At 39.1% G+C, this 143,100-nt stretch overlaps 7 protein-coding genes and 5 non-coding genes across 19 annotated transcripts; 9 read left to right on the top strand and 3 right to left on the bottom strand.

The window, feature by feature from the left end:
* Positions 1 to 31,561: 31,561 nt before the first annotated feature.
* LCTL (lactase like) lies at positions 31,562 to 41,228 on the top strand. Its single transcript, XM_075044013.1, has 13 exons — positions 31,562 to 31,685; positions 32,792 to 32,952; positions 34,549 to 34,636; positions 34,892 to 35,001; positions 35,294 to 35,422; positions 35,970 to 36,065; positions 36,751 to 36,805; positions 36,899 to 37,060; positions 37,792 to 38,066; positions 38,422 to 38,548; positions 39,013 to 39,212; positions 39,758 to 39,821; positions 41,113 to 41,228. The coding sequence occupies exons 1-13, from the start codon at positions 31,562 to 31,564 to the stop codon at positions 41,226 to 41,228; spliced, it is 1,707 nt and encodes a 568-aa protein (XP_074900114.1).
* Positions 39,533 to 54,818, bottom strand: ZWILCH (zwilch kinetochore protein). 4 transcript variants are annotated; one of them, XM_075044647.1, is made up of 18 exons: positions 54,685 to 54,818; positions 54,175 to 54,226; positions 52,844 to 52,939; positions 52,611 to 52,729; positions 51,730 to 51,926; positions 51,133 to 51,212; positions 50,678 to 50,833; positions 50,365 to 50,436; positions 49,943 to 50,036; positions 48,998 to 49,053; positions 47,588 to 47,690; positions 46,461 to 46,540; positions 46,084 to 46,240; positions 45,093 to 45,121; positions 44,525 to 44,661; positions 44,130 to 44,225; positions 43,922 to 44,040; positions 39,533 to 43,246 (listed from the first exon to the last, which is right to left on the bottom strand). In XM_075044647.1, exons 3-18 carry the CDS (start codon positions 52,865 to 52,867, stop codon positions 43,155 to 43,157), a joined length of 1,611 nt encoding a protein of 536 aa, XP_074900748.1. In that variant the 5' UTR covers positions 52,868 to 52,939; positions 54,175 to 54,226; positions 54,685 to 54,818; the 3' UTR covers positions 39,533 to 43,154. The 4 variants fall into 4 exon arrangements, with proteins under 4 accessions (XP_074900748.1, XP_074900746.1, XP_074900745.1 ...); XM_075044645.1 differs by having other exon boundaries at positions 54,587 to 54,708; XM_075044644.1 differs by lacking the exon at positions 54,685 to 54,818 and adding an exon at positions 54,430 to 54,558.
* Positions 54,819 to 54,838: 20 nt separating this feature from the next.
* RPL4 (ribosomal protein L4) lies at positions 54,839 to 60,798 on the top strand. The gene is made up of 10 exons (XM_075044648.1): positions 54,839 to 54,975; positions 56,456 to 56,627; positions 57,479 to 57,585; positions 58,018 to 58,156; positions 58,689 to 58,813; positions 59,201 to 59,330; positions 59,765 to 59,921; positions 60,111 to 60,194; positions 60,397 to 60,517; positions 60,606 to 60,798. Exons 1-10 carry the CDS (start codon positions 54,973 to 54,975, stop codon positions 60,717 to 60,719), a joined length of 1,152 nt encoding a protein of 383 aa, XP_074900749.1. The 5' UTR covers positions 54,839 to 54,972; the 3' UTR covers positions 60,720 to 60,798.
* LOC142039281 (small nucleolar RNA SNORD16) lies at positions 56,284 to 56,384 on the top strand. Its single transcript, XR_012652857.1, has one exon. It is a non-coding gene; the product is annotated as a small nucleolar RNA SNORD16 (small nucleolar RNA).
* Positions 57,329 to 57,400, top strand: LOC142039291 (small nucleolar RNA SNORD18). Its single transcript, XR_012652866.1, has one exon. It is a non-coding gene; the product is annotated as a small nucleolar RNA SNORD18 (small nucleolar RNA).
* On the top strand, positions 57,853 to 57,952 carry LOC142039280 (small nucleolar RNA SNORD16). Its single transcript, XR_012652856.1, has one exon. It is a non-coding gene; the product is annotated as a small nucleolar RNA SNORD16 (small nucleolar RNA).
* LOC142039292 (small nucleolar RNA SNORD18) lies at positions 59,376 to 59,446 on the top strand. Its single transcript, XR_012652867.1, has one exon. It is a non-coding gene; the product is annotated as a small nucleolar RNA SNORD18 (small nucleolar RNA).
* Positions 60,799 to 61,066: 268 nt separating the features above from the next.
* SNAPC5 (small nuclear RNA activating complex polypeptide 5) lies at positions 61,067 to 64,379 on the top strand. Its single transcript, XM_075044643.1, has 3 exons — positions 61,067 to 61,208; positions 61,696 to 61,785; positions 62,418 to 64,379. The coding sequence occupies exons 1-3, from the start codon at positions 61,119 to 61,121 to the stop codon at positions 62,529 to 62,531; spliced, it is 294 nt and encodes a 97-aa protein (XP_074900744.1). The 5' UTR covers positions 61,067 to 61,118; the 3' UTR covers positions 62,532 to 64,379.
* A 1,014-nt stretch (positions 64,380 to 65,393) lies between these two features.
* On the bottom strand, positions 65,394 to 107,585 carry MAP2K1 (mitogen-activated protein kinase kinase 1). Of its 2 annotated transcripts, none has more exons than XM_075044641.1 (11): positions 107,299 to 107,585; positions 88,216 to 88,426; positions 85,972 to 86,118; positions 82,683 to 82,760; positions 82,100 to 82,151; positions 73,493 to 73,617; positions 70,369 to 70,576; positions 69,791 to 69,855; positions 67,958 to 68,019; positions 67,311 to 67,356; positions 65,394 to 66,313 (listed from the first exon to the last, which is right to left on the bottom strand). In XM_075044641.1, exons 1-11 carry the CDS (start codon positions 107,376 to 107,378, stop codon positions 66,200 to 66,202), a joined length of 1,188 nt encoding a protein of 395 aa, XP_074900742.1. In that variant the 5' UTR covers positions 107,379 to 107,585; the 3' UTR covers positions 65,394 to 66,199. The 2 variants fall into 2 exon arrangements, with proteins under 2 accessions (XP_074900742.1, XP_074900743.1); XM_075044642.1 differs by lacking the exon at positions 107,299 to 107,585 and adding an exon at positions 106,912 to 107,166.
* Positions 107,586 to 114,741: 7,156 nt separating this feature from the next.
* On the top strand, positions 114,742 to 123,755 carry TIPIN (TIMELESS interacting protein). 4 transcript variants are annotated; one of them, XM_075044639.1, is made up of 8 exons: positions 114,742 to 115,035; positions 115,724 to 115,881; positions 117,140 to 117,227; positions 118,179 to 118,254; positions 119,233 to 119,355; positions 119,908 to 119,971; positions 121,813 to 122,010; positions 122,397 to 123,755. In XM_075044639.1, exons 2-8 carry the CDS (start codon positions 115,749 to 115,751, stop codon positions 122,552 to 122,554), a joined length of 840 nt encoding a protein of 279 aa, XP_074900740.1. In that variant the 5' UTR covers positions 114,742 to 115,035; positions 115,724 to 115,748; the 3' UTR covers positions 122,555 to 123,755. The 4 variants fall into 4 exon arrangements, with proteins under 4 accessions (XP_074900740.1, XP_074900739.1, XP_074900737.1 ...); XM_075044638.1 differs by having other exon boundaries at positions 114,742 to 115,119; XM_075044636.1 differs by having other exon boundaries at positions 114,742 to 115,335.
* Positions 120,877 to 121,013, top strand: LOC142039288 (small Cajal body-specific RNA 14). The gene has a single exon (XR_012652863.1).
* Positions 123,735 to 142,442, bottom strand: DIS3L (DIS3 like exosome 3'-5' exoribonuclease). Its single transcript, XM_075044635.1, has 17 exons — positions 142,289 to 142,442; positions 138,875 to 139,028; positions 137,961 to 138,089; positions 137,175 to 137,310; positions 135,997 to 136,173; positions 135,009 to 135,087; positions 133,868 to 134,047; positions 132,687 to 132,856; positions 131,732 to 131,893; positions 130,764 to 131,011; positions 129,780 to 129,872; positions 127,743 to 128,276; positions 126,734 to 126,888; positions 126,447 to 126,625; positions 125,946 to 126,091; positions 124,278 to 124,452; positions 123,735 to 124,204 (listed from the first exon to the last, which is right to left on the bottom strand). Exons 1-17 carry the CDS (start codon positions 142,422 to 142,424, stop codon positions 123,896 to 123,898), a joined length of 3,162 nt encoding a protein of 1,053 aa, XP_074900736.1. The 5' UTR covers positions 142,425 to 142,442; the 3' UTR covers positions 123,735 to 123,895.
* Between the last annotated feature and the right edge of the window lie 658 nt (positions 142,443 to 143,100).

Genomic DNA, 143,100 nt, shown 5'->3' with positions numbered 1-143,100 from the left:
ATGAAGATAAATGGGAAGGAAGCACGCTAGCAAAATATTAAACAGAAAGGAAGTGGTTTGGGATGGCACTTGGAAGTGCCCCAAGAGCATATGCCTGATGGCGGGTTTCTCCAGAGCCCTACAGAGATAGGAAGTTAAGGCAATTATGCTCCTTACAGACAGATTAACTGCAGAAGTGAATTTTCAGTTTTTCTCAAGCTCTTGCATTCATCCAAAGCATTTCTTTCTTTGAAAAACATTCTATTTTTTCATTAGACATGGGGGATTTGTGATGACCAGAAAGACTGTATTTGAATGCCATATGGTCCATAAATTCACTTTGATAATTTTGATGATCTGTTAGTTGCTTCATTAGCATTATGCAACTACAAAGGGCGAGAGGTCACATTAAACTCCATAAAACTTTTAGAATCCTGTGGAGGAGGGGTGGTGGGGAGAGAAGGAGGGAAGGAATCAGCCATATTGGGGAAAATAATACAAATGGCACATTATGAAACTTGGTTTTAGTCAGGCTGACACGGTTAGCAGGTGGGCAATACTTTCACATGCCTTTCAGATACACACAGATATTTTGCAACTGCAGAGGAAAGCATTGGTACAAAATTACAAAAGGTTGAAAGGCAAGAAAGCCTGTTCTTTGATCCATTTTAAACTGCTGTTGATCCCAGAGCATGAATCACAGAACCAGCTGAACAGGGGATGCTTGCTAGTATAAAGACAGGAGCAAATCCTCACTTTGCACGGCTATTGATCTGAAAGCAACAACAAAACAGGGCGGAAGGTGGTAAAGCTGTGACTTGGGATCACAGTCTGTATGACTCATTCCCCAAAAAGAGATCTTTAAAAGTCTCACAGCTGAGAAGCAGCCAGCCAAGAGACTCTTACTATTCAGAAATTTAGTATACAAGGAATAAAAATTTGCTATGTAGTTACACATGGCACCACATCTGCAAATATTTTACAGTTTCAAATGTTTAGAGAATTATAGAAACACTAACTCCTACAGCCTCCCTGTAAATGTTCTGAACACATTTTATAGAAGCAGCAAAGGCAGAAAAGTAGCCTGCTCCAAAGCCAGACAGTCAATAGTAGTTTTGAAGAGATCCAGAGCTAAAAAATATTGCAGAAGATTAAGAATGCTCATTTCATGGCACATGCAGATTAACTTCAACAGCATTCACTGTGCATTTTGACCTGGGTCAGCAAGTTTCCATTCAAGTCATTATTTTGTTCAATATTGAGAAGCAGAAGTCTCAAACACTCATGTGTTTTTGCATCTCTGCTGACAACTTTTACCATGTAATACACATTTCATAAAATGTACATGCTTTTAAAACCTCAGCTTGTGCAATCAAACCTCCACTTTTATTCTTATGATTTGGGGAATTTTTTTTTTTTTTTTAAACTAAAATTCTATCACACATTTGTGGGTAAGAGATTGGCAGCCCCACCACCACCTTTACACCAGCTATGATAAAGCAAATAAAAAAGAGAAACCTTTAGTTATTTTTAGATACTCATTATTTCTGCATACATATAATGACATTAATGAATGCTACCAATGAATGTTATGTTGACAAAACCAGGGACTATGTGGAGGATTGATAATGAAACATCCAAAGCAGAGAGTCCTTTTGAAATCCTGATTTAACTCTTCCTAACTACAAATTCCCAGTCAGCCATTCAGAAAACAGGATCATCATCATGCAGTTTAGTCGCCCAGTCAAGTACTGCACATACCAAATGATGAAAGACATAGGAAGCAAAAAGTTTAAGAACATGTTATGGGCTCTAATCTGTTCCCTGCATCGTATATATGAATGAATCAACAAAAACGAAAATCTGTTAAAAAATAATCTATAAAGAGGAGAAAAATTCAGTAAATTACTAACTGCAGGCTCTGGTCAGGAGTTCCTGGCTCCCATTCCTCAGCTCTGTCTTCTAAACCACATTGGTTTCTGCCACACAAACTCCAGATGGAAAAGGCTCAGCTTTGGGTCTCCTGGTTAAACAAAAGAGCAGGCAGGGCTGCAGCCTAGGGACTGTAAACATTCTGGTTTGGGTTTTTGGCATCTGTAGTATACAGCTTCCTCATACCTGTGCTTATGCATGTGCACACATACCCATTAATAAATATGGACTGTTACCTTGAGGGAATAGCCAAAAAACTCTAAAGTGGTGACCTACTATTACTGCAACTATATCATCTTGGAATGAACCTTGCCTCCCTCCTCCTTTTCACTTTCCTCATGCACTTTGACCACAGATGGTCAAACCTAGGCTTGGTATTAGGAACATCCACTCTTCTGAGCTGCATATAGATGTAAACGAACGCTCAGTTTGGTCTGCAGTATTGTGTATGTTTGTAAAGAACACAGGAACTGATACAACACATCTGCTCCCACTGCTTCCACAACACTATTTCTTTCATCTGTTTGAGTTTTGGCTTCTCTGAGAGGAAGTAATTGGCTGTTAATTATGGGGGCTGAGAACTGGTCACATCACAGAACTGTGTTTGCAAGCATGATTCATGACAGCATCATTTCTCAGCAGCTGTCAGCAGTAAAGGCTCAGCACTTACAAGAAACTATTATAATATTATACCAGCAAAAGATGAAGACAAATGCTGTGCACAGCTGAGAAAGCAGCAAACAAAATATTTTTTTAAAACCTTTATTCGATAGAGAATCAACTTGAAACATGCTGTTTCTCAGGAGAGATAAACAACAATCCTGCCAGCATGGCTTCCCAGACCATGAAACTGAAATCCAAACTCTTCAGATGTCCTCCCCAGAGCTGGATGAAAAATGAAAGACCTTTTCTCATTAATAGCTGGAAATTTTAAACTTGTTCTTAATACTCCCCAGACTGTCTCTGTTCCTGTGTCTTTCTTGTCTTATGCTTAAATTGTTTACTCCTTAGGGAAGACATTTTGATTTGTTATCTTCATATAGGCCCTAGGAGATCTGGCCAAAATCCAGACAGTATTTAAAACCAGGAAAACAGTCAACCTGCATCAGATCAGAAGTCCATATAGAACAGCATCCTGTCTCCAGTGACTCCCAGTAGCAAATGCTTTGGGGGAGAAAACGCAAACATCAGAGCATGTGTGGACTAAACTTCTTCCTGACTATATTTTCCCTGCTTCCTGCAGCCAGCAGCTTACTTAGTAAGAAACAAAGAATAAGAAATAAAAATTGACATTACGGCACAGGTGCATAACAGAGAGATCTAAATACCATTTAGTGTCTCAGTCCCTAATGTTTGTGCTGCCACACTGTCTTGGTTGCTTCTTTCAGAGGGAGCTTTGGCAAGCAAGGGGAAGTTTGTCCTATAAAGTGCTAACTCCTAGTTGCAGATATCATCACCTGAGGTAGCTCAAGCTCTGCTGCCAAACGCTGGCAGAGATAGCTGATGGGTTCTACCCATCCCATTTTACAACCTTGTATAATGACAAACTGAAATCAGTAGCAGTTCAGGTTAAAATGTTGGGCTGTAAACTGGGGCAATTAAGGAGTGCCTTCCACAGCTGTCCCTGCTATTGGGACAGAAACTTGTGTCCCCATCAGCCATCCCAGCTAAATCTGCCCAGACACATCAGACAAACACTTCTATCACTCTAAACCAAGTCTGCTGTTCTTGGAAAAACTCTCTCCCTAGAAACCAAGGGTTAGTGCCCTGGCCATTGGAAGAGAGGGCTGCATGCAAATAGTTTGTCATAACCTCTGTTCTAGATTGGGTTTCCATGGAATGAATAAAAATGAGAAGCTCTACACAAGCTCTAGACAGCTCTTTTCTCCTCAGTGGCAGCCACTAAATCTCCTATTGTTTGCCAGAGTGACCACCATAAGGAAGAACATGGTATAATGGACAGTACCTCTGACCCAACTTAGTCATCAGAAATTGTGAAAAACAAGGTGATCCAAAGACAACACACACAAAAGAATGCAGTCTTTTGTAAGAAATGAAAATACATTTATATGGGCTTCAAACTTTTTGGTGTGGTTTTACATATGCAGTTCTCTTCAGGATAATTGATGCTGGGGAAAAGTCTGGTTTGCAGTAGGCAGGAAAAATTAAGGCATTCAAAGCAGCTTCATGTTGTTTGTGGGCTAAACCAAAATACCAGGACTTGCATGTAAAACACAAATGAGAAGAAAAAACAATGTTATAAAAATCTCAGCAATGAAGCTTAAAGAGAGTTGATAGATAACAACATCTCTAACCTACCCACTCAAAACAGGGCCTGAGCCTTTTTTCCACTGACTTCCTTAGACTTTGGAGGAGAAACTGAGCAAAATGTTTGTCAATACCCAGGAAACCTTCAATTCAGGACTACTTATTTCAGGAGAACGGGAGCTTTAGGAATTTTAAGATTATGATATACTGCCCTCGACAGTCTCATTTTCACATGATGAAGAAGTGCAAGACATTTCCTTATTTTCATGAAAACTGGCTCTCCCTGGTATTAGAAACAAAATACTACAGTTTTATTGATGGGGAAGTGACTGCCAGGGAGAATAAATCCTTTGCCCAAGAACCAGAAAGTGAATCTTGATCTCTTGAGGTATAGTTCAGTGCCTTAACCCCAAGACTATTCTTTCACTCAGTCATGTATCAAAGTCCATTCTCTACTGACTCCACCAAAAAGCCTCTCAGTTCCTCTGCACTTTGAACATCTGAATTGAAGCTTTACTAGAGTCTTGGTTGTGCTGCTTGAATGATAAGTTACTAACACAACTATCATTGTAGTGCTTGACCAACACAGCATGCCATTCTCACAAATGATAACATTGTCTGCCCTGACTGGCAGTAAATTGCCACTTTTCAGTGGCCCCTGCTATTTTTCCAAATACAAATTATAGTATCTTTTAAGGCTACACAGGGGCAGACCTGTGGTGTCATGATACCATGTAATGGATGTATGGACAACATATAAGAACATGTTTAGGTCTGTAGCAAAGATTTTGTCTCTTTCCTTCCTTGGTGAGTGTGAGCTGGAAAAACTGGGGGGTGCAGTGCTTTCAGCCCCAAAGAATCATGGCTTATGATCTAACACCATCTGACTAAGCTTAGTTGTACAGTGACCAGTTTCTGATTCATAAGTCTTCCTGCAGCTTTTCAGGTCGAGTAACTATCATCTCCAAAACCAGTCCCAATGCCTCAGTACTGAAAGTCACATTCTTGCATCTGGCCAAGACATTCTCAGCACAGATGCAGAGAGCAAAAAAAAAGCCACCTCAGAAACCCCATGTCTTCACACCTGTTCAACACTCCCAATCACAACATAAATTAATGCTGGTCCTCTTGCCAATGTTACCAGAAGCTATTCAAAGAAAAACAGCAGGTAAGTCCTGAATCTGGAAGTCTGGAGGGCACCAGCCTCCATTTCTGTAAATCTTGCATAGAAGACATATAGTTCTGATGATAGGTGTGACCTATTAAGTTGAGAATTTAGTCTGTAGCAAATATGCCACAGACCATATTGCAGAAGCACCACAAGAGTTAAAGATGGTGTTACCTTGCTGATCCAAAGCTGATCTTGTGAAGTGTTTCAAAATCCACATACTTATTCAGTTTGTCTTCACAATTGCTGGACCTTACAGGCATCCAGAATAGAGTGAGCTACAAAAAATTTAAGTCATCTACATAAAGGTTTCCAAGATATATCTGTCCTACAGAAGCCTCCTGATAAAAGCTCATCAGCTCTTTTAACATTTTTAGGTTGTATTTATATAATACTAACCAACAATTCTGTTCAGATCAGCATCACCTGCGAGGATTTGATTGCCAGCCTACTAGCTCATTGGTGAAACTGTGCTTAAAAACATGCTCAGCATAAGAGTTGAGTGAAGTTGCCCAGCCAAGAAAATACAGTTGCATATAGCTGCCATCTCTGGTTCATATACTGCTGAAGATCTTCTCACAAGGTCCCACTGAGATAGTCAGTAGGGCTCTGTCTGGTTCCAAGGCCACAATCAGAGGCATTCAACCTCACGTGACTAGAATCACACGGCCCAAAATCTGCTTGAGAATGGCCCCGTCTTAGATAGTACGCAATATGGCACAAAATCCGATGCCGATCATCAGTGCCAGTACATTTCTTCTTAGCCGGTGTGAAGTGTGGAAACAGGCACCAGCCACTACCACTCACCTAACACGGCAAGAGCACGCTGCACCGGGGGATGTGACGCAACTGGCAAAAGAGCTTATTCTCTAAGTCGCTCCTTAGATTTTCTCATTGGAAAGCAGCCCTGGTTGGAACACCCCTAGCACAGCCTTCGCTGGCTTTTGCCACCTCCAAGCAGCAGTTAAGGTGCAAAGCACAAATGTTGGCTGCATTAACTCTTCCCTGTTTAATGGGATTTCAGTCAGAAGGGTGCACTTGGTGTCCTAGAAAGGCTCAGAAGCACTACCTGTCCACCCAATCTCCGTTTTTAATGAACTTTTGGGGCACTGAGTCGTAATGTTGAAGATCTAACTAAAAACCAAACATCTCAGCTGGATAATCTTTAACCAATTCATCACAAAGGAAAACAGCATCTTTTGCAGAGCTCAGAGGAAACGTGGACAGTTCCTTTCTGCACAGATTTATTGGAAAGGTTTTAATAAACACAGATGTTGGGAACGGATGGCTACTGTGTAATCATGTGTAGAAAAAGCCAAAGGACAAAATATTCCTTAATGAAGAGCTGCATACCATGCAATATTCCAAAACAAGTGCGGAAGAAATATGGTTGGTGTTACAAACAGACAAATCACAAGAATCTGGATCCCAAGATTTTTTTTTTTTTTAACATTGATTCTTCTCCCACCCCTCATTTGTAAGCTAAAGAAAAGCCCTGAACGGGCCTTGCTCTGAGCAACATACAAGACAGCTCAAGAGTTCAAGAGACCTACATGGCATTTGAGTCGGTTTTGTAGATAATTATATCCCGTTTTAAACAATGACATATAGATATGATAAGATGCTTGCTATTTCTGATATCCTTGTTTTATACTTACTGGTCTTGCAAGGAGTGCACACACATTTTCATGTCAACAGGCTCACAGATGCTTATATGAAGAGCTTTTACTAGATTTTAGTCTCTGTTCTGTTTTGGTTTTTAGAGGTATAAAAAATATAAAAAATCTCCATGAAAATATTTCTGAGGCAATGAACCCATTATTGGCCTGTGCAATTCCCAGTAACAACACTGTGATTCTACTGTGATCAGAAATAATCCTAGATTAGTGCAAATATGTTCACTTTTTCCGAAGAAGAAAAGAGAAGAGAAAACATATTGGACACTGAAGCAAATAAAACGTCCGAATTCCTGGCTTTTAACAGTTTTCAGTACAAAAATACAAATTTCAATTTTTCCTGAACTGACTATATAATACGCAGGCAGAATATCAGAATAGCATTTTTACTGAATTTCCCCCTCTCCCTCCCTCTTCCCCACCACCCCCCTTCATTTGGGATTTTCATTCACTAATTACAACTAAATAATCCCCAAGGAGAAAAAGTTATTTTTGCAAGTCCAATATCCTTGTTATGCCAGTGAACTTTGCTGAAGAATCCAAAACTCAGGCAACTTAAGAATATATTTGTAATATTCAACAAAATAATAAATTCAGCACATGACACAGGAAATAATAATCAGATGATCTCAGCCCCAGAAGTATTTCACTGCTGTGGAAATGCCAGGTTGGAGAGTTCATGTGGAAAAGGAAAAGCCTTGTAACTTCTCCAAACATCAGTCATCACTTCCAGATACCTCTAAATACAGCCATTCATTTCACACTGCAGGATATTGTATTGAAAAGCAAGGCAGGGCCAACACAGCACCTTCTACCACTAAATATGCACTGCACAAACCTTAGCTAAGTGTGTTTTTCCTATTTGGAATAGGGCTCTTTCATTTCCAGAAAAGAGGTTCATGCTTCTTGCAGAGTAAAATATTTATAGCCACATGCAAAAAAATATAAAAAAGCTTGAAAAGGCAAACCCAGAGGTATTCCAAGATAGCTCCGTGTCAAATACAGAATGACTCATCTACCTCTTTCAATGAAAATGTTCGTCCTAGATAGATCAAAGGCACTAAGTACACCAAGCCCTTTTTGCTAAACCTGGCAAGAAAGTAAAAAGGTTTTCAATCAGCAGTCACTTAGTGGGAGGTCTGTGAACAAATGAAAGCCATAAGACGCTCCCATATGAAAGAGACCATCCCCTACAATGCACAATAGGGACAAGGTATATAATCTAAGCATAGTTTGCAAGGAATAGAAAGGCTAGATGAGTATTTTTGTGCAGCTATACCAGATGCCATATGGGTCTGATATTAGCAGTTATGCATTATTTTTGCTATAGACTTTCAAAGATCTTCCACACTGCCTATCGTTCACATGCTTTCACAGACACAGCTTTGAAGGCTGGGACAAACGCAGCCCGCCTCCTCATTGCACATTTACTTCCCAGCCTCACGCAGTCTCTGCGTGGATTCCTACCAGCTTGCAATCGGTCTGAGTATGTCTTGCAGTAAACGAGTCTCTGCAAACCGTTATATTCTCGTTAGGTCGTATTTTACCGCTTGGGTTTCTACCTCTTCCACCGAGGTTGGGCTGTGGGGGAAGGGAAACAAGAAACCACAAAACACAGGAAAGTAAAATGTCAGAGTCTAATTTAAAACAACCCCGACCTGCTGCAGCGACTGCTTACAGAGGAAGAACACAAGCCTGGAGAGTATCTCGCCCAGCGGTGCGGCGTGGTGCGTTCTGCTGCGGCTGCCGCCTCTTTCCCCCGGCAGCCCCGGGCAGGCAGCGCCGGTCCCGCGCTGCCATCGTGCGGCCGCTCCCGGCCACCGGCACCGGGACCGGCACCGGGACCCCTTCTCCCGCCCCGAGGGAAGACGGGAGGGACCCCGCCGCTCGCCCCGCTCCTCCGAGCCGCCCACCATCCCGTTAGGACTTGTGCGTTTCTGGCGATGAACTTTGAGACCTCGCTCCGGCGGTAACTGGGGGGTCCTTTACGGTGGCTCCGTTACCTTAAAGCGACTGGTTGGCGGGAGCACGAAGGGTCAGGTCGGGAGAACTGGCTCGCAGAGCTCGTCAGGCACTAATTCGATCAGCCTGTGCTGCTGCAGGGTTCTGCCGTTTGACTGCTGTCATCCGAGCTCGGCTACCTCAACAGGGGTGTAGGCAGCTGAAGTTACTTCTGCAGAGAAGAGGCAGCTCTCGGACTTTCAGAAAGCCATATGCAGAAGCTCTCCACAGTTTCCAGAGAAGCTGGAATTGTGTCTGGCACTTCAGAGCAACTGATAAATTAATTAACCCTACACGAGTAGTTCAGTTCAAAGGCAATAAAGCCACCGTGAGAGATGAACACAACTGCCCAGATGACATGCCTGTGTGTAGGTGTTGAACCCCGCCAACAAGCACTGCGTGGGCTTGGGCAAACCCTGCTTCTTCAGGACTAATTTCATAAACTGTGAGCTCTTTGAGGCGGGCAGGACATGAGCAGGCCCTCCTGCGATGATTAAATAAGAATGAACATCTCTGGGCAGAGTATATTCCATCCCCAAAGGTTTAGCGCTTCTGTGTAGTAAAGCCAACATCTCATATTCCTCTCACTGAATGCTTTACCTCACTGTTTGTGGGAAATGGAGAGAACAGTATCCTGTAAAGCTTCCTTAACTCCTTCCCAATTTTCTTTGTCCTCCCACTTTACTAGTTGTTGTTTACCACTTTGAGCAGCAGAGACAGCAGGCCAGGAGACCTGTTTACATCCTACAGTGTGGCTAATCCATAGCCAACAAATAGCCAGAGGGACCAGTAATACACAGGCTGGCCAAATCATTCCCAGTGAAGAAAGCACTGCCAGACCACAATGCACAGCCTCCAACTCGCTCCACACTGTGATACTATGAATACAAGTAACCGGGATGACGCAGACTTGTATTAACACCAGCCTGACCAAAGCATGGTTTCACTCCAACTGCCTAAACAGTTACTTTCCGTACACATCATCTGGGCCAGGATGCTCCAACCCCGCTAGCGCAGCGCTACTAGCTCCTGCAGTTGAACAGAAGGTTTTTAGGAACTTTACACTTCATCATGAGAACATTACAGTGAGAAAAGCTGAGTTGCAAGTTTCTTGGGTTCAGGGGGTTTTCTGCTTAATTCTTGTAACCCTTTTTAAATATCAACTGTGCAGAATTGACAACTACTATAGAAGAGAAAATCCTGACACTAATATACTTTAGCCATAAAGAATTCAGGCATTTTACCCTATTTTGAAACTCATTAACCAAGCTTCTGGAAGCAATTTTTCCATGACCCTTACACTTCACCAGTAACAAACGGTTTGAAAACTTCTCTGGGTAACAGTTGCCTGCAAAGCACTTAAAATTTATAAACTTCTCATACAGTTCCTGACATTTATCATTGCTAAAGTAAAGGGAAGCAATGGAATCGACTATGCATCATGAGTAATATAATGCAATATTAAAGGACACCCAGTGGACTACTTTAGAGGCTAAGGAATCTAAATCATACACTCAGTGCTGGGAAACCATATAGGAAAATGTGCGGCACCATTTGTTGGTTGACTGTAGCTGTCACTGCTCAGTGTTATGTGAGAGCTAAGCTGCGCTGCTGATGTGCAGGGTTACATAATTGACAGCAGTGATTTACTATTTATGTGAATTAGAAAAGAAAGGAACTGTGGAAAGAATTCCTAATGAGTGATCACAAGTGTTTCCACATTGCCCGCCACAGCTTAAGCTAAACAAAAACTTGCAGCGAGACAGGGAGATGGGCTTAGGCGAATGAAGAGGCTAACTCATGCGACCACTACTGGGGTTCCCAGGCAGGCAGCCTGGAGCATCCCAGCTCTTTTGGGGGTGTCCATCTAAACTACTTAATAGAGAAGGACAGATAACAGGTATGACACTAAGTAGCACTGATGAGATCTGAAGGAGATTCCCACCCTCATCTCTTCTAACTTCTTTTTTGTTACCCTCCACTGTCCTGGTACAGGTAGAAGGTGCACAGGCAATGAGTAGATGCACTGAGTAGAAAAAAGAACTACTTTGAACGCACATTTATGAACACTACATCAGCCACTATGATCTCTGCATGTCACTAGGCAGCAATCCTGAGAGGACTTTGGCAGGTGTCTGGCTTCCACAGGTCTTGAAAAATAAAGAGGCCTCCTCCTTTGTGGCTACAGATTTTGTCTGGACAGAGTCTGAAAGCTCTGGCCGATTGCCAGGGACTTCCAAATACCCAACAGCTTGGTTACAGCAACTACTCTGCACAAATGACCACTGACATTCACAGATCAACTCTGCAGCCTATGTGTAGATGTCTGCTGCAGATCAGTTTTATAGTACATGCCCAGGGGATGATGGTCTAGATACTCTGTGCCAATGGTACACACAGGGCAGATTTCCATCTGGGAAGGCCCAGACAAAGGAGAAATAAATACGGCAGATATGGGAGTTTTGTACATACCTTCCTCCCCACTGATTCACTGTTTCTAACATATATCCCAGCAAAATATATAGATTTTTAAGCAATAATAAGCAGTACTGGAATTACACTGAGGAATTACTTTCTTTTGTCATCTTTGTTTTTTCTTTTTATTTTGTTTTTTAATCTTGCCTGCGTTCCTTTTCTTTCCCTCTTCTTGCTTTTTCCTTCAGTCCCACTGAAGATTCACAGGATCATGATGTAAGAAATAAGTCACCCTTCCCATTCCTCTATTCCTCCTCCAATAATCTGCAAATTCTATTAGCTGAAACAATGTGGGACACTGGGATGGATTGGGGCAGACAGAGAGGCGCAGACAGAAATACTGCCTGGTAGCGTCTGGTAGCCTGGCACTTGGTGCAGAGCTGCGTTGTTACTGTGGAAGAGTTTTATCAGAAGGATCAGTACAAACCCTAATCACATTACAGAAATTGTAAAATGAAAATGAAAGTTTAAATTACTTGAGTGTTTATCTTCGTTTGTATATATTTGGCTGTTAACAAGATGGACGCATACACAGTACCACCCCCAGCTGAATTATGAGTGAATTTATGAAAGATGAAGCTATACGAACTACAACTGAAGAACAGCCAGCTGAGAACTCCGAGTCCTGTCAGCAGAGTTACAGGAGTCATTTTTGGGAGTGATGTAAGCACCGTTAACTCCACTCCTGAAGCTCAGCACCCCTTTGTTTGTGCTGATGCAACAGTCTGTGGGACCACACTGTAAACCAGACCTCTGGAAAGGGGTGGGAGGGTGTTCAAGAAAAACTATTTTTGGAGGACTCTCTGCACTGCATCATTAGATCTTGCTATCTAGACCTGCTGTAGAAAAGCTATATAAATGATACATGAAGTATCAGTCAAATAAAAATCTCAAAATACTATTTAATTCATGTTTGTGTCTTTAATATCAAAATACAAATTATTTTCCTGGTATGACGGTCAAACAGCACTTCTGGGATAATTATATGTTATTATTAGCAAATGAGCAGCTTCTGAAGTCATGAAATTGATTTTCAGTGCTCTGTTTTTGGGTTTTTTAATAAGAAGGTACTCACCATCACTATTACAGAATAAAAGTTTCGAAGAAAATAGGTGAAAACAGTCTAATGACTCAAAAACACATGGCAAACAACAAATCTGCTTTAAGCTTATGGTCTTTCAGAAAATCTCATGACTTTGGAGAGCATTTTTGACTTTTGAAAGCTAGCACTTGGATACATAATGTTGCTCTTCACAACTATTTCCTTAAAATTTTTGCAGAAAACATCTGCGACTGACACAGACAGCAAATGAGGAAGCAAGGTTCACATACAGCATGACTGCCTCGTGTTTCCCTGTTTTGACAGTTTTATGGCATAAGCACATTTATATGTAAAACCAGCAATGCTTTATTGGTTAACTAATAACACGGATCACACAGTGCAGCCAGTAAGCCCAACTGCCCCAAGAAAACATAGAGATTCAACTTGGCTGGCATTATTATTTACACATAAGACTGCATGGAATCTTAGCTTCTAATTATAGTTGTGCCCAGCTGGGGCGGGTGGATCAAATGTGAAGTTCCCAGGCAGGATGAATGTGCCAACAGGACATCATCCCTTTCAGACAATTTTCAGGTCAGTCTCCCATCTATCCAGTCCAATGCTACCAAGAGTAAACTTGAGATGGGTGCATGTTGCACCCTCACCAATATCCCCAATTCAGTCTGGCAGGTCGGAAAGACTAGAGGATCACTGGTTTCCCATTCCTGGCTCTACCTGACAAGCTATCTGGTTACTTCATCTCCACCTCCAGATTCAGCAAAGCACCATTGCATGGTCCTCCCACTAGCCAGAGGGAGGCAAAAAGAAAATCCTTATGGAGTCCTTGGCCACTAAGGACTGAAATATGGGAAGAGGACTTCAAATCTCTTGCTTTCTTCTAAAAGTCAGAGATCTGTAATCAGCTAATATCTTCGTAGGGACTGTGACAACTCTTTCACCAAGCCACTCATACTGCTGCTTCCCCTCTGGTGATCATCATGTCATGTGCAACACATTTGGCACACAGAATCACAGGAGAGGGCAAGGGACCATATTGGGACATCTGTTATGAAAGGGACGACTAACCTTTACAACTGCTAAGGAACATGTTTTCTAATTGGTCTTGTCTGAACAGAGGTCTCATGTCAGCCAGAACTAGAGGTCACAGAGAGGGGTAGGCACTGATGTATGGTCCTAGATGCAGCATAGTGAGAGGGAGGAATTAGATGTCCCTACCGTCAATGTAATGTTTGTTTTCACATATACATGTATTCGTACTTGCACACACACAACCACACTCACCCACCCCATCCTATTGGCAAGCTCATGAAATGGTAAATTAGACTCAGAGCTTCTTGAACATGTTTTGGGAAAGCATTAAAAGGAGGCCATATTCTAAAAGTGCAATGTAGAAGTCTAGTCTCTGTTGCTCTAATTTCCAAAACACCAAGCCCCTGCAAGACACACACACTTTAAAAAACAAAACACCATAAAAAGATCAAAGATCCCTCTGGGAATACATTCTCTGCACTCTTCAAAGCCAAACGTCCCCTCACTTGCCCTCTTGTAAACTGATTAATTTCAGTGGGAAGAATCTGCTCACAAAATCAGCAAATTCATGCAGTGAAAATAAGTATTTGTGCATGTTAACTCAGGGAATGCAAGCAAAACCAAGAGAGCCCCCTGTATTTCTCTCTGCTCAATAGAAACGACAGGATTTATACTAATTCTCATTTTCAAGCTGCAATTGGTATTTAATCTGTTACCAGGCAGTTTTTTCTTGAGTCATTTTGCACATGGATCAGCTGCAACCCCCGTTCCCTGAATTAAAAGAGTAAATGAGTGCACCATCTGGCCAGCCCCTTGTCTGATTCAGCCCCAGCGCCTGCGGTGGTATTCCAAAATGTGAGGAATGCTCACCCAGTAGACTCGGTTCACATCCTCCCTCCTATTGACTAAAGCTGCTCTGTCCCCTTCTGGGCCGCTTTATATAAGAATTTGGTGGGAAGACTAGGTCTCTGAAATCTTAACCATCTTCAAATGTGCGTGTGTGTGGTCTGAGCAGGCAGCTTATGCAATGAGAAATGGGAAGCCACTGAAATGATTCTGCTTCTAAATATTTTGACCTTTATTGACATTTATAAGTAGCAGGCAGCTTAATTACCAATTAAAGGAAGTTATTAGCTACAAAAGGAGCCTGTTCTTTTTTTCCTTTATGGCTCCTTTCCCAAACCAGTGCTGTTAGATGAGATTTCTGTGGCAGGACAAGGCAAAGGAGCCCAGGAGACCTAGGCTATTTTACAGCTAACCTATACAGAAATCCTTATAGAACTCGAAGAACTTTCATAAAGTGGATACTCCAGAGACAGCCTATTCAGAACAACAGACTCGCCAATTCTCTTGGTGTTAAAGCCTTGTATTACAGCACTATCACGTTTTTCTACATGGAATTGCTTGGTGGGCATTATTGCTGGCTGGTTTTCTTTCAAACACACCCATAAACAAGGCCTATCCAAATTTGGTTTGGGTTTTTTTTTTTCCCCATGATATGCATTAGGGGCTGGCAGGAGGAGCTGAGAATATACAAGACTAATCTTGATACATACTGTTAAAACAGCCGGAAGTTGTACCCCAGAGATGGCTGAATTCCCACAGCAAAGCAAGCAGCTCCTTTAAAATCGCCTGGACCCCAACTCTGCCTACAGGATTGCACGGGCTGGCAGCTCTACACACATTTATGGTCCCACTAGAGCATTACGATTGTTTGCTGGGTGATGGCACCCACGAGAACGTCTTAATTAGAAAATATTTATTAGAATGAGCAATGCTCTCCTATCATTTTAGAGTATCTTACTTCCAATAAAAACAAACTAGGAGAACAGTACACCAAAATTGCAGCATGAGCAGAGTTCTGATACCTGAAAGATAGATATATGTATGATTTTTTAAACTAAACTAGTGCTAATATGAATCAAAAATAGCCTCATGAAAGAACTACCCAACTCTGTACATCCATATTATTTTCAGTTCTGTAACACATATTAATGTTGTTTTAAGAGTCTTTTTATATGAAGGGAGAAGCAATGTAGATAAGACATGGGAACCCAAAGAAAGATACTTAAAACATTATTTCCTCACTGGGTGAATAATCCAAAGGTATAACTTCCCCAGTAGCTAGGAAGGTAGCTGCATGATCCAGACCGTATTCCAGGGTATATCAAACCCAAGACATCATGGAAGTTCCAGCATTCTCCCAGGCATAGTAATTTAGCTTTTCATCAACTCTCCTCCTGCTCATTTCAAAAGAAGTCCCATGATATCTTCTACCAACCTCAGCTTCTGATTTTCTGACAAACTTCTGGACTCTCAAGCAAGATATTTAATGCTATTTTTTTCTTTCTCTGATTTTTCCCCCAGATCCTCCTGGCTTTTTTTGCTCTGTATTCTTTACATCTTCTTTACTGAGTTGGTAATTCACCCTCAGTTTCAGAGGAAAAAAGTTTTACTTGCAACCTATTTGAAACTAAGGTTTTGATCCTGCAGTCACTAAAGTCAAAGGTAACAAGGGCGTTCTGTTCAATGGGAATAGAAGGACCCAGAGTTCCTGGACAGTGTGTTTTTAATCAGGGAGCCTTCACATTTAAAAGGAAATAATTTGCATCATATTAGTATTCATTGTCCACCTACACAGGATGGGAAATTTGCTGAACAAAAAGGTTAAGTGTGCTGATGCCAAGAGAGCTTGCCCATTGCAGAGCCGGTCTCAGCAATGAAAGCGTCTCAGCTGTACCTGCTCCAGGAAATTACATCAAAAAAACTCTGCATTCATGGCTCAGGGGAGTCAGACCTGTTTCTTACGGTACATAAAAGGTCAGCTGAGATCACTGTGTGCATTATTTCATCCCAGGAACAGCCCAAGTGTACCAAAACCAAAAATAAAGCTCAAGTGAAAGAAGGTAACAGAAGGGAAGCTGCTGCAGCCCATCTGACACAGTTTACTCAAATATGTCACTTTGAATCAATAGAGAAATGTCCTGCAAAGTGTTTATCAAGGGACCCTTGACTGGAAAACTTATACAAGAGTTCTTTATGCCTGTTCCAAAAAAGCATATGTGGTCTTTACCATGCAAGAAAGTTCTTCCCAGCCTGTGGTTCACAGAATCAGCTGAAGTCTCGGGCTACTTCTGAAGAATCTGTGAAACACAACTGAGACAGAAAAGCTACAATTTGCTAGGGAGAGGTAGCCCTCTCCACTGGAAAGTTTTAGGCACCTGCAATTCAAAAAAAGGTTGCAAGTCCCTTGTTTAGGTGTTTTATACAAGATTACTTTTTTTCTTCCTAGAACGTTTGATCTGATATTGGATATTACCTCTGGTGATAAAAGACTCAAATCCCTAATTTTCTTTCCAAGAGGTTTCCCAGAGCTCCTCTGAGTCCTTTCCCACTGTCTTTTACTAGCTTCATTTATATTCACAGAATAATTTTTCTCCTCATCTTTCAATTTAGAGCAGAACCTGAAAGTGCAAAGTTCACCTGTTTCCAAACCTTTTTTTCTTTGGATGGATCTCAGATGATGAGCAGCAGCACCTTCTTATCCTTGCATGTAAATCTGTTAGGCATGACCAGTAAAACTGGGAGCTTACAGAATGGTAAATGTTAGAAAGGACCTCTGGAGATTGTCTAGTTAATGCTCTCCTGTCCTGGAGAGCCTACTAGAGACACTGTGCTCTCCAATATATGTATGCTGCCTGTGACCTCTGAAAAAATGTGCTATAAAAATTAATCTGAGGCATAAAGAAGGGATAGAAGGGGTGGATGCATTTTAAGTTAATTTAGTCTGAGTCCTTATAATTAATTGTTGGACGACTTAGAAAAGCTGGTGGAACACAAGAGGTTTGGAGATACCTTTCCTGCTTCTTGACAGAAGCAATTTCTGTCAGCTTGGTTACATATGGCTCAGCACATGTCAGGTAGGTAACAAAATGTTGTAAGCACTAGAAGGTAGCTTGCCATTGGGACAGAAATTAATATAGATTGAGCTGAACAGGGCAGAAAACAAAAAGCCACGAGGCATGTTGGTATAGGCAGACTAGCTGTCTGCTCAGATTTAATGTAGTTCTTTCCTGTGCTCTGCATTGTGTAAAAGCAGTGAACTCCTCCCAGCCCCTTCAGTCCTAAATATAGAAATAATACAGATTCATCCACCACTTTGGGAAAAGGCTCAAGAAGTTAGTTTTCAAGGGGGAAAACACCTTATAGTGGATCATTTCACTGACATGTTTTGGCTGTTGAGGACCACTGAACGTCACACCCTAAAAAGCCTGTGCATCTTTTAGGAAAACGTCTCAAGCCTGATCCTTCTTCTCCTTTGGTAGCTATTCTGGCAGTTTCTTCCTAACCAACTATTACTGGAGGGACAGAATGGGATCTCACATACTGTGTGAACATCTAGTTATCAAATGTCTGAGGAGAAATTATATTCAAAGATATTTTCCTAAAGATTAATAACAAGGAAAGCTTGTGCAAGTACCAGCCAAAGTAGCTGCTGGTGTGCAGGCTCCAAACACTTGGAAAAGCAAATCAAATCCAAGCTTGCAACAGTGAACAGGTATCAGTAGGAATGAAATATTTGCCTGAATTTTGATGACCTTGAACAATTCAATAAATCAGATCACTCCAAGTACACAGCTTGATAGGAGTCAGACAGCTGCACTGCCCTTGAGAACTGGGCAGTGGGTTCTGGGAGGAAGGAAATAGCTGCCACATGCAGTAAATAAAAAGAAGTTTAAAAAAAAAAATACACACATAGTTCTGCTGCAGAATCATTCCATTCAGCCTGGCTAGAAACACAGGCAGCTACAAACCTATCATTCATCTCCAACATAAACACAGATTTGGTTAAACTAGCAGTAACATAGGTTGAGATTTTTAGTAGATGACATAAATAAATGTATTTTTATATTTCCTGACCACATTAAGCTTGAAATCAGAGTTCTAAAATGTGAGCCACACACTATAAGATTTCTAATAGCCAATAAATTCAGATAGTCACAGTGAAGCAATGTTTTCTCCTTAAAGGTACATTTTGCTGCAGTGTATATAAATACAAGGGGACTTGTTTTTTTATGGATTTGAAATTATATGTAGCTGAACATGATCATTCAAAAAAAGTTAAAGTTCTCTTAGGAGGACAGCAAGATGGAAACCACTTCAGAAGGCACAATCTCAGATTCCAAATATTTTTTCTACAGGGAAAGACATTAGTAAGGAGATGGGGGAAGGTTGGGGAAAATTACTTTCCCCCCCTAAAGGTACAATCCAGGAGAGGAGAGCTAAAACATCCCAGCTCAAGAACATCAGTGTATTCCTCTGTTCCTGTCTCACTTCTGCTACACTAAGAAATCACAAAACAAGTTCTTATCAGGCCCAGTGCATCCACTTCCCATTTGTAAAGTAGGGATTATAGTGCTAGAATTCCTTTAGTTGGTGTTAAAGGAATGAATGATCTTCGAGAATTACCAGTAATACTTGAGAGCTAAAATACTTAGATGCTAAAGGTAATTTTAATCTCTAGCCCTTACAGCACTTTAAAGAGGAGATCAGCATTATCATCATGTTATCCCACACTGGGAAACTGAATAAAACAGATATAATGAACATTTCAGCTTCTCAGAATGGGTCAGTAGCAATGTCAGGAGTGATTTTCGGGTGGTAGTTGGCCATACAACACTTAAAAGGTATCCAAGATCCATAAAGGCTGATGGTCAGGCTGATGGCCAGCAGTCAGAGAACTTAATGATGAGAGAACTCGCAGGATCACCAGGCTGAATTTCAGCACAGCATTGCTCACTAAGCAAGCTCTGGCTGAAGCATGACAGTGCACTGCATGGACTTTGAAGGCAAGTCCTTCAATATGGAACAAAGTTGTTTAGGTTTTGGACCTACCACTTTCTGCGAGTCTCTTGCAAAGAGACATGTTCCCACTGGGTGAGCAATAGAGAGTCAGTGTGTACTGGATCTACTGCCCGTTATTGACTGAATATTGTTGGAATAGCCAAGATGAAAATATCTGAGCGCTGATGTCACTTCGATACAATTGCTTTAGAAGACTTGCTGATCTTTGTCTGATGGGTGGAATTTTATGACCAGAAGACATGAAGATGGCACCTAAGAGCCTCACTTCACAATGAGTAAAATAATCATTTTAAGGGAGAATTTGTCATTCCTAGCTCAGTTTAAAAACCAGCAGTTAGGACTAAGGAAATGGAATGTACTAGCAGAATAAATTTTAAAACACCAAGTACTTTCAAGTGGAATTTAGCTGCATGATGACAAACAAAACAAAAATAATAACAACCTCTCCACCCACCTATGTTAAGGTTGAAAAGTCAAGTATTCAAGAGCTGGAAACACCAAAATTAAGGTTGCCTTGTGTAGTCCTAATTTACTTCTCCTGTGTGATACAATTAAAAGATATTTTTCCCCATGGCCTCACCCCATTCAGTGGGCAGGATGAACAGAGCTATTCAGTATTTCTTTTTTTACCTTTTTGAGTCAATGTGTGGCCTTGGTTTTATTTATAGCATGCAGTTTAAACTCTTCACTGAAAACAGGATTATTCATATCCTTGTGGGTTTTAATACAACACTTATCACAGAAATATTTGCTTCAAAAACATAACAAATGTCTCATGACAAAACCCCTGCCAATGAGGTAGGATGGTAGCATGGTCCCTTCAGCCCAAATGCTTAATCAGAATCAGAGGTCCCACAAGATTGTTTTGATTAGTATGAGATCATCTGAATGTAATACAGTGTATAATATATTCTTGTTTTTAGCAAACCAATGGTAACAAAACCCCACTTCTCTGAGAGAGAGCTCCAAAACTTCCACTGCCATGAGTTCTGTGTTTGAGAAACCATCTGTTTCCTTTCAGGATCATCCATACCATTTGCAAACCTTGTTTTCTGCGGTTTAAAGCACCTCCTTCTAAGACCGCTGGGCAAATGACAAGGAAGGCCTAGTCTAGGGCCAAGCAATGTAGCAGAGTAAGGCTAGAATGAACTTATTCCTTACTCACATGATTTTGGAAGATTCCCACTGGAATTTGCAATTAAAAAGAAAAAAAAATAATTACTCCCTACTTCTGTTTGTATGCCCTTATTTAGAAGTGTACATGCATGTGATTACGTATATACACCTAAAACCAAAAAAGTAGTCATATCTGATTGCAAAAAAACTAAAACAACTCACGCTTGTAGGATTTTTGTTGGAGCACAACAGTGCAAATGTTCTTTTTCAGCAGTTAATCAACCATCAGCAAAGTTTTAAATAAACTTTAATTCAAGGACTACATAATCATTCTTCTCACAAACAAGACAATTTACATCCACCCTTTTGATTTGGATCTAAGCTACAAATCAAGTAATTTTTCTTTTGAGACATTGTCTCTGTAGAAAAAAGTTACCTCAAGTTCTTCCACCAGTATAAAACCGATTTGAGAAATACAATTTTCAAGTTTATGCAAGCCTGCAATCCCACCTGCACAACCTCTCAGAGAAATCAATTTTTTATTCCCTATGTCATACTTCTTGTTTTACATTATAGTCTTAGGGAAAAATGCTTATGCTAGAAATATTAAAAAAAAATAATACTTACTGTTCTGACAGCCACCAGGATCTCTTTATATTCTTCTGGTCCATATTGCTTATCTCAAACTTTTCCTCAATGATACTCTCTTCAGAGGAGAGGATGTGATGTCTGAAAGAAAAATGCACAATGCTTACAGTTGATATCCACAAGACTGGACATTTGGCATGTCTGGAGGCTTTAGCATTATTATTATTATTATTATTACAAATACATTTTGGAATTCGTATTTTTGGCATGTATTTTTTGGAAGATTCATTATAAAGAATGCAGCTCTTTTTTTTCTAAAATGTATTAAATCAGCTTGGATTATTTAAAATTCAACTACTTCAGCAATGACTGTAACTAAGATTTTTTTTATTTTGGATGTAGTAAAAAGGAAGTTAACAAACATGATCTCAAGTATCACTTAGCAGCATCTTTAAAAATACCACCATTATTATCCTAGGATGCAGCTACCTGAAACACTGGAGCTACTACAACCTGCATTGGATCAAGACAGTTTTGTTAGTTAGAACAGCTTTTTTCTTTAATTCAGAGCTATTTTAAAGTTTAAAAAGTTTAAGAAAAACAAACAAATCATCCCTAACTGGAACTACTACTGTTCAGCCTATCTTCTGCTCTGGATTTACAAGGACATGCTTAATTTACAATGTAAGTTACCTCACTGTAACACCTCCTAGTTTAAGGCAAGACCTCTAATTTATGTAGACAGAAGTTGATGCTACAGTCTAGATTGTAAGTCCATCCTCCCATCCACCATTATTCTTTAGTAGTATTAGTACTGCAGCTCAATACAAATCCGTTGTAATAGCACCAGGGATCTTCCATTGCAGACATGGACTTCACTTAATTAACTAAGTGTTGTATAAACACAGCAGAGAAAAAAAAAATTATTCCTTCCTCAAAGACATTGATGCAATTATTTTGTTGTTCTAGCATGAAGATCACAAGGCATTTTGCAGTTAAGTCTCTCTGGAAGGAAGACTGTATTTTCAGTCGTGTTCTACAGACAGGAAACTTGAGGAGGAATGAGTTAGTAGCAAGACACAATGAACTTTGCTTTCTCTCTCAAAGTGGACATACTTAGAGTGCTCGGCTGAAAGCTCACTGATTTTCCATTTTAGCAGAAATCAGCACTAATGCTCAGAATCCATAGAAACTCACAAGCCTGATATCAGTATTTAACCGGGTTTAGAAGCACCCACTTCCTCAGCCTGATTGAGACACTACCCACTATCCATCTGATGTTCCCAACTGAGCTCACTGAATGGCGCTCAGTGCAAAAATCCCTGTCAAAGGAATGCATACAGGCTCATTAACACACTGGGAAACAGAAGTCAATGTTGCTTCATCTGTATGCCCTAGGAAGCTATGGTGATGTAACAGCTGCCACAGATACTATACAAGGTACATATTAAAATCACCTTACTGCCAGTATCTGGTCAAGTTTAAGGTGGGTATCTTATAAAGCTTCTAGTTACACCTCCTTGTGCTTTTCTGAGCTTGGATTCAATCTCAGCTCAGGGTTGTTTTGGGTTTTTTTTAAACTTTAATAAATGTATTCTCTGATTCATAGCAATGTTTCAGTGAATTATTTCCATTATTCCCTTTTCACTGCCTAAAATTGAAAAAAAGGCTCCTGAAATTTTAACCCTTCACATCACAAAGTCTGTGCTCTGAGAGCACAGAGGCTCTCAGAACCTTGTCTAAGCCATGCTGTAATTACCTAGACCTTCTACCGACTTCATCAACTTTGGATCAGTCCCCAAAACAATAAGGGGGCTATGATACAGAAAAGCATTGGGGCAGATATTTCACTTTAAGAACACATTAAATGTCCATTGGCATCACTTGGTATTCTACATGAGTACAAGTTGCTAATGAGTACTAGTAAGGCCTCATCTCTGAAATGTATCCCTGAAAAGGCAAAAGTAAAAGCCATTGCTTTTTTTTTTTTTTTTTTGGCTGGTTTTTTGTTTGCTTGTCTTAATAAATAAGGTACAAGAAGTATAAGGCCAAACAACTGTCACTATAAGAGCTCACCCCAGTTGTACAAGAATTGAAATTATCCTAATTCATCTTCACACTGTCCCCATGAAGTTTAAAAGTTTACCTAGGAAATAAGAGGCCTGGCAGTTTAGAAAGCAGTTCTCTCAGGCTGTGCTCATGTGAGTAAAGTCTTCCTTTCCCTCGCAGACCTGACACTCCAGTCCCATTGACAGCTATCCTGAGGCTGCAGAGTACCTTTTGCATTCCTTTGCTGCTCTTCTCCACATGTGCTGGCCAGGCAGAAAGAGACAGATCCTTACTGTTGAACTGGTATTAGTAGTTCATCCATAAATAACAGATTTCCAACTCACTGGTACCCCGTGCGGCACTTTTCACTAGCATTTTTCAAAGTGGTCTGCAGAGTGGGTGGTGGTCAGCACTGCAACCATATCACAGCTGAAGGGAGTGAGGAAGCAAGCCCGGGGTCAGCCTGGCACTCCCCTGACTCTCCCCAAGCTCCGCCAGTGCTGTGCAATGCTGCCTCTTGGTGGAGCACAGCTAAATGCTCTGCAAAGCTCTCAACTTTTCTGTCCAGTCTAAACCTCTAGACCTGAACCGAAGCAAAACTAGCCTAAGTGTCTTTAGTTATTAAGGTGCTTTATCTGTCCACTTCCTTGCAATTTGTGTCTGCCGGCTGCATGAGAAAAGGACTATCATACCTTCTAGGGTAGCATTAAAGAAAAAATGCCCAAGGGGTGTGTTTTAAAACTGGTAGTTAAATGGACAGCCAGAAGCACTGAATTGGAATGTTTCATAAGCTAAATTGAATATCCATAGAAAGAACAAGTGTATGATTTTAGTAATGAGCTAATTCAACTAATTCAATAATGAAATAATTCAACCCCTTCCAAAACAATTCATGAACTCTTGCTCATTATCAATTTACAGTCCTTGGGGACCTTCATTAATTACCACTATTCCTAGTTGTTCTATGTATTTATGTTATAGGTGCAGTGTAAGGATGGACATGGAAAAAAAATAGCTGTGCCTTTTTGTTCATACTCACAAACAGTGATGGGAAAACCTCCAAAAGCATTCTCCATGTTTTGTAGTTGTCAAGACACTTCATTTTCTCTCATTCCCAAGCTTCAGAAGCTTCCTCTTTGTGATTGCAAACAGATGATGGTAGAGCATGCAATTAGACTAATACAAGTGAATTCCAATCAGTGGTAGCCTGCAGCAGCTTCTCAGTGTTCACATCAAATGGAGGCCAACTCTTAGTATGAAGCTGTCAGCAGGAAAAGATAAATTAAAATTGATTTTTGGAAGCAAACTTCTGTGACCTTCTTCATTGCACCCAGGAGTATCTCTAACATCTGTCATTTATTATATATCATGGTTGGGATTTTCAACCATCCACTGAGCTTGGGCATTCAAAATCCAATATGCACCTTTGGCTACATCAGTGCAAAGTCTCATGAGTTTTGACCATTTGGGAGAACAGCATTCCACAAAAGGGGGAAGTGTCTGTACCTCTCTACATGGACCAAGAAACATTATTAAGAATCTACAATTTAGGAGCTTATTTGAAAATGACACCTTTAAAATTTGAGCTTTTAGTATAACTAGAACAGATTCTGCAGATTTACCCTATCCTTGCCAATCTTTGCAATCTTTCTTTACAAAACAGAGATGGCAGATTCTAAAATATTTTAGTTTTTCCAAAAATTACCCCAGTAAAACCAGTGGTTCGTGATAACAGCCATTCAGAGCGCTCAGTGGGCGTAGCACTAGCTTTCATAATAGCGTAGGAACTGGTAAGTAAATGTGGTGTAAGTTGCAGAGTTACCTATCTTGATCTCATCTCAGGGATCACAGTTCAAACACAAGATCTTCCAGACTTCTGGAGGTTTTCTTAAGATGGAGACTGTCTTCAGAAGCTTCCCACAGATTTCCCAGGATACAAGAAGATTGGTATCTCCCACAGTGGGAGGCCCGCAGAGGTACCTCTGTCAAACTGGGTATGAAGCAGTTGCGTGGTAAAATTCTGCTAATGGTGCCAGCCAATGTTATCAGTGCATTGCATCCCAGATGCCCCAGAAGGGGTGTCGATCCTCCTGGTAGTCCAAGTGGAGACAGGCTTGTCAGCAGACCAGGTCAGTTCACGGTACAGAGAGCTGGTGAAAAAGCATATAACAAGGTCAGGGCCACCAGAGTTTATTGGGTAAAGGGCAGAGCTGTGCAAATGTGACCACATCAATCTGGCTAAAAGCATTTATGTAAGAAATAAAAATGGCTCTAAGCATGGAAAAGTTGGCAATCTTTATTCTAAAGTTACTGGGCAACCCTGGTGTATATATGCAAGTTCAAAAACAGGCTTTTTAGAGCAGAATGAGTCTTCAGTGTCCTTAATCTCTTTTTATAGGCAATAAAATGCATCTCCCACATTTCCAAACACTCCTTTCTGCCTTTAGAATCCACTTGGTCATAAGAAACAGTTCCAAACATCTTCTCTATTAACAACTATATTCCCCCAACTGCTTCAAGTCAAAGCAACATGACTGACTGTAAAGCAAGGCATCCTCATTTCCATTACTTCCAATTTTCTATTTTTCTCTGAAAAGCAAGTCCAGGCCATTAGTACAGTTGAGTGTTAGACAAAAAGTTTCCAAAACCAGCTAACATAATGCAACGAAAGTCATTTTGTAACACAGAAAAATACAAGTACAGTTATACAAGTGTTCTTGTTCCAAGAACAATTTTAAGTGGGTTTTGTTTTGATTTTGAAAAATCTCCAATATCTCAGGGTAGTTGCAGTAGACCACACACTGGAAAAATTACGTGTTTTTCTGGTCACTGTATAATAAGAAAGGATTTTTCTCTTGGAGACAGAAAAGGCCTATTCAAGATTGGAAAGGGAGTGCAACTCGGAAGAATGAAGAATCAGGAAGCTGGGGAGATAGGTTATAATTGTATGAGGATGATTTGGTCTAGTTGTCTGAACAGCTGCCAGGGAATTAGGAAAGACAGCTTCTACTTTTTCATCAGCCTAGGCAAAACGTAAGGGCAAGAAGCAAAAATCAAATAAATACCAGTTTTATGGTATCTGCTATCGGGGTGACTCCATCTCTGGTTGTCTATCTGGTGATAAGAGGTTTTGCAACATGAAGTGTAGCATAGATAGAAAACAGAGTGGGAGGCTAAGTATCAATTTGTTTAAGATAGTGGGTTTTGTGTCAAAGTTTTTGGATATGGTCACATAGTATTCCACAGCAAGACAATACATAAACATCCACTTCATTTATGGATGAGGATCCACTCCAAGCTGTAGACAAGTGAACAGCAGATAAACCATAAACTGAGAGTCAATTGTGATTTTCCCCTGACTTCACAACGCACCGTAGTAAGCCAGTTGCATAACCTACTTTCCAGGTTATTTTACTGCAGTCATTGGGTAATTTTGGATGGACTCCACTGAGTACATTTTTTTTAACATTCTTTTTACCAGTAAAATAAAATAGAAGATTTTATAGCCTTGATGTGTTTCTGGCACATTTTTAAAACTGCTGCTAATAAAACTTTTCCAAGATGAAACAAGAGGAAAAAATGACCAAGTTGTAGCAATGTAAATATCTCATGACTTTTTTTTTCTTTTGTAAAGTTGGGCTTTTATGCAGGAAACTGGGAAACATAACAGAAAAAGATTGTGTTAAGAGAAGAGAATCCATGTAAGCACAATTTATGGAGAGGAACAGTATCATGTTTCTAGCAGCCCATGTCAAATGTAGTTTGAAAGAATCAGGTTTTCATGCACACCAAGGACTTGCTCCTTCTGACCACTGAAGTCAGTGACAATTCACCAAATTACTTTAGTGATGCATGAGCTTGCCCCTAAAGCAGCAGACTGGCTTGCACGTATGGCACTGGGCAGAGAGCCAAGAGATCTGAGTTCAGTTCCTAGCTTGATACAAACTCCCTGCGCGATTTCTGTCCAGTCTCCCTAGGCCTCAACTTCTCATCCATAAAGAGGGCTGATCTGTCTTTGCTTCCGCTCTCAGTTCTCTCAGTGGTCATAGTCTCTCTCCTGGCATGCCAAAGCCTTTGGTTTTGGGGTGTTTTTTAGGTGCAGTTGTGATAGAACAAGGAATGACTAATGCACACCCTTAATCATCACAACTCTACCATCATACAGCACTGCAGTAACTCTTGCAACACTGCCCTACCCAGTTCTGCAGCAGATAAAGCTTGCCAAGTGTACAGCAAGTACTTAAAAATGTGCCTTAAGCACCAAACTCATCTGCAGTAGGCTGACCTATGTATACAATGCTGCCCTTTATGTGCATTATAAATCACAAAGTGCATGAGCTGATTGATTTTCAAGGATCACCTCCTCCATGCTTGAAAATAGTCCCGATGAGCAGGAAATCAGGCAAGCGTACCAAGAGACCTGCATGGATGAACAAGGAGCTCCTGACAGTATTCCTCCTATAGTTTCAATGCACTTTTAAACTCCTGAGATCAGAGCCAGTGTATGAACTACAATGTTGTTAGTCATTTTACTCTATCGGGGAACATTTTTAACGTTATTACTCTTTCACTAAATTGACCACGAGAGGGCACCAGTACTGCTTTAAAAAAAAAAAAAAAAAAAAAGAGACAAAACCAAGTAGCTAAATAAATAAATAAATGTGAATTTGCTTACAAACTGTATAGCTTCAAAGGCATAGAACAGCAGGTTCCACGGTCATGAGTCACCCACCCACAGAAAGCCGAAGTGTCAGGCAACTACGTGGGTGCACTGCAGCGGGGAGAAAATCGCCCAACTACCTAGGGCCAAGAGAGCTGGTGCTTTTTCTGCTTCCCCTACAAGACTCCCTTTACTTACAGATCCCCTTTCCGTTGGGTGGATGGGTGAAAGGTTACCCATCTTTTTGTATCAGTGTTGTCCAGAGCCTCCCTCTGCAGCATCTCAGGCGTCCCACACAGGAGCCGTAGTTATCTTCGCTGCTCCTCCTGGGAGGCTCATTCCCTTCTCTCTCAGCAGAGAAAGGCTTTTCATTCCTGAAAGCCAGATGAGCAGCAATGTCTGAAACCACATGATTTCAGCCCAGCAAGCCCTAGCAATGGGTTTGCTCATTTCACAGTCTTTTCAATGCATACTATCTATGAGGGGGGACTGAATGATAACTCACAGAACTAAAAGAATGAACAGCTATAGCTCAAGCTGAACAGCTGACGTCCAAGACTGGGAGAGTTGTTTTTTCCACAAAGACATCACCATAAGGAAAAGACATCACCATAAGGAATTCCTCTAGACACAAGAGGAAAGAAAAAGCATATTATTTTTTAAGACTACATCCTGAATATCTGATACAAAATTATGCCATGTAAAAACAAAACCCTCGGCCTCACAAAATCTCCCAGCAAGATCTCCCTGCCAAATATCATCTAGGATACAGACATTTGCATCAAGAGAAAAATATCTACACATACCCTATTCAAGACCAAGTACAATTATGTATGAATGTATAGATCACTCGCAAAGCTAATTTTGCTTACAAAGGAAAATACCTCATTGCTAAAAGTTTCGTATGGTTAAGCTAAAACTTTTCCTGCAGCATTGACTGTGAATACAAAAGGATTGTTCCTTTTTGTTTTGGCTGTAAGTGAACAAAATGCTGTTTTCAACTAGATGTTTCTCCCGAGTTTTTGTGACAGTTGGATTAATTGTATGCAATTATTCCATGAAAGTAAATTTATTCTGAATGCCCTGGTAAATTTCTGGCAGTTCAGAGGAATCTCCCAGTTGGGACACATCCATTGCGAAGAACACCAGGTAAGCCAGAAATGGGAGAAAATTAAAATAACTCAATCTATAATCAGGGTAGAAGGTAATATAGCTGCTAGAGAACAAGAGAGTCAAAAGGGTGTTTTACAGTATCAGCTTTACAGTCTAAACTTGATGAATGTGTTTGCACTATTCAAACAGCTGTTTCTTCTACTATATTTGCCAAGGTATGTGTCAGAAAAACAGAGCAATGAAGAATTCCAAAAAGCATGTATTCATTTGAAAAGAAAGTTAATTGATAAAATATTCCATAATGAACTGTGCGCAAAATAAGACTATTTTCTTCAATACAGGGTGTTGTAAAATCATGTTTGTTTAAAAATGTGTTTCTTGTACTTGAGCAATTCTTAAAATACTGAAATAATTTCTAATACGGTTATCAGGCCAAAGAGTGAAAAGATATACTGATTTTGATTCAACTGTTATTCCTAGCTCCAAATGAGTTACCCAAAATATGAATCAGATAGTTACAAATGTCTAAAACTGCAATAAACACCCTAATATGTTATTAAAGCTTTGCTCTAACTTTGGAACAGAAATATCAGCACCCCTGCAAAAGCATACAGTCCTATTCCCATAGGGATAATGCCTCAGCTACAGAAACCAATGATATACCTCGCAGAACACATTTTCTGTTCTCCCTGCTTCTTTTCAAAGGACTGTCAATCATTGCTAACAAGAATATGAAGGGTAACGCTGAATTTAAACTAACTTACCAACTAGGCTGAAGAGCTAGATTTGACTGTCAGTGTCTAAATAAAATCACATGTATTTGCAACCTTTTATATTCATTTATATTATAGAGTATTTAAACCCTGTGATTTTTTTGAACGGTTGTAGTCTGCTCTTTCCGCCTACCCCCTTGCAATCTAAATGTTCACATTAGAAATGCAGAGGTGAAGATTCTTTTAATCCGAGGCAAAAAGCCTTTGATGTTGAAGCAGATACATTTTCCCAAACTAGCTGTGCAGTTCCTGCGTTAATTAGGACATGTGGAATGCTCTTTAATAAGCGCAGAAGAATGAGAGGTCTCTGAGGTCATACATTTATTACACGTTCTGAAAAGTGGTTCCTTCACCTTTTGTTTTTAGCCAAACTTGCTGTTTCGTTTTGGTCAGGACCCAATCTATAAGCAACACAGGTACGACACAGGCTGTTTGGATCTGGTATCACACATCACTAGAGGTTTGACCTACAGTCCAGGGAAGTCAATGCAAAGATTCCCACCAGGCTTTGCCACAGGTCCTAAATTTTTACATGCAGGAGACAGATGCTACAAAATCATGGTAAAAAGTAAGTCAGAAATAAACTGTTGCTTAGTTCTGTTTAGCCAGTCTCTCCCATTACTGACGTCTCCTAACAGAAGGTGAAGGAGCGCACAGCGGGCTCACCATGGGTCACCTGATTCTGAAGGTGGTTTTTCCACCCTCATTCTGTCACTTGCCCCAGGGCTGTGCAAGAGGAGCTGATGAGAAGAGATGCTGTGTAAAATGCAGTCCCCTTCTTGCATGTTGCAGAAGGATGGCAGCAAGGCTGCTTTTGTACAGGCAGGCAAGGATGTGTTATTTTCAGACCTTCATTAACTGCTCTTGGGAGGCTGTTAAATGCTCTGTTGCACATAAACAGTCCAACTGATTGTTGGTTGGCTTAGTGTACATGTCCAATCCTGTAATCCAAGTTTGCTTTTCAAAGCTCCAGACGTATTTACTTTTTATACAATGCTCCAACGCAAAATATGATTATTTTTCATAAGATATTTGTTCTACTTTTCCTCATTTTCTAACCCCATCTTCAAATTCACCAACAGAGGCTCAGGAATGTAAAACAGACCCTTTGGGAACTGTATAAATTTGGGGGAAATAGTGTTGTTCTACAAAGCCTTTCTGAAACTTTATTTAAGATGGATAAAATTGGTCATCCCACCAATAGTTTAACCTGATTTAGCAGTTAAAAATATAGTGCATACATAGTAGCATTTTAAATTGATGCTGGAACTGGATAAAAGGGACATCATCAAGATAAAATGCCAACAATTGCAAGTATTAATTTTCCTTCTCAACTTCCACAAGGTTTGCTTCCATTACCTATCTAGGTGGCAAGATGCTAGCAGCATACTCACTTTCATTTCTTGCTCCCCCTCACAGTCAGTTTGCAGGGTTTTATTTACTGACACTGGTGGCACAGTTTGAAATCCAGAACAAAATAGCTACCAACAAAGAGACTTTTAGAATATAGTAAAGATAAGTAACATTATGGAAAATATGCAAGGAGTGCTTCTAATAGTTACAGTTTCACACTTCATTCTTCTCTCATTTTCATCACCCTGCCAGAAGCTTAACTGCATCTTCCACTTAGCCCAAGCACTGCTTTTAGCCTTCAATGAAAATCATACCCATTCAGCAGAAAAAATAAGCTTTTCCCTTTTGATCACCCTAAGCCTCCTTTGTAGAGTGGCAATACTTGACAATGCTCTTCTATTTTATCAGGTGGGAACTTGCAGACAACACTTTGCAGTGATCAAATTAACAGCGATGAAGACTTACATTTTGAGAATATGGTATATGCTTGTGCCGATAATACGGCTGAATACAGCTGAGGATTTCCAGTGGACAAAGAATAATCCTGGCTCTTTCTATTATGGCACTTTTCCAGCTGGTACTTTTGAATTACAGTTAATTGTGGGTTTTATAATGCTCTAGATCTACATGTGTGTTTGCACAAGCAAGCTACCAAAAGGTTTTCCTTGTCCTTCTACGGATATGGCAGAAACAAAAATTCAGGCTCTTGCAGAATGAATACCTAATATCATCTTCTGCACCTAGCTCTGGATATATAAGGATTCACATAACCCTGCACACTTCATATGGTCACTTAAAACAGTAATCTCAGAGTAAATGCTAATAGATTAATATTTCACATCTAGATCTCCCTTTCCTGTCTGTGATTGAATAAGATGCACAGTATAACAAATCACATCTGAGAACTCCTCTCTTTTTTCATAAGTTATCTACAACTAATGAAGAATTATAAACTAAAAATATTCTTTGTTATGCAGCTAACTTAAGAAATGAACATGAGTGAAATAATTGTGCTGGGTTTGTTTCAAGCTGTTTAGTATCATCCAATTCACTCTTCAGTAATACTTTATGAAACCTTGTCCTTTCTTCAGCATATATTTATACACGCTCACACATTTCATTCAACAAAAATTAAAACTAAAAAGATATAGACACTGATTTCTTTTCATGCTCAAGTTTTTAAGTGGCTTGTGAAATGGGTTAATCATGTCCTTTTGTATAATACTAGGAAAATAATCCAGAATCTTTCTATGTATTTTACATAACAATAGCTAAACTTGTCGTTGCTAAAAAACCCATAAAAGCTAGCAGGCAGAAATGATGTAGGAACCTGATTTTTTCTTACAGTAGGACATTTCTGCCATGCTATCAACGCACTGCCTCATCACTGTAAAATAATGGTAACGAGGCTTAATATATGAAAGAATTAGATGCCCTTTTCAGTGCATCAGAAAAGGATACCTTTAGTCTATACCACATTTTCATAGTCCCTTTTTATGCACCGGTAAAGTTTAATGTAGAAAACATTGGCCTCTTGTTCAGTAGGCATGCAGTCATGCACATTTCACACCAAGCTATGCAGCTGTGAAGGTGTATCAATTACTTTCTCATATGAAAATTTAGTATGAAGACTGGTTTTGCAGGAAAATGTTTAAATCTTAACTCACTTCTTTTTACCTTTAGGTTTTTTATGGGGTGTTGGAAGTTCGGCATACCAGACTGAAGGGGCCTGGGACAAGGATGGGAAAGGACCAAGTATCTGGGATGCTTTTACTCACAAGAAAGGGAAAGTGTTTAGAAATGAAACAGGAGATTCAGCATGTGATGGCTACTACAAAGTTAAGGTACCATTAAAGAGGAACTATCCCTCTAGAAACATTCTGGCGCCATTTCATGATACTGATTTCCCATTTTGAAATAACAGTAAAGATGAAATGCTTCAGTTGCTCTATAGGCTTATTTAACATAGGAAGCCAAGGGATGGTATTCTTAATTAGCTCATTAAAATCCTCTTTCCTAATAATCTCATAGAATCAATAATACCACACTATTTCCCAAACACGTCTCAGTTTTTCAGGATTTTTGTGTCCAAAGAAATATTCTAGATTTTGTAGGAAGTCTAAATGCTTAGGTAGAACAACAACAATGAAGACATTTGAACTTTGAATAAAATTAACATCTTTTTGTGTGTGTTTGAGCAGCTTTAAAGGTTTTCTACGTATATTTTAAGAATAATAAAACTATCAGCTGCTTTATAAGTCAGTCTGAACGTTTTCCATTTTTTTTGAATGGATAACAAATAAATAATCAATGCAGCTCTATCAGCAATATGTTTCCAAGCTTAAAACTATCAAAACCAATTTTAGAATTACTGTCCTGGAGAAAAGACAGATAGACAGCAAGAAGAATCCAAATGACTGTGATAAACCAATATTACATAATTGGAATTCCAACTTATTAGATAAAAGTTATATTCCACTGAGGTTTTTCCACATATATGAAATCCAAGGGAGAACTAGAGGTCTCAGCAAGAACTAAGAGGAAAGAAACTAATATGCCTTACTATCCTAAAATGGGAAAATGCAGGAGAAATTTAATTTGATCTCTCTCAAACAAGTCAAAGCTTGAAAAACAGCTTAATAAAAACCTATAGAGAGGTTGGAACTCTGAGGTTCATGGGGCTGTTGCATTAGAAGAGATTGACATGATGACCACATGAACTATTTTTCAGAGAGGATTCAGGTACAAATGATAGCATTTCAACATTTACTCATTACTGTGGGCTTGTGTTTTGAGATACTTTCTAAAACTTGATTGTATGTGTTCAGTTAGATGGTCCTCTTAACATAAAAGCACTCTCTCTATTTGCTTTCATCAGCAGAATTCTCTTTGCATTGGCTCATATACCATCAATTTCGAATTTCGTGCAATATTGAAGATGCACGATTTCTTAGAAAAAGAACATGTATTTATACCGAGTTTATTCTTTGTGCTAACTCCAGAATGAGACGGTAAATGAAAGCCTGCATAATCATATTTTTGTGCCTACACTGAAATGTTTGAGGCCAAGATTTACAGGCTTATGTTATTTTTTAAAACATGCCCATTACAAATTCTGACATAAATAATTGTGTTGCAGAATACCTCAACTCATTTTTCTGTCCTCTACTTGATGGTGAAAACATTCAGTTTCCATAGCTGTTAACACAAAACATTACAGGACTTCTTTAGAGAGCCAAGGAAAAAAAAATGGTTAAAAGGAAGTATACAAGTAGAAAGAGCCATCATCCCAGAGCAAATGCAGAAAATAACTGACAGAATCCTCTTTTGTGCAACTCTTCTATAGATTTTCTGCATTCAGTACTATTTAAGACAGATGAGTAACTGAAGAGTTATTCTGCTCGGACTTGAGATATGTTAATTGGATTTTCTTTTCACAGGATGACATTCAGTTACTGAAGGAGATGAAAGTTAATCACTATCTATTCTCTATCTCATGGCCTCGGATTATGCCCACTGGCATCAGAAGTAAGCATAACATTTCACCATATTCTTACCAGTATTAGTAGGCAAGTAATTTTACTCATGAGTATACCATAGTTTAACATTACTGTTAAATAGATTTCTGTTTCTTTATCTGCAGAACAGAGTTTAACCATCACACATCCATTACAGTACACCCATCATTGTGATGTAAAATTATTTGGTTAAAGTTTTAGATTTCTATTCTTACACTTATTTGAAAAACAACCCAGGTAATTTTTTGTCTCTGCATTTCATCAGCAGAGCAATTGAATGAGAAGGGAATACAGTTCTACAATGATACAATTAATAGTCTTCTGGAAAACAATATTACCCCTATCGTGAGCCTCTACCACTGGGATCTTCCACAGGTTAGACAATATTTAAATTAGTGAAATGTCTAATATAAATGCTTCTGATAGAAATAAATCTCCTAAGTTTAATGACTATGTGTACTTAGAAAAATGTTTAAAGATGCCTGCATGCTTTTAAGTGTCCTTATAATTATTTTCTATTCATTTGTGTTATATACAATGCAGTTTACATACATTGAAGTTTCAAAAAAACTCCTTCTGAGCTACTGAAATATAAATAGAAGTCTTTCTTAATAGGCAGCTGAACTTTAAATAACATTATTGATTCTCCAAATTCTTATTTATGAAGGTTCTCCAAGAAAAGTACGGTGGCTGGCAAAATATAAGCATGATAAATTATTTTAACGATTATGCAAATCTGTGTTTTGAGAAGTTTGGCGATCGCGTGAAACATTGGATTACTTTTAGTAATCCTTGGGTAAGTTATCAATGCTTTCTTTCCAGTCACTCCCATTACAGAGTTCTGTTCCCAAAATTCTGTGGAAGTGATACTACAGGGAAGTAGGTTAAAAATTGGAGAGGGAGAGGGAAAGGGAGAGAGTTATGCCATTAATCTTTGTGCCCAAAAGTCTCAGTGGCCAGATTCCACGCAAGTGCAGAGTTTTAAGATGTGACATTCCAGTGAAGTTTTGAAAAATCATCAGCTGGAGAGGCAAGAGGCACAGAAATCAGAAAGGCAGTTACAACTTGCCCTTCATGTGTTCCATGAGGGAACAGCAAGCTGGCCAGTCAGTCCACTAATGTTAGTCACCAACACATTGCTTCCAACAAGCCATGGCATGTTATCAACCAAACAGCAGGGTAGTAGATGGGAGCCAAGAGGAGAGGAAGGAAAAAGGGGACTAGAGAGGATCGAGAGATTGAGACAGACCATGCAGAAGAGCACAGGAACTAAGTCCATAGGATGGCAGCAAGTGCATTAGCTCTACTGTTCAGAGAATAACTATCTGTATGTATGTTTGTAGGCGGTTGCTGAAAAGGGTTATGAAACAGGAGAACATGCACCAGGACTGAAGCTTGGTGGATGCGGAGCATACAAAGCAGCACACCATATAATTAAAGTAAAACTAAAATTGTGTTTTAAATTATGTGTGAATTAAGAATATTTAGCAGACTGATTAAGTTTTTTGGATTCTGCTCTTTAAACAGAAATAAAGCTTTGCAACAATGTCATTTCCAACTAGCACTTCGAAATTATCACCTGGTTTTAAACTACCAATGCATATTCAGGTGTAGCATAAAATTCTAGGTGCTTGATGTGACACTGTTGCAACAACTTAAATTTGTCCTTATAATTTAAGTGTCTCTTACAGTATGAACTGGTTGAATAAGAAAATATTCAGGTTACTCTAGAAACAAGGAGTAAAATCCTGACCTGTTGAAATGAACTTGAATTTTTCAAGTGACTTCAGTAAGGCTAGCTCTCATAAAAGTAAACTTTCACTTGCCTGAATAAATTAGGCAAAGACATTCAAAGACTGGAGACACCAGACAGAACACTATACTGAATGCTGCGTATTACCTTCATGGGGACCTCCCAGAATTTAGGGAAGGAATCTTGCATAAATGTTTTTTTGACATCTTATGCGAAATGAAAGCTTCTGTAATATACATAAAAGAAATTAAGTGATATTTTCAGACACACCTTAGTGCAAAAACTGCTCTTGATCTTCACTAGTTTTCTATACTGACTGTGGCATAACAGATTAAAATGTGCATATAATTATTTTTTTTTTAAACTTACAGACTCATGCAAAGGTATGGCACTCTTACAATAACACATGGCGTAGTGAGCAGCAAGGTAATAAGGATTCATTCTGTAATTATGCTTCTATTTATATTAAGGGCTTAAAGATTATGCATAAACTGCAGAATTGTCACTTTGTGTTTTAAGGTATGGTTGGAATTTCCCTAACTAGTGGCTGGGGTGAACCTGTTGATCCACACAGCCAAACAGATAGAGACGCTGCTGAAAGATATATACAGTTTCATCTGGGATGGTTTGCAAATCCAATTTACAGAGGAGACTATCCAGAAATTATGAAGAATTATGTAGGTAAGCCCCAGTAACTGACTAGAACATGAATAAATTACACACTCACAGAATATTACAACAGAATAGCCCCTGACCAACATGTAGTTTAGTCAAATACAAGGACACAGGTGAGACAAGGCTAAGCCATGAAGGGCCCATGGGGCTAGACACAGCTCCTGAGCAATTGGGGACATATTAGAACTAAAAAGTTGAGCTGCTGTTGAGCCCAACAGTTGCACATCTGAGTGCTCCAAACTGGAAAGGAAACAACTACCTCACTTTTCAGTCATAGTCCATTTTTAGTGGCCTAACCAAGACAGGGAGTTGTTAAGTATTTTTCTGGATTTTCCACCTAAGGACAAAGAACCAGCAGTTTTTCATCACTAAAGCTTGCATTTCTACAGGGTTCCACTATCTTTGTTTCACAGAATGAAGAAGACAGGCAATGTATCCAGCAGCAAAGCACTTCTGTTCCTGTCATGTTAAGTTTCCAAGCTCTCTTTGGACATTTATCATACTCTTTGGAAAAAAAACCACTTTAATTCACTCTATTCTCCATGTACGGTACCCAACTTATTGTACCCAACTTACTTCTCCAAACTAAAAGGATGAAAGATTATTTCATCTTAAAAGCAAACAAACTAAACTGTCCTCTATGCTAACCTCAGGAAAACCATATTTATTGTTGGTGAGGGAAAGAAAACAAGTTTCTATGCTCCTCAGAAGTATGTTTCCTATAATTATTTTGATAGGTAGGAAGAGTGCCCAGCAAGGCCTGGGGACATCAAGATTACCAACTTTCTCAGTGCAAGAGAAAACCTATATTAAAGGCACATCGGATTTCCTGGGAATAGGTCATTTTACTACTCGTTATGTTCTACAGAAGAGCTTTCCCTTTCTACAAGTGTCCAGTTACCACACTGACCATGATTTGGCTGAACTGGTGGACCCAAAATGGCCAGCTCCAGGACCAAAATGGTTATATTCTGTGCCATGGGGATTCAGAAGATTACTCAACTTCATTAAGGTGATTACAGAGTAAATCTTTAAAAGGAAGTAAACAAAATTGTCTGGTTAGATGAAAATCTAAAATAGTTTAAGTGCAGCTTCTGCAACAGTTCCATCTCTATAGTCTTGTCATACTGGAAAGTTTCTTTGCCAAAAAAACCACCTTAATTTCAGTTCAGAAGACTATAGAATTCAGTAATTTTAAAATAAAAACCATAGTTAACTTAAATTCCTAGTTATACATTTTTCTTACTAAAGGTAACTTTAAGTAAATCTAGAAAATTGCTTTTAATACATTTTACTAAGAATCTCCTGTTCTGTCAAAATAAGATGATTTTGTTTACATGAACCAGTCCAAACATCTCTGTTTGCAGACACAGTATGGGAACCCTCTCATTTATGTGACAGAGAATGGAGTTTCTGAAAAGGTACAGTGTACTCAACTGTGTGATGAATGGCGGATAGAGTATCTGAAAGGATATATTAATGAAATACTGAAAGGTAACTTTAAAAAACATTTTTTTAGTGCATGAGCTTTTTGAGCATTTTCACCTTCTGATTATTTTTTACTCTTGTAATTTACATCATAGACAAATAAATATTCACCAATCAAAATGAACAGCAAACTAGGCTAATAAATTTTCACAAAAATGACAACCTAGCCAAACTTACTGATCCTAATAAATACAGTAACCTACATGAGATTTAATACTGTAATAATCATCAGTTTCCACTTTTAGAAAGGAGAAATTGCACCAAATTACCATTCTTATAAAGCTCTAGTACCTCTAAGCTAAAAATAACATTTTCAAAGGATCCTAATTACTTTATACTTTGCCATTTTTCTGTCCTCATCCCCCCTCCCATTTCTTTCTGGTATAAAACAAAACACCTACAAAACCATATTTTAAGGATGATAAACATAGGCAACACGCTTAACAGAATAATTTATATTCTGTTTGCAGCTCTAAACGATGGTGTTAATGTCAAAGGTTATACTGCCTGGTCGCTGCTGGATAAATTTGAATGGAACAAAGGCTTCTCTGAAAGATTTGGATTTTATCACATTGATTTTAAAAATAAGAACAAACCACGATACCCAAAGGCATCTGCTGACTATTATAAAAAGATTATCAGCGCAAATGGATTCCCAAATCAAAGAGAGGTGATGTCAGTTGCTGATTTTATTCTTTTTTCTTCTGATATATAGGCAAATATCATATTGAATTTCATGAAACAACCTGCATGAATACAGTAGTTGAAACAACACTTTGGTTCTGTAAATTAGGGATGTGTTAAATACACAGGCCTCCAGAGACAGAGAAAGTGGAAATGGCCTCAACTACTGTTTCTAAAGCATTTCATGAAATCTAATTGGTCTTACTGATATGATCAAAAATTCTGAATCAGAAGTTACCAGTCCTCTGTCACATTTCTAGGCAGAAAATTACACATATGTGCTACCTTATTGGAAAATAACATGGAATATATTATGTGCTTTTTAAACTTTTATTAAACAATTAACTATAAAAAAATATATTGCAATAAAAATCACAAAGACACAAAGAAACTTTCAGAAAATTATGTGTTGACAGAATAAAATAGTTAAGTCAATTGTAGTGGACAAATGTTCAGGGGCAGAGAATAAGCTGCTGTGAATGAGACAGAATATTACAGTCTAGTAGAACTGCTATATGTCAACCTTCTCAGGTGGAAAATTGGTATCAGAAGGCCATGGACACTTGCTCTACCACACACCAACTCCTTGCTACAGGTAATTATGTGTCTTCTGTTTTGTTTTATAAAAGCATGTTATGTAACTTTCAGATTTTATATTTCTCTGAATACTACTATTAGCAGGTCCTAAAAGGTATTTTCTCCCTGGAAGCACAACAGCTTTCATATACAACAAGCCCCTAAAGAAAAATGTCTTTATTTACTCTCTCCAACTAAAATCACTGTAGCTAAATGGATCAACTTTGGATGTTAGTGGAATACACAAACTGAAAGAGTTATGATTTAAAATTAAGGCTAGGGATGACAGTATTCTCCTTAAAATAATAAAAGGGCTAAATGCTCTTTCAGACATAAAACAAACCCAGACAAATCAAGACAACCATGCAGACAGAAAAATCTGTAAATGTTTGACATTTACATAAAAGGAAAATATTTTAAAAAATGGGCTAAGTACCAGCCTAAGGTAGTGTTAAGCCACGTTTCTGCTTTCATACTCCTGGTAACAAAGCTCACAACAGCACAATTTAGAGCAGCTACTCAAGAATACATAATACAGACGACTTTGCCTGCAGTTTCCACAGTGCCAGCCTAATCCATCTCACTTAAGAACTTCCTAGTGTAATTCAGGACCCTTCCTAATTCCTGAACTAGGAGAATAGTCTACCGCAGTGGATTTCTGAAACTTTTAAGAAAGATGAAATAAGTATTATAAAGCCTCATAAGAAGTATGAGATAAATTCCATATTGTAGAAAACGTCAAAGCAGTCATCCTAAGTTTATCCTACTTAGCTTCAACTGCCAAGTTATATGTTCTATGTGAATTAACTGTGTTTACTGAACTCTTTGAGGCTTATCTGTGGAATAAAATTCTACAGAATAAAACCCATTTAATTTTCAAAGAGCTACAAAACAATCATAAAAAGGCTAAAGTGCTTCCCAAGGATTTCTCTTTGACAGTTTTCTTTTCTACCCTTCCCTTGGGGTGGGAGGAATAAAAATCAAAGGAACAGTAGAATACTGCTAATGCACTGAAGCTAATTCATAGTAACACAATTTTTGCAGCCCTTTGAGCACTGACATATCTTAAAAAAATTTACATTAGAAAGAAAAAAAAAAGAGAAGGAAAACTGTCATGGATTTGCTCCAGCTTTTGCAGACTTACGAAATTTTTTTTGGTTTGTGTGCTGTTTATGCCAATGTCAACATTTAAAAAAATAATTTTAGCCATAAATCTTAAAAAATCCTTAATCTATGTTAACTTTAAGTTAACAATTAGTATACTCCAGAAGATTAAATTTCTTACATATTACTCATTTCTCAAATTTTAGATTCCCTGATTACTCACATGGAAATGGTGACAGAGATTGTTCTTCCTACAGTTTTCACGCTCTGCATACTCATCAGTATTGTCCTACTAATATTCTACCTTCGAAATCATAGTTAAAATTGCAAGCTTACACACATCTTCATTTTGCATAATAAATAAAATGCAATTGCTTTGTTATATTAGTTAGTTTACCACAGATGCCCCTTTTTATACCACTGTAAAGAAATATTACTTTACCTATCCACCTAGCACTTTTATAGTTTTTCCTATTCAATTGCCAAAACATAATTTAATTTTTTTAAATCAAAACCCGAAGTACATTTTCTTTCTGCATTACTTTCTACTAATTTTAAGTAGCAGATTTTATGTTTCTTCTTATTTTGGAAAATACTATACATTTTGTTCACCAGAAAAATAGTTAGCTAAGATTAAAGTGATTCAAATCTTGACAGTACAAATTTCAAGTGATTAAAAGCTGCTTGCAAATGCTGGTTTCAGTCTGTTCATCAATAGTCTTTTAATTAGCATGTAACTGCTATTTGAAGAGAGACAGACACATAATTTTAAAATAGAAAAGGACTGAAATATTCCAAGAGCACTGCTTAAACATTACTTTGTTATTCATGTCTAAAAGTTAGGATAATATACATCTTATTATTCAGGTGTGGAGAAAAATTACTTGAAGTGATTAATCAAAGATGACAACTGCTGGGTCAGATTTAAACCAAGGACTCCTATCTCTCTAGCTTTGTTTACAGGGAACTAGGTTTGCCTCATATAACTTTATAATATATTACACACAGAAATGTGTATTGTAAGTAATCCAAGCACTTCCAGAATGTAATATTCCACCTCAGATTCACTTCTACTGCAGGTAGGAACAAGTTAAGTACATGATTAAAAATTTGTTCCAGAATACGGACATCTGGCTATGCTTGTCCTCCTGTTGTGATTGAAATTATTCCTCTAAAGCAAAGCAACAAACAAGTTTCCTATTTAGCTTGCACTGTATTTTCAGCACGGCATGTGCATATACTGAATGCAGAGTAGCAGTACATAAATCCAAAAAAGGACCTTGGCTTCTCTTCAAAGACTAACTATTAAACTGACAGTTATTAAGATGTAATATTAGGAAAGAAATAAGAAATAAGATTTATTGAGGAGAAACCAGAAATAATAGAAAGTTATAGTTTTTTAAAAGCATGAATATTGGGGGTTTCCTTATTCTTATCAATAGTTAATAGTTTTTTATGCAGAACGTTTGTCTCAAATTATTTAATCAGCATGTACTACACTATGTAATTGTTTAAAATTACACTACCAAGATGTTACATACACTATCTAATCAACATAAGAACATATGCAACTGTCATCCCAACATATTTAAATGATTATGCCCAGCCAATTATATTGAACTTTTTTTTCCCCAAGAAAATTATGCAAAAGCATACAAGACAACACTGTTAAAATAATTCACTTTGCACTGAGGGAAAAAATGAATCTGAAGAAGAGAGAGAAGTATATCCAAGAATATTCCAAAACATAAACATGGAGGCAAAGAAAATCAAATTGTCAGATATTCACAATGTCCTGGATGAACAGCTTTCCAAATATATCTGGAAGATGAAATGTCACTTGACACCAGGAAAACATTACAGTATTGCTTGTTTTGTTGGGTTAAGCTAATTCACATTTTGAACAGTGTCTGATTGCATTCTTAATGAATAAAAATAAAATTTAAAACCCCAAAGTGCAGTACTTTATTGAATGTTTGTAAATACACAAACAAAAATATCTACTATATTTTCAAAATAATTATACTGTACATTCATAATTGCACAACATTTATAAACAAACTAGATGCGTACACATGAATTATGGCTGTGTACGTCACACTTCAAGCACACTAAAGCAAATAACTTGGTAAGATGTACTGTTCTTCAAATCATACAGCATTTCTAAATATACTGTTGGAACACAGATAATACTGAACTTTCCCCTTTACTGTACCTTTCAAGTGCCTGCCTGTAAAGTAACATGCATTTATGTGAAATGCACCTGACTGCACTTAGCCATTGTAATAAAATACATTCTTTCTTCACTGCTTCCATTAACTGTGGAATCAGAAAAGAGACCTGCATAGACAAAAGAAGATGTGATTAGTCACTGTTCTTGGAAAGAGAAATTGTAGCGATTAGTTCACATAGCAGCTTCAAGAACTGGTTTCAAAACTTCAGTTTTACTGAAAGGAGCACTTCATGACAAAAACTGAGAATGACAGGAAAGCTTTACCAAAGCATCACACCTCATGCCAAAAAGGCAAATTTTTTTCTATACTCAGTCTTTATGCTTAATTCTTCCCCATTCTCATGCTTTTTCACTTGTTCTACATTTGATTGCAGCAAGGCATGTCTTCTCACCTTAGCACCTGCTTGCTTCTCTGACTAGAGACCAGCATTCAGTAACAGGTAAATTTCTCTTCAAACCCATTCTCAGACACACTGGCAAAGATTTTAGAAATAAGTTATAAGGTATTCTGTAGACTATTTAACAGTCATTTCATATTTGGAACTATTCTGTCATTTTAACTCTAAAAACCTAACTCAAAGGTGAGAAGGCGGAAAGTCACCACTTTGTGAAAATCTTTGACATTCTATGAATACCATCTCACCCTTTTAATAAAAACCAAAACATTATTTTGCTTTTGCTGAAGGTACAAGAAAGTTAAGATCCACTGAACCCAGTATAAAACCTGAATTTATTAGAACTGTGTACTTCCACTATTTCATGTCACCACAAATATTCCTTACCTGTATTGTTTGATGTCATATGTTTAACTGGAGGATTAGTACTAACTTGCCATGTTGTTTTAACCTCTTTCTGTCCATGCCCACTACTTATGTCCACCTTCCATATTTCTGGGTGATCACTGATAGAATAAACAAGAAATGTCAAAATTCAGTCAGGTGTTCAGTGACATCTGAATTTTAGTGCTGCAAAGATTGAAGATTCTCTTACTTTTGATAGAACTTCTTGACAAGTGCTGGTCTGATTGGCAGTTGAAACACATGCTTCTCATTTAGAGGATTTTCCTTATAATACTTCATGCAAATTCTACAAAAAGAATCAACTAGTTACTAACTTTCTTTGGAGAAATGCTTGTGCAATACTGCATAAACTTTGTGCAAAATTAACTATGCTTTCAGATTTTATGATTTCCTTTGGTTTTTAATTTTAGTCACAAAGCAAAATTTAGCAGGAAGATCCAACTGCTAATTCTGCAGTCCCACTATCATCAACATTAGGGAGAACTGGTTTGTTGGGGTTTTTTTAAGAGAGTTTCTTTACAACTGTCAAAGAGAATCTACTCGTTATTGTAATTTGAAGAGCAAGAAGTAAAAATGAAATATTACTGTGTCAAAGGGAAGAGGTTCTCATGTTTAAACTGAAGTAAGACTGTGCAGCTGACCATTATTTCCAGCATATGGTGAAGCTTTTGAACACGATGAACTTGTTCTTGTAGATCTACTGATGTGGAAATGAAGTAATCCTGGAACAGCAAACAGCTTCTGCTCTTAACTAGACACTCAGTTTCTACAGACACACAACACATCCTCAGTATACTAAAATAATTTTCCCATTTCTTCTGAGAAGCCAAAATTTTAATGACCCAGCAGAGTCAGAACAAAGTTCCATGCTAACAAAGTATGAACAAAGATTCACTGTCCTGCCTGACAATGACCCATATCAGATACCCAGGAAATAATATACAAATAGGGAAACAACATAATGACATTTCTGCAGTATATTGTTCCATCCTCACGATTTGCAATTCAGTTTCTCAGCTTATAGGAATGATATGACTTGCATCTCACCATCAGCTAAGCGTCCTCTACTTCATACTGCTTTCAGAAGTGGAAAAAAACCCCCAACCAAACAAAAAGAAAACCAAAACCAAACCACAAAAAAACCACATCTCACCAAGTAGGTTAATGTTGCAAGTTCCTGGCCTGTGAAATGAACGGGGGGGGGGAAATAATTAAAATTTACTACATAGTGTCAGATGAAATATAAGCAACATTCAGGTAATCAAACAGGAAATTCTACTAAAGAAAAGCACAAAGTCACTAGGACAGTGATGTTATTTATTGACATGATTACTCATTCAAAAAGAGAAAAAAAAACCCTGTAAAGTGGCATGGTAGAGGCATTATTTTATTTATTACCAAGGCTGCACAATGAAGAACCCTACTGCATACTTTGAGACAACCACCCTCCTTGGGACATAATAAAAAAGCAACTGAAACAAAGAATGAAAACAGGATGACAAAGCAAAAAAGAAATTAAGAGATGAAGGAAAAGGAAATGGGTAGCAACAATGGTAAAACACAAACCCCTCCTCCCACAGGTTCAGAAAGGAAATAAAGCTATAATACTGAAAACAAAGCCACAACCATTTCAAGAAAAAGTGTACTTTACAAAAATCTTTCCACCCCAGCTTGTTTCCAGTATAATATATAAGAATAATCAAAAATACCTTTCTAAATACTACAGACTGTACAAACACAGCTATTACATATAAATACCATTGCCTAATTTCCTTTTAAGCCATGTAGACCATAAAGAAAAAGACAGAAAGACCATGAGGGTCTTATTTCTCTCATCTACAGCGAACTGATAAGAAAACAAAACAGTCCACAGTTATATAAATCTGGTATTTATTTTACTTGAAGTTCAACCTAAAGTTTTTTTTCAAATTGAAAGAGAAATACATGGTTATGCAAGCTATATTTAATTTTTTAAATTCTGAAACTATATACAACTGAAAAGTAGAATTACTAAGGAGGCTGGAAACAGCACTTCAGCAGATGGGAGCAGAAGTGAGATCAAGGTTTCCAAAATCATCATTATTTTCTGCATGGAATACCTTTTCTCTTGAATTTCTAATAACGTTAAGAGATACCAGGCTTACCTATGAAAAAACTGACGTAATCCTTCTTCATCTTATCCAAACCAATCTCCAAGAGCATTTGAATTGGAGTGATGCCACTGAGGGAAACGACCTCTATCTTTCCATGATAAGATTGTTGAATCAATTTACTTAGCAAACTGCTACTCCCTTGATGAATCTAAAAATTAGAAAAGATTTCTTGTGATGTAACAGTGTACAAAACATCATAAACGTTGTTTAGAAGTACAGCACCACAGAAACAGAAGCAAACTGTGACACATGAAAGTAATTTAAAAAACAATACAACACAGAAATGAGGGGCAGTTAAGTGACAAGAACTATATTCTACTTCAAACAACTCAAAATTTTAACATTCATTGTGAAATACAAATACATACCCATGGCTGTATCTCACCATGTTCCAGAGATTTTATGACCAGTGTGAAACATTCTATCAACTCCTGATAGGAACTGACACCTTAAGAAAAAAAAATGCAATGTTTTCTTTATCAATCCAGGCTCTCTCTCTAGCTGTTAAATCATTAACAGGCCAACACATACTTGCAAGAATGAAACCCCTCGTGTAAAGAATGATAGCTGAAATGACAGATTACACTGCTTTTTGTTAAGTTTGTCGTATGATGACTTTAAAAAGGATTATTCTAAAGAAACAATAATCAAGAGACCACTGAACTGCATATGACTGTTAGAGAACAGCACATGGCAGAAGCAGGTTGTCATATAACACATTTTGGCTACATTCTCTCTATGTACACTGAAACTCAACACATTTTTTAAATTTAACTGAACAGCATCTATCTACAATATGAACTATTAGTATCCATTTATTCAACTAACTGCTTCCTAAGCAAGAAACAAGCCTCCACACATTGTGCAGCTGACACTGCCCTGAAGCAGGATAGATTGCAGTCACCACAGTACATTTTTGCTATCTAGTTTCAATTCAAACACAACAGTGGTTGCACTAATAGGAATGAAAGGGATTTAAAAGTTGCATAACTCCATCCCTCAAACATAAAGGAGTTGTTATAATCTCTGGAACAGCTTAACAAAAGTTAATTAGTAATCTGAAAAAATAGTATTAAATAAAAATGCATTTTACTGAAGGACTGTGAGTGGTATTACAAGAATGAAAATGTTTGTATGCAGCTTTATCAACTTAAAAATTGTCCTTCAGATCTAGAAAGACAAAAATTTTATAAAGTTTTCAGTTTTAGAGCACATGAGTACTACTGATTGTTTAGTACCTTTTACAACCAAATAAAATGAAATATAGTATCTCCTGCTAGATGTTGGTCTACCTTTATATGTCATAAGAAAGTATATCATCTTACATACCTAAAATTAGCTTTTCTAGAAAAAGCCTGCTGATAATTTTCTGAAGAGCTGATCAGTCAGTCCTTAAAACTCAGAGAAATTTATATTCATCTCACTGAGAAAGCAATACAGTATAGTAGATACAGAGAACAGAATTGAGGGGGGCAAAAACCCACAATACACTTACTTCTCATTTTGCACCATAATTGTTCAGCAAAATCCAGGTCTCCTCGCTCACTGAAGATTGATTTTATTGAACTGTCCACTGCAGCTGTGTCACATTTGATTTTCTGAAAGAGTTTGTTTGTCTTAAGTAAAAAAGGATGCCTAAGATTCAAAGACCTTATGAATTAGAATTTTCTTGAGATCAGAATTGGGTGCATCACTAATTTTTCCTCTTTTCCAGGGAAACTACTTCAGAGAAACTACTAGTGCATAGTAATTTGGAAGCCTATTTTTATTTAAAAGTGAGACTAATTCTTTTCAGAATTATCACACTGGATAATTGCTAGCTTTGGACCAGGAAGTGAAGCCTACTATGAGAAAGACTTTTGATCATAGCCAAGTAAAGCTCAACCAGATTATCTAGTAAAATCCAACTCCTTAGCTCAAGATGGTCCTTTTTACCTTACAATGGCACGATGCACGGAGCATTAGTAAATAGCAAGAATACAGTCCAGTAAGTACTAACTCAGAATATGACCTACGCTACACTGAACTCACAGATGACAAATAACTGTATGTATACCTAGCAGTGTCCTGGGATGCCAAAATTAATACATACATAGATTCTCAGAGCAGAGAACTATTCTTCTGTTATCCTGATCCTGAATATTTTTGCTGTAGCTGATAAAGAAATCATTATATTTTTAGCTTATCAACAAAATGCAGCTTCCCTCTCAATAGGAAAAAGATGCAAACCTTTCCTTGTAGGCTGAAAGGGGAAAAAATGTTAGTATAACTGAAGACATTTTTATAATTTGAATTTCTCCATTGCCTTAGAATATCATAAACCTCTAGATAAATAGGACAGATATCCAATTGATACCATTAAGTTGGCCCCAAATCATTAAATTAGGCAAGAAAAGCAAATTAATGATAGAATGCAATGGCACAAAGGTCAGAATTCCTGGAAGAAACTAGGTCATCATGAGACTGATAGCTTTAGGAGATGACAGACTACAGTTAAGGGAGTGCGATTGCAGTTGATACAATACAGTTATACAGTCGCAAGCTTTTGGTAGTGAAAAGGAAGGGAAAGAAGCAAAGCAAAATAGCTCCACATCACTGAGTTATATAAAAAATATGTATCATGGACAGTGGCAGACCATTCAGAATAAAAAAACAGGGAGGTTTTCTGAAGGTAAAAATTAGTAGACTTTCTATTAGAGGATAGCTATAGAATTCCTAATTTTGCCTGTAAGGCCTTCTTCCATTATTTTTACACAGCAGAAACAGAAAGCAAGAGATCTATCTTTACATCTCTGTATCTATGTATTTACATATGTACATAAATAATATACAATTCAAAACTTGAAATAGCTACAGTTATAAGGGAAACAAGATGACAAAGCAATTGGTAGGAAATTGCATATACCTCTGTTTCATTCTTGCTTCCAGATATACAATATCCATCCAGCTTCTTCTTTAAATCTAGCAGAGGAGAAAAATAAATTTCACTGCTATGGGAAAAAAAAAAGTATCATCAAACCAATTGTATAAATCCCCAGGCACACCATAATTGACAAATACACTGCCCAGATGGCTAATAGACAAAATTTATCCATTTTAAAATTGTTTTTACTGAGTAAGGATGTAGTCTGAAAAGATAATTTCTTAACATTTTTTATTATAAGCTATATGTTTTCCCCATATAACTTTACTACATTCTATTATCTAAGTATGAACTTAAGTTCCAGTGTGGAGGCAGTAAGGGGCAGGAGGCGGTCCAATAAGTGTCTCTGGTTTTCTTCCACATGGATTTGTCAGAGAGAGTTTTTGTCTGATTTATGTTTTGAACAAGTTGTATCTACATCCTAAAAAAAAATTTACAGTTGCATTTGAAAATCCCTTCATGCATTCCTACATCTGATTCTCTTTTTAGATTTGTTTCCTAATATCTTAAACTTCTGACAGGACACATACTCTTCACAGCAGTTTTCAGAAGGAATCAGTAATTTTGGATGCTTCATTTTAAGATGTCATCAAAGGATCGTTTTCCATCACCAAAGAGACACTTAGCATGTTTAGAAGTTCATGTGCATGTCAAAACTTGAAAGATGCATCCAGAACTCTCTCAATTGCTTTTTAAACATATTTGTGTCATTTTATAAAGAAACAATTATTACTTTTATACAAGATATTAGGACAAAGAAAAATGACAGTGATGTACTGACTAACCTATTTAACTACTTTCTGCAGGTGGTTATAGCATAGAAATTAACATCTCTAAACCAAATACTTTAAAAATTGTATGTGGAATTTCCTTTTATTTCTGTGAAAGGTGACATCCCTCTCTCCCCATGTAACAAGCAGCAATTACCAGTGAGAAATTCCTGGACCAGTTCAACAGCTGATTCAGACTCTAATGGCTCAGGCCACTCAGTCACACTGGTCTTCAAACCTTCGGCCAAAGCCTAAAGGCAGCATGAAAATCAAAACAACACAAATCAGTTCTTATTTGAGGTTCTGCATGTGTCATACTTCAAAATGTAGTTAACTTGTCCAAGAATCATACATCTCTCTCTGTACAGCTAACCATGAATTTAGAAACTTCTTGAATTTCCTGGCTTTGGTGTTCATAAGCTTTTGTTCTCCTTGTATTTAAGATTCCTAAAACTGAACTCAAATTTTATTCAAGTTATCTTTGAAACATCTGATGAAGTTTTAAATAAAGTAAATTATTAACACATAAAATCACCATTCCATGTAAATCTGAAATTGGAATTCTTCACTTATACTTACAAGGAGAAACTGCAGTTCTCTATATAGCTGATATACAGGACTTCTGGGGTCCCCAGACTCCAGTGTAATATTCTGAAAGTTCCAGAAGTTTATGTCAGTTTCAAACTTTAGAAATCAAGTGTCCTAAAATTTTCATAAGTGAAATGCATATTAGCATAATTTATAATTTAGATTATGAACACATTGTGTTGCTTATATACAGAACAATAAATACAAATGTCACGAGTCAAACTTATTTTCTATCCTTTACACTACTCATGATGTAAACTGTGGAAAGAGTTTGGGTTTGTTTGCTTTTTCCCTCTTGACTTACCAGTGTGGCAGCTGAAACTAGTGGGGGTGTCTCCAGAATCTTATCTACAGTATTCCATGTAATATCAACATATATATTGCTTTCAGATTCTACAATTGTGTCCTCTATTACAGCAGCTCTAATAAGTTCATACTGAGCAAATCCTTTTGTCACCACCTAGAATAAACAGATTTAAAAAAACAAAAACCAAACAAAACCACAACATTCATTGTTTTGTATGCATGCAAAATAATTTTAAAAGCATTCCACACACACACAAAAAGGGCTAATATCAGACAAATGCATTACAACATAGGGAACTCAAATGTTACTTCAAAAGGGACTATTATACTATAGAATCATACTAAGGTGAGTTTCTAAGTAGAATCTATAAAGTTCCCCAAAACCAATATCGTAAATCCAAAACCAGAGTTTTTAAACTTAGATTGGAGACATGACAGACTGTAAAAACCTACAATAGATGAATGATGCTTCATTTTATGTGCCATTTTGAGCTCTTCCAGGTTTGCAAAATAGGTTTTATCAGCTGTAGGACCTAGGAAGGGAAAAAAGTAAGAATCAAAAAATAAATAAATAAATAAAAATCATTTGACACAATTCAAATTTGGCACTTAAAATTAATTCTCAAATACTCCATTTGGTCAAGTACAACTCATATTGTCCTTTAGAAAGCAGGCATTCTTCTTGTATTTGTCCTATTGATAATAAGAGCTGGTGTTAACATATAAATGTTTAGTAAGAGTCAGTGCTTGTATAAGGAGTTGAATGGTAGCAATTTAAATTTGCTAAGTTATTGCACCTGAGTGAAGGTGGACCTGCACAGATACTGTTGCATTAAGTGCATTAAAAAGTTATTGCCCCCAAACAGCATGGGTTAAAAACATTTTTCTTTTCTCTCTCTTCCCCTCCCACCCCCCCTTGTTTTTTAAAACAAGGAATATAGAGCAGTACCAAGCCAACGTCACACAAAGGACAAAGATAGCATGGCTACATCAATATTCCCACATTTTTAAGCCTTCTTATTTAATTTTATGTGTAACATATAACCTTACCATCACATGTAACCATATAAAAATTGATCCCTGTAATTTTGTTTCCAGCTTTGAGAGGCTCAGCTCCAAGCCAACAAGTATGTTCAGGATCAGAACCGTCACACCTTATCCAGAGAGGAGGAAGCACAACCAGGTCACTTATGTTCAAGTGGGTCATATTTGGATTTTGGACCATTGTATATAAGGAAATCAACTGCCTAGAAGTATGAACAGGAAAAAAAAAAAAAGATGCCAGCAAGTATAGCTAAATCTACTCCTTACGTAAAACTTAACTCCTATCTACCATGCTTCATTAGCAGACATGAAATCATTTTACAAAAAGAATACAGTATTATAATCCTCTTTTTACAGGTAGAACAAGGAAGTCACAAAGGAAGAAATAAGATATCATAACTGAGATATATTTCATATAATATCTTAATTTAAAGAGTCTAAAAGCATAATTGAATTTTACATTTTAAGCATATTAAAAGGATAAGTTAAACTAGTCACCATGTTTTGGTACCATGCCTTGGTATTTTAATAACAGCCAATGACCCCAATCAGATATTTTTTATTTATTTTTACAGAAGCCTTACAAAAACAAGCATTGAAGTCTTGGTAAGCTTTCTTTGCTCACCTACACCCAGACAGTCCCATTAATCTAATGGCACAGCTTAAGTGCTTTTCCAGTACCTTGACTTTAGCTACTTTGTTAGGAACACTTTTAGCCAGGGGAGGCCATTTTGCAGGATGAAAAACGGTCATATCGCCTCACTACACTAATGAGTAATTTAATTTTGGGGGACTGAAAATAATACAGGTTCTGAATATTAGGAAGAGACACAAAAGCTGCAAAAGAAAATTACATTGAAAAGGGTAGGCAGACCTTTGACACTTACTTTGCTCTTCTAACAGAAAGAGCCACTGGTCCAGAACTCTCCTTTGGTAAAAGCTCAGAGGCATAAATAGCATCATCTGGTTTTGAGTCTTCCATTGCATCACTTTCTTCATTGTGTCTCTTTTAGAGAAATGCATAGGTAAGTCAAAAAATGCAAGGTATGCAAAAATATGTGATGGGAATTCAAAAGCCTAGAGTACATTTAAAAAATTAACAACTAAGATATACACTTACTGCCTTCTGCAAAATATATATCATATTGTTGCCATTCCAAAATCTTTCAATGGGACTTTTGCGACTACCACCAATCAAACAGATCTCTACATCAGTCTGGTAAAAAAAAAAAAAAAAAACAAAACAAAAAACCAACTTTTTAATACACGACATATAAATGCTGCATTTCAGCAATTTTTTGTACCAGAAATTGCAGAATTAACTAATTCCACAAACTGTTTTCCAACCCTATTGCAACCACTCACAAATCTAAGGCTTTCTTACTTCAGGAGAACAGTTACTGCATGCCATAGGTGGAATCAAATCAACTGTGACAACGCAACAACTTTCAACTAACCAACATAGAAAACTGAATCTTTAACAGGTTGATTCTATGAGAAACTGAAGTTTGGTTCGATGAACAAAGCTTCAGATAATCCAAGATACAAGGGATCATTGCTGTCAATCAGCAACTACAGTCACCAGATATCCCTGAGATGGAGACCACGTTTAAAGTAACATTAAGTATCAATTGATCACATCTCTGAATGTCTTGTGAGAGCTCTAAATGCTGTTTGGAGACATAAAATAACTCAAGCCTGTTCTCAAGAATGAAAGAATATCAATCTTTACTTAGGCTTTTCCATACAGAGAAGTATTGCTTGATTCTTCATATCTAGTCTGTTTTTCACATTACAGTATATTTAAATAATCACCTGATTTTATTTTCAAACTATCAAACTTACGTAAATCCCAAGATTAGTACAGATAAATAGCACCAGAGATTTTCCTCCAGCCATTCCTATGTTCCAAAAGCCATTAGAAACAATTGCTATTTTCATACACATATCCCACTCCCCATAAAAGTACTTAGATAAAACACGTGCCATTAGAGACTGCAAGTTTGAAGCATAAAAATACTACCTGACCACAGTCAGACCGCTGCCGAGAAGGGCAGCTGCTGTGGCAGCTCGTTCCTCCCCTCTCAGCAACCCCATACGGTCTCACCCACCTTCTGCATTTCACGCAACCCCCACCCCATAAGGCTCTCGCCTGTACTTGATCCTTACAACCATTTTAAACAAGTCAACTGTTAACAGGTGCAAAAAATCAGGTGGAATGCAGGTATGAGGGGGGAGGTGAAGGCTGGCGCTGGCCCCGGGAAGGCGGCACTCTGGTACCCAGGTCTGCTTCTCCGTCCTGAGATAAAAGTAGATCTAAAGAGGTATTGCCGAGGTGAACTTTCCTTTTGACGTGATGTCCCCGCACATATCTCAGCTGTTGATCAGTGCCTGCGCGTTTTAAACATACAGACTCAGGTTATGTGACTGTATTTTCACATATGTATTTACCTCAAAGAGACAGGGGTGTTCGGGGGTACTTTCCCTTCCTTCTTCATATATTCTGAAAAAAAAGAAAAAGTTAAGCTACATAAAGTTTTTTCCTCCGCATTCCTCATTAAACAGTAAGCTTAACTGCAGAGCCTCAGCAGCCTCCCCACAAGCCGGGGCCCCGCTCGGCACCCCCGCCCCAGCCAGCCTCCCTCAGCAGAGCGGCCCCTCGAGGCAGGCAGACGCCGTCCCGCGCCCGCGGGGGCCGAGACCCACCGGAGGAGGCGGCCGTACAGCTCGGCAGCTGCCCGCCGCCGCCGCTCCGCGGCCATCACCGCCCGCCTCAAACCGAACAGCGCGCCTCTCCCGCCCCCCCCCGGCGCTACATCCGGGGCGGTCTGCCTAAGGAAGAACAAAAAAATATTATTTTCACCCCCCAGGGTGGGCTTTATTTATATTCATTTGCGCCGCGCGCCTCCCCGTGGAAAAAAAAAAAAGCCTTAAAAATTTTATAATTTCTGTGAGACTGACTCGTCACGCCGAATCCCTCCGCCAGAAAAGAGTCCCCCGGTTTGGGAGGCGGCTGAGCGCGACCGAGGCGCCCGGAGGGAGAGGGCTCGGCACCGCCCGTCGCGGCGTAGGCGAAGGGGCTCGGAGCGGGGCTGGGGTCAGGAGCCGACCGGCTGGCGCGGCAGTAGGCGGCGGGCAGGGTGCGGAAGGAGATCGCTTGTAGTGAAGAGCGAGTAACGAGTCCTTCCTTTTCCGGTCGGGGCTGCGGCGGAGACGGGCGGGAGCACGAGACGCTCCGCCGCCGCCACCATGGTGAGGAGCGGGTCGCGGGAGCCCGGCGGGCCCAGAGGGGCTGGGGCCGTCGGTGGGCCGGGGTGGGTGGTGGGTCTAAGCTGGTGGGAGCCAGTCCCGGCGGGCAGAGGTGTGCCGCGGGCAAGCCCGAGGGCTGAAGGCGTGGGGCGGCTGGCCGGCCGGCCGCCATTTTGGAGCCCTCAGCGCTCGGCCTGCCGCGTGGAAGCCGTGTGAGAAGGCAGTGCCGGGCGGCGGGCGGGCGGGCTGCAGAGGGGGTCGTGGCCGAGAGGTTGGCTTGATCCTCTGGAAGTCGCCCTTTCTTCGGGCAGTGTGGGAGACGGGGCCTGTATCGCCTTCTGGCAGGGCTTTTTTATGTTTCTCATGTATTTCTCTAAAGCGAAACAAAGCCACATGGAAGCTTTTGAGCCCACTTAGAGTGGAAGAATGGGTTCTGTAAAACCCATTCCTGGTTTTGGGTGGTTTTTTTTCCTAACCTGTTATTTCGAAACAGGCTTTAAGAGGCCGTGAAGGACGTCTGGAACCAGGTTGTGAATGAACAACTTTTCTTGCTAATACAATTCAGATTGTGTTCTGGTTCCTTCACCCTGATCAAGTTTGTTGCTTGCTTGTGTTGGGGTCTCTGCACTAACTCCGGGAGTCAGTGCCTTGCTAGTAACGAGTGTTAGATACACAGATAGCGCTTTCGTTGCGATTAGCTGCTTAGTTTTGAATTATTTAGTATTTTTAATACCTCTAAAATGAATTGCGGAGAGGAAAGGGAAGGAACATGCTTTGTCTGTACTACTGCCATGAGCTATTTAATAAATAACAAATACAGTGTAGTGCTAAAAGATTCTTTTTTAAAGGGTGTTGTTCAGACCGGAAGGATATTATTGGATGTCTTTTCAGCTTTTTGAAAGGAAGGTGGTGCTGCTAGTAGTTGAATTTTTCACCTCACAAATTTTGAGGCACCAGGGATTGTTCAGAGGGCCCAAACTAAACACAGAATTCACTCTGATGCTAAGTTTGATTGCTTGTAGTCATTGTGAGTCTGTGTACTATATTAGAGAAGTTGGTTGCAGCATTTCAACTGTTAAACATAATCTAAATAACAAGCTTTTGGTTAACTGAATAAACACAGGTGGGCTTTATATAGGCTTTCTTAATAGTAAATGGGAAGTAGTTTAGAAGGTGTTACTAAAAAGCCCAGAGATTCAATTCTAGATTAATTTTACCCAAGTGACTTGGAAATCTATTGAATTTCAAACCTCAAGTATAGTTTTCTGAATGTGGATTGTGCTGTGGAGCACTATTTTACGTGAAAAGTATTGCTATGATGATGTAATTTGCGTCTTATCCAGTGTTCAGTGACAGTTGCCTGCTGTCAGCAAGCTGGCACTGTTGAGTTGAAGACCTCTTCATTCTGAGCAATATTTGAAGAATTTGAATGCTAGCAATTTACTTAACTTGTGCTTAAGAGTTTTTCCTTTTTCTTTTTCAGGCTTGTGCTCGACCGTTAATATCCGTCTACTCTGAGAAGGGGGAAGCGTCAGGCAAAAATGTCACCTTGCCTGCTGTGTTCAAGGCTCCCATTCGCCCCGATGTTGTGAACTTCGTTCACACCAATTTGCGCAAGAACAACAGGCAGCCCTACGCTGTCAGTGAACTTGCAGGTATGGCTGTTCCACAAAATGGACAGAAATGCTTTTGACTTTAATATAGGTGGGCTAAAATGGAAACAAATTTAGAATTGAAAGAAGAGAAGCACTGTTCAGTAGGATTCCATGTAGAAGGCAAGGCAACTGTTCTGGTTATTAACAATCTGATTTTAAATTTTGTAAAATACCACTCTTTTATTATTGGGAAGAACAGCAAGGTGTTGTAAAAGTTTTGGAGTCCTCTGGGGTCTAACCCGAAATGTATATTACTGAAAGTATCATGGTGCCTAGGTCCTCGAGTGGAATCTACATTCTTTGCAAGAAGAACACAGAATATCTGAAAGTGTATCAGGCACAAAACTGTGATGAAAAACTACTTTATAATCCCTGCTCCATGTTGACCACATGAGACTTACCTGAGGCGTTTGCTAAGAAGAAACCTATGAAAATGGGCATTTGTTAAGAGTTGCTTCAGAAGCTTGTAGGTGCAAACAGCTTCGGCTTCCCAAGAAATTTGTGCTAGGAACATGCATTTTCAAGTTTATTTCTGATGGGTGTTTCACATAAACATTTTAACCCACGAGGAACAGCAGTGCCAATTCAGACCTCCAAATTGAGGATCAAGCTTAGAAATGAGCATGTTAACATACTTGATTCTGACCTAAACAGATCCTTAATATGGTAAGAGTTAATTTACCTGATCAGGATTTGTTTTGCTGAAATGATGAGATTCCACTTCATTGGTCCGTGTTTCTGAAACACATGATAACAGTGGAAGTTCTGATTGGTGCTCTTGAATTCCGCATATCTGTGACTTTGGGAAAATTGCAGTGCTGTCAGTGTCTGAATTAATCGTTCTGTTCCAGGTCATCAGACCAGTGCCGAATCTTGGGGTACTGGGAGAGCCGTTGCTCGTATTCCTCGAGTACGAGGTGGTGGAACTCACCGCTCTGGCCAGGGTGCCTTTGGAAATGTATCCTTTCATAGCTGCCGCTTGTGTCAGGTGCACTGAACTCGTCAAGCAGAAGAATTATTTTTAAGTATCTAAATGTGAAATGGAATCTTCTGCTTGAGGTAATGCCTACCTACAGTGATCTGGACCACCAGCTTTGAGTAATTTGTAATGTCATTAGAACCTTCTGTGTGCAAATTCAGACTTGCATTAATGAAGAGCAGCTTTCATTGATTTTACCACCACCACTGCAAAAGTGTGGATATCTTGAATCTCATGATACAGTCTTGCCATGATGTCGTAATTTGCGTCTTACTCTGTGCTCAGTGACAGTTGCCTGCTGTCAGCATACTGGTACAGATGGTTGACGAACAGTTAACACTGAGCAAGGATTAGAGAGTCACGCTAGAAAAAGAAGCTTTGAAAAGATTGTTCTTAACTGTAGATGCCTAGATGTGTCGTGGAGGCCGCATGTTTGCCCCAACCAAGACTTGGCGGCGCTGGCACCGTAGAGTGAATACAACTCAAAAACGTTATGCCATCTGTTCCGCTCTGGCAGCGTCTGCTCTCCCAGCACTGGTCATGTCTAAAGGTGGGAATTCTGTCTCTGGAAATGTTTGCCTGTGGTTTTACATTCCCTGAGCAGTATCAGTTACTATGTGATTACTTGAAATCTTTCTCTGGGATAAGTAAATTCTCTTTTAAAGAGTTTAAGAGGCCGTCTGTTCTTCAGTAGGGGGGTATTCTTCTTATGTACAACTTGGGAAAGTACTTTACGGTGTTGGAAGTTCGGTGACACTGAGGTGCTTTTGTGTGCGTTGCTGACACGAATCTTGTCCGTGCAGTTTATGGAAACTGAAATTGGATTTTGAATCACATGGCAGTTCAGTTTGATTTCTGTTCGTGGAAGCCAAAGATTTGCTTAATATTTACTCAGCTACAGAAAGTAGCGTTGGAGGCAGACCCATAAGACACGTAGTTACTATGCCTGACTATGAGATCATGAATTTAATTTCCACTGTTTATCATTTTGTATCGTTTCTGAATACACAAGGCAATAACCCTGAGAAATGCATACAGCCAAAATCGGTGGGTAACTTAGTGTCTTGTAAAATCTTCGCTAGGCCACCGCATTGAGGAGATTCCAGAACTTCCTCTGGTTGTTGAGGACAAAGTTGAGAGTTACAAGAAAACCAAGGAAGCTGTTCTCCTTCTTAAGAAGCTTAAAGCTTGGAATGACATCAAAAAGGTGAGTTTCTACAGGAATGTTCTGAAGAGCGAAACCCAGGTTATTTGACTCTGCCATTGTTACAGTAGGAATTCATAAGAGTCACTTCTGTTTTGATTTGATGCTGCTAGAAATCCTTTGGGAACAAAACTACAAGAAACTGTAAAAAAGAGTTTAAGCAAAGTAAATTTCTTACTGCGCTGTTTTATGTAGTTGTCTTCATTACAGTGTTGCTTAATGTTAATAGCTTTTTTTTTTTTTTTTTTTACTCTTACGAATGAACTTCTCACTGGTCCGTGTTTCAGATAAGCAGTGATGATTGTGAAGTTCTGACTAAAGCAGTTTTCTTGTGTCTTACTAGTGGGATTTGGACTATTTTGAATATTCACGAGTTTCATTTTTATATAGGTTTATGCCTCCCAGCGTATGCGGGCCGGAAAGGGTAAAATGAGGAATCGCCGTCGCATCCAGCGCAGGGGACCCTGCATCATCTACAACGAGGACAACGGTATCATTAGAGCTTTCCGGAATATCCCAGGTAACTTCAACTTGGGGCACACTTACTCTTTTGTTGGGAGACTGCTGAGAATGATGAGATTCCACTTCATTGGTCCGTGTTTCTGAAACACATGATTTTGTGGAAGTTCTGACTCACTGAAGTAGCTAATGCATTCTTTCTAAGAACCTGTTTCGGTGGTGTTGAGGATGTTCATGACAAATGTTACACCAACCCTAAACTGCGTTTGGAGCAGTTAAAAATGAGGCTGTCGAGTCTGTTCCTGGAAAAAGGCTGATAATTCGTTTAAAAAATTCAATAGGTTTTTGTACATAGGTGTATGTAACTCTGTAGTGTAAAAGCTAATAAGCCCCTGTTTCTGCGTACTGTCTCCTCTGTTTATTGTTTGGTCTTGTATTCCTTGATTTTAATTCCCAGTCAAAGGGATCAGTTTGTCTGGTTTTTTTTTCCTCTAGGAATTACTCTTCTCGACGTGAACAAGCTGAACCTGCTGAGACTTGCTCCTGGGGGCCACGTTGGGCGTTTCTGCATTTGGACAGAAAGCGCCTTCCGCAAGCTGGATGATTTGTACGGCACCTGGCGCAAAGCTGCTACACTGAAGAGCGACTATAAGTAAGCACGGCCCAGCGTCAGGGAGAAGGGAACAGGGTGAAACAGGCTTGGGAGAGCAACCATTAGTGTCACAGCTGCTTCTGCTTGGAGGTGGAAAATGAATACTAATATTCTTCCCAAATGCCTCTTTTCAGTGAACTAGCCGTGGTTTTTATCGTCCAACTTACCCTATGAACGTTTGTTCCACAGCCTGCCAATGCATAAGATGACCAATACGGACATTGGAAGAATCATGAGAAGCCAGGAAATCCAGAAGGCACTGCGTGCTCCAAAGTAATGATTTTTCTCTAACGACTGTGAAGTGCAGTCTCTTTAGCAGATCAGAAATCTCTCTGCATTGGGATGTCAGACAGGGCTGGGTTTCCTTTAGCTTCTGGGTATAAATACTAGGAATTATGGTTCCCCAAATTTCAGGGAACATTTAGCAGAACTTGAGTTGTGAAATGAGGTCTAGATACATGCCTGTTCTTTTCAGGAAGAAGATTCGCCGCAGAGTCCTGAAGAAGAATCCACTGAAGAATCTGAGAATCATGATCAAGCTGAACCCCTATGCCAAAACGATGCGACGCAACACCATTCTGCGCCACGCGCAAAATGTGAGTGAGCGCAGAAGCCGGTTAGAGCTGAAATTGGTTTTAGTACTTCAGATTATATGCCTGATGATCTTTTTTTGTCTTTTTTTAGCATAAACTTAAGGAAGAGAAGAAAGCCAAGGCCAAGCTCGCGGCCAAGGTCCCGGCGGAGCCCAAGGCAGAGACCGCAGCCAAGACTGCTGCGAAGGCCAAGGCCGAAGCCTAAAGCCGGTGCAGTACTTTATCTGTTTGAGTGCAGAAAACTGTACTGTGCATTTACAACTAATAAATTTTATTGGAACGGAGCCGTGCTGTCATATTTTTTTGACGCGGTTGTGCGTTTTCGAGCAGGTTTTAAAACGGAAACTCTTTAAAGAGTGAAAAAAGAGAGGGTGGTCGTTGCAGTCGTGTTTTTCGAAGCCTTTCTTCTTTCCCCTTTAAAGCGGCCGTGACGATGAGCGGCCGCGCGGTGGCAGCTCCTGCCCGGAAACGTGCAAATGGCGGCGGCGTGACGTCAGGCGGAGGCCGGCCTTCCCCCCCACTCCGCCGGCGCTGCAGGGGGCGCTGTCGCTCCCCGCTTCCCGCCGGCGGGGAGAGGCGAGGCGAGGCGGGCGCGCGGCGGAGGATGCTGAGCCGCCTGCAGGAGCTGCGCAAGGAGGAGGAGACGCTGCTGCGGGTGAAGGCGGCGCTGCACGACCAGCTCACGCGCCTCAAGGTCAGCGCCGCCCGGCCGGGGGCGAGCGGGGCGCGAGGGGGCGCGGGGCCCTCGCCGGGGGGGGGGCGGCGGCGGCGGCGGCGGTGGGCCCGCTCCCTCGGCCGGCGGCGGCAGGGCCGGGCCCGGCCCGCTTCTCGTTCTGAAGTTATCTTTTTTTTTTAACGCTCTGGAGCCGTGAACGAGCGGCCACCCGCCGCCTGGGCGCCGCTGTGAGGGGTTTGGCTTGTTGGCGGTGGCCTCGGAGCCTTTTGACTGCCAGCGCGCCCCCGCAGGAGGGCACCCCAGAAGGCGGCCCTGCGTTGGCGTCCCGCTGAAGGCGGCCGGTGCGGGGGTCGTCGGTGTCCTGCTGTGTGTTGAAGCCGAAGAGTGGTGAAACAGGCTTTAAAAGCTTGGCTGTTTAACTTGACTCAATTTCAAGTATTTAACGCTTTAAGTAGAGGCCAAGAAACAATTTGCTGCAAAGGCTTCCGCGTTCCCTTGTTTGCAGGTGGAAGAGCTGGCGCTGCAGTCTATGATCAGGTCCAGAGAGGAGAACGTTACCGTCTCTTCGTCAGCTGTCGCAGAGGAGACTCACAAAGTAAGGGCGGTCCCAGCCTGGTGGAAGGAGAGGGGCTGGCTTCCCCTGTGATGGGGTATGTGGGCAGGGGTGACAGGGAGAGGAGAGCTGTGTGGATGTGATGGCCTATAGGTGTTTCTGTGGGTGGTTTTCATTTGGAGTTCTTAATGTTGACCTTGTTTATGCTGCTCATCAACTGAAAGGCTTAGCTGTAAAATCTGTCTGGTTTGTTGCCAGTGTATGTTTCAAGGGTTTCGCCTTTTTCCATCTCTGAAAGCAGCATGTTGTTTCCAGGGAGGTTGGGAAATCCCTGCTGTGTGTATTGGTGTAGCTTCAGTTTGCCATTTATTAAACACTGCTTCCAATAGTCTTAACTATGACAACCTGGTTTAACCAGCCAACTGATCGCAGGGGATGGAGGCACAGGTAGCATCTGAACTTTTTACTATTAAATATATGGTCAGCCTGAGCTAGTTGAAACTCCTCTATGGAGAACTGGTGCTTGGCACTGTGATGGGCTCTTCCAGTCAACAGTTCTAGTACTGAGATTTCTGAAAGACGCTGTGACTGTGCTGATTTAATAGTGATTTGAGAAGCATTCGGTATCACTGCTGGTTTTGATAATTAGCAAGATGAATGTTTTATTGTGACAGACGCTTGGGCAGATGGACAACGAGGCTGCTATCAATCAAACTGAATTACACCTAAGTCTTCAAGATGATGAAGAGGAGGAGGAGGAAGAGGAGGAGGAGGAATCTGATTCTTGAGAGAAAAAAAAAAGAGATGGTTTTTAATACAGGCTCAGGAATTTCTTCATTCATATAAAATCCACCAACTGGTTTTCATTTTGTCCTGTATATGGATAAGAACTATACGATATACCAGACTCTTGGAGTCTAGGGAAGTTACACTTGAACACATGAGTGTCACAAGCTTGGCACATCTTGACTTAGATTTTAAAATTAAAATTTGCTGCACAAATATGTAGCATAATCTGTTCCATATTTAAAACCTAATGTAGCTTACTACATCTTTATATGCAGACAGAAGAAGTCATTAATCAAGTCAGACTAATTCAACATGTATACTAAAAGCAATAATTCGTCTGTTCTTATTTCCTGATGCTGAAAAATAAAACCAGGCCATGGAGGCTGGTTGCTGAACCAATGATTATATTATAACCTCATTTGCTTAAACTGCGAATTTTAAGACACGCGGTGAGAAAAGATGTGTCCAGGACTGTCTCCAGGCTTTCAGCTGCTGTGTTCTCAGTTATGCAGAAAACTGGACTACACTCCCTATAAATGTGATAGAAATGTTGGTGTTCTTACACCGGGGCAAGCAGGTACTGCACCGTCAACCTAATTCTGAGCACGGTGACGAGGTGGCCTCTCTCTGTACCTACTGGTGCTCTTCTTAAGTACTGTCAGTCTGACTGTAACAGTGAAGTATTTTCTACTTCTTGCTTTTTCAGAGTAGCAGCCAATTAGCCTTTCATTTGTCCACAAATTGTACGGTAAGAATTGGTCCCTGTTACCTTTAGTAAGGAACTAATATTTAAAAATTAGTGTTATTTTCTTTTTCCCCTCACAGTGACTTCATAAATCAATGCAAGTCCGCTTTCTGCTATCAAGGGAGCTTCAAGGAGGAGTATGAGGAGTTTAATAACTTAGTTGTAAAGTGATGTGAAGTCCCCTCCACAATTTCGTTAATGGTACGGTAACAAGCTAGTGCTGCTCTTGCCGATAGACAATATGTTCTTTCTCCTTGTAGAGTGCAGACACTATGTGGTGCAGCTGGTTATTTTATCAATTCTTAAAGACTTGATTTAAATCATAGAAAGCCAAACTCTGTTAAACTGATTAAAAACGGACAATAAAAGTAATATTCTAACTTGGCCACTTTGTCAACTGTCTTCCTAGGAAAATAGTCAGTTATATCCAGGGTTGTTCATTGCACAACTAGTGTCTAAAGGCGCTCTCTCTGGCATCACTTGGAGAAAATGGAATAAACACTCTTCTGAAATTTCCTTTTAAGAGCAGGTAAGAAATGTGAAAAAGTGTCCCATGTCCTGGGCATGGTCAGAACAGTAGTCAAGTCTCCAATGAGTTCCTGCCACGGTTGAGGCAAGATGTTTGGCCGTTACTTAGTCTGTAGTGATAGAAACTGAATGTTGGAACATAAATGTAGCTTCATACTGTACTAAAGACTAGTTGTTTTTTGAGAATCCTGGATGTCTTAGTGAAGCAGCTTAGACTGTGAGTGCAGGAGATCTAGCAAAGCTTTCCCAAGACCAACAGAGAGTCTGAGCTGAAAATGTTATGGCTTGGAGTGTCAATAATTCTTTGAAAGTATGTGTGTGAAGAGCTGGTTTGTAGGAGCTCAGAAGCTGGCCTGTCCTTTCTTTGCATGTTTCAGCTCCAAAAGGGTAATTTTGACAGTTGAAAAATGTTATTTTTCCCCAGCATGGTCTCCTGTCATGAAAACCCAGAGTGGTTTTCATGGACATAGTTTCTGCTGCCTTCTGTGAATGAGTCCCTTGCTTGCTTTTGGATTAAAACAGACCAGTTCTATTGCATGTTGCAATAAAGTACTTTTCCTGGTGTCCTACTACATCTAACTGTGCCGGCAGTGTTCTAATTATTGCTGTCTGTGGAGCAAACAAGTAAAATGGAAGTTAAATCTCTAAAAACTTGCTGTTCATATACTACGTATTTCTCTTTAACACACAGAAAAACTACAGTAGTTTTTAGTGTGTATAATTCACATATAAAACTCAGGACAGATTTTAAATTAAACACTACACAGCCTTGTCATGACTACCAAGAGTCATATTCAAGTGAGGACAAGCTGAAGGAAGCCCTTGAGGTGTGAAGTAAGTAATTTCCTACTGCTGACAGGTTGAGGGCTATTCTATCCCTCTCTCTGATACTTGATACCATTGGCCAAGTGGAAGTTCATGTCTAGACTGATTGAGATTCCTCATGGGAAAGAACTTCAGCCATTTCCTTGTCTGAAACATCCTTTCAAAGGAACTGAACTTTTTATAGTGGTGCTCAGCACAGCTGCTGAGAGCAAGACTTTGTACTAAGGACACATAAGGTGTACCCACCTCTCCCTGTTCTGTTGCACAGCAACAGCAGTTGGCTTGCCCAGTAGCTGACAGAAGCTGAATTTCTGAAGAAAAATAACCTGAAGAAGTGAGTATAGTACAATCACTCTCAGTTAACAACAGATGCAGGCAAGTAGGTCTTCCCTCTTGCTGGGTGTATCACAAGGTTCCTGTGTTTCATACCACAGCACTGGTTTGCCCTCAAAAACACCCCTCACACCCCCACCCAGTGCTTCATGAGTTGTATGAGTACTACACAGACAAAATCTCTGCAGTCAGGCTTCCCTCAGGCATTCCACAGAAACCCAGTAAACAGGATATTGACACACTGCAATGGCAACTGATTTGAGCCCTGTTTTCACACATTGTCATCTTACATGTGCCATCTTGTACCTCTTGGAACTAAGGATGTTGCATGGTTGTGGAAAAATACATAGAAAAGGGGTGTGTAAGGCAGCAATGACTTCAGATTAAGGCTTTGGTTAAGTTTTTGAGTTTTAAAAAAAGCTTCAAGTAGTTACTTGATAATATATTTATTAAGAGAATCCATTGCTAAACATCTGAGAGAATAAAACAATAGAGGATCTTCATACACTTTAGACACTAAACACAGTTGTCATGAATCTTTAGGTTAAAAGAAAGCAAATTGCCTGGATCTTTGTCTTGATTCTGTAGGACAGTTCCAAGAACTAACTTTTAAAAATCAATTAGAAAGACATACATCACTAAATCCAAGTATGATGATATGTTTTAAAAATAAATATAGAAATATGAACAAGTCTACAATTAGAATATTGCCCTGTACATTCCAAGAAATGCAGAGCTCTTGCCTTCTTTACCTGGAAAGAGAGATCTCTAAACAACAGCAAAGGTAGAACCATTAGGCCTAACTTTCAGATACAGTTTGGCAGCAGCAAAAGCATGCTCAACAGATACAGTTTTGGAGCATCCCTAACCCTTTTTGCATGGGAGATTAGGTAAGCATGATTGAAGTACCAACGATTTACAAAGAATCTTGATAAAGTTCAAACAAGCTGAGGGTAAACACCCCCAGTGATATTTTCATTAAGAAAGAATATCCATAATCACTTAAAATCAGCAAGCACTGTAACTTAAACATCTTACATTTTGGTCGGTAAATGAATGTAATCCAATACAATACCAATTAGTTTATGACAAAATTTAAAACCATTTGGCACATGCTATAAAGACATTCTTCCTTAAGAGGTGAAATACATGTTTGAACAGGTACAAGCTGAGGAAATAGGACCAAAATAGCATTGCTGTTAACAGATGTACAGTACAGGATTTGCTCTTCCATATTCAGACTCCAGCAGCATGCGTGGGTGTACTCGGTTGGTTAAGGCCTATGGTTGAACAAAGCCACCCCGCAAAATCCACCTCCTCCGCTTCAGACCTCTTAATGAAAGCATGAATCTAAGCAGAGGAAAAGAACATTATTATTCAAGCCCTCAATCTGTTAAATAATTATTTTGAATAACATGAAATACAATAAATCCAGTTTGCTGTCGGTATTCAAGCTAGCTATAAAATTTGGCAAACCACATGACTTGACCAGGAGAGCTTTTCTGCAGCATTACAGAAATAGCCAGCATATCAAATGTACACACTGCAAAGTATTCCAGAGGAATACTGCCTACACAGTGCTTATTGCAGAATACTTACACCACAGTATGCAATAAGAATGTGACTCAGCCATTTGAGATAATACTCTGGAAGATGTCTGCCTGTGCACAGAAAGGCTTTTTGTAATAGAAGGAGTCTGATCGCATTTTGCACCCTTATTCCACAGCAGGATCAGGGCAGGGAAAACTTTATTTTCTGCAGTAGAACTTAAGTCCTAGCATTATGCTTAAAGCCATGAAAATGATCCACTGAAACTGAGAACGTCATTTCATGCAGAAAAAAAAAGCAGAATTTGTTTGTGTCTAGTAGTTCTACCAATTTTGCAAGACAAAGCTGATGGAGAAAGGCAAATTTTGTGTTTCACAACAGATGATAAAAAAGTATTTAACTAGTCCATAAAGTATGTGGAATTTTGTTCTTTTGTCCTCCTAAAAGCAATAATCTATATACTTTATTATTGACTAACAAACTCAAGAAAGAGAATCCTTTTGCTCATTAAATTAATAGCATTAGGTCATATACTCATTGTAATTATCAAATGGCAGATGCCAAAACCCACCAGTTTTAGTCTCCTTGACAGTCCCTGTTCTTGGAGTGTGTGAAAGCCTGTAGCCCCTTGATCTCTGGATCAGAAAAGCAGCCCCTCCTGTAAACTGTTTGAGCTGCTTGTGTCAAGGGCCACAAACTACACTCTAGGCTATAAGCTCTGACCCTGATCTCAGGACAGCTGAGGAATCCAATCTGCATGGAAAAGTGCTCCTAGTTCAAGTTAAGAACTTCCACTTACCATCAGCTGCTTCAAATCAGCTCTCTCAGCAGGGTTTTTAATTAAACTAGGAAAATAGAAAGTATTACACAAGTTACACACTATTATCTTCTAAAATAAGGATTAAGTTATATCATGTTGGTGCACTGCTTTGGTCTGCAGAAGATCACACTCTAGATAAAAGCATTAGGTCATGTAGTGCCTCTCAAACATAGATCAGGGCCTGTAAGCAATTCCCTTCTGTAGGCTTCACAGGTATTGTTTTACATATGAAATCCTGAGTTGTCTGATACTGTTCAGTGGAGACAGGAGTGAGTATCTATAACCACGCCAGAGAGATCAGACTCCCATTTAAACAAAAACTCAACAGTATGAACCACATTATCCCTCAAGTTTCTTTTACCCAAGTCTTTTCAATCTCAGTATCAAGTACAGCTATTGCATTACTGTTCTTCCTTTTGGAAACAGTAAACACATATATATAGCTTTTAATAAATAAACTAGCTTTTCAAACTGTAATGCACTGCCTCCCTTAGCACTGAATATACTGGTTCATTTACCATGGCCTAGAAGTAGGGACTCTGATTGCCAAGTTACTGATACAGTAAGATAGCAGGGCTGATCCCAAATGTGTCCCTTGGCAACTTAGCCATAGAGAAAATACTCACCATTTGTTAACAAAATCTTGAAATTCAGAACCAAAAACACCATTGGGCAGTTTTGGAGGTGGCTAAAAATAAATAAATAAAATCAGCAGTCATTCAGCATAACTAATACATGATGATGCACAACCTACCCAGAGACTCTATATCTGGGTAAAGCTGTAAAGCCCTACCACTTACCCAGGCCTTTGCTCAAAGCTGAGCTTTGAAACAAATGTCAGGCAGACCTCAGCTTCCATACATATGAATAAGGGATGTGCTGTCATATGATTTATAAAAGTAAAGATGCTGAGTTTAACACTGGCTAATTTTGGTTCTCTCACAGCTGCTGGACTTCAGGTATTTCAGTAATAAATCAGACTAGAGACAGTTTCTACTGTGTGGGGTGGGTTTTGTTGATGGTTTGGGGGTTTTTGGGTGTTTTGTGGTGGTTTTTGTTGGGTTTTTTTGGTTGGGTTTTTTTTTCTCCTATAACACACACCTGAATGCGGTTAACACAGCCTTGAGCTGTCATTAAAGAAGGCTCAGAGCAGCTGGCAGTAATTAGCAGTGTTACTCTCCTCACGACTAATCTCCAGTTTGGGGAAGGGAAGATGCCCTGCACATCATTAGTTCCATAATCCTTTCGATCTAAATATTCTGTCCCAGGGAATGAATTTGTTCGGGTTCTGAATTCAAAAAGAATTCTGATAAAAGAAAGAAGAGGTACTATATAAACCTGCATATTATTGTCTTGTTCTCCATGACATTTGCTATAGGATCAGAGCCAAGTTTTTATTCTTATACCATGGGTCCTGCAAGCACTAACACTTGGGTTACTTTTAAGTACAGAGTTGAGACATGGCCTGCATTCAGTTACACACTGGTTTACAGACTTCATTGGATGTAGCAGCTCATGCTGAAGATTGGTTGCGCTACAGCAGAGGTGGCAGATGATAATATTGCCAAATTCTCAACTACTGCAGCTTTTCAGCTTAAACTGACCTCCTCATGGATGCTACAAGAGCAGGACCGTACTGTCCTAAGTAATCCAATGCTAACTCTATTCCAAGAGTTAGTGCTGCCGTATTAAAGTGTTATATAATATGCAAAATAGGTTTGTAACATGAGGGGATAATTGTGCATGCAGACGAGGAACAGAAACAATTTATCAGTACATGTACAGTAGCATAAGCAATGCCAGTCTTTGCAGGGACCTAGACACCAACTGTGCTTTTTGAATAGTATGTCAGACACACTTTTTTATAATTCATTCACCTGGAACAATTATATTATCCAGCTGTTACAAATGATAGCTAACATGAGCATGCTTTCTGGGGGGGCTGGGGGGGGGAGGCAGGAACTACAGGACACAGACAGACACTACCACAGACACACAAGCAGTGGAGTCACATGAGTTTCAGTAGCACTTGTGAAAATACTGGAAACAGACTATCAGTTCTAAAATACCAAGTCTCAGCTAAGCTACAAGGCTAATTAATAATTTGAAAGATACAGTATTATAAATTAGGTGTTTCATAAAACTAAACCAGATTACATAAAAAAACAGTTTTATATATGCTTGATCGTACCATTTACTATTAACAGTCCTAACAGGTTGCATGATCCAGGCTGGAAAAAGTATAAACCTACTTAAACGATGCAGAGAAAAGAACTAGAATTTTCCTGGGAATAATTTAAAATCAAGCCAACACACATAACAAGAATATGTCTCTCATACTGCAGCAATAAGTGATCAGAAGACCCAGCTTATCCTAACACTAATCCCACACTCCTTCAACTTCTGGAATGCTTTAAAAATTTACAATTGTATTAGTACAAGTGCAAATAGTCAATTACCTCATTGACGATGTAATCAAGAAGTTCAAAGATTGCCATTGGGGGTCTGCTGTCTGGTCCGTAGGCTAAGAAGAAATTGTAGCAGTGGAAAAATAGTGTTACTCTCCTTCCCTGGTAGGGGTGTTTTATGAAGCTAAGTCATACACTCCGTTCTTACATGGCATCCAGTAGACTTACAGGGAAAAAAATAAATGGAACAGCAACATGGTAATACTTTCATGCAAAGGGACATTGTTTTCAGGTCTGCTCCAAACCATTAACTTCACTGGGAATCATCCTCCTGTACTTTGATGTGCATTGCATCTTGCAGAGATGAACCGTAACAACAGACTGGGATCTTAATGGTGCTCATGAACAGCTCAGTTATTAACAAAATGATCTCTGGTCCTTGATTTTCAGATACCTCCTCATAGTGAGACTGAGCCAGGTACCCAACACAATCCTGTTGGTTTTGTTTGTTTTGGTTGGTTTTTTTTAAGTTTAAAGCCACACTATGCAGACCAATATCAGGTAAGAAAGACCTTTAAGCTGACAGAGAAGGGTATTAGAAAAACATTTAACAGATTGTTGTAACTTACAGCTCACTGGTCGACCAGGTGTTCTTTGCCGGGGCGAGGTCTCTGTGACTGGAGAATCTCCCTCTACTGGGCAGCCAAACATTAATTCAAGCTCCTTAGAGTCAGGAGGAGGAATCGGGTATCTGCCAATAGCCATTTCTACCAGTGACAACCCCATACTCCATATATCTGATTGCACCGAATAATGAGTTCCCTGTAGTCTTTCCGGCTACAAAAAAAAAGCGGGGGGGAGGGGAGGAGAGACAGTATTGTAACAAGAAAGAAAAAAAATATATTCCACAATAGCCTGGATAAAATGAAGGATGAAACCCCAACTTAGTATGACATGTTCCAATGAGTGACTTACTGATCCTTCTCTTTAAATATCTCATCTGGAGTGCCAGAAGTTCCACACACGCTACTGGTCAGTTGAATTGCATACCACCACTGCAAATAACTTTGAGACTTTTTAAAAATTATGCTATTATGTTGCTGTTTTATTTCTTTATCATAATATCTACATGTTGCAACTATTAATGATGGAATTACTGAAGAGCAAGAAAGCAAAACTAGTACGGACAGCTAGAAGATTCACCTGGTTTCCCTAAGAAGCTGTTCTTGGTTTTCTGCTTTGGGAAGGAGAGACAAGATACATTGATTCTATACAGGTCCAAAAGTGACCTGGTGCTCTAGCAATAATCTTGTTTGTGACACTTCTCACCTGATAGCATTCTGATAGCTCCCTATAGCAGAAATGCATTTATGCAAGGACTATTTTATATATATGCATACTGCAGTTTTAGATCCATATTCAAATAATTTATAAATAAACTGTTGAGCTCTATAATCCATTGAAATGATAATAAAACATAACCTACAAATTGAATGATAAAGTATTATGCAGGGCACAGACCTTTCCTGGAGGTATAATGATTGAAAAATATATACAAGATAGGAAGATAGACATGTGTTCTGCCAGCTTAACCACTTGCACATTATGGCCTGACAAACAAAAATGCAATAGGCTTAAATTTTTCTCAGGAAAAAAAAAGAAAAAACTGGAAAGGGAAAAACACAAACGCAAATTCTGGATAGATTATATCCACATGCTAATGTAAGTATTAAAAAAACGTATGCAGGTAAGAAAACAGACTCAGCTAAAAATATATTTTGTATTGTGTTTAGGAGACTCAAACACTGGAAAGATATTTAGGTATGGGATTTTTTTGGTCAGCTGAATCATGATTAAAACCATATCTGGATATTCCGGTCACATTGCTCCAAGGATCCTCAGTTTCAATCAGCGTACCCATCTTCTGTTTCTGCCTACAGAACTAAAGCATAAGATTAGCCCTTAACTAACTCCTTTTGCTTAGTTTTTGCACTTGCTTTATCAGTACCATGTTGAACACTAAATATGGCTTCTGCAAATTTTAGTACATTGGTCTACATGATCCTCAAATCCATTTTTAGTAAGACTTCTCAAAGAAAACGTTCACTTTGCTCTTCTGTTCTCTTTTTAAAATCAAGTTCATTTTTTACCAAAATGGTGCAGATTCTTGCCTGACTATATTCATATTTCAGAAAATGATATATGCAGTTTTAAACTTATTCTCATAGAATGTAAGACTGCAGTACTTATGGTAAAGTCTCTCCCCTCTGCCATAATGGGTGATAGTTTTGTTAAATTAATTTGTAACATTAACTGAGATTATAGTTGAGCTTTCTCCAGTGTCCCACCTCAGCTAGTTCCAAAGCCATCTAGATAAACTACACAATTGCTGGACAATGGATAAAGATACCCCAAAACAAAGACACATATTTTATGAAAATCTTTTGCAAGTGTAAACTAAGAATTGAGTAGATGAGAAAAAGCAGGAAACACACAGTACTAGTTATACAAAAATAATTAAAATATAGAAAATATGTTCAAGTTAAACACTGTTGGTTATACACACCGTCATATGGTAGAACAGGATGTTTGGCATGTAACAATTCTATAGCTGTTATTTGAAAAAACATGTTAAGGGAGATACTGTAAGAAAAGGTACTTCAGACACTATCAAAAAGAATAAATAAAATCACCATCATGGCTTGGTCTGTGACATATGATGACAGACAGCAAAGCTAAGTCTCAGTCTGTAAAAACAATAAATTGAAGAAAACTGAAGGTAGACAGCACTTTGCTCTCACTCCTACTAGAAGAAAAAGGGAAAGCCAGTAGTATGTCAAGGACCCAGAAGGGATGGAGCTGTAAATTTTTTTTGCTAGCTAGCAACAGCTCCTAGATGTATGTGGGAACATAAGCCACAGTTTCATTTCAAGTATGTTACCGATATTAAATGACAAAAATGAGAATACTGTCTTTGATGTTGAAATGCAGGTCCTGTGCTAAAGCAGAAGCAGCATTATTATGCTTTTTTCCTTTAAGTTTAAGCCCACACAGTTTCAATCCTACAGCAGAATCTCTGAACACTCTGATTGTATTGAATTAATTGGTTGTATGCTGAACAAGGTGTGTACATTAGAATAGGAGACCTGTTATTTCCATTAACTGTGACTTTCACATAATGCAAAGAGTTCATCTGAAGAACAAGGTATTCTTATATTCATATACAGGAATAAAGAACACCCTGTAAATAGTCTCAGATTAGCTGCTGTGGCCTTGTCCACACTAGCCACTCCCATGCTTTCTCTTGTTGCTGCAGCCATGTTGGGTTCCCAGGAGCAGCCACGACAGGATCACTAGCAAGGCAGCAGCTTGCCTACATAAGTGACCGCAGCAAAATGCTGAAGTGGAAAGAGAACCACACTTAAGGAAAGCAAACTATAAATACTGGGCTTTTTTGGAAACACATGTACACAAAACCCAAATGCATTAACCCGACTGGATTCTGCAACGTAGACGCAACTGCATCTCTTTTGTAGTGTTATAAAATATCCCAAGTTGCTTGGATTTTCTTGCAACAGTTCTTTCCCCCCACACACAGCCTGATATGATACAGGAATATTCCTGGAATGCAGGAAGCGCTGAACTATGAACAGCATTAGTAACAGCAATAGCTGGTTTCTTGTTTGATTACTGGAATTGCAATAACTCTACCATAATGTATAGTAAACTCAAAGCTATAAAATCTGTACTTACAGACATGTAGGAGCGTGTGCCAACAAACGAGTTTGCCATAGAATCTATCAGTTGTCCACTGACACCAAAATCACAAAGCTTGATTTCACCTCTAGAGTTTACCAAAATGTTAGATGGTTTAACATCTGGAAAAAAATGAATGGATGATTTATATTTATAATAGATAAAATGGGAAATTTGACAATGAAAGTAACATAAAAGGTGAGAATTACCATGTGTGTCCCTTTGTTTCCCTTCTATGACACAATTCTATCCCTTCTCTGGGAATACTCAGAAGAGATTTGGTTCCCTACCCAGGCCCATTTCACAGGCACTCAAACACAGAAAAACAAGAAGAAATTTTTAAAATCCCAAGTGTGAAAAGGCAGTTAGTTTTAAGTTTTGATTTCACCCTGTTTCTTGGCTTTCAAATATTAAGTTTGGGCATCTACATCCTCCTTGCAATGACTAACAGTTGAGATAAATTTGTAAGTGTATGTCAGCATAACTCCTCTTCAATTATGTTCTTTCGCCTAGAAATGATCAATAAAGAGGCCCTACATATTTATTTTATAAAGGTCAATGAACTACAGCAGCGACACCATCATCCCTAACTTAGCCTTCATATGTACACAAGCACAAACCATCCTACAGCAAAACAGTTCTTGGAGCATGTTCTTGCTGTTCTGGGTTTTGTCTGGGTTTGTTTTTTTTGTTTGGTTGGTTGTTTTTCTGGGGGGTGGTGGTGGTCTTTTTGTTTGGTTGTTGTTGGGTTTTTTTGTTTTGTTCTTTTTTTTAAAAGCCCTGAAAAAAAATTATCCTATTATTGAAATTCTGCATTTAAAATGCTTTGAGATTGTTTACCTGTGACAGAACCCCCTCGTGATTTTGAATTCATCACTTTTTCCAAATGGAAATTTAATAAGGGTCACCGGTAGCTAAGCAACTAATAACAGCTATTTGTGAATGCAAAGGTACAGAGAACAATTGTTTAGTATTTCTTTTATAGCTGTAAGAATTTTTTTAAATATATCTTGCTGCTTAGCTGGTCATTACCAATGCATTATCGAGACAGGTGATCAACAGCTCACATTTGCAAAGTAACACTACAGAAAAAGCGGTACTATAAATTGGGTTTGAAGAAAGAGATCAGCTCAGCCTATCAGAATTTCACTTTCGATTCTGCTATTCAAGAGCAGATCCAGAAGTCTATGGTTTGTAGCATATTTTCATTTGCTTTTCACTTTTAAACACAAACATATTCCAGGTAGCTTTCATTTCAGTGACACAGGAACTGATCTTTGTTATGTCACCGGGATGTCACTGGAAAGATGATACTAACGTGGCTCCACATCCCTGGAAAAAGATCTCCACGCAGAAGGTTATGCCTCACTGAACAAGAACCATGGAGATTGGAAATGAAGACAAAACTGTGTTTTAGCTGTTTCTCCCCCAGCCCTCTTTTATTTAAGCTTTGTTTTGCTCTTTAAAGTCATCTACTTCTGGAAATTGTGGCTACGTTTTCTGGTTCCTGACATCACCTTTCTATATAACTGAAACTGTCCAGGCACACTGGAAACAGCATTTTGTGACGATTTGTGTATACACAAGTTCTTGTAAGCTCAGCTACAGGACAGCGAGCCTACAGCTTGTCTGCCTTGCTTGGAGCAAGCATCAGCCCACAGAAAAACCACACAGTGATCTAACACAAACTACTGGCTCGTCTTAACTCAGAGAAAGTTGTGCCTGTCTATATCATCTTTCTCCTGCAAAGAAAATCCCAGCTGCTTTTGTCAGATACAGTCTTTCTCCTTATGGAGGGGGAAGAATATAGGCACGTATTTTGTGTGTACTACTTTTAATTCCCCATCCCTAGGAAAGGAACTGGCTTATAAACATTGCTCTCCTCAATAGATTTTCCTCCTGTAAGAGCAGCAGAGGTACTGGGCAGTTCGTGGAGCTGTTTACCAGGCAGGAAACACAGTGTTACACTCTGGTTAACTTGGAGCAGGGCTTCAGTAAGGAGAGATTTGAGAGACCTCCTGGGCAGACAGCCAAACCTTCTGCAAGTTCCACCTCCTTTGTGCAAATTTTGACTCTTTGTAGAGACCTCACCACAAGTACGCTTCACAATGAAAAGGAAGAATCCAGTCTAGGAGCTTGACCTATCAATTTAAAATGCCAGCAGGAAAAAAAAACCAACACCAAAACAAGTAGATGGTGCAGCAAAGCAGGCAGCAGAGATTAGAGATACCCAGCTACGCAGAAATCTGCATCTAAAGTTCGGTGTAAAAGCAAGGTGGAAAAAACCAATGTTTGCAAAATATGCTGGAAGCACTGCAGAGCCTGAACAAATTATAGATATGGCCTCTAGATTTGTACTGCTTATCTATGCACATCTACTAGTTCAATTTAGAACAAAGACATAAATCCTCACTTATCTCTACAGCTCATGAATACTTCATGCTCATAATTAAATGGCAAAAAATAACATTAGCATTCCACTGTCAGTAAACCAAATGACATTCTCTTTATAAGCATCTTACATGCTCTAGAATCCACCTGGTCTTCTGAAGACTTAGGTTTTTAGCTTCAGTGTTTCTCTAGCTGATAATTCCACACTGTACCTTTCTTACAATAGCACAGCAAACCGTGACTCCTCACTGGAATTTTATATAAAGCTTGCCCTTCCCTGAGCATTTTCATTTTCCTTGCAAGGCATCCAGTGTGATCAGAGTGTGATGTTTGGAAGGCTGCTGTCTTTCCACCCCTCTAAATGTAGCACCCCTCTAAATGTATGCTATTTTAACTCCAGAGTGTCAGAGCACTTCAGCAGTTTCTCTGGAAACCAGAGATTTGTATTGCCAAATGGAACAGGAATGCCAAGGCATCCTTCAAAATGTATACTGTAAAGTGCAAGAAATGGACAAATCTAGAAAGTAAGACCAAACGTGCTATGTAAGTGAAATATTTAAGTTTTAAAGAAAATTAAAGGACATTTCATGTATCATCCCAGACAACCCAGAAACAGAGCTGTGCAATTCTAGAGAAGTCCAGAGGGATGGATACATGACACTGAAAAGGGAGGTAGTTCATACAAAGAAGGTTCCAGGATTTACAGGATGTCTTGTAATCTCTGTAAGAGGTATGCCTCCTCTGCCTGAGCCCTGCTCTCCTCCACAGGCACAAACCTCATTCATTCTGAAAGAAAGGTGGTCCTGGACATTATCATAACACTATCAGGCAATTTCTTTTGTACAGAAGTTACTGAGTAGCCAGACACTTGAGAACATATTTGTCTTGCAGCACATTATTGGTATCTTCCAATCAATTTCAATTTCCCAAGGCAGGATCTCATGAGAATACTCTAGGAACTAACACACTAGAACAGACTATTGACAGCACACCTGCTCTGTGGTACCTTCTACCCTGGAGCTACTGGCTGCAACTGCAGCTCAGAAATCTTACAAAGCACCTTCTATGCAAGAGGAGATTTTCAAGAGAGAATAACACTCCAGACTGTGGTCAAAAACAACTAAAATTATGTTCTGATTAACTTATAGGATTTTTATTCATCCAGAGACAAAACAGCAAAAAAAAAGTTTACATGTCTTAATAACCTGCAGCAATATACTTTGTAATTAGTTACAGGACATTCCTTTCGTTGTCATTTAGTGCCTTCTGGTACTAACCACAAAGGTAAATAGGACCATAGAAGCAGCATTTTCTATAACATTCCTGTTAAATAAAGGTATTTGTAACAGGGAGATATGATGAAAATATCTACCATAGTCACGCTCCTTGCCCCTTTTCTATGCCTGCTTTGTATCCCACCAGTTTGTCTTTCAGAAGTTTTGCAATTTCTATCATGTCTTTTCAGAGAGGACCAAAACAAAGCATGGCAGTCCAGATGAGCTAATGGTCTCTAAAAAGACTGTATTTTCCATTCCTTCCTTAATAAGCCCTAATGACTTCTTCCTTGAGCTGTCCGTAATGACAAGTGAATGCTTCTCCTCAGAGGTCACAGTTAGTTCAGGATACATCTGTGTGTGGAAGCAGTTTAAGCTGAACCTCATGTTGAGCAGCTACCATATTCCATTTGGTGCTTTGCAGTCCTTTATGACTCTCATTACTTCTTGATCAATCCAAGCAAATGCGTCACTGACAAGTTTTGCTTATTTATTTTTTGTTCTTTTCTTTCAGATCAGCATTATTATTTATCTAACAGCAGTCTCTTGCATTCAGAACACTGTGTGCTAGCTTCTGCCCATCATTACAGAAAAATTGTTAACATCTTAGAGAATCCTTACCCTGGAAGGCACTCCTGCGAATTTTTGCCCTATGGTGATGTTGCAAGTCCTTTGTTTTACTGTCCCACAATAATGCCAAAGTCTCAGTTGCACTAACCATCTTCAACTGCCATCAACTACACCAATATATAGACCTCCACCACTCTCTACCCAAAGAGAATACTCCATCTCTTACCTTAGTAATAGTACTTTGATGAGGTTGCATAGCCCAAGAAAAATAGGTGGTCTTAAACTGCTCTGTGTGCACTTAGTCTATTGAACACTTCATTAGAATAGTAAAAGCTAGACAAATAAAGCATTACCTAAAGCTCCTGGCAACTTGATTTAAACTGATTTTTCTTCCCCAGTTTTATATACAGTGCAACAAAACCAGTAACATGAACACTTGATTTATATAAAATCTACATTAATGGGCAAGACTAGTCAAGAAACCAAAGAACAAGCTGGATGCCTGTGAGTTGCAAAGGAGGGATCCCATACACAGATTCCTCCCCCCTGCCCTGCAAGTCTTATTTTGTAGCATTACATTGCATCAAAAAAAAAATCCCCAACCAAAAAATACTGAGAATGGTGTGTTTATTTGTTGGGTTGGCAATACAGCTGTTTTGACATGAAACAGTTCCTTTTTTAAATAAAAATACATAAGCTCACATTTTGCATCTTACTGTTAGATGATGTTTTATAGAAACATCCATCTACTTTTCCTGGTAATCTCAATCGCCACGTCAGTATTACAAACTTGCTGATGTTGCCGTGTCACACACAAGTAATAAAACATAGTAATGGAATAAATTCCTCCCTGAAAATGAGTTATCACCAGCTTTGCTCTCTTTAGATTTAAGAGCAAATTTTTTGGCCTTATGTTGCTATGGTCTCATGTTTAGTGAGGACATCTATTCATTTTTAAGTCTCCCACTCTCACCACAACACAAAACCAAAAAACTTATTAAACCAAGCCCACAATTGCACACATTTTTCCCCAGGGACAGAATGAATGAGAACAAACAGCACATGTTAGATGTTGGTCACACTATATCAGTGCAGTGCTAGATAATCACTGAGGGCAAACTCTAGGGGCTAGAGAAAGTAAACCACAAAAATCTCCAATTATTACAGCTGTATCACCAAAATAATGCTGACCCAGTTATACCAGGAGAAATGTGCTTTTACTAGTACTATTTATTTCAGGCAGGATTCAACAAAGAGGCAGTCTGGAGAAGCATAACTTTGCCAGAAAAAGCTTCACCTGCGCTACAAGGGGTTTCCTAGTATAACATATTGCCATTCTTATACTACACCCTTAACCCAGGGCCATATGAATCCAAGAAGTTCTTGGCACCTAAGAAATTAAAAAAGCCTAAGAAAGTAAAATTATGATGTAAGCAGAGTTTTCTTCTGTAATTACAAAAACGCAAAGCATCTAATATATCAAATAGCAGAGAAGTCAGTACATTTACAATGGTATTCTTAGATTTTGAAGCCACATTTAACATTCAGACATGCATTATCTAAGCACGTTCTGACAACACTAAACCCTACTGACACCATTTCAGCCTACATACTTTACACATATTACATTTTTTCCACATGCCAGTCCCTCCTTAATCATGGAGTACCACACAACAGTACAGCCAGTATACAATTGAGCATCGGTCAACCTCCAGAAGAGAACTTCACACTGCAGGACAGCATCTTGCTCATAAGTCTGACATGGAGGAAGCTAACGAGGGCCCTCCACAAGGAAGATAAGCTCTAACGGCTCAGTCTACTGTGCCAGATTACACACGACGTCCAACTTACATACAGGGGTCTACAAATAATGCACAAAGAGCAGCCTGTAACACAGACAGACTGGGAGACAGTATCAAAGACAAGAGCCAGCAAATTTGGCTCCACATGTCAAGGGATGAGCAAGTTTGGCTCCACACATCAAAGGATGGAAACATTGTTCTGACTGGTTTTCCTTTTAGCTGCTAGCACTAGCCATAATCAACTTCCAAAATGTTATTTTAGCTCCTACTTTATCAGATATCACATATTTCAATGGGAGTTTCTGCAAAAAATTATACCAGGTCATGTATTCCTGATGTTGTCAGAAGACACAGTATGAAAACTGAGCTGAAAAAATAAAAATCACAATTTGTACATGGAATTTTACACTGCAGGGCATATTCAATCCAGTAACACTGAAAGCAACGTAGAAGATGAACTGTTGTTGGTCCATGCACTTAAAGTGTAATCTCTGAGGTAGCCAATGCTGTGAGGTTAAGCTGCACTTAAACAAGATCTGAAGGGCTTTACTTTGGATTTATCAGATTTACAGATTGCAAAACAACAACAAAAAATTGCTGTCTCAGCAGCCAGCAGAGCAAGAACAACTTAAAAAAAAAAAAAACAACCAACCAAGTAACCAACATGGTAACAAACCACCACTGTGGCTGAATTGAGAATTACAAGAGTCACTCTTCCAGTATGACCTAAAATAAGATGATCTCTCTCCCAGGAGTCTCCCTTATGCCCTGAAAAGAGACAAAAAACTTTGCAACTACCATCAGAAATCTTTACTGAGTCTACCTCCAGCCTCCTTTCTCCAGAAGAGAGCTGTATTTGATTGTTTAAAACAAACAAAAAACCCAACAACACAAAAACCACCAAAACACAAAACCACAAAAAATCACCACCAAACAAACAAAAAACACCACAAAAACTCCACAAAACAAAAACATGTAATAAACACAGTCTACTTCATGTGTAAGGTGATCCTACAACAGATTGTATGAACTAGGATTGCTGATTACTCTTTTCAGTCTGGCCAACAAACGTAAATTCAGACACATATTAATGTCTGATGAAGATGTTTTTATAATCTGAAGATTGATCTCACACACTACAAAACTCACTGAACAGCTGGCATGGTTTATACATACTGCATGATCACTGCAATGAATAGTGCCATTCAAACAAAACCACAAAATGCTCCATCTCCAGTCTTCAATTTACACTCATGTAAGGAATAATGGAATTTATTATTTTACCATATCAAGTGTAATTTTTGTTTAGTGGAACATGCAACAGATTAATGAAAGAGCTGGATTTTAAAAAGGGCAACTATAAGCCGAAAACAAGGCAGTGCATTTATTTTACAGGAAAGTAACTAAAGACCCTAGGAACGTAGGAACAACAATCTCATTTTACATAGCTTCACCATGGTTTTAAAATCATTCAAGTATAAAAAAAGATGCAATTCGGCATGATAGATGTCTATAAATAGCATGTGAATGTAAGGCTGGTAGAAATAGTGACTTTCCTTTAAAAGTTTTAATGGCAATAATGAGCGCTGAACCGTCAAATTAATTTTAGGTCACAGGTTTTAATTGTGAATCTCTCCAAAGATTTTGTTGTTACACTTAATAGATCTGTTACTATCAAAAGACTAGCAGTTGCGATGAAGAAATAGATACAGTGGGACAATGCTTTTCAATATAGTTCTCTTCATAGAGTTAATTATGCCATTACAAAACCCCACTCATAGGTATCTTAACTGTCTTCTCCTTCCTCATTCTCTCTGAGTACAGGAATGGAAACCACATGAAGAGCTTACCTCCATACTTGTCTCATTTCAAGTGCTGACATTTCTAAGAAAGGTACTACCCACAACTATACTAGACAGCGTGTATCTTCACTGCAGCAACACTAGGCAATAGTTAACTTGGCCCAAGTGCCACTGCTGCAGGTAGAAATGTTTGAAAGCTTCTTCAATGCATAGCATTATCTGAGACTGCAGCCTCTGCTTCTGTACCTGTCTGTGCTTACCTAGAAGTTAATCATGTATTTTTTTGTGCTGAAAAAGAGTTCTTCTCTTCCCAGAAAATGCAGGAAGACTTATTTGGTATTGAAAGGAAATAGATATTAAATCACTCAGGTCCTTCAACATATTCCTATCTTCACTGCAAAGGGAGTACTTCTGGTCTCAAGTTAGATTCCCAGCTCTAGCACATACTCCAAACCAGCCAAGTCACTCTGGCAGCAGTCAGTTTCAAACACATTCTGTGTGCACATATAATACAAGTATACCCGCATTTAAGCATGGATTATAAACCCAGATAAACTGCAGTAAGATAGCAGAAGTTGAAGATACACGAGTCATAGTAAGAGATTTGGATGTAAAAAAAAAAAAGTGGCCTTACACTACCCAAGAAAACCCCTCTGAATCAGTCATATTGAACCATAAAGAGTCAATCATAGAAAAAGCACAAAGTACATATTATAACCTGAATAAAAACTATATTCAAGAAGAGTTACAATGTAAAATTCTCACCTCTGTGCATTATTTTATGCTTTTCCCTCAGATATGTGAGTCCTTTTATTACCTAAAGACAAATAAAAATAAATTTTTAATTTATGAAACAGAAGAGATAATTGCATGCTTTGTCTGTACAAGACTTCCAGCTGAATGCAACAGAACTGAAATCCCCAAATGTAATCGCTGTAAATCAATATTTTATTTTAATTTGTACCTCCAGCTCAGACTAGAAAAAGTCAGCCAACCCCTTACTGGAAGTTTTGCATACAGAGCTTGTTGCACAGTAGATATGAAAAGGTAAAGTTCAAAATTTTTTAATGAAGTGTTAATTCTGTTCTTATCCAGAAGCATCAGCTGATACAAAAGCAGAAAAATCACAGCAAACACAATAGAACGTGCTACTCATTCCAATGTCCTGAGCTACCAAATAATGACAGGTACAAAGACTGCTTTTTAAAAGAAAGCAACACATTAAAAATCTGGTACTATTTCTCTCCCACATCCTTCAGTCCTGAAATGGCAGCTTCCTGGATCTGGTATTACTGCACCAAGACACAAATGTACCCACTTCCAGCCTTTGAGAGCTATGAACACTTACCGCAATGCTAACTTTGCCCAGTATCTGCTCTGGAATTCTTCCAGCCTTTTTCAGTACTTGATCCAAGGAGCCACCATCCTAATAAGAAATGTTTGATTAGTCAAGCTTTAATCAAATTACTCTAAAACATTTTAAACAGGACTGTAGTCTGAAGCCTAAATTTGGTGAGGAGAAAAAAAGCATTGCCTTTCATGTTTGAGTTAACATTGTTATGGTGCATACCTGAAAAAAAAATAATAAAAGAATCACTCCTCAGTAGGAATTAGTCAGTTTTATGATTATTTTAAAGAAACATTTGGCCAGTAACAACATCCACTCAAATAAACACTTCACACAATGATCTTCCATACTAGCATTTTCATGGTTTTGATCTTGTTAAGGAAGTACTATCCACAAACAACTATCAACCAAGCATTAGGAGTTCTACAGATTTCTGTAACTTTCAGTCCAATGCAGTAACATGCATTATTTTTTTTATTGTCACAGCCATCCTATGATACACTCTCCCCCTCCAAAGACAGGAAGAGGAAGAGTGAAGCAGCATAGAAGATTTTATGATCCTGATTATGGGGATGAAAATTTATCACATTGGAAAAGACAGAGTTCTCTTCCTGAACATAATGTGTGCTGCTAGTGGCACCCCGTGATCATAACTAAACCCAGATCCCTGTTCCCCTCATCTCCCAGATGAGATCCTACACAGAGAAAGTTGGCCTCTGTTACATCTGTATATCCAGGGTGACTTCATCAACTTCCAAGGATGGAGGGTTGATTTGGCACAGCTCTCAAAGAACCAAAATAGGAAGAAATCTTTTTAAACTTTCATGGTAAGTAAGAGCCTTGCTAATCTTATTGGGTTAAATAAATTGAATGCACGCACACACACACCCCCAGCAAAGTCAAATGTATTCTACTGTTGCCAAGAGCTTTTGAGAAGGAAAACTGTAAAAAAAAAATATTTATTTTTAGCAACTGATTCAACAATGCACTTATGCATAAGTTCCAGATTCTCTAGAATAGAGACTATACAAACAAAGAAGGAATTAGAAAGTTAATTCTCAAATTAGAAGACAAACATCCTGTTGTCCGGATCAGCATCTGATATCTCCCAGTACTCAAGACAAAAATCCAACTTGAGAAAGTAATTGCCTTCTGCCTTAAACTATCCTTTTAAAGTTTTCGTGCATGTAAAGAGAAAAGCTGGAAAGCAAGGTTTTATTATTTGAGGACTAAAATCTAAAACTCTTAAGAGAAGGAAAGTATATAAATACTTATTCGATCATGTATTTTTGTAAAACACACCCACATACACCACACTTGATTAAAAATACACCAACAGAAAAAAAATGTCTATATAAATCTCTTGTATAACCAGCCTGCATTTCTGGACAGCTGTCTCTGCTGAGACACTGGTATATTAACAAAGATTTCACACAGAAAAAAAAAAAAACCAAACACAAAAAACATTCCCCCCCGCCCCGAGGACTAGCTCAAATCCTGGAATAGGCTGAATACAATTCAACAGCCTAGTGTTCACTGCAACCTTCAGTGTCTTTCAGGAGCAGACTCCAATCCTTTTGCCTGTTAAATACCTGCTGCTAAACAAAGTTATGCATTGATTTTGAATTTATGTACCTGAATTTATGTACCTAAAAATATCAAACACTCAAATCTTCAAGTTCCATGCCTTTTCCACCTCCAACTTTTTATTCGAATTCATACTTATGTTTCATAGCTCACTGCTAAAAATAAGACTTGACTGGCAGTAATTGAAAGAAAGATATGTACAAAAAAGACAATGGATATTCTCATCTAATCTTTTATCCAAAAGGAGACCAAAAACTTCCACCTAATGATCCACATTAAGACAACAGCTTAATGGCATAATTAAGACTACAATTTAAATAATCTACCTTCTCTATTTCATATCTTACTGATCAATTTTTCTATTTGCAAAATCTTGTATCCAGTCTTAGACCAGATTCAGCACTTAAACACCAGATTTCATACTGCCTTCTCTTAAACTGAAGAGATGTCTACTGTCAGATATATTGTTCCCTGCTTAAGAACTTAGAAACCCTGATTGTCCCTGTTAATTTTCTCATTGACAAATAAATAGAGATTCTTTAGGCCTTTTATTTCTACATGTAATTATACACCACCACCACCTCTCTTTTGGCATGAGTTACCATACACGCTCTTTTAGCAATTGCAGATGTGCACGTTTGTAACATTTAATAAGGTATTCTGAAACAATGCCCAGTCATTTTTAACGTCTATTTTCCTATTTTTCATTATTCTTTTCAATTTTGAGAGACTAACTTCTTTATAATTACCAACAGTCATTTGTTTTTTGGGGTATGCACACCTTCTATTTGGCTAGCACATGCTTAAAAATGGGATCATGATCACTTGTTCCTAGGCAACCATCGATTTCTTCTAAAAATTTCTGTAATAGAAGACCAGAGAAGCATTAAAACAATCACATGTACTTCCCAGAAAAAATGTTTCTCTCCAAACAAACATTTTTTTCAGGGGAAAAAAAATAAAAAGGTCTTCAGATTTATTGTATTCCATGTTGTTAAAAACATCCTCTACTAAGCAAGTGAGGCAAAAAATTTGAGTGACCTCTAATTACAGAAAATTTACGTTTAGTGTTTGGCTCCATACGGTTAGAGAAAGGCAAACAGATATTGAGAAGAATGTGTACTTTTTCTATTAAAATGAAACACAGTTAACATTTTTGGCATTAAAAAAGTTGTGTAAGATCCTTCTGGGCTTGTTCACTTCCTATGCACTATTCTTTATGTTTGCATTTTCTGTAAAATTTGAAAAAAGGAGACAAGATACAGATTCATCTAATAAGAATAAACTAGATTTTCATTATCATAGCTACTAAGGACTACACAGCTGTAGCGTCAGAGTGATGTGGTCAATTCTGGATAAAAACAAAACTAAACCCAAATCAGAACAAGTATCTAAGTAACAGAATTGGATAAATATTTTTTAAATTAAAAAAAAAACAAAGAGGACCACAGATAAAGGAGAAACAATTGGGAGGCTACATGTGTACAGTTTCGACTTCTATAGAAGAGCAGATACTGGAGAAGGGGATAAAACAGATCATACCCATCCCAACTTCAGATTTGCAGAGTAAATCTGAAACACAGTATTTGATTCTTTATTCATGCAGAAAGGTCTACTTTGTTAACCTAAGTCCTGTTGACTTAGGTTTTGCATTAATGGTCTGTTAACAACTTCAAGCTAAGACAAATTTATATGTACTTACCATATGTTCCATGCAAATGCTGATTTCTCCATCACTGTAAAAAGCTCCATAAAAGCCCACTATGTATGGAGAGTTGCACTCGTGTAGAACTTGCAGCTCACGAATGATCTGGTTTCGAATAGCCGGCTTGATCTCTAGATGAATTAACTGTAAAATAATCCACTCTCTATTATTTTCTTAGTTGCAAAGTGCCATTCAGAAGGAACAGGTTGTTCAGAGAGGTTTTCAATACCTAGCTGGATAAGGCCCCGAGCAGCCTGCTCTGATCTCATACCTGAGACCGCTTTGAGCAGGAGTTTGGACTACATGACCTCCTGAGGCCCCTTCCAACCAGAATTATTCTGACTTAACTGTAAAATAATCCATCCTTATTTTCTTAGTGGCAAAGGGAAAATACTACAATACAGCATGAGAAAGCTGAAACATCAACACCCATGAAAAGGTGGGATTTCCATCTCTTCTTTTCACAAAATACTTCTCTATCAGAAACTTTTTGTTCCAACACATTTTCTTCACTTATCTGGTTTTTATGGATAGTTCAGAAACTGAAGCTCTTTATGTCAAAGAAAAGCCATGAGCAAATGTCTTAAGGAAATGTGTCAAAGGCATACTGACTCAGAAGCAGCTACTGAAAAATATCTGCACAGGTGTTTGTGAAGCATTAGTGGAAGTAATTTGAGGTTCAGCTCATTCAAAACTCCCCAAACTGAATCTAAATCTAAAGGCAAGATTACATAAAATATTTTTTCCACTAGACTGTTTATCTCATACAATACAAGAAGTGTATCTCTTTTGTGAAAGGGAAGATTAAGAGACGTTATGGAAATGAGATTTTAGTGAATATATGAGAGGAAAAAATTGCAGTTCAGCTAAGATCTTGGTTGCATCAAATATTAATGAATTGGGACAAAATTTCTGTTAAACCCACAGTAGGTGGAAAAAGAAAATCCATTAAATTGATTTAGTTCAGGAAAACCTCAGTGATTTGTATGTATATTTCATAATTCCCACACCTCAGAAGTGAGCATTTTTCTTTGCTTCTCCCCAAACTGTCAAGTGTACTGAGCATTGTTTATTCTTAAAATCAGTACATGCACATTTTTCTTTAGTTTTGCTGAAGATGACAGTGTACACTTCTTAAAAAAAGAAATACCTGAAGCCTTTCAACTTCTCAATTTAAAAAATGGAAATTTTCAGTGTAGTATAACAATGGGATCTGGGATTTGAGTGTGACCTGTGTTCTATACTTCTCAAAGGCTAGGTTATGTTTCCCATGAACCACAGCAGCCAGCCTGCTATCTCACCCACTGCAGTGCAACAGCATATGCCCTGACACACTGCCTTGTAACAAGTGCCACCTGTGCAAGGAACTTTGCTCCTGGAAGAAAGAGGCATGAGGTACCCAAACAGAAATAATCAGGCAGTATCAACAAGATGCATTTCCCTTACTGTATTTGGTTCCCAGGGATATTGGGACATAGTGAAAGCTCCTCACATAAACAAAATGAGAATTAAAACATGAAGCTATTTCAGTTAAAAAACTCACTCGGTTCTTTTACAAACTAGGTCACAACTGCTATTGGTTGTAAAGCATCAAGCTGAATCACTGAAAAATACTCTCACCAGAAGGACAAGTACCTTTTTGGACAGAAGCCACCTGCACCCCACGATGAAACTATAAAACAGGAGATGTAACTGTACTCCAATGCATTCCCTCATTCTCAGTTTTTTTGAGTATTTTCAGTATCATCCAGATGCCCTTTTCTGGTCTGCAGCTGTGAAGGAAAATCTTAGGACAGGTGGTATCTTTTCCATTCCTCTAAACTTATGGCCCAGAATACAGGATATGGTCACTTTTCCCTAACTGATATGTTTCAGTAACTTTTTAGGCCTTCTACTCATGAGTAAGTCTACCACATTTTCTTTTAAAGATATATACCCAACTGAAAAGATCATATTCGTCAAAAAGCAGGGGAGGGGGCAGGGGAGAAAAAAGGGGTATGAATGCCTACCCTTTCATTACTAACACATGGGACACTATTTCTGGAAAACTGGGAAGTTTAGGATAAGCAAGTGCAACCTTTCCTACTTTTTGAAACACATCAACTGCTCTGAAAGTTGGCATTAAATAGTCATTTTTTGTGTGTGTCAACACCACTTATTTCTCTAAATAAAATCACTGCATTTTATCAGAGACAACCTCCTTATTAAAAATCCCTAAGTTCCTATTTTTGAGGCACTCACCTTTCTTGCCATTATGAGACCAGAAGGCTTGTGAGATACTTTGAAGACCACACCACCATTTCCTGCTCCCAGCTCACTGATCTTCTCAAAGTCATCATCCTTCAGCTCTCCAACTTTTTGTTTCTGGGTAAGGAAAGCTTCAAGGCGCTTTCGTTGCTGTTCATCCAACTCTAGTTCTTCCAGCTTCTTCTGAAGTGCTTCCAAATTTGTCCTGTACAACAGAGAACGAACAGCTCAATTATTAAGCTGTTTGAGCTCACCCAGTTGCAAGAGGAAGAGCAATAGAGAGCACTGATGTCAGAGATTGAATCTTCTACATTTTTGCACCTATATACATTATCTAGAACGATCCGACTTGTACAGTCATCCCCATGAGACACACACATATTGTCGGAACTCTGATTTAAGTAAACTGTTTTATTCCAGATCAAACAATGACAAACACAAACAGATGATACCCAGTTTCCCCATCTTTGAGGTTCTGTCCAAATTCATGCATGCTAAGTTTCACTACCTACAGGCGTGGCTTAATGACTCAGCATTTATGATCAGAGATCTCATGAATCACAGCATATCACTCCACGCTATTTTTAGTTTCGCATTTTCAAGGACTGTGTTGTAATTTCCTACAGTTTGTCTAAATGTTTTATCTACTGATTTTCACATAACTATAACTAGTAATCCATTCAGAAGCTTCTTATTTAGATATCAGTAGAAAGTTATCAAGCACAGCCGAACAAACATGCATTAAAAACACGGCCACTGGAAACACAGAAGTCTCCTCCCCGCTCCCCCCCCCCCCCCCCAAGTTTAACTGAGGAAAAGAAAACAGCCCAAAGGTTTTAAGCTTACTTTTTCTTTTGTTTAAGGGCACATCTACTAGAAACCTAGGTTTAACGTCATTAAGCAATACAAAATAGAAATACAAAACTCTAAACAGTAGTTAAATTTGGGACTACAGAGAGAAGTGCAGTTTCCCAGGAAGATTCTTTTTTAATAGCTTAACTTCAGATCCTATGAAAACACTTATTCCAGTAATATGACAACTTAAAAACTCATTTAAAATTTCCCGCTTCTAACTGCAACAATAAGCTGCTGCAAGAGTAAATACTTAACAGCAAATATCTATTTTGCTTAGCTAAATTTAATGCAATGTTCCAGTGAATACAGTGTTGCTACGATGAAAAACTTGAGGAACAGAATCTACTTCTTTGGAGTCTAAACCACTTCCCATTAAAAAAAATAAATTAAATTTCACCAATAATCAGGAAAACTATTTCTATTCATCACTTCATAAAACGTCCACTTTCAAAACATGCTGTACAAGAGACATTCTCGGAATGCCCAGTAAGGTGCTGGTCAGTTGAGAAGATACAAGGTTGATTCTCCAAGAAGGAATGACAAATAAGCCCCAGACTCAATAGAAAGAGAATTATAGGATGAAACCCTCAACTCATTCATTAGAGAGCTTGCACTTCCAGGCAGGGTAACAATCTTGGTTTGACCGTACGTAAGGTTTACTTAAGGCAAATAATAATAATATAAATATTCACAGCTCTTCCTTACGACACAATCACTCTGAAAGTTTAAGTGATAACACACTCCTACTTCATTTATCAATTTAAATATGTTAGACAGGATGCAATTGCTAAGCTAACTTAGGAAGTGATAATGCTTAGAAGAACTAAATAGAGGAAATAGAATGAGACCTTTGATGGAAAGGGGAGTTCTGTTCAGTCTGTTATTTTGACATTTTAACAGCCCAAGCATAAGATCACCAGGCAACACTTGCGAGCAAGTTTCACAAAACACGCACTCTGGGCAAATACAATTTGGCAATGCTGCTCAAAACCAGAACAGTCTTACACAGTAATTTTTGATGTACTTATTGTATGGTGGTTATACTACCATAACTGTCTCTATACTTCATTTTCAGGCTATCCTACAAAGAGGCACATACTCTTATTTCTGTCCTTGTACCATGCTTTATACCAGTATAATCATACTGGAATATAATCCTACAACAAATATCCTAGAGTATCCATGATGAGAAATTTCCCTATGTAGATAAGCATGACTTATAGGAACATTCAAGTTAATCTGATTCACATACTCTGTTTTAAAGATGAACCATTAAGAGACATTTTTGAAATCTAACTTCTAAAATGCAAAACAGAAAGCAGATTAATCAGCGAATTATTTTTTTCCCCGTCAAATGGGCCCAACAAAGCAAACATCCCAGCCTGAACTCAAAGTAAAGTGTGTCTCTTCTAGATCACAGCTGAACTAGCTCTTCTTACACTATGATCCCAAGATAAAAATAGGAGCAAAGTTAAGCCCCCCTTACTTTCCTACAATAAACTCCAGAACAATGAATGCAGGATGCAAACTCTATATTTTACCCTAGAAGATTACTGTTGTGAGAAGACAGACTTCATGGTTTTCAACGAAGTTACACTAACAAACCCTGCCAGTATGGCACTCTGATACACTCCCCACATCAGACTGCCTGCAGTCAGTGAGGAGGTAAAGTGCTCTGGTTGGTGACTTGCGAGGCCAGGAATGCGCTGCTTGCTTGCTCAGGTCGTTTGCTCTTGTAGCAGGCTTGAACAGCAGCAAACTTTCTACACACACTTGACAGATACATAAAATCAGTGGGTTTTCATTGAGCAGTATCTTAAACATTGGTATTTTTAGGAAGTACAGATTATTTTTTATTCTCTAAAACCCTACACAACTAGCAGAAATGGAGAACAGAGATCCCTCATATTTTTGGGGCCACTTAACAAGATAGTATCCTTCAAATATTTCTTTATATTAGAAGCAGAGCAACTTCATAGTTCACATTCAGTCACTAAAAATGAACAACTTCATAGTGCCTTTTACCTGCTTTTACCCTGTGCTTATATCAAAATCATGACTGCCCAGAAAATATGGCCTACAAAGCATATTCAATTAATGAGGCAGTTTTATTGGATGCGACTTTTGCAGAGACAGATCTATTACTCTGTATCACTGCTTTAAAGAAGTCAGGATTACAGAGACAAGAGCTCAGCATTCACTACCTGGATATTATCTTTCAAAAGAAGCCAAGACAATTTAGACTATACAACAGAATTTAAAGGAACATCCAAATAACAGCAACAGTTTTGTTGAATTAAGTTAAATATCTCTGAAATACAAACATACCAAGCTCCTAAACACTGTATTTCAATATTAAATGCTCTTTTGATACACAGCGCCAGATTTTCAGAGGAGCTCAGCAAGCAACACCTTTAGCTCTCTCTGAAGTCTGCATATGGACTTAATGCCAAAATGGAACCAAACTCTCCTTCCCAAAAAATTTGTCCTTAACAGGAAATTTCATTTTCCTTCGCAAAATCTGGTCCAGTAAACCACAGCAACAAATGACCTTTATCTTTATTTATAAGCTTTGGAAAGGAACTTGCTGTCATTTTAGGGATTACTGAAGAAGGCAGGGCTGCTCATTTGGAAAAATAAAGAAACTGGAGACACAGAAACAGGATGCAACAAGGCTTTTCTTGCTCTGTTTTGAAGAAAACAACTATTCAGTTTTTCTCTGAAGCAGACGGAGTTTTCTGGGTTTGGAGACAACACAGAGATGTTTGAGCAGATGACTTGGAGCAGACAAAATGCTAGTGTGATGAAACAAAACACTCTGTCATACTGATGTTTTAGTAACAAAAAACTTGCTAGGATAGCATTTATCACATCTATGTTAGTCTAATGTACATCTGTATAAACTTTTTTTTTTTTTACATTGCTCATTTCAATCTCAATAAACTTGGCATTCACTTAAAATACAGGCATTTCCTTGCTTGAAAGTATAAATTATTGTTGGGGTCCTTGTTCAAACACTAGTCAGAAGATTCCAAAGGCTCTCATACATGGAAATGTATTGGCCCCATAAATCTCAGCACATCAGGTTTCTCCCTCTAGCATGTGGCCATCAACAAAATCACCAGAAATGTTCTAAGCTCTAACGATCAAACTTTCATTACTTGCAGTGACATGCAAGACAATGACAGCAATGAAGTTCTCAGATCTCACTTGAATTTTTCAGGACCAATTCTCTAACTGTAAAGTAAATTAATCTGAAGAATTTTTGTGAAAGATATTAACCCAATAAATGCATTGTCAGAACTACTATTCAGAATGTAACTATAAGTAACATCTCCAGTTAGTTCTATGATAATTGAATGACAGACATCAGGACAGAATTGATTTTTTTTTTTCCATTCTGGTCCTTTGCTTGAAGCACTAAATATTAATCAATTTAAAAAGTAAATAGATAAATTTAAAAGAGTATTTCTGTCACCAGAATTGCTGGTGGTAATCTACTCTCAGTATTTCTAGGAGGCAGGGCTCTGGTAGTTTCAGTTTTGAACTCAAACTACCATAAGAATACTATCCCCTGACCAGTAGCTATGACTGTTATCTGGACCCTTACCATACAAAAGCATCACAGCCAAGTTGCAGCGCAAAGCACATACAGTAACAGGCAGGTAAGTAAATCATTGCATATAAAGTTTTACAAATTAAACTAAACCAATACATACAAAATCCAGAAGAGGGAATACTTAAGTCAGTTCATCACTAGAACACCATGAAAATGTTAAGGAAGCTCTGGTAACTAAAAGTAGCAGCATGCTAGTGTGCTAATGCCTGCCTCCAGAAGGAGCACTAGTAGTTACTTAATCTTATATAAAACTTTTATTCAGAGACAAAGATTCCTATTAAAATTCATCACCATTACCTGCTGCAGTCTTAGAGTTGTTTTTTCACTGTCAAAGCGCTACGCCTTTGCCAGAGTTCCGTCAAAGCAGGAAATTATCAAATCACCTCAGTGCTTCACTGTTCCAAGCACTACTCTAAAGCAATAGGTTATCATTTAATTTACTGCTATCAGTTTTAAAGCCAAGCACATACTAAACATACTGCACTAGGGAAAGAATCCAGCTTTTGTAATGTGATCATCTGAATGAAGCCACAGGGAGGTCAGTGCTGTTTTCTCCATTCGTTAAAGAAACAGTGTAATTTCACAGAACACTATCAATAAATATATTCTTACTCAGCTAGCAGAAATGGATAAATATACTGTATAGCTAGCAGACAATATCACTGTAGAAAGTATAGTGTCTTAACCACTGGACTTCAGATGCAATTATTACAAGCTCTCTCTCTTCCAGACTAAGCGGAAAGTTGAAAAAAAAAAAATACACTCAGGGCAAGTTTTTGGGGGAGTCATTTGTTTGTTTCCCTCCTTCAAGTGCAGCACCAGATACCAGGTACTCTAGATGGGGAATTATCTCCACCCATACTTGATCAGATAGGATCCTTCCTATTAAGTCAACATTACTTCTTCCTTTTTGTACTCAAGGAAGTATGCTGACAACGCAGTGTCCTTCCCCTAGTCACGTGGCACTTCTGCAACCTCAAAAGTTTAAAAAAGTAGAATCAGAATGCGGTCTCCTACCAAATACACACAGCCACACCCCACCTCCCCACAAAACAATGACCTTCCGATGTGTGCGGAGAAACTTCACCTCTTACTGTCAATATAGACTTCGCAAAATCCAAAATCCCCATTTTAGAGGCCAGAAGACAAGTGCAATCTGACATCCTGTGGCAATCCACATCCACCCCCTCTGCAGCCAGTTTGTGGAATATCACAGAAGTAAGAAAGGTTTTCTGAGGAGAATCACAGCATGGGATACTGGCAGCTTTTCAGACTCAATGCCACCTCACCTGTATGGAAGCTCATCTAAGACCTTCAGAATTGTCTCATCTATCCCAGTACCTCACGTTCCTGACAATGGCTAAAAGTGGATGCTTAGGGGGGAAAAAAAAAAAAAAAAAAGAATACCAGCTGTCAAACAACAACAAAAGAAAGTCAGCACACAGCAACACCTCTAGTTACTGCTGGACTAAATGTTCTGTTCTCTGCTTCCCAGAGATGCATGTGGTCTTATCCACAAACTCCTGAATGGACAAGATATGTCACAAATACCATCACTTCACCAGGTTACCAGGTCACTTTTTGAGCCTATCATACTGTTCCCTTAAGGCTTGGTTGTAGTTTTTTTTTCAGACTAACTTTCTTTAAGCATCAAAACCCCCATGATTTATAACCACTGCAAACATGTGCATATCTGTGATGGGTTGACCCTGGCTAGATGTCAGGTGCCCACCAAAGCCGTTCTATCACTCCCCCATCCTCAGCTGGACAGGGGAGAGAAAAATATAACAAAAAGCTTGCGGGTCGAGATAAGGACAGGAGAGATCATTCACTAATTACCGTCACGGGCAAAACAGACTCAGCTTAGGGAAAATTAGCTCAATTTATTACAAATCAGCCAGAGTAAGGTAATGAGAAATAAAACGAAATCTCAGAACACCTTCCCACCACCCCTCCCTTCTTCCCGGGCACAACTTCACTCCCAGATTTCTCCACCAAGCCCCCCCAGCGGCACAAGGGGGACAGGGATGGGGTTTACGGTCATCACATGTTATTTTCTGCTGCTTCACCTCCTCAGGGTGAGGGCTCATCACACTCTTCCCCCGCTCCAGCGTGGGGTCCTACCCACGGGAGACAGTCCTCCACGAATGTCTCCAACGTGGGCCATTCCCACGGACTGCAGTTCTTCATGAACTGCTCCAGCATGGGTCCTTTCCACGGTGTGCAGTCCTTCAGGAGCACACTGCTCCAGCGCGGGTCCCCCACAGGGTCACAAGTCCTGCCAGAAAACCTGCTCCGTGGGCTCCTCTCTCCGCAGATCCACAGGTCCTGCCAGGAACCTGCTCCAGCGCGGGGTTCCCACGGGGTCACAGCCTCCTTCGGGAACCCACCTGCTCCAGCGTGGGGTCCTCCACGGGCTGCAGGTGGATATCTGCTCCACCGTGGACCTCCCTGGACTGCAGGGGGACAGCCTGACTCACCAGGGTCTTCACCACGGGCTGCAGGGGAATCTTCGCTCCGGCGCCTGGAGCATTTCCTCCCCCTCCTTCTTCACTGACCTTGGTGTCCGCAGGCTTGTTTCTCTTACATGTTCTCACTCCTCTCTCCCGCGGCTGTTTCTCACTCTCCCAACTTTTTTTTCCTTCTTAAAAATGTTATCACAGAGGCATTACCACTATCACTGATTGGCTTGGACTTGGCTGGCGGCGGGTCCGTCTTAGAGGCGGCTGGTATGGGCTCGCTCTCTCTCAAACACAGGGGAAGCTTCCAGCAGCTTCTTACAGAAGCCACCCCTGTAACCTCCCCCGCTACCAAAACCTTGCCACATAAAACCAATACAATATCATACACAGGTCGGCACTATAGGTATGTATTGGTGAGTTATGGGGATACCGAGCAAACCTACATTTCCTACATGCAGGTTGGGCAGGGAGGAATAACAAATTCTGCAGACTGCTCTCACCCTGTACACAAAGACAGGCAGAAGGCAAGAAGAGACTTCTCGGTTCATGCTTTTGGGGGCAGCCACCCCAGGACTGAAGAAAGCACTCCTGGAAGAGATGCATTAACATTTTATAGCATACTTGCTCTCTTTGAACCAGTAATGAGAAAAGAAGTGCTGCCTTTAGTCTGCTAGTAGATAATATAACAAAAACAGAAAATAAATCCTTATTCTTAATTCATACTAGTAATACTCAAAATCCTTGAGAATTTTTTTTTAATTCACGTTAGTGATAAGTTAATCATATACTCAACCCTAAAGGCTACATTAAAGCTGTACTCAACTCTGAAGTCTACTTTTGAGAGACAAGAAAAAAATGTGGTGGAAGAAAAAAGAAAGCCTGACACAGTCTTTAACAGTCATTTGTCAAATAGTTGTTCAAAGTTATTACTATCAGTTTTGCAAGCTGAACAATTAGTATGAGTGAAAGCATAAAGAAGTACATTCACTTTCAGATCTACTGTCACATGAGGATACAGGCTCGGGGGTTGTTTTCCAGAACAGTGACAGTAATGCTTTCCCCAAGCCTACACAACAGTCAATTTAGGGAAGAAAGTAGGCAGTTCACTACATAATTTCCATGAACAACCTCAATCAGGGAGCTGAAATAAAGTATTAGGAACATGAAGACATTCTGTGGTTTTGAAAAGACAGACTACTATTTTGCATGACTGTGCCAAACCCAGGCAATAAGACAAATTTTTATTTAACTTTTCCTTTAACAAAGAACAGTTCACAAAGTAACATGGAAGATAAAAGTAATTACAGTAGTCTCATAGCTTACTGCACAGGTGTCTATGTCTGGGCTAGCTCCAGTGCAGCCTCATAAAACTTGCAGTTAAAACAACAACTCAAAAAGATCCAAACTCGCTATGAGTGCAAAGGAGTCTTGTTTCGGAAAAATACACTTGGTTTTCACTTCCTGCTTATTTTCAGTTCTTGCAACACATTAGAGGTCCTTCATAAATTACCCTTACCATTAGGTGGGATATATGATTGCCCAATACACCTGCTCATTTCTAGCATAAATTTTAACATCTGAAAATACCATGCCACTTTCACAATGCAACAGACATGGCAGGGCATATACGGAGGTTTAATACTGCCAGAAAAAAAATCACCCAGTAAGAATAAGAGGCAGACAATGTGATTAAAATCTATTTCTTAGTAAAAGGTATGTAAAACAAAACTATTAGAAAAGTATCGTTCTGTCAAAAAAAGTATCCTGCTAGACTAATTCAATGTTCTCATTTTTCTAAAGCTGAAAGGCATGTATTTTAAAGAAGAAAATATGCAATATGACTTCAAGTCTCCTGTTGAGTCTGCAAACAATGGGACAACTTAACTTCAAAAACTCTTTATAGGCTGAGCTGTTGGGTAAGAATCTTTGCTTTAAGCTTCCTCCCTCTTCTGCTTTAGCCTAAGAACTACCCCATTAAACATTTCAGACTATTTTTTCTTAAATAATCTGAAGTGTGCCAAATAACATATTTGAATTGAAGACAGAGTTCACCAAAGAGAATAAAGCCACAGATGGAGCAGTGGCACAAGTGGACAGATACCAGATTCATGCCCTGGGTGCCTCTTCCTACCAGACTTTTTTGCAGCTGTTCCCAGTTACAGCCCTTTATCCTGGGTGGCAACAGTAGCTGCCAGCAAGGCTCAGGCATCCCTTTCACATATTAACTCTGTGGTTAAACAATGCAACTGGTGGTTTTGGGTCCATCCCGTCCCCCCCCCCCCCCCCCCCCCCCCCCCGTTAAAAGACTTCCTCAGGACTTACTGTAGCATTGAATTCAAAGTTTGCCCAAAATAAGCTTTGCCATCTCAAATAAAGAAATTCAAGAGCCGAATCTTCAGAACCAGAAATCCAAGTTCTCAATCTCCGTTTCATAGATATCTGTGCACCTACCACTGATTTCTCCTAGCCAGCAATACACACAATCAGAACAAAAGAACCATAGGGCAATTAACACTTCCTTTTTCTGTCCATAAGAAACTTACTATCAGGTATTTAAAACACAACACAGAGGATGAATACAAGTCATAAAATTCTGATCATCAGCCGACACACACATGTAACAGAATTCCCGGGTTTCCATTGGTTTGTGTCTCTGAACTGTGAGTTAAATTTAATGATAAAAACAAGAGATAATATGTGCAATAGTATGGTAACAGTATCTTCACAACTCCCTTATGTGGTAGATACACAGCCTTTGAGAGATGCTACAATAATAAAAAAGATGAAATTACAGTATCAGTTTACAAGGCCCATGAAAAAGCCAGCATTAGAATCGAGATGCCTTCCGTGCAAGAGCTGAGCGAGGAGCACAGAAGCACAAACTTCATCAAAAGCTGCAGTTAACACATCAGGCACCGGTAAGGAAAATTGCCAGAATGTACAGATGCAAATATACAAATAAATCCTGTAACTGGGATTCAGAGAAAGCCATGGATGGTAGGCTTAGATCCTTGCCTATATTTCAAATGGATGCATTGCATAACACTGAACATTTGCCAGTATAGCCATTTAGTGGAAGAAATCAGTAATTTTTACTTCATATATGTATAGACTGTACCAACACATATAAAAATATTCACATATAAATACACACACATATCTATATCCAGACAGAATATTTCCCCCCCAAAATGCATTCTGTGTTTGTTGTATTTGCTACATTAAATTTGCTGACTCATCTTCCCAACCACACTAAAAAAGTTCTAGAAAAACATAGAACAATGCTGAGTTGTAAAAAACACTGAAAGAAAGAAGAGTTGCCAGGAAGTTTCAACAGTTTGTTTTAAAAACCTGTAAGTAGATTTTTAGAAGATACTTGTTAAGAATCACACACTGCTGGAATATCTCTGTCCTAGTTCTCAGGCTGTAAAGTAAAATAATCTGTTTCCATTCTTACTCCTTTTGCATGTGTCACCCAGTCACGGACACTACTTGATATACTTCCTTCTGCTGGATGCCTGGGAGGCAACTGAATTCAGGTGAAAGACCACAGTGGGTAGAAGTTCTGCTGGAATTCACCCTCCTCTTGTTCAGACAAGAATCAGGATGACAACAGCTTCTCAACAGATGCTTGCAAAAGATTCTGAGCAGTGAATTAGTCTTTCCCAGTTGTTCAATTCCTGTGGGCACTAACTGGCAGAAAGCCTTGCACATTTGTTCCAAAGTGTAATCAAGACTTTGTCTAAGTAATATTGAACATATATCAAATCAGAAATAATCCAATTACTAATTTCTAGCAACACATTAGTAAGTCTTCAGAAAAAAACACTCTATTGCTTCCTTTAAAAAAAAGATAATTAAAAAGTCTTTGGAAGAAAGAACCTGCTCCACCGAAGTTCAGCAAGCTAGACACCTATGTTGCCAACTAACATTGCTTCCTCAAAGAGACATTTTTGTGTTTTGGCAGTGGAATCTGTACACTTTATAAAGCTCAGTCAATCCCCAGGGCAATGATGGGAGAACAAATGCAGCTGTAAAAAGGATAACAGGCAAGAAGAGGCAGGGGGAAGCTTTTTTACTGGAAAATTTAGAACTTAATAATTTAAAGGGAACATCTAGGTTTACCATACATAAAAGAAAATTCCTTCCTCAGTTCATTTCAGAATGTTTCTCCTGTATACATTGAAATATTTAGTCAATACCCACTCAAATAACAGGCTAATGTATTTCCCATCTCATGTAAATTCCCCACAATTTTCATGTTGGGGTTTTGGCTTTAGGTTGGTTTTGGTTTTTTTTTAAGCTAGTGCTCAAGCAAAGACCCTTTGCCCAGATTAAAACAGTAGCACTGCTGTTATGTCAAATAAATAACTACATATTGGGTTTACCTAGTCCCTTTGAATCCTTTGGAGGTTTTTTAAACCTTCTTTGGCTACTAGATAACACTGGAAGGTCTCAGAGGTAATCTGTTCCTCTTGAGACAGAGATCTGAAACTATTCAATTAAAAGATGTGCTACTCAGAAATTGTTGTAAATACTGAATTTCAATGTATCTCAATAGTACCTCTCAGGCTCTGAGTACACTGTCACTTAATCCTGCAAGAGCCTGGGCTCTTGCCAAAGGAGGTGACTCTGCCTCATTCGGTCCCTAGCCATTCATTCCTAAATAACCAATTCAGGTAACAGATCCATTCAAAAATTAACTAAGAAATACTGCAGATTTTCAACCAGATTATTACCCTGATTAAGTTCACCATGCGGCTAGATCAATGCTGCTGTGAGCACAAGAAGATAGCCCTCTGAAAACTAATCTGGGCTTCTTTGGTGGGTAAATTCTCAGTCAGATCAGCATCCACATCTGACTCACTGTAAGATTTGATAAAAGAAGATAAGCATAAGGAAGACAATGGCACAGTAAGGAGAGGAGAGGACTTCTTCAGAAGCAACAGGATCTTGCACGTGCTTAATCGTGAAATCACACCTTTGCAACCATCTACAGAATTGGTGCTGTAAGGGACAGAAAAGGAAAAGCAGCTAGATCCATATTTACAGCCTGCACTTCCCTTACCTTTCGTCTCACTGGAACACAACATTTATTTTTACACCCAGTTTTTATTTAACTCTCCTAAATTGATTTATGCTTTTGGAACAAAGACAACATCATAATAACTAAAGAATGCCTCCCTTACTGTCATTATACTTATATTTAAGTGTAAGTACATAACCAGACTTGGTATTTACTGTTACCTCAATGTTAAGCATCTTAAAATCTTTCCTACATCCATAATTGTAAACTAAAAGCTGCCCATCAAGTAAGAACAGCACAGGTTGATTTGCCACTTTCACTAATTTCTGTACTAGGTGCGTATGCTTACTTAGCTGTAAGTTTTTTTCAGTACATGCATCCAGTAATAATACAAAAAGTTAGTAAGGCGATGCAGGCTCTTACTTTCCCCTATTTTGTTACAACAGATCACATGTTTATTAGCTTAGGTATTATTAAAATGCTATTTCTAATTCAATGAAGGACTATGCACAGGCTCATACACATTTAAAGAGAATGCTATGAATATAGTTTAATCTAAATTTGGAAGATTTAGTGAATAACAAAAGGCTCACAGTGTTCTTGGAATTATCTAGCATTTATTATTGCCTGCCTAAAATTTGTTCTCTCATACCACATGTATTTATAAGCCTGGTTAATCCTTCATTAGTAGGAGATGAAAAAAAAAAAGAAGTTTCTGCATTTTTTTTTCTTAAAAATATTTACAACGTTGCAGTAATTCCACATACACATTCAATGCAACTGCAATCCAGCCAGATCAGTCATTAAATTCCAGGACCTAATCTTCCAGAACACTACACACACACAAAGTTCCCTGAAGTCAAAGGGATTCCAAAGAGCAGCTGCCCCTCCTCAGAGACGTTTTGGTTTTAAAAACAATCACCCCCACCAAAGGCAGAAGTGAACCAGCAAGCATTAGAATTAACTCCTCCATGAAAATCTTCCTTCCATTTCATCTAAACTCACATCCAAGAAAACCGACCAAAAAAAAAAAATAATCTACTCCACGGAGGACAAATCCTTTTGGAACAAAGTCTACTGGGCAACAGCCCACTGGTTCTGCTGCCCTCCTCATGCCACTCCATTTTACAATGCAAGCTTAAAGACCAAAAACCTCAAAACAAAACAAATAAAACCCACACTACGGATGATAGGAGACAATCTGTCTTTCTACTCCTACAAAGCCCAAAGTGAAGTTCCCTTGAGAAAGATAGTGAAAAACACGAACATTGCAAGATGCATAGCTAGTAAGCAAAGCAACTATTTATTTTGCAAATTGTAATACAAATTGAAGTTCAAACCAGTTTTGCATAATTCCCAAATTCCTCTTTGGCTGTCAAATACAGACAGTTGTACTCAGAGGTCATACCAGCTATTCAGGAGCGTCCTTAAATGCATGACCTTAAATGCAATTCAAACAGAATAAACAGCAAGAAGCAACAGGAAAAAGCTGACTAATTAATACTGCAGTTTTTAACCTACGATTGGATGACTGACAAAATCCATTTCTATGAAATTACTCTTTGGTTTGAACAGTTCTAAGGCACAGATGTACTACAGTTAAGACTAAAAAAGAGAAAACCCAGAACTGCTCATCATGGATGTAAGCACCACCAATAACAACAGCACCATGCCCGATGGCCTGTTTTCGCTCACAGCTGTCTTTGGACTTTCTTTCAGGCCATGTCCTTTAAAGAAATACAGGTACTAAGGTGGTAAAGACCTACAGACACTACCTTCTGAAATTCCTCTCAAAGACCTAGTTCTTTACAGCATATTAAAGATGCAAATTCCATGTTCTACATTTTTCTTTACACATTCATCCAATTAAACACAAAACTGAAGTGTTCTTTCATACTGTCCTTAGTTCTCCTCACCAAGAATATCATCTTACTCTGCTCATTCTACCTCATATCATACCTTGCTATGTCACATCTGAGATTTGCTTGGCCCTGTCTTCCCAGGGCAGAGATCATACCTTAGGCTTGATTTGAGAGATACCAGTTGTTGCTAAAACACATATGCAGTTTGTACATTTTTGGAATTCTCTAAACAGATGTTAAAAAAAAAGATGACATTTCAATCCCAACCACCTTTTCAATGTGAATGCTTATACAACACAAAAAAAAAAGTCAGTGGCACTCAAAAAAATTTGCTTTCATTTTTATATTCAGAGTCCCAGGCACTTCTGGAAGGTTCAAGTTGTAACAACAGAGACAGGGAAGTTGTCTTCTACTCAGTCAAGGTAAAAAGTAAGGCTTTAGAGCAGTTAATTTGTAGATATCCAAATGTAACTGATGTACAGGAAAAGTAATCACAAAGGGACTCTTCTATAATTAGAAGTCTTAAGCAGTGACAAACATTAATACACATTCTTAACTGCAGCAGTAATCTCTTCCATGACAGACAAATGAACTAAAAAAATAATTATAATGCTAATTTGGTGGCTCATTGGATTGTTGTGCTCTATGACAAAATATGTTGTATTGACTATTTAACTTTTTCAGGTAAGCACTTTTAAAATAGGCTGTGAATATAGTCTACATTATGTGCCAAGACATTCTATCTCATTAAACATCATTTGGGATCTCAAGGCACAGGTTTAATTGGGTTTTTTTCTATATGTATACTTCTGGACATAGGCATTTTAACTAATAAATTTTAATGCCCTTTCCTGAGATCAGTGGAACACTTCAAAACTCAATATGCAGTCTAACTTACAGACAATAGCTTCTGATGAATTAAAAAAAAGGTACTGATTTGCTAAAAAATTGTATTACAAGGCTGTAACTATAGAACTCCTGCATTTTGTGCCATCTCAGTCTAAAGCACTTTAAGTGACTTAATCATGTTTGGATATTTGTTTTGAATTAACAGGAAAAAAAAAAACCAAGCATCTATTTGGATCTCATTAAATACCAACTTTAAGAAGCCAAAGCAGTTAAAAATCAGTAAGAATCTGACGTGCCCATAATGTATTAATAGCATCTGCTCTTTAGGTATTCAGTGATGAGCCATTATAAAACTTAATGTGTCAAAGAAAGTGGAGACCAAAGTTGGGAAACAATAAGGTACCCTAATTCTGTTCTGCCATGTGAAAGAATAGTTAGGTGGGTGTTTAATGCTATGTTTTCATCCAGGAAAAACACAAAACAAAACAAACACCTAAAATATGTACTTCAATATAAAATCCTGTTTGAGAGAAGACAGTGGAACTTCTGTTTCAGCATGGTTGGTACATACCATCATACCTGCCCTTATCTGGCATTTAGTGGACTACCTACACCAAGCTAAAAAACTAGTTGTACCTTATCTTCACTGGCATTTTATATCAAATAACTTTCTCATTATAAATATGACCCTTCGCTTACTTTTTTGTAAAGATACAATTAAAGATGACATGAAGTAACTTTTTCATGTGAGCAAAAAACTTATTGCAATACAGAAAGTGGCATTATCTTGAAACCTACCCTCCTGCTTCTTTGCAGAGCTTCTACTTCATGTTCCGGGTCTAGTTTGGATTTAGAGAAACATAGAAATTGAGCAACAACTGTCAGGTATTCAAAGGGACAGGGAGTCAGAAGTTTGAAAGGAACAGAAAGTAGTGATTTTGTTCTTATTTCTTTTGGCTATTAAGACAGTAAACTATCCCAGCACATTCAGTCAAAAGAGAAGTATTCTTTTTATTCATTTTTTTTCAGGTTTGTCTGTTTGGTTCTTTCCCTCTGTTTTCTCTGCAAAATCTTTGCACAGGTATAACTGCGCAGCTCCAAAAGTACCAGAATGAAATTAAACTTGCAGCTGGCCAATGTCATCTTGGTTTCATTCTGATGATCTGCAGCAACACTGAGCTCAAGAACAGCAGCATGGGTTCAACTCTTTCTGTGCAACTACTTCTCAGCAGGAAGTGTCAAAAACAGAAGTGAAGCTCACAGCATAGCAAAATGTTTTATTAAGTTGTCTCTGTTGTCCAGCAGGGTAGCTAGGGATTTGGAAGGCCCTAGAAAGAACCACAACATCCTGTACAAATAATTAAAGTAATTGCTATAAATAAAAACATTGTAAAATTTCCATTAAAATATTCAGTATACATATATTTAAATTGCAAGTACCCTAACTCTCCTTTATACTACCTTGCCAGGGAAAAGGGGAAAAAAAAAAAAGGAAAAAAGAAGAGTCATGCAAGTGAGAACGAGGCCTCATATACATACTTCTTAAAGCCCTACACCTCGCGCTATAAGCTTTTTCTTACTCTAGTCAATGAGTTCACATCACCAAATAAGGATGGAGACAGAGGATGAGACACAAATGGAAAGCAGGACATCCTGCAAACAGCCCCTTCTTTTATTTCCTCCTTTTCCCCTTCCTTTCTGCCAGGAAGTCAAAGTATCATATGTAGTCATTCCTGAAAGTATTAAGCTTCAATATTTTAAAACTAGCAAGAGATTCTGGGGGTCAAATACCCATGAGAATAAGTTACGGAACCTTCCACCTCTGACAGCTGGAAAGTTTCCGAATTCCAACGTACAACTACTGATGGCCAATATATACCCATTTAATTTTGTACCAAAATTGCCTTTGGGCCTAAATAACTTCCTTCCTTCTGGATGTTTAGGTCCTTCATGCATTTACAGACAGCAATCATATCACCTCGCTCTGAATCTTCATTTTACTTAGCTAAGTAATTTGAGCTCTTTACATTCTTTCTCTTGAGAGGTTCTCTTCTCTGAAAAAGAACAGGGAAGCATCCAAGATCATTTGCAAAGTGACAGGTTTGTATATGGTGGAAGCAAATGAGTAACTGGAGACTCACATAGCCAAAATTCCATTATACCAGGAACAGAGCTTTAGAAAGCATTAATATGGTAGTCCACAGGTGCACAGCATACTTAAAACATTTGACAATGTATATAGGCTGACAAACACCTCTACTGTTGCTTTCAAGCATCAACCAAAGAGGAAAAAAAAGCACAGAGCAGGAGAGAAAAAAAAGAAACAATCTTACAGATAAAGGAACCCCCTCCTCCCCCAAGAAACCAAAACCATTTTCAGTTTAATTCCAAAAACATTTCCAAATTATGATGCAACTGTTCTTTGCCATTTGAAATCTTTCACAATGAGGATTTAATATTAGCAGGATATGGGGATACTTCCACAATTAATTAATTCTGGCTGTTTACAGGACAACAGGTTGCTGGATTTACTCTCACTAAACTACTTCTTTTAAAAATACTTGACACATGTCTAAGCCTGGCAAAAGCTGGGTATAAGGTCTTATATATGACAAAGAGCAGAAGTCTAGGAGACACACATACCAAACAAATCAACATACAAAACAGAAAATGAAGCAAGATAGTTCATTAGTGTAAACAAGACTCAACACTCCCATGAGTCTCCAACAAGTGAGTATCAGACACGTAAAAGCAATTTAAAATTAATGGCATTTCTCAAGCGAAGAAATACGTTATTTAATATATTGCATGTTTGGTGATTAACCTCAGGTACTAAAATCAACGATAGGTTTAACAGATTTATTCTATAAAACAAAACTAATATGCAATAGGAACCCCTGAAGGCTAAATCAACCTATCCCCAACTACCTTTAAGAAAAATCAACTGGGAAGTGCTATACAGGCAAATATAAAAACAATATCTTCCCCCTATCAATCCAGAACAAAAACTGCATAATATTCAGATCATAATGCTTAGATACAACCAATAACTCCTGCCAAAGATTTTAAACGGCTCATCTCTCAGTTAATCATCAAAAGAGTTTGCTAGAAATGTCACAGCTGGAGCTGCTAGATGCTGAATTCTCCCCCCCCCAGATGTTTGGGTGGTTAAACGAGATCTGAGCCTGCCTGAAAATGTGGCAACAACGATGTATGCGGAGCACTTTAAAGCCCAATACTTGTATGTCTCACTGCAATTCTGCCTCACATACCCTCTGTCAGTGTGGTACATAAGCATCTCAGAGATCAGTTTACATATCCAGGAGAAGACTGAACTGACCATACAGGGACAGGAATCTGTTCTTCCAAGATAAATCTTTGTTTCAAGGCTCACTTAAGAGCTAGCCCATCACTTTAATCTAAAACTTAAGTGGTGAACACAGACCTGTTAACCTCAGAGAAAAACCTTTTATAAGACTTCATTACTTTAAGGTGCTGGCACTGTATCTGCGTAACTGAAGCCACCATTCTCTCCCAGATCCATAAGCTCAAAAACAGAGGCTTCATAAGCAACATATAACAACCTAACACTCAGTCTTTTTTTAACCCCGCAAGTGTACCCACGATTAACCTACCGTCCCCACATTTATACTCTGTAATGTTTGTATTACACACAAGAAAACTCAGAAGCGTTTTCTCCAAACACACTGACGTACCTAGCATGACGTTCTAATTACTGAAAAACAGATTTACTGAAACTAGCATTAGTTTGGCTTAAAGCCAACAACAGGGGAAAAAAAACCAAAACAAAACACCTTTTCTACAAATTTGTGGTTTTCAATATAATTTCTCCCCTCCCCCCACAGAGTTATGAAATACACTAGTAGAAATGTATAATTTGGCACTTACTAGGTAATTATATAATCTAAGAATTCAGCAGATACCATTATGGACTACGAGAAGAGAGTTACACGAGTTTTTCCTCTATTTTTTCCCCAGCTTATCTACCTCGCATACCTGACTGAAGTTTGCTTATTGCCGAAGGCACCATCCACTGATTCCGTTGAGGGCACTCTCAGCAGCTACCACGAAGGGGGCACGCACCCCCAGGAACCAATAATTTGGGTTTTTTCTGGAAACCAGGCCGTGCCGGTTTAAAGCGAGCTGGCTTAAGGAGACGCTAACCCAGCAGGGCGGGTGCCACTTCACCGCCTCGGACAAGCGCTTTTCCCGGCGCACGGCGGCGGGGGCCGGTCCGCAGAAGGCCACCCCACCGCTCCGGGCGGCGGGAAGGCTGCAGCAGGGGCGGCCGCGCCCCTCACCTCAGGGACGCGGGCCGGCGGCCGCTGCAGAGCGCGGGGGGCCCCGCCGGAGCCCCGGCCACCCCCAACCGCCTTCACTCACTCGGCAGAGCTGGTCCCGTTGACGGCGGATCCATCCGGAGCGGGGTTGAGCTGAATCGGCCCGGGCTTCTTCTTCGGCATTTTGGCCCCCAGACGGCGCAGAGGGTAACGGACGGAGAAGCCCCGGCCCCACTTCGGCCAGGTTCGAGGGGACTTCCTGCGGCGGAGCAAAGTCGGGGGCTCCCCTCGCCGCCGGTGCCCCCGCGGGCTGCGGGCAGCCTCCTCAGCAGGCAGGTGCCTGCGCCGCCGCCAGACCCCGGCCGCGCCGCCGCCGCCCGCCCCTCCCTCCCGCCCAGCGCCGGCCTCCCCCGGCGGAACAGCGCCGAGCTCCCTCCCGGCAGCTCCCAGCGGGGAAAACTGCCCGGGCTCAAAATGTGCCCTTCTTTGGGACTGCGCCTGCGCGCAGCGCCCCGGCCCGCCCGCTGCGCAAGCGCGGTGGGCGAGCGCATGCGCACCGAGGGGGCGAGAAGCCGTCCCGAAGCCCTGCCCTCACCGCGCTTTGCCCACAGTTGCGGGGTTCGCACGTCGCGGGGCGGAGGCGAACGGTACCGGTACCGGTACCGCGGGGCCCCGCCACCGCCCGCCGCCGCCTCTCTCCGGGTCATACGGTTTATGACTTTACCCTAAAGATTTTTGGTTGGTTTTGAGATTTCTCATCGCGATTAGTTACAACAGCTGCTTCCAAGAAGCGAGCTCGTTATTGCAACGATGTTCTACGGAGCAGTTCATTTATCTCCCTCGTGCGCAATCATTAACGTACCCCGATGTGGAAAGTACTGTATTTCTAATTAAAACGTAAGCCTCAGCTGGGGTACTAACGGCTGCTAAATTTTTCCCAAAGTAAATGCCTGAATTAAAAATGGAAAGTGAGGATTACAAGTTACAAAACTGTGAATTATAAATAGTAAAATGAGTATGAAAATGAAATGCCCGAGATGCTTTTGTTAAAGCACTGCTGTAGCTACTAGGAAAGGCCAGATTTGGTCAAATAAACTTCACATGTTAATGTGATGATGGTTTTATGTGTGTGCATTTCTATGAAGTTCTGACATCACTGTGACTTTGGAGCTCTTTAGGTTTTTGTAATTACATTGCTTTAAGTGAACCTAAAAACATAACCAAGAAAATTTTATTTTTCAGGAGCTCTATCATATTTTGGCATACAAAAGCAAGAACACACGGCTGAGGAAGTATGATTTATAAAATAAATTTTAAAATCAATGTTGTATATGGGGATTGTACCTTACGAACCCACTGCTTCTTTAACAGTTTTAAGGTTAGACATAGAAGTCCTGAACATGCAAGTCCTGCACTATTAGAGAGCAAGGCTGTGACCCCATGCCACGGAAAGAACAGTGCCTCTTTCATATGGATAGTCCTGGGGAGAAAAACACCAACGTAAATATGAGGTTAAAATTTCAGAGAACAAAAGCCACCTTACTGCTGAAAAAAGCTTCCACACTGGGATTTAAATGGAACACTGCCTTGCTTTAACATCAACTTGCTTCCACACATCTATAAAGTACTCATTTTTTAGAACGTAAGTCTGCCCCAGAATACTCGAGGACGCGTGGACCACGCCATTAAAGAGCAGTGGGAGCAGAGGGATCCCACTGGGGAAGCGGTGGCAAACGGGTAGGACGACGATGTCCAGCAACAGCTCAGCTGGACAGGGGCCAGTGTGCCCTGTGCAGCTGAAACGGCGCTGGTCAGTCAGCCTGAAACACGTACAGTCTGTCACGAAGCAGGGCCAGCAGTGCGCGTCACCCTTCGCTAAGTACAACTGAATGGCCTTGCTCCAGTCCAAGGGTGGTCTCTTCTGGGGTAGGCAAAAGTGCTTAAGAGTAATATATATGCTTTTTCTTCAGTCAGTAGCAGCTGTTCCTCCATGACAGTTCTCTTTCCAAGAGGTAGAATTTAAATGTAAAGATTCCTGTTACTTTGTTGTAGATCTTCAGGGGTGGTGGTGGTGGTGGAATATTAGAGTACCACCAATGGCCCTATTTCGATCAACGAAGCCTATCTGGATAGTACATGTGTGCACGTGATTAAAATTATGACATTCCTATGCTAACCATATGGTAAGATTCAGGGGGTAAAAGGAGTTACATGTATTTGACTTTTCTGAACAGACCAACATTACAATCCTGCCTCTACTCCTGAGACCTGTGAAGAATTTTGGTAAAGTTTGTGCTGCTTTAGAAGATTAATTTCTCATTGTTGGAATCCAGCAGAAGTAAGATGAAAACTCTTCTAAGGCCTGTACCCTGAGAAGTTATGCATTAAGAAGGGCTTGCAGATTTCTTCTGCTTTCTGACACAGCCAAGAAATTCCTTCCATTGCTACTGTAAGTTTTTGTACTGTACAGTGCTCTATCTGTCAACAAATGTGACACACCTGGAAGAAAAGACTCTACAGTTACCCATAAATTTGCTGAAGTAGTAAATGAAATCTCTCACAGACACATGTGAGCCAAAAACTGAAGTAGTACCAAATGACTTGGTGCTAAGGTGGTAGTTAATGGCTTGGTACTGGGTAGAAGAGTGAAAAATCAGTTTCTTTGGCAGCTCCAGCACTGACCTCTATAACTGGTATTATATTTCTGTGCTTTATGTCTTTTGCCTGAGAGCAGAAAAAGATCAATGCCTAGAAAAGCCTTTCTTCCTTGCTAGGCAGCTGCTCCAGTGGCAGCTTCAGAACTGTGCTCGTGTCTGTAGGCAAGGAGTGGGAACTGTTCACAAGCTCCTGCTGCATTCAGTGCCTGGAACAAACACTGCGCATACGCTTTCAGTGCAAAGGAGTGACCTCCATCTTGTGAAGCAGTTCTCAGTCACGTGCTCTTTATCGCTCATTCCATAAAACACATTTTTTTTGCTGAGATTCCCTAACTTTTGAAGCGATAATAGTCTTTTTCATACACAATGAAGACCTATGAATACATCACTCCAATTAGTAGCTCCTTTACAACTGTGGACAGGTTTTATACTCCAATGAGTTGACTCAGCCACAAATTAAAATACAAGAAATTAAGATTTATATAGTTATTTGAGAATTTTTAATTATTTTCCTTTCTTTTTTTTTGCCACAGGATTAAGATGCTATAGTAAAATTCAGTGACTAGCATTTACAGTAACTCACGAAGTATCAAGTCTTTCTATGCTAAAATCAGATTTTTTCTTCCGAAGAAGACATTGAGTTGCAGCTGAGGTTGTTCTTCTCTTTACACAACTGTGCATGCGGAAACGCAAGGACTCCTTTGTCTGAAACACTGAACTCCTTTGCAGAGAACATGTGAATATTAGACAGGTATTGAATGCACAATTGCTATATATGCCCCGTATAACTGCAGTTGCACTATGCCGTAATTGCCCACATGAGTTATGCAACTATAGTTATTCTACTATGTCGCAAAGTATGGCCTCTTTTTCTCTGAGAAGATTATTGCAAGAAGTTTTTATTTTCTTTTAAATATTTGGACTGAACAAAGAAGAATTTTAGTTGTGAATTGTGAATTTTCATATAGAGTTTGAATTATTTTTCTCCTTGTAATATTGTTTTTCTCCATCAGAAAAAAAGCCTACACAAACAGATGAATGACTGGACATATCTACTGAAAACAGAGGTTTGGTATGCAGAATTTTTGAAACAGCAATAAAGAAGTGTGGATCTAATTCTTTGTGGTTTGCAAAAGTAAAATAGTATTTTTAATCAAAGTAGTCATTAATGCTTTTATAGAAACTGAGATTATGAACAAACCTCCCTATATATTATGCGAAAATGCTGTATCATTCCTAACATCTTATCCATTTCTAAAATAGAAAAGTTTATTATTTTCACAGCTTTGCCGTTCAAAGACACGCTCCCTCTGTCCAATTCCAGCTATTAAGAGATAGCTCCCTCCTCTGGAGCACTTTATACTTGCACTGCAAACAGCACTGTGGAATCTGAAAAATTACTGAATTCACTCATCTCTTTTGAAGTCCCTTTGACCTATAGCACAAAATCAAAGATATTTTGAATTGACTGAATACAGAAATAAAGTCAGGGGCGTATGGATTGATGCTGCCACAGGAAACAATTTCTGTGTAACTGCTGCTGTCACTGCCGAGTTCCTCAGGCATTATCATAGCCCTGGAACCTTAGAGGGACCCAAGAGCTGGGTGACCTCTGGGCTTTGCTTGAAGCCTCATAAGACACCTTATTTGTTTTGTTGTTGTTGATTTTTTATAATGGTTGTCACACTGATATATATAGGCATACTGAATAACCAGTTTTCTTTTATATGATTATGTACCACATTTAAAACGTTTCAAGATTGTTGTAGATTGAACTTCTGTAAAACAAATAGGTTTAACTTCTGTGCATTTGCAACTAAAAATTAAGCATGTTTCCCCAGCCAAAACAAAACACATGTTTTGGGAATTTGAATATTCTCTGTGGAAGGAACTGCATTTTGCTTTACGAACAGGTGTTTCTGAAGGTGGATCACAGAGGAAAAGATGGAAGAAAAAATAGAAGGTAGTGTAATTTCTATGAAAGACTTCTGAGCAGGGACACTTTCTGATTTATTGATTCCAGTCCTCCTTGGAAAAATAGGACTAAAGTATGTCTCTGTAAACAGAAATGGAACAAAGAAGCTTGTCTTCATTACCACTTTTTTTCCTCATGGAAACCTGAATTTTGTCTCGTTTCTTGCATGAAAAGGAAAACATGATTACCATACAAATTAATTGTATCACTAAATTAACCCAGCTTTTAAAACTTGATTGCCAAATAAAGCTGCATATTTTACTGCCAAAACATATGAATGCAAACTTTTATTTGTAAGATTTAATACTTCTTAATCTTTTTAGTGATTAACAAAGCAATTTAAGGAAATAATTAGTCCCATAAGCAATAGAATTTAAGAAGTCTGATTCAAATTTGATTGACATTGGCCAACAGGATCAAAAATTATTAGAAGGGGCTGACAGACAGACTGACTTTCAAACAGCCAGACATCACAATGGGTCTTGCACATCTTGTTTTCCTCAGGAAGTGGGGATTGAAAAGGACACTGTGGATCAGAACACAATCTTAAATGTTTAGTAATATACTAAAAGCTTAGAAATTAATGTTTAAGATTACTGTATAATTTAAAACTTAGATTAGATAAGCAAGGAATAAATCACAAATAGCTGAAGTTTGCTCAGTCCATACGATGTGGTCTCCCACTAACACAGCTATAACGGTACCAGTTTTGCCTAGGGTTTATTGCATGAACAGCTTTGCCAACATAATACTTAGAGGGTTTTTGCAGAACAAGTACTACTCCCATAGGAGCAAACCCCTTCAAATGTAGAAGCAGCCAATTATCCATTTTACAGGTTTCCTTTGCCATATATCATGTGTAACATAAAACAGAAAACGAGACTGAAATATAAAATAAGGTGCTAATTTTCTGCAGTTTTTCTAGTGAAATGACACTATTCAATACAGAAACAAACAATATTTCCATTTCACTTAAACTAGAAACCAGAAGTCTTTTCTAGAATAGAGGCAAGCTATGGGGTTTTTTTTCCTGACTTATTATTTTATCAGCATGTGGCTGGTTATTCATTTCCTGAGGAAAAAACAATAATCAATGCCTGCCAGCATATGCTTTTCATTTAATTAGGAACATAGGACTGGAAAGAACCACCTAGGTCATCAAGTCCAGTCTCTAATTAAGCGCTCTTCAAAAATATTGATTAATCAAAGTTGCATAAATGTAGTAGGTTTTATAACACTGTACTCCTCTGCAGAGATTGTAAGTGATCTTCTGCTTTAACCTTTGTGTAGTATTTTTTACACCTTTCCAGCACTTTTTTCATATCTGTTATCTACCTATTCTGGCAAAGACAAAACACTTACTACAGGACAGAGCTCTGCTTATGCAGACCGGTTGACCTGGGCATATAGAGACGTATTTTACACAAATTAATCCTACCTTCTCCCTGCCTTTGCTCTCAGAGAACCCTACTATGCTATTTCTTTTCACTTACCAGTTGATTTTGCAGAAAATCTGCAGGGACTTAAGGGACTTTTGAAATCTTGAGTCTCTAATAAGTTCAGTTGACATTAGCTAAGTATTTAAAATCCAATTACTTCACATACAAAAAAAGCCCCACATTAAGTATTAAGGAAAACATTTACATGAAATGATCCATCACAATAATAGTTATGAACCAGGTATCTAAGCTATACCCCAAACCCAATTCATCTGTTTGTAAAGATTTTTTAACATAAAGAGTGACTATTATTTTCAATGCAAAGAGGTCATCATACAGACAATTAATTTTCAGTAATTTTATATGACACAAATCTTTACAGTGTTTTGAGCTGGAAATGAACAGCACTTGATCTATAATTATTAGTATATCTTTGTGTTTATTTTCATACTTCATGTGCCTCAGTCAATTGAAGAAACTGGCCATATCTAAAAAGATAAATGGATTCAGTGCTAACAAATCCATTAATGTGTTCTCCCTGTATTTAATGTATTCTTGACTAGAAAAGATGATGCTGCATTTGGGAATACGCATTTTAACATCAACTGTTAAAGTAATTTTGACTAAAGGATAGTACATTTATGTTTTTTAACTGGAAAGTATCTGCAATTGATTTCATCATATTAGAAGGAATACATTACATTACCAGAAACATGATATGTAAAATACGAATTTATAGGGAAATAAGGGAAAGCCAATTTCTTTAATTATTAGTATTTGACATTAATTTCTCTCATTTTGCTTAAATGAAGAGCCTGTAATTTAAGTCAGACTCACTTCTATGGACTGACCTGTAGAAATACGAAAACAGAATTTTTCAGATACAACAGCACTGGAGACTAGCCTGGAGCCTCTCTCCTATTGTTTCTGCAGCCTGCAGTCCAAGTCCTTAAATGGCATTTTATGCACACAGCTGCCAAATCTCTGAGGGCTTGGTGTATTTATTACAGCCTGGACAATTGCAAACTGTTTAGTTTTAAGTTACCAGAAGGCTCTAGCTGGCATCTGGATGGAGAAAAGCTTGGGATCGCTACCTGTCCTGCAAGTCCTTTCCTCAGAGGTAGGAAAGTAAAAAAGGGCTCAACATACACTATTTTGAATCCCATTCCTGGGGCTGATTCACCGTGGGGCCTAGCAACCTTAAATACCTCGAATAAAACTCTCATCCCCAGCAGCTTTTGCCTGAAGTGGCGACACTAAAGCTCACCCGAAGGGCAGCGAAGGAACCGACCGCTCCAGCTCCGGCAAACGCCTCAGGAGCGGCGCGCAGCCCCGCCCGTTGGGTTTTGGCGCCAAAAGCGCCTCCGCCGGCCTGCCGCGCATGCGCCCTGGCAGGTAACCGCCGCCTGCTGGCTGCTCTCCTTGGCCGACCCGCCCGGGAGTTCGCGAGACCTGGGCTTCTCGCGGCGCTTCCCCGGCGCGCGGCCCGCCCGGCCCCGCCGCTCGCCGGGGCAGGAAGCGGAGGCGGCGCGGGGGGCTCGGAGCGCCGTTCCCTCCCTCAGGTGTGCGCGGGAGGCGGCGCGGGCCTGTCTTCCCCGGAGAAGGCGGGCGAGAAGCTCTCTTCGCCCCGCTTCCTGCCGGCGGGAGGGGGAGAGCTTCCCCCCTCGGTGCCAGCACGCCTCCGGGGCTGCTCTGGCGGTGTGAGGGGAGCGGGGCCTCCGTGGCGCCTGGCAGGTTGTAGCTGTGGACGTCTGGCCCTGGAGATCCTGGTGAGCTCCTTCACTGTCCTCTTTCGACTCTCTCAGCCTCTGTGAGAGTTTCGCAGCCCGCAGGGAGGGAGCTCACCTCCGAAGGTCAGTGTAGACGGAGCTGCTTGGGGTCTTCTCTCGTTACTAAAGCCGTCTGAGAAACAACTTTCCTTTAAAAAAGAGCTGTTCCTGAAGCCTTAGGAACGCAGCCGTGGTGAGAGCGGGTCATCCTAAACCCGGTTGAGCTGATGTGCTCTGGAATGAGATTAATTTGAAGAGCCAGAAAAGGGGAATCCTCCTCCAGACTGCGTTTCTAAGTGGGTAAGCTGTAAATCAGAGGAATTCTCACCCCACCTCCCCGTAGTCTTTGATGATCAGGGACGTGAGTGGCAAACAGCTGGCTTGCTAAGTGCTTTGGTTAGAAATCCATTTCTTTTGTTTTATTCCTGTGACCCGTGCCTGCCACTCCCAGGTAACTGATGAGTTGAAACATGACGAGCCCTTTTTTTACTGGGCCTGGTGATGCTGGATTGTGTCATCTCTCTGTGTAGTATCTGCTACTTAATTTGTACAACGCTAATTTTTCTGCTTGGCAAATCTTTTTCTGGAAAAGCTGTAGACATGCTGTATATAACTGATGTTTATCTGCTTCTGTGGCAGCCTTTTCTTCTCTCTGCTTCTCTTTAAATGCTTTTGTTATTTCCTGCAGGAGGGAAAAAAACTTATCTGTGGCCATGATAGATCCTTTAGAGAACAACTTGTTTGATCTTCCTGATTACGAGAATACAGAAGATGAAATGTTCCCACCTCTTCCACCTCCTGCCTCTCCAGGAAGAGATGATGTTGAATGGGCTCAAGCTAATGGAGGTGAACACCTGTGACCCCTAAAGATCCCATTTTGCAGTATAGACAATGAAATGCTGTGAAATCAGTATTACTGGTGTTGTACTTCACTATCTTGAGTTTAGCATAAAAATAGTCTTGTGTAGTTAAGAAAGCAGTTCGTAAATTTAAATTGTTATCAATTCTATGCTTCCAAGCTTGTGGGAAAAGTTTATTTAGATTCTGTGAAAATATGTACACAAATGAATCTTTGTAAAATTCAAGCTCTTCTGACAAAATGTTGGTAAAGATAATTATACAGCGGTGATCTATAGTTACCCTTTATGACCTGGATTTCAGAAGTGGTAAGAGTGTTGAATGTAGTATTCCAGGGAGATGTTTGTAGATTTTTGTAGAGTATATGACCTAGGAAAAATCCAAGACACTTCAGGACAGTAAAACTTAATTATTTGTATTTGAAAAGATCTTACTGTGTACCGAACAAGCTAATAGAAAGTATAAAAATTTTATTTTAACTATTATTTACTTCTGCTCATTTGCCTGTAGTGTTAAACATATGTTTTCATTGACCCCTGCTCTGTCTGTTCACTAGAAAATAGGATTTTCAGTAGATTTAATTCCTTGCTATATGAAAAGGAGAACTTCTGAATTCCTGGTGTTGAAAGTAACAAAAAGTAAACCAAGAAATCAGTATGATAACTAATTGCTAGCTCTGAGGTGAGATGGGCAGTGGTGCCTTGTCTGTTGCAGTCAAATAATATATACTGGCCCTAATCAAAAAGTATATGGAATTTAGTTCTTGAAAGACACATTGATTGTGGTCACACATTGCCTCTTTCTCTATTTTTTGAAGGCGGCGCTGGTGGTTTAGGTCTGTCTTTCAGATCTATAAGTGGAAATTTTGGGACACACCTATCAAATTATGTTTATTGATAATTTGAGTTTCTTAACTCGTAGAACATCATCTACTCTCCATATGTTTCTCATCAGAATTACAATATAAAAGTTCTAAAATTAGGAAATTTCCCTTTCAAGGAGCCTACTTTGCTAAAAAAGTTGGTTCCTCAGTATATTTTGAAGAGACGGATTTATTTCCAATCTCTCTTGTGGGAAAAGCAAGGTAAAATATGCAGACATTTGTTTGGAGTACTATACCTGCAATGGAATACTTGTGATGCTGCCTTTTTGATAGGGTAGAAAGTTAAAATTTATATGACCGAATTCTAGTTCATGTCATTTGCATTATATGCTTAAAATATGTTATTTTCTTTACTGGAACCAGATGGAAACCAGCAGTCACAAACAAAGGATTCTGCTGTAGCTACACGGAAAGCAGTTAAAAGACCAATGCCTAAACTAGATGCCCAGAGGTAACTTTTTACAGAATATTTCTTTTTGTGATGAATTTGGTATATGGCTGTGGGAGAGTGATTAAGGTTACTGTGATCCCTGCTTGGTCATAGCCAAGTTAAAGATCAAGAGTTTTGGAGTTGAAAGTGCCTCTTGCATGCTGTATTGCAACCTTTCTATTCCTTGCCTTACCTGTATAATGGTATTATTAGTTTAACTTTCTTGAAGTCTCCTTGGAACTTAGTATGTGACTAATATTTTGTTAAGAGATATTTATTATTTATACATAGGACTCTTCCAGCTAGATCTTCTTTATTTTGCTTCAGACATAGTACTGTACATTTCTTTCTTTAATTAAAGTCTGCTTCAAAATAAAACCTCAATACAATGGTGACTGTAAGGCACTACCTAAAGTACCCTTACACCTGACTTTTGTTCAAACTGGATAAACTCTGTATAAAGGATTTTAATATTTTCTTTTCTGTTATCGCTAAAGCTGGTGTAAGTTCTTTATAAGCAATGGAAAGAATCTGAGTTTTCAGTTTCTTCCATTTTAAATACACTGATGAAGTTAGTCATTGATACCACAGGTGGATGCTCTGGTCATGCATCTAACTAGTTTTACTTGGCCAATATAGACACTAGAACTGACCATTCAGTTTTCTTTCCATGTGATCAAAAGCAAAAAGCTCTTTGGACTAGGAATACGTGTATGGTGAATTAAAAAAAAAAAAGTCTTGGGACTTGCAGCAGTCTTTATCTTATTTTGTGCATTTTCTTAATGACTTTTAAGTCTGTACATCTTTCAAATAGAGCTCTGTAGCTTTAGGCTATTTAAAGGAATGTGAGGGTTTTTTGTTTGTGTGCTGGTGTTTCTTTTTTGGGGGGTGGGAGTGGGGAGGTAGTTGTTTTTATTAATTAGAAGAAGAAAGTATGGGTTTCAAATAACTTCACCCATTTCCTATTACCAGGTTAGTATCAGAAAGAGGACTTCCGGCACTAAGACACATGTTTGATAATGTAAAGTTCAAGGGTAAAGGGCATGAGGTAAGACATAGTGAGCTTTTGTTTTGTTTCCTGGGAGGTTAATCTAGATTTGATAGATTGCTGCCTACCTGATATGGGGAGAATTGATACTGCGCTCTGGTTAGCCAGCTTTCTAGCAGTATTTGAATGTAGCCTGAAGGGGTTTGTAGTCATAAATTTAAAAAAACAAACGAACGTTTTAACAAAATCCCTGTTTTGAATTTAAAACTATTTTCCTCTACTCCAAAACTACAATATCATGTCTGTGACTTTTTTTGTATTGTCCATAGAAAGAGGTTTTAGAAATTGGAGCAGGCTAGTAAGACTGCCTACTGTGTCTGGAATGCCTTCACCATCTCATTTCATGATCAGTTTCCTCTGTTAGTGAAAATATTCTGGCAGTTGTGACACCTCTACCCCAAACTGTCTCATTGTTTTGGATACACTTAAACATACAAAGCTTATTTTTCTTTAAATATCATTAGACTATTGGCACCTTTGCAAAGACACCTATGCGTCTCTGGTTTACAGAGAACATTCATGGTATAAATTTCCTATTTACAATTGGGGCCATAAAGAAACTAGGCAGTACTACTGATCTGAGAAAAAATCTTCACTAGATAAGGTTCTTTAGATGTAAATTTTTCTGTGTGTTCTAAACATCAAAATAAAAGCCAGCTGTGCCCCTTTGGATTTTTTTTTTTTTTTTTTCAGTCTGCGTTCAGACCTAGGTGGCTTCAGGGCAACTTCACAGAAGCCCATTGGATGTTTTACAGTATATGCAAATGCTTTTCCTGAACTCGGATGGCTATTCTTCTCATAGCTTGAAATTGCACTTACAGACTTGATTGTGGGAGGAAAGGTTACCCACACATTCATATTACTTAAATTTTCAAGAGACTTTCAAGCTGCAGATGCTTAATGTTTTCAGAAATGTTACTTTCCTTTTTCCCTCTGCAGTCAGCTTTTACTAGCTGGATGTCTTGGTTTATGCCCTAGGCAGAGGACCTGAAGACACTCATACGACATATGGAACACTGGGCTCATAGACTATTTCCAAAATTGCAGTTTGAGGATTTTATTGACAGAGTAGAGTGTTTGGGAAACAAAAAGGAAGTTCAGGTATGTGTTGTTCCTGTCAGTTTCTCTTTATGCAGTACTAAATAGTCCAAGAGGTAGGTTTAGGAGAGCAATTATGCAACAAAATAAGACTTAATTTGTGGATACTGCTAAGGAGTATAATGTTATTTAAATTAATTTATCTCTTTTTAAAAATAGCTCTTTCCAGTATTTAAGGTTACGTTTAACCTTTCTTTATTTGAATTACTACTTCAGAGATTGGCTTTGATTTCAGCACATCTTTAACCTAAGTAATTTGCTTAAGAGTGCTGGCACTGGTTGATTTTGGGGGGTTTGTTTGTTTTTTAACATTTCAACCTGCAAAGAAGACTTATGAAGAATGCTGCTTCATCTGGCTAGGTAATAGACGAAGGACTAGCAAAACGATCCACAGCATTACAAGTTGTTGGTCAAACAGACATGTAGTGAAAGGAGTATTTATTTCAGAGTAATAAAGTGTAAAGAGAAATTGAGAGTAGTATTAAAAGCATAGCAGTGTTGTACAAAAGATTTTGTTACAGATGAAATATCAGTATTTTAATCTCTCACTTGCAGACCTGCCTAAAGCGGATTAGACTTGATCTTCCTATTTTACATGAAGACTTCGCAAGTAATGAAGGTATGCTCATTATGCTGTTTGTTCAGTAGTTCAATGCTTAAAATTACTTTACTTCCCCTCCTACTGACCCGAAATTAATGATCATGCTATGTTTTTCAAATGTAGAAGAAATTGTTGAGTGGTCCTCTATTTTAAAACCAAGCTTCTGTGAGACTTAAAATTACAAAACGGAACTGGTACTGGGACTAAAATGCTATATATATATATATATAAACAAAAAAAAGTGCATGGTATTATTAATGGGTATTATTACCAGCATTGTTAGAAATATTCTTCAAAAAAACCCCCAAAACTGCAATTACTAAGTGAACATACTGGTTTGTATTGTACTCTTATGAGGTGCAGTCTGAAGAGCTCTTGGATCTTATTAATGCAGAAATCAGAGACTCATTATAGTGTTTATACTACAAGCTGTTAAAGTGCAGTCAGGGTGTGGTGTCCTTTATAGGGAAAGTATTTAGTAATGCTCGTGGGCACTATTATGTCTGTCAGTCTTGGCATATAGCTACTATTGAGTATTTCTTCTTCCAGTATCAAAATCCAGTCACTTAACAAGTAGATAATTCAAGAGTCTCTTCCAATGAGATGATGTTTTTAGATAGACTAGAAATGAACTTTTTTTTTTTTTTATAAAAAGAGGGAGTAGAGTTCATCTCATAGTTTGAAGGAAACTTTATTAGCAGAAATGAGAGGATTTCATGGTTGTTCCTAAGGTCCTTTGCAGGTGTCCACGCTTTCACTGTGGGTCTTTTGAAACAATTACCTACCCATTGTCCGGTGTGTCTTCACGTGAACCTCAGCCTCCCCCCAAGCCAGTGCTTGGGAAAGGTGTTCTGGTGGATGAGTTAACCAGTGGTAAATCCTTGCCTCACCTGTGGGGATAACCTTTGGGCAGTTAGTGATGTGTGGCTGTCTTCACTGTTGGCTGCATTTGCTAGAAATGGAATGCAACCATAAGCAGCCACAAACAGAAAAGCAAATGGTTCCTGCCGACAGTGTCTGTAGAGTTATCAGATTTTTCTGTGCGATGGTTCCATACATTTGTATTTAAAGGTGGTGCTGATCTGTTCTTGAACCATGTTGGCAAGTGTACTGTTACAACTGGTCAGTCTTCAGTTGAAAAACTTGAGTAGGTATCTTGCCGTTTTGAAATAAAAACTCAAGCTAGAGTATTGCATTAAAAGCCAAAACCTTGTCGTTCGCTAACTTCTCTATTTACAGGCTTAAAGTGGTGCAGAGGCACAAGCATACTTGGCCTTAGGCACTCTTGAAAGAGTGCTTTGCTTCTCTGTTGGGGGATGAAGTTTGTCTAACGGAGTTAGACTATGTCCATTTTGCATGTTTTAAAGTTAGCAAATGAGTAAATATTCCATAACAGTAGCACACTGAATTCAAAACTGACTATTCAATGTCTATGTTCGAACCTCTGTCTGATTCCCATAACTAGTCCTGCCACTTACCAAAGGATGGTGTCATATTGGTAGGGGTGGGAAGAAAATGATCTGGCTGTTCAGTAAGGATTGCCTGAATTTACTGTCTGTTTTTAACCTTCAAGCACAGCTCATGATTGCTAACATAGTAGACAGAGGTATGCTTCTCTAAATTCAGGCATTTATTATTGTTGTGCATTTGGGATCTCCGATAAGCATTTGTTGTATACTTTGAGTATCAGCTATGTGGACCTAGGCAGAAAATTGCCCGTTAAAACTGAATGACGGAATGATCTTCAGCTGTCATAGAAATGCTTTTAAAATGACAGATACTTAGCAGTAGATCTCTCTGGGTTGAAAGTGTCGATTTCTGCCCCTCTTCCCCCTCCCAACCCCCTCATCTTTAACCAGATGGTGGAGGGGAAAGCAATGGACTGGATACAGCCACTGAAGATACACGTTCTGGCTCTGGAAACGCGGAAGAACTCAATTCTCTGTCTGGTACAACTCTCACGGAAGAGCAACAGCAGCGAATCAAGAAGAACAGGCAGCTGGCCTTGGAACGTAGGCAAGCAAAGATGCAGCATAACAGCCAGTTGCAACACAATGGTAATTAACTCTGTAACTTAAGTGTTAATGTTAAGGTTGGTAGGCTGAGAAGCTTATACAACTGAGCTGCTGAGTCAGTTTAAAGGAAATGGTAGTGATTGCTTTTCTAGTAAGTAGCAGAATGTGTAACTCTCAATTTTAAACTGTTCCTTTAGTTAGACTCCTCCAAAGCTAAGTCAGAACTACTCTCCCTAGTTGTCATGTAAAGTTGTGATAGCTTTGGCTTGGATGAAATGAAACTCAACTTTCCAGTCATCTCTGGAGTTGGCTTTCCTGCAGACTGTGATTCTGGTGATAGAAACCACAGTTAAACACAGCAACAGTGTTTTCTCATGGTAGGAAATTGTAGGTTGGTTTTTTTGGTTTTCTTTTTTTTTTTTCAACAGAGCTCTCCACTAATTACTTGGAAGAGGAGTTTAATACCCCAGTTACTCAGGATCCCACTGACCTTATTGAAGACACTCAAATTACCACAACCGAGGTTGCTCTTACAGAAGTTGAAGATGGAGATACAGAATTGGAATGTGGCAGTGAGGAGCAGTAACCCTTCCTTATACTTTGAACAACTTCCTTGACCGAAAGACCCCAAGGTTTTCAGTACTATCACTCCATTGAAATGTTGCTGGCTTTTTGCACTCTGACTCTAGAAGCTTTGCAGAAGTCTTCCCCATGACGTGGGTACAGTGGGACAGAACTCTTCTCTTGAAACTGCAGATGAACAACTCCGTACACCAGAAAACCGAACAAAGTTCTTCATCTGCATTTGAGACATCTTTTCCACCTCCTCCAACATTCTTTAGGAAACGTTAATGATTTTTTTGACCTACTTTGAATTTAGTTTACAATTGATGTCAAACTGAATTAACTGGGATATTGACAGGTGAAATTTCTATTAACATTGTGTTGGGTTTTTTTAATAGAAGATATATACAATAGCAGGTGGTGCTATGTCTGAACTGGTGTCCTGGATTTTTTTTAAACTTGCTTATAAAGTTCTTGTAAGTTTTTTCTTATAAAACAGAAGCTATTAAATTTCAGAAGTCAAACCTGAAATGCTTGTATGAGGCTGTTACAGCTACAGGCCCTCCAACCTTCCCCATTCCTTGTGCTAGTTGGACATCTCTTCACAGACAAGTATATCCCCTTAGGGGAACGTGCTTTGGCTCTGACAAAATCAGTTACCTTCCTTTGGCTGAGTCTGTCCTCTGTCTCGAGGCTCTGTTTCGTTCTCTTCTTCCAGTCTTGTTTCTCCTTCTTCCACAACAGCTTTTCCCTTTTGCAGCATGATCAAGAATCACCATAATGGTAAAGCCCTGAGCCTGCCCTCTTCCATAGCATAGGGGAGACTGTTGTTCGTAACAGAAACTGCATTTCTAGAAACTGAATTAAGACAAGTCCAGCACTTAGAGCAGATGAAATCAAGTTCACATCAACAGGTGTTATTTTATGCCAGATGTGCAGCTGGGGGATTTCAAGAAACAGAATTCTGTATCCTAGATTAGTGTGAAGGAGTTTGCTTTTTATATCCTTGCAGCTATGAGCTAAACTCACTAAATTTTAGTGGAAGATAGCCAACAGCTGTAGGAAATACTTGGGTTTTAAGAACTTAATTTATGGACAACATGGGAAAGTTACTTTTTGAATGATAGTTAGAAGAATTCACCACACCGTCTTTAGTCTGGAAGATGAGACTTATGATGTATAAAATCTTGTGAAAACCCATACATGTTCATAACCAGATAAAAATAATTTTTATTTAAAATAGACATTTAGTTTCTTAAAAGGACTCTTGAATATTTAAAATAGACTGCTTTTTTAAAAAAGAAAAGTCATACAAAGTGAATAGGAGCAGAACATCAAGAAGCAGATATTGCTAGGTTGTAGTTCAAGTTCTAATGTCAGCTGAAACATCTAGTAGTGCCAAATCCTTAATCTCCTCCAGCAGCTGGTATAAGCTTGCTCCCTTGGTCTGGCAGTACTCCCGACAGTCTTCATCAATTACTTCAACTCCTGCTTTTTCTTGGGCATGGTGGGCTTCTTCTGCAGACTGACTGACTTCTTTTGCTAAGTCAGGTTTCACCACATGAAAATTCTGGGAAACCTCTGTGTCTGAAGTCTGGTACGGTGCATTCCTGATGATTTCAAGCTTGATTGTATCAGCATGGCAGCGGGAAGTCTGCACATGTATTTTCACCTTAAAAGCAATACAAAAATTATTATTTCTGATGGTGCTATTTCCTTTTACTTCCTTCAGATTAAATACTCACTGTAATATGATCAAAAAGGCTTAATGTAACTGATTCTCCAGTAGTTGTAGTAGAAGTAATTTTGTTTTGAAAGCGATGAAGTGATCCAGGCTTCCACTCACACCTCTGATCACCTTGACAAGAGATGACTAAGCCTTCTTTGTTTTTCATGTATGCAGGACCTTTGATTCCGTATCTACAAAAAAAGCAGACAGAAACTGTTCTAACAATTTTCACCCTTAGCAGTTCTTTTAATTTTGAAACGAAGAGAAGGCTAGCTCGGATTACAGAAAAGCAATGTAAAGGGGCAAGCACTGTAGCCTCATAATCCTGCTTAAGGGATGCTGATGGGCATTGTTGAAGAAACCCCTAGAGTACCTGAAAACAGCATGAAGACAGTGATTGAAGTGTTTTGAAAGCAGCAAAGCAAAAGTAAATTACAGTCAGTGATCCATTGTCTTAGGTATGGCTGGATGATGGAAGGAGAGCAGCATTACAGGTTATTCCAGACAGCATGGTGAGGAAACAGTTCTCCATTAAAAAAAAGTTACTTAAAGACCAGCAGTGTACTTGCACTGCGTTCTCTGGAAGGAGGCCTTTCTTGCTTGGGTAGGTTCTGGCTCTTCAGCTTCCACGCCACGCCATCTGGAATGCTGGAGACAACAGGCCTATATCAAGCTGGTTTATATCCAAGCTCAGTCTGTGGCCAGGCTTAAGCAGGCCCTGACTGTATCATGACGTCCAGGGTATTCATGTAATGGTCTGCTTTACCTAACATCCCTGTAGCATGTTTTTTGTTTTTTTGTTGTTGTTGGTTTTGTTTTTTTTTTTTTAAGAAGAGTTCTTATGCCTACATTTCTCATACCTGTTAGCTAGCCAGGTAGACAGTGTTACTGCCATAGACACATAGATCAATAACTAATCCAAAATGTCCAGGAAGAGGAAAGGTAGTTCTCTCCCCCACAGCTTGAAGAGCTGGCCAAGTCTTATGAAAGGCAGTGCTCTCTAGTTCTATGCAGACTAATGCCGCCTTACACCATTCACTAGTCTTTTTATAACATTAGCAGAACACATTTAGTATACTTTAAAATACAGATTTAAAAGCTCAGAAATTAAAATGTAGTGTTAGCTTCATGCAAACAGTTGCTTTCTACTAGCGTTAATCAGAGCTGAGCTGAGATGCAGGCACTTGGAAGAGCCTAACTGCCACAAACAGCACCATGTAAACCCTCCTACGTTTCCCTGCTGCCTACGAGGAGTAGCTGCTCAAAAGGTGCTCCTAGCCTGCATAAACTACAGTCGGTAGTGAAGGACAAGAGTGCTGAGGAATGCATGGCTTTGTGATTTGCAAAATCACTTTCTATTGTTTTTAAAAAGGGGGGGGGGCAGAAATATTCCAGTAATTGTTCTCCCCTAGGAGCTGCTCGGGCAAAAAAAACGTTCTTTTAATGTTCTGAAATAAATACGTAGTGTGCAGCAGAGTCTTACCGTTTCCTCACAGGAACTCCTTTTCAGAGTGAATGCATAGAAAAGAACTGCTGTGATTTACAACAAAACCCTAAAATGTAGTCATTGGTCAACACCAGGCCACACTATAAACACTTTCTCAAGGACCAGAGGTGTCCTCACAGCATTCTAGTAACACTTAGGTCTTATTTTTAAGCTCAGTCCAAGCTCTCATCAACTCACCTTGGTACAAAAACAAGCACACCATTTGTTCGAATTGAGTAAATAACACCATCTGCTATGCAGCGCTTCTCTGTTTCTGTGGTTGTGTCTTTGAAGTACATGCACCGGAAGAGTTTAGTAGACTGTTTCTGAGCACGCTGTGCTGCCTGCAAGCACACCCCACAAAAAGAGAAGACAAAACCACCTAAATAAATATTTCAACAACCTTGTTTGGCTTTGATTTCCATAGTTTCTTTTTCCCATTATTAACTCCCTTACCCGTCCCCTAGAGAAATTACACCTAAAAGGAAATTCTACATGTAGTACAGATGAAGTATGAAGTCAATTTTACTACCACTCTTAGAAGAAAACTGGTATTTAAGCAAAAAAACCCAAAAGCATTATAAATAAAAACAAGTGATACTACATCGTCATAGTACCCAAAAGCCGCAGTCAGGACTGGTATCCCCTTCCACAGGGCAGCATACAAACATAAGGAGACACACACAATGACTGTCATACCTGTTTTCTGTTATTAATATGTCTGCACAATTCCTGAAGATCCTTATTGCTGAATACATAATCCTTAACATCTCTTTTAGTTTCATTCAGTGTTGCTGCCGTCAAGAGTCTGTGGACAACAATATCAGCATATCTTCTAATTGGAGAAGTGAAATGAGTGTACTTTTCTAAGGCAAGTCCTACAAATAAAAAAGGAAGTGGTAAGCAATCAAAGCAATTGACTGCCTCCCACCCAACAGTTCAGAAGTAGTAACAAGAACAACATAAAAAATAAAGTGAAAAGATACCATAATGATGAAACTCTTCCTCGGGACAAGAGCCAGTTGAGAAGTACAATGCATTAGACATTGCTTGAGTAGCCATAGATCGCAACAGTTTATTTACAATTGGATCCAATGGGTCATTTGCTTTATCCAGAGACTCAGCCAATGTTTTGTTAGACCTGTCAAAAAAGTGGTAATTCTGAAGATAATTATGCTATCCCTGATCACAATAGCTTATAGTTAAAAATAGCATGCAAAAGCACACAAAAATTGATTAATAGTTATTAATATAAAAATGCGAACGACAAGCAGAACAATCTTAAAACTTTCAACACAGTTTATTAACAGCTCTGCTCTAGAAAAATGTTTAGAAAAAAACCCAGTTTTCACTAACAGGCCTGTCTTCTGCAACCTGGAGAACCAAGAAGGACTGGAGAAAAACCCCAGTCTATACTGTGCAAAACAGACGGTGAGCTGGTCCAAAGCCTGTTCTGTACAGGACAGCACAAATGGGACAAGGTGACATCCAAGTAAAAGGAGGGACTACTGATGCCTGTCACACTCTGTGATGTCCAGAAATGATGCCCCCCAATATGATGAAGCTCACAGCCTTCTTGACAAAGAAGAATAGTATCTTGACAAAGTAATTCGGAATTATTTTGAGTCATTTTAAATGACTATATTGCACAGAATTAGATTTAAACAAGTACTCTCTTACACGACTATTACAGGAAACAAGGCCACTGCAGAGCTCAACCGCTACACGCTGACTGAACAAATTCTTTTTGGTTATGTCTAAAATTATTCAGATACTGCCACTTTCAGCACAGCCACCAGAATGCAGGCAGCCTCTCTTTGTTTAGAACATCACCTCCCGCTCACAGCAAGGTTATGGTAAATGTTTTTTTAAGAACTGCTATGCAGGTCTATTAACATTGATACTGAGAACTGTAATGCTTTGTGACAATAACATAGCCAAATAGTTAATGGCTTAACTTTAATTAAAGTGCTTAAGATAAGTAATAAAAGATACCGTGTGTCTATTGAGAAACCTTTGGCACTGGCACATTCTCGAAGTCTAGTAAAAAATTCCTGTCGTGGTGGAGGGTGTTGACGCAACAAAGCTTGATGAGGAAAATGTTCAGAAATCTTCTTTGCCACCCAGTGGTTGGCAAGAATCATACATTCTGCTACAGTGTCCTGCACCTCCAGCGGCTGCTTGGGGATGAGACCATAGATTTTTTGTTTATCATCCAGTTGCACTTGGATTTCTACCCCTTCTAGTTCCAAAGCACCACAGCTGTCCCGCTTAGCTCTAAGGTGTCGTGCTATATCAGTGAGTTTTGATATTGCCCAAACCAGTTCAGCCAACTTCTTCCGTCTAGTGCTTTCATCCAAGTTTTTCAGTTCCAGGATATCACCAACAACACTTGTGTCTCCATCTAATAATCCCTGCGCTGCTTCGTAAACGAGCTTGTATGCAGATCGAATGATGGTTTTGTTGTAGCAGACTCTCAGCATTTCGTATGATTCTTTTTCTAGTTCCCACAAGACACTTACAGCATACCTTAAAGATAAGATCACAATTCTGTAAATAGTTCTGGTTGACTTAAACTGTCATTTCAAGCACATCCAACTGTTACAAATTTACAAGTTTCATTCTGTTTTTTTTACAGGAAACATCTTTTTCTTCACAAAACAAACCAGTGGTCGGCAATGCCACTAATTAATGCACTTGCCTTTCAGTCTTGTGTATCACAACTTAATAAATAAGGACCAACTATGTCAGCAGTATTTTCAATCCACCTGTTGAGGCAAAGTACCCCTAAGATACAAGGGCACATCTATTTTAAAGCACAGCTACACTGCAACAATTATTTTAATTAATTTTTATTCCATTAGTCAGATGCATCCACAATGAACATATCTGCACCCTGCATATCCTCATGCCAGTGAGGCAAATAACCCTGTAAATTGTAATAAAATGTTTGAGGAATAGGACAATAGTAAAAAACATAACCATTCACATGGGTGCATGCACTCCAGATTGAAACCCATGTGAAAAAACAAGTGAAGAACAAAGCTGCCTTCACCTTTAGGTTGCTGTTTAAATACAAAGCAAGTTGTTAAGGGTATGGGTAAACATTATTGGAGGACAAGATGGTCATTGTACAATACTGTATTTCAGCTTTTGTGACTCCCTACCACTTTGCTTACAGCAACAATTCAAAGAGCAAGTGCATAAGCAGTTACTATGGAATAGGTAACGTAACATTTTTGAGCACCCACAGTGTGTTCAGAATCTGTGTGAAAAAAATAATGAAATTAATTTTTTTTTCCCCAGCCAAATCAGTTTATCATATGGTGACATGACTGCTAAGGCCAGCCTAAAAGCAGCACTGGGAATCTGTGACTGGGGCAGAGTTGGGGAAGAATCGCCCTCACTCTCCTTTTCTTAGCAGCAGTACTGAGAAGCCCTATAAAACTGATCATGGAATTACAGAGTTGGACATTTAACACTAGTGAAAAAAAGTCTACATGAAAAATCATTCATGGTGCTTTCTGGAAACCTCAACAGGGCTAATATAGGTAGGAAACCTTGCTTTTGCATCAGAACTATTCTGTGAGTAGTCAATTTCATCCAAGAAAAGATTCAACAATGATGAAAGATTAAGTATTACAAGACCTCTTCTAATGGGGTAATATGCCAACAACTAATGATTTCAGGAATACATTTTTCTCATTTAAAGAAAAAGACCAACCTCAATCTTCTCAGTGGTTTCATGTTATGGTTTGAATCTTGCATGGATTACATGTATGTTCAGCTGGATTGTCCTGCTCAAACAAAATGCTTCAGCGCCCATATATATTTTAGCAGGGTAAAGTATTACAAAGCATTCACCCTACCTATGGTAGAATTGAAAGGTATTTTTTAATGTACACTATTCTTTCAGTTGAGGATCTAGTAACAATGCAAAAACATCCAACCAACTGATAAACACAGAAACTGGTAGCGATAATTAAATTACGTGTAAAAATCTCTTTCCTCAGAAATATTATAGAATCTTACCTATCAACTCCACTAAGAAGAGAGCATATGTCAGCACTCAAGACAGAGGGCAGCATGTCGTAACGACGATCCGCTAAATAGTAAGTTGTTGCCCTGAGGAATAAAATACATTTACTATTCTCACTAAGACTCATTGGTGTGTCTCCCAAGCAGTTTGTGGTATAAGCATAGCTTCAGCAAAACAAGACACATAGCATGATTTTAAAAGGTTATTCTTACAGAACACACACATATGTGCAATACCAAAGTCAAATTATTTAAATAACCATTTGTATAGTACAAGCCTGATTTTGCCTTCCTCGATATCTTCAACTGCCATTAAGGCCATAACTAGGGCTGTACAAAATCTGCTCAACTAAGAAGAGGTCATTTAATGGCTATACCAAACATCTCCGCTGGCTATACAGTTTACATTTCTTTGCATCTACAAAGAATACATTTCATGAAGTGATTCAGCAGTATAAGTTCAAAACAGTGGCAATTATACAAAAAAAATAATGGAGTATTTGGCATATTAAAACACAAAATCGAATATTAAAACATAAGCCTGCCAAATACCTCTGGAATTAAATTCATGTAAGACTTAATTCCACTCTGTGGCTGTTCTGTGTTCTGTGTGAAGATCCATCTCCCTTGGAATGCAAACAAGTGGTTTGTACATACTTCAAATCACAAATGTTAAAGTAGACTATAAAGCAAACAGTAGTGATTAGGGAAAGATAAATCATAAATTTGGGGAAAAGAGCAATTTCATAGTAAAAAGGTGAAGCAGTAGGTCAGAAAGCAGTTTTCTCCCCAGCAGGCCTATTTTAACCAAATAAAAGCAGAATAACATTAGTTATATATTAGTTTTAATAAGCTGTTTCCATGACACAGAAGAAGAAAGAATGTTTCCTTCCTTCCAATGTTTCTCAATGTTTCCTTAGGGTAGTATCACAAACTCCTAAGCTCCATAAATTTTCTAATTTTTAGAAAATAATTTACCTTGCTCTGGCCTCAACATCAGTGTAAGAATTTGCTGCCACAAAATGGGTTACATCTGCAATGTGGACACCTAACTCTAGATTCCCGTTAGGCAGAGTTCTAACCGAGAGTGCATCATCCACATCCTCACAGCCTTGCGGGTCAATGCTGAATATCACGTGTGTGTCTCTCAAGTCAAGACGGTTTTTTTCCTCCTCTGGATTCACTTTCCAAGGATTCTTTGAAGAACTCACAGGCATTTCACTCATCTGTACAAAAACATTATTGATGAACATACATTTATATCTTTTGTACAAAAAGAAGGCAACAATGAGATTTAATTAGCTTTTCCTTTCCTACACCATTAATTGTTTTGTGTACTTTTTCATCCTAGACAAATTCTTCTTTCCTTGCATTTTACAAGTCAGTCTATTACATTTACCTTATAGGAAGTATGAAACAGAATTGAAAAGAGTGCTATGCATTATTATTAACAACTGATATTATTGTGGTGATATTGCAGCTTGTGCAAACATAACCACTGCATATTGGTTTTTTACATTGTTTTTCTTCCAATTAATTGCATGTATAATCAAAATAGTTATCTATGAGAGCTGGTTCCTCTCCTGGTTGAAGACAAAAGGATTTAAGACAATGACTTCAGTAGGACCAGGCCTTTAGGATCAGTACCATAAACACATATTAAAGACAGTAACATCTTAAAGGTCTACCTCAAATTAGAATTAAGAGTTTGTAGTCATCTCCTCACAGCAAACAGATTATCTTAAAATCACGCTTGACTTGAAAATTCATAGTATCTGTAGAACCACTGATCCGAAAGTAATTCCAGAAAAATAATCTATGAATAGTTTTCAGCTTTCAAAAACCTGTTGGCAACTAAGACATTCAGCTGTAAAAGCATCCCCCTCTTTGAGAAACAAGATCCTAGAAATCAACAGAAAAGAATGTATCTAATCACAAAGACTAACCTGGATCTCTGAGAAAGGGGCAACACAAATGCTGTTCTCCACCAGAATAGCTGCAATTTCCCCCTCAAGATCTCCAATTCTTCCTAGAACTCTCACGAAATGTCCATTTGGGTACACAGAAGTTGACTCCCAAGAATCAATACGCACGACAATTCTATAATCCTGCAGCAAGAAAATTCTGTTAGAACAGCAATCTGCTCCTGACAAGCAATCAATATAAATACTCCTTCAGGAGCAAACAATGCTATCCAAAGGGACTGGCAACTCTGAAAACTTTATAGAAAGGAAAAAGAAACCCACAATGAGAAGCATACAAAAGAATACTGAGAATTACATTTATTTCCTGATCAAAGACCCACTTGGGGTCATTAATATGGAGAATCTCTACCTTAAAGTATAAAAAATAAAAGCAAAACCAAGATGTACACAAATATCCTTATACCAGAAAAGACGCAACTGGAATTTACTTCTTGGCCATGAAGAAGTGCTTAACATTACAAGGTAAAAACGGCTAGGAACAAACAAAACCATGTTTGTTCTTTCTACAGCAATGGCAGGCTAATCATCACAATTCGTTTTTTGATGATAAGCTCTCCTTACTACTTTCATCAAAGTTATATGTAGTCATAGATCCAATAAAGCTGCAAGGGGTATTACAATTTATACCCCTAAAATGACCTTTAATTTATCTAAAAACCCAAAGCAACTAGTATATAAATGCTCAGGATACCTGGACTGTGGCCCAGACTCAAACAAGCTTTATTACCTGAAGCTGATGTGGTTTTGACAGGAACTGAACACATTCCTTCAAGGCAGAAATTGAACTACTCTCACAGACTTAACTATTTATTAATAGTTTTAGCCATGTTTTTGCCAAGGAAAACGTCATTAGAGCATATAACACCCGCATGATTTTGTAGGAACACAGAACAGAGAAACACTTTTGTCAAATTACCTGTAATGCTTCAGCTTGCTGGGTACTGATCCGGATTTTGGGAATTCGGTAGTCCAAAGGTATAACAAGGATTTTCTGAGCATTTCTGCCCTGGGACTGGCTCTCTTCTTTAGAGGGGAAAGTGACCACATAATCCCTCCAGTTCTTTTGAATGATTCCAACAACTTTACCTTTTAATAAGGAACATTGTTGGCTGTACATTAAAGAGTTAAACAGGAAGATGAAAGCAAATATGTGGGAGGTATAGAAGATTCATTGCTTTGTAATATGAACTAATGTGTCCACAAATCTGTATTACAATTGCTAACAATATATGGTATGCAGACAACAATACAAGTTTGTTATAAGTTATCACTGGCACAGCCAGATTTTAATGAGCTTTTATTTATGTGGAGACTAACTCATTGTATAGATTTCAACTGATACAGTACATAAATTATTCAGAGAGATTCCCACTACTACTGAAATGTGGCCAATTCTAGTAAAAAATACAGAAAATTATTAATCACAAAGATCAAAATCAAACAGCATTTTCTTGCAGAAAGAGAATTAACTACCTAAAACTTTTAACTCTCACCTCAGCAAACTTTTAAGATGTAGCTATACCTGCAGAGTAATATTTTCAAATAAGACTCTAAGTTCCCATGGTACCCAAGCATGTCACAGTATAATTGGAGCTGGATACTTCTTCACCTAACAAAAAATTTTTCATCTTTAACATTATTTGTCATCAAGGAATTAAAAGGATGCTATTATCTTTCTGTATCATCAACAGTGATAGTGGAGGACTTGAGTGCACACTCTGGTAAATTGGTCTGTATTAGAATGGCAGTTCATCTCTTCTAAAGCTGTGCAGAGTGACAGCATGTATTTGGGTAGCAAAGTATTCCAAACTCAGTATTTCAGGAAGATAACTACAACAATTCAGCTATATCTGAGAATGGAATTAAAGAAGAAAAAAACGAAGGGGTTTCACATATAGAAAGAATCTAGTGGCCTTCTTGCTGGGATATGTTAGAATGCTTTAATTTGGGGTGATCACTTCAAATTTACTATAGTGCAAAAAATGTGACAATAACAGAAATTGAAGGAAGGGACTATACAATGAAGAGTACAACACAGCTTGGACCAAGGAAGTGAGGTAATCTTGACAAAACATTGTATCACACTATCTACTTTACCTGTGGGCATAGGGTCACTAGTGGTGTCTGCAGGTGCTTTATCCTCAGTCTCATTTTCACAAAGGGCAACAGTCCTTCCTTTCCATTCCTGCAAAGGTAGTAACTCAACAGCTACGACATCACCATGGATTGCACGATTTCGAGCTCTGGCCCCATAAATAAGGATGTCACTTTGAAGTTCTAAATTTAAAATAAAAAGAAACAGAACTATAAACTGCTAAAAAATTCAAATCCCTCTACTCTTGGCAGCATTCTGCTGAAATAACAGAAAATGACATTTGCAATATGATCTCTTCCAAAAAGGACTACTGGCAAGTAATTAATATTGCAAGAAAATTAAAAACTTTTCCTCTTTTTTTTTTTAAAGGAGATATGAAGCCATTCTGTAAATGAACTCTTGGATAAAAAGCAGCATAGGCTAGGATGAGTTCATTGTTCTTAGGTAGCAGCTTTAGAAACACACAACACAGTTAAACTGTGGAAACCACTGCCACCAGATTCTGGGCAGGGTCCAGAATAAAAAAAGTTTTTAAAAAATAATTAGTATATTGAACACTGGTTTGACTGCAGGGTCTGTCACAGGAACATTTGAAAGTTCTTATTAGTGAAAGCTGGGACAATATATCTGTGCAAGGGTAACAGGCTGTTCCTTCAAATGTATTTATTACTAACTGATACCAGAAAGACAATACTGGTGTTCCAATCTGATCCAAAAGGCATTTTTCCTATTATGTTCACAATGACCAGCTTCCTAATCCTGCCAACATATATGCAAACGTTTATTTCAGTCAAATGAGTGGTCATTTGAAGTTAGAACAAAGCACAGAGATACCAATTTGCATCAGCATTCAACTTCAGAAAAGGTCTAGGGAAACCTGTTAGTAGGATAAGAGTCCAAAACATAGCCAAAGTTACTAAGAAAGAGAAAGGAGGACATAAAGGGTATTGCTTTCTCATGAGGCCCACCCTCTGGGTAAATGTTCAGCCTCCCTTCTGGCCCATGAAATAACCCAAGCATTGGAGTATCTTAGCTTTCATCTTGTTTAATAACTGAACAGCTATGTACATATGGCTACATGGCTTCATGTAAAACACGCAGTGTCACAATGGCATTGAGTAAATCCTCTAATTGTCTTTTCACCTGTTTCTTTGCCGCCAAATCCCTGAAGTCGAACAAGAGCTTCCAGTTGTGCTCTATGCTTATTGACATGCAGTATACCCTAAAAGAAAATAACAAACTGATAAATAGAATGTAACAGTCACACCTCTAAATAGCCAACTTTAAAGTATAAAATTGTTTGTTTTGCAATTATTTTTACATAAATTAGTAGTTTTTATTGATATGTAGGTTATTTTGAACACAACTGTTCTCTCTGTAGTGGAGAATGTACAGTGAAGAACTTTAAGTACCCACTTCTGGAAAAGAATTGTAAGTTCTTTTAAATGCTCAATTTAATTGCAAGATGATAAAGGTCCTTTTATTCAAAGCACAAGCAGTGTAAGATTATTTTTGCTGCCTGCCTTAATAGAGAATCTGGAGTTTTTTCTACAAGAAAGAAAACCCTCAGTCTTTCTGTTCATATTCTGTTCTCACCTCCCTGCTGAAATTGTCAAGAAAGGAACAAATTACTACCTCTAATTCTTTAAATTATTTTAAGAGGACACTTGTCCACCAACAATCCATATTAAGGCCCTGAACAGCCATAAAATTGTAAATTAATTTCACTAACTGAGAGATCTCTGTGCAAATGAAGAAATGCTGCCCTTATGCAGCATTACTTGTATTTACGAATGAGATCTAGCTGCTTCATATCACACCTAGTTTCTCAATTTACAGGTGTATCACATATCAACCTGAAGAAAAATCCACAGCAAGTTTAAGATTCTCAACAACAAATTCTCATTTCAACTTCTCCAAAAGAAAAAAAACCCATGTGTTCACAAGATGAAGTAGGGGAAATATTTTAAGAATCTTAATCCCTTCCACCCTCTTACTCTTGCTTTTTTGTTTTCTTCCCCTCTTCCCACTATAGCAGTATTTCTTTACCTAATCAGTCGAATTCAGGCAACTAAAGGAACTAAGCACAAAACTGTATTGTTCTGTGTATGCTCTCTATATAGCAAATTACCTGTATATATCTTCCAGATTTGATCCCAGCCTCCAATATTTCCACAGGTAAGTGCTCAGGATATTCTTTTCCATTGTTTTCTTGGCTTTCACTCTCCCGCTCACGCTGAGCTTGAAGTATAGAGTCAAAGAGTTCATGGGCAGCCTTTAAGTCAGGCCAAAAGTTATCCAAGTAATTCTGTATGCACATATATAAACAAACGTCAAAGTATTTAGAGGTCTCTGTTCTTTTAATAATGCATTTGGAAAGCCCATAATGGCCAAGAGCTGTCTCATATGCTATACTCAAACAGCACTTCCAAGTGGTAATGACGTGTCTGCTCTAAACACCACAGATTTGTTCCAGATTCAACCTAACTCATTTGCTAAATACAACAAAGGAGGCATGACTGTTAAGATAGCATCCTAGACTAGAGATTCACAAACTTTTACCAATATACCCCATCCAGGCTACATAGTTCTTGTAAAGTGCCATAGCAGAATCAAACTGGCGACCCACTATTATTTTTACACTTTTGATATGATTTTGTATGCTACATTTGGACCACCTTCCATTGCCTCATAGCAATTAAAAAAATCAAGCATCATAATTTTTATATAGCTTCAAGGTAAATCTGTTTGGTCCTGGTTTTACTTAACATCCTTTCACAGCTAAAATAAACCTCCCATCCACATATCCCACTGAATACAAGCAGTACCAGAGATGAACAACTAAATGAAGAATGAATTATTTTCTCGTGCATCACTGTATCCTAAGTAGTCAAGTCTAAAGTAAACTGGCAGAATAATGCTGATGGATATTTAGGCTACAGCTGTTTATGGACTGCTTGCATGACAGATTTAGACAGCTGGCTGAGGTAAGTGATTAATGTTTGTCAATGCCAAAATCTTTAAAAACAAGGAAAACAATGAATAGGGCTCATAGGAAAGATGACCTCTGTCTTTAGAGCTGCTGTGTTTCTTTTCAGTTCTCTGGTTTGTCACTGCCGCCATTTTTTATGACATTCCCATGACTGACATCTTTGCTTTCTTTGATAAATGAAGACATGAGCTAGCATCATAGTTTTCTTAAATGTAAACTCTGAAATGATTTGCACTATACATTGGGCTTTAATGTACTTGCTTCATCATTTTGATGCAGCATAAAGGAAACCTTCTTCTATTTTTCTGGCCTATTACCTTGAAGGAAATCACAAACACTCCTTCTGTTTCATTTCCGTACTGCCTGATAGCATCTTCATCTTCTGTTACCATAACAACTGGCATCTGACCCAAGCAGTGATTGTAATACCAGACTGCTGCATTGTAAATACTCCTAGAAAAGCAAAGTTTGAAATAAGATTTCTGGCATATCTCATTTGCTACTCACAAGACATTAGCAGGCTTTGTATAAGAGAGATTTTGGTTTAACACGTATACTTTTGAGATATATACACCAAGCTACATAAACTTTGTATCTGCAACAATGTTTATGTGCCATACATAAGCACCAGGAGAACAGAGGAAAATAAAATGTTTCCTCCCCAATATATCCACCTGTGCCCTAGCTGCAACATAAGGTATTGTTCCTCTGAGTAAAAGTTTGTTAAAAGCAAGTTGGAACTGCCAAGACTCCAATGCTATGGTGTTTGCAGGTTATCAAACACTACATCTAACAGTCCAATAAGGAGTGCATGATCTATTTATTATGCTAAAGCATTCTTTAAAATGGCTGTGTAACTTTCAAATGATCCAGCTTTTTTTTAGCATTATTACATTTAATTAAGTATATTTTTGTCTATTTTCCTAAGAAAATAGTGTTGACACTTTATCACAAAAACACAATCTAGACTTTCACTTATTGTGAACTGTTCCAGAGCTAAGCAGAGCAAGAGTATGAACTCTTACGTATCCAATGCATGCTAGTATTCCTAAATACATTGTCACAATGTTGTCCAGCATAGTACTACCTAAGTTGAAACAAACCTGGTCTGCCATTTCTCCATGGATTCTCCCTTCTCTCTTGGCAAGTAAGAATGCTGGTGGAATTCATTAGCAAACACAATACAGTCATGTCGGGCATCCTTTACTAGATTTCGTAACTGGTTGTATTGTCTGGAATATGAAAAAGATAAATATATTCTTGTGCTTTCTTTTGATAATGCTATTTTAACTCCAGATGAAAATACAGCTGAAAACTCAAGGAAAAGTACTGTCATGCACAAAGAAATGCATTCATTAATTACACCATTGATGATAAAACCTAAGCCATCATCTGTAAGCAAGCTTTTCTAATATCCATTATGAATGCTTCTGATTTTTAAACATATTTGTTTGCCAGTGAGCCCCACAAAACGTCGTAAGTGTTCAGGAACTTATTTTGTCACTTCTGGGACAAGAGCTGTTTCTTTAAAGGCATTTGTGCTTTAGAAATATAGGAAGACCTTGATAGCAAATTGCTCTCTTATACGCTATGGCAATACATAAGTTAACGTCTGGTAAGGTAAGTACCATATAATAGTATTAACTGCTACCCAAAGACAAGTGCTCAGTCTTTAATACAGCAAACCAAAAACATGCCCATAATCTAATTGTCGCATATGATATATCATGACTGCAAAGTCTCCTTAATTCCTGTCACAAGCCATCTGATTAGTTAATAATGCTACAGGTTTAATATCGCTCCTATCAAGTGAAAACTATGGCAGGCATTGGTGTCCATGGATCACAAAGGATCACAGTTCTTTCCCTTCTGTAAAGTTACACTAGGACACTTGGAAGACCGAAAAACAAATCAAGCGCAGTATTATTTGCTGACTGTGGGTTACAGTGCTTAAATATACAAAGTTAGTATCTTTATTTTGATCTAAATTAAAAGTAAGTTACTATAGGATAAGTACCTGCGTCCTTTTTGATGTTGCACAGCTTGACATGCTGTTTGCATGAAAATAATACCTTTCAGCTCTGGAAGCTCGAGAATCTCAAGGTAATCTTGAACAACCTTGCAGTCAGGGACAACATAATGTGTAACATCATCCGATAACAATTTGCCATCTAAAATATAATTCAGAGTTTAAAGGTTTAAACTTGCAGTTGCAATACTGATTTCTTAAAAATACTTTCAGATGTCAGAAAATTAGAGTTGTGTATGCCCAAAGGTATACACATCTCTTTTTCTGAATGAACAAAATGATGACTACTATGGTACAATCTCTAAAATTTGTGACAGAACCCTTTTGCATCTACTGATGCCAAAATTTAGTGCAAATTCTATCCAAATGAGTGAAAAAGATCCACTTTCATTATGAAAAGCATGTAACTTTAAGAGTGCAGGTAACAGTCCTTTTTTCTCTATTTCCATATGAAAAGAGAGACTATACATCTGCCACAGAATATATTTTCATGGAATTTTCAAAGGGTGTAGAATTATGGGTACTCCTGTTACACTGCTTCCACAGATGTCTCTGTTCAACACTACCCATTTGCAGCAGGCTCTTTTTCTATATCTTTACCTTAAAAAATACAGATAAGGGTACACGTGGAGAAAAGCAATGCTACTACAAAGAGATGTTCTTGAATCTAAACTATTAACCATCGTTGCTAATCTTCTCTAAAGAGACTCCACCCCTTAGGAATATGCCATCAAAATACCACAACCAACCCATCACAGATGACATCTTAAAATGTACCTCAAAATTAATGAGTTTAATTGCTTTAGATATTTCAAAGATTACCCAATAAACTTCTGCACGGGGCTGGGGGGGCGGATCTCCGCTATTTTTTCTCTCAATGCCTATTTATCCCTTATGATATCATCAACATTGAACTGCTGAACTTACCATAGTGCAGGCAAATTATATATAATAAAAGTATATAGATCTTGACAAGTCAGGTTATTTTCATGTACTACTTAGAAATTGACACAGGACAATCTGTCTATTAACTGTGATCACTAGAAGTGTGAATCCAGTAGGCATAATTCTGCATACAGTAACATGACTACATCTCACACTGAAGGCATATAATGGATGATGGCAGAATGCACACAAGAAAGCTAATATTTATTAATAATTCAGAAGAGCATTAAAAGTGAAATGTCACTTGAAGATTTATGTAATCTGCCCATATTAAGCTATCCTTGCCTAACCTATACATCTAGATCAGAATAACTTCTGAGTAGGCACAGCATACCATTACAAGTATCTGTAGATGTGATTTATGCAGGCAGTCTCTCACAGTGCATGAAATAAGTTTGCTCAGCACACTGTGTAGAGTCAGGAATGAAAACAAATGTTCACCTCACCACTGAGTTACCTAGAATAATTACAAAGGGACATATTCTGATACTCATCTACAGCACAATTTACATTTAAGTCCAGAAGAGGGGAAGTTAGGCATGGCAAGAGAGATAAGACTTTTTTTCTGGTATGTGCCTGTAACTTATTGTCCTAGTTTCGGCTTTCTAGTAGTTGATATGGTGTTATGTTTTAGATTCAGTATGAGAAGAATGTTGATAATACACTGATGTTTTCAGTTGTTGCGAAGTAGTGTTTATACTAAGTAAAGGATTTTTCAGCTTCTCATGCCCAGCCAGCAAGAAGGCTGGAGGGGCACAAGAAGTTGGGAGCGGACACAGCCAGGATAGCTGACCCAAACTGACCAGAGGGGTATTCCATACCATGTGACGTCATGCCCAGTATATAAACTGGAGGAGGTTGGCTGGGGGGGAGCAGACCGCTGCTTGGGAACTAACTGGGCATCAGTTGGCGAGTGGTGAGCAACTGAATTGTGCATCACTTGTTTGTATATTCCAATTCTTTGATTATTAGTAGTAATTTTATTTATTATTGTTTATTTATTATTATTATCATCACCATCATTATCATTATTATTTTCTTCCCTTCTGTCCTATTAAACTGTCTGTATCTCAACTCATGAGTTTTACTATTTTCTGATTCTCTCCCCCATCCCACTGGGGAGGGGAGTGAGCGAGTGGCTGCATGGTGCTTAGCTGCTGGCTGGGGTTAAACCATGACACTTATCCTTAAGGAATTCATAACTAAATGCAATACACTAGAGAGCAGCAACTATCACTAGTCCTGACATCCTAGATAGCAGTAATATACTACACTACCTTCTGTCCTGAATAGCAACAGGCACCTAAACCAAAAGTGACAACATCTACATGAAATAGAGTTCAGAAGGAAAAAAAACCACCTTAACATTCTCAACCTTTTCCTTCAGGTAAGCAAATAATGCGGTTGATTTAAATAGGCTGGATATTATGTTAGTTATTTGCCAGTCACTCTCCTGCACGAAATAAATAGTGCTATTTAGCAATAACAAAAAAAACCCTGAAATATCAACCAAAGGTCACATGATGATCTATGATGCACATAACAGCACCATAGTATGTAAAAACAACAACAAATCTAGATATCAGAGAGGCTGGCAGTCTTACTGTGTCTAAAATGGCCAGATATAACACAGGCAATTACATTTAATTACTTAACAGAAATAACTGCTGATGCAGAATTACAATCACTTCAAGATAATGGCTTGGCCCCATTAATACTTAACAGGTACGTACAGAATTTAATTCAAGCTATAAACCACCACCCTGCAGAAATGAATGCATTTTTAAAGGCTCTTTTAAAAAAAGGGAAGCGTGAAACTTGCATTATCCTTTAGCCTTTCATCACTGTCTGTAAACTGTTTGCAGTTAAATCCTGTAACAACCAGCTTCTCAATTCCTTTTTCTCTTAACACCTCGTTCGTTCCTGAAAGATTTTGCTTTTAAGGAGTACTTATGCTACATCCTTGATCTGGCACCGTTTGGTTTTCCCACGACTTCATACGCTGTAGTTCAGCGCCGTCCATAGCCGGCTCGGGACGGCCGAGGAGAGGTCTGGGACGAGCCTCCAGCGGCCCCCGCGGCTCCGGCCCCCTCACGCCCCACCGGCTCCCGCACACCACACCGCCGGCCCCGGCCCCCGCCTCCTCCCCGGCTCTCTCCCCTCGTTATTCCTCTTTTGTTCACCACTTGTCCCGCTCGCTGCCCCCCTGCGCTGCTCTCCGCACCCCGCACCAGGTCGCGCCGGTTCCTGTCAGGCCTCCCCGCCTGCCAAGGCCGCAGGGATCACCCTCTGCACCCAGCTTCGGCCTACGTGAGCCGAGGCACAACGACCCCCGGGGCCAAGCTGCCCACCGCTTCCAGCTCGGCCCCCGGGCGATCCCGGGTCTGGCAGTCCGGATGCTCCTGCCTCTTCTGCCAGGAGCCCCGACCCCCAGCCTCCCGCCGTCAGCCCCCTCACCGCGAGGACAGGCGGCCCGGCACAGGGCGCAGCGGCACGGCACGTCGGGGCGGAGGTAGTGCTCCCGCACGACGCGCACCGAGCGGCCCTGCTGGCCCCGCAGCAGCAGCACTTTCTCCGTGCGGAGCATTGGCATGGCGGGCAAGCCGCGGCCCCGCCGCTCCCAGGGCGCTTGCGCATGATGCGGGGGGCGGTGCAACCGTGCGAGGCAGGGCCTCAGTGGCGGGGCGGTGGGGGGCGCTGCTGGGGCGAGGCGAAGCGAAGCGAAGCGAAGCGAAGCGAGGGAACCGAGGCGCCTCAGAGGGAGCGAGCTGAGGGAACCGGGGCGGCAGCTGAGGGGCGGCTGTGAGGGGCAGGCGGGAGCGAGCTGAGGGAACCGGGGTGGCAGCTGAGGGGCAGACGGGAGCGAGCTGAGGGAACTGGAGCAGCAGCTGAGGGGCGGCTGTGAGGGGTAGGCGGGAGCGAGCTGAGGGAACCGGGGCGGCTGTGAGGGACGGCTGTGAGGGGCAGGCGGGAGCGAACTGAGGGAACTGGAGCAGCAGCTGAGGGGCGGCTGTGAGGGGTAGGCGGGAGCGAGCTGAGGGAACCGGGGCGGCTGTGAGGGGCAGGTGGGAGCGAGCTGAGGAAACCGGGGCCGCAGCTGAGGGGCAGGTGGGAGCGAGCTGAGGTAACCGGGGCCGCAGCTGAGAGGACACATCTGAGGGGCCGGTGTTGAGGGGGAGATCAGCTGTTGGTAGGTGCTGAGGCCTAGCTTGTGTGGCTGGTTGAGCAGGGAGGACAGATGCCCTTTCAGTGAGTGAAAACTGGGAGAT

Source organism: Buteo buteo, chromosome 13 (genome assembly GCF_964188355.1).
Source record: "Buteo buteo chromosome 13, bButBut1.hap1.1, whole genome shotgun sequence".
NCBI classification, from domain to species: Eukaryota; Metazoa; Chordata; class Aves; order Accipitriformes; family Accipitridae; genus Buteo; species Buteo buteo.
Note: the sequence above shows the minus strand (reverse complement) of the source record. Positions and strands in the feature narration are given on the sequence as shown.

Excerpts from the sequence above, each read along its gene's own strand:
- LCTL (XM_075044013.1), top strand. The coding sequence starts at position 31,562 with ATGAAGACTTACATTTTGAGAATATGGTATATGCTTGTGCCGATAATA. Across the intron at positions 35,423-35,969 it reads TTACTTTTAGTAATCCTTGG|GCGGTTGCTGAAAAGGGTTA; the intron begins GTAAGTTATCAA and ends GTATGTTTGTAG. Across the intron at positions 37,061-37,791 it reads AATTATGAAGAATTATGTAG|GTAGGAAGAGTGCCCAGCAA; the intron begins GTAAGCCCCAGT and ends TTATTTTGATAG.
- ZWILCH (XM_075044644.1), bottom strand. The coding sequence starts at position 54,485 with ATGGCCGCGGAGCGGCGGCGGCGGGCAGCTGCCGAGCTGTACGGCCGC. Across the intron at positions 50,037-50,364 it reads GAGAACTGCAGTTTCTCCTT|GCTTTGGCCGAAGGTTTGAA; the intron begins GTAAGTATAAGT and ends TGCTGCCTTTAG. Across the intron at positions 44,041-44,129 it reads GTCAAGAAGTTCTATCAAAA|TGATCACCCAGAAATATGGA; the intron begins GTAAGAGAATCT and ends TTATTCTATCAG.
- RPL4 (XM_075044648.1), top strand. Across the intron at positions 57,586-58,017 it reads GCCAGGGTGCCTTTGGAAAT|ATGTGTCGTGGAGGCCGCAT; the intron begins GTATCCTTTCAT and ends GTAGATGCCTAG. Across the intron at positions 60,518-60,605 it reads TTCTGCGCCACGCGCAAAAT|CATAAACTTAAGGAAGAGAA; the intron begins GTGAGTGAGCGC and ends GTCTTTTTTTAG.
- SNAPC5 (XM_075044643.1), top strand. The coding sequence starts at position 61,119 with ATGCTGAGCCGCCTGCAGGAGCTGCGCAAGGAGGAGGAGACGCTGCTG. Across the intron at positions 61,209-61,695 it reads ACCAGCTCACGCGCCTCAAG|GTGGAAGAGCTGGCGCTGCA; the intron begins GTCAGCGCCGCC and ends CCTTGTTTGCAG. Across the intron at positions 61,786-62,417 it reads TCGCAGAGGAGACTCACAAA|ACGCTTGGGCAGATGGACAA; the intron begins GTAAGGGCGGTC and ends TTATTGTGACAG.
- MAP2K1 (XM_075044641.1), bottom strand. The coding sequence starts at position 107,378 with ATGCCGAAGAAGAAGCCCGGGCCGATTCAGCTCAACCCCGCTCCGGAT. Across the intron at positions 68,020-69,790 it reads TTGATTACATCGTCAATGAG|CCACCTCCAAAACTGCCCAA; the intron begins GTAATTGACTAT and ends ATTTATTTTTAG. Across the intron at positions 67,357-67,957 it reads CAAGATTTTGTTAACAAATG|TTTAATTAAAAACCCTGCTG; the intron begins GTGAGTATTTTC and ends CTATTTTCCTAG.
- TIPIN (XM_075044639.1), top strand. The coding sequence starts at position 115,749 with ATGATAGATCCTTTAGAGAACAACTTGTTTGATCTTCCTGATTACGAG. Across the intron at positions 118,255-119,232 it reads TCAAGGGTAAAGGGCATGAG|GCAGAGGACCTGAAGACACT; the intron begins GTAAGACATAGT and ends TTTATGCCCTAG. Across the intron at positions 119,356-119,907 it reads GAAACAAAAAGGAAGTTCAG|ACCTGCCTAAAGCGGATTAG; the intron begins GTATGTGTTGTT and ends TCTCACTTGCAG.
- DIS3L (XM_075044635.1), bottom strand. The coding sequence starts at position 142,424 with ATGCCAATGCTCCGCACGGAGAAAGTGCTGCTGCTGCGGGGCCAGCAG. Across the intron at positions 131,012-131,731 it reads CCCCTTTCTCAGAGATCCAG|ATGAGTGAAATGCCTGTGAG; the intron begins GTTAGTCTTTGT and ends GTTTTTGTACAG. Across the intron at positions 128,277-129,779 it reads CTTCTTAGTGGAGTTGATAG|GTATGCTGTAAGTGTCTTGT; the intron begins GTAAGATTCTAT and ends CTTATCTTTAAG.